The sequence below is a fragment of the Hetaerina americana genome, unplaced genomic scaffold (genome assembly GCF_022747635.1).
Source record: "Hetaerina americana unplaced genomic scaffold, ioHetAmer1.1.p SCAF_8, whole genome shotgun sequence".
Lineage (NCBI taxonomy): Eukaryota > Metazoa > Arthropoda > Insecta > Odonata > Calopterygidae > Hetaerina > Hetaerina americana.
In genome coordinates, this window is record NW_027287427.1 from 24,214,070 (window position 1) to 24,358,248 (window position 144,179).

Here is a 144,179-nt window from a genome sequence, read left to right on the forward strand (position 1 = left end):
ATTTTTACTTGGAAATAATCTAACGAGCTATACGTGTGTATGGTAGGAATAAGTCTGTGATATAAACCGTGCCATGAAGACAGGCATGGTACCAAGGCTGCACTCTTGACATGTTTTACATTTCTAGCCCACGCATTTTACGTAATGCACTAAACGATGTTTCCATTTACACTGGTTGGCCTTTCTTTTCTGATTTTACATGGTTTTTTTGAGTAGATGGATGTGAAGTTATTTTTCAACTTTTCCAGGTTAGGAGATTGCTTAATGAGAATGACTTACCACTACAGGTGGTATCTGAAAAAATTTGTTCATATTTAATGAAAAAAAATTGAAAATAGAGTAAATAAGCATTCGGGTAGGACCTTTTATGCATTTTTTTTTATTTGGCGTTTGCCAAATTTAGTTTGGAAATTTATTTAACGGTGGATTGGTTTTCTAACATTAGAGTGGAATATATAGCTTCCACCCTCAATTTAACTATAATATAATGATTACAATTTTATCAGTATATACATGTACATTTAATTCAATTAAAATTGTTTTCATTCAACGTTCGTGGACAAACTGGGGCATTAGGGATAAAATCTTATCAGTTTCCATCCTCCAGTCTTTCAACCAGTGCTGGATCCGAATAAAAAAAGGAAGTTTTAAAATTCATGCCTGCAGCTAGAAGTGGGAGAGGGGCAGACTATTATTTCCGATGTTTTTGTGTACAGTATTTTAAAAGTGAATGCCTAATCCAATTGTTTTAATCTGCATTGTTGGGACATGTTACTTAAGTAAATGGAATCAAAGCCTGTCCGCTAAAACCATCTATTCTTCTCATATTTTTAATTAATTAGATATTTATCATCTTGATCTTGTCACAACAATGAAACAAATTAAAATTGACCTCAACGCTATTAGTATAAACTTGCGGGTCTGTATAAATTTATGAAAAACTTTGTAAAAAAATAATTGACAACTTAAAAGAATATCTCGTTTCCAGCCGAACAGACCCAGACGAGGACTTCGGAAACGAGAATTTTAACCAGCAAAAAATACAAGATATTTTGTGGGGCTAAAGCATTATCTTAACATTTTCATACCTTTGTTATCCTGACAAGTCAGCATGGTGCTTATACCCCGCACCCTTACCTTTGTATTCCTCTGCTGTTCTTTCTTCATCGCCGCTTCCTCAACACCAGATCTGGTTCTCGTTTTTAAAGGAGAGCAGCTTCAGTTCGTCGTACACCACCCGTATCTCCACCTTGGGTAATTGAACTGGAGCACTTCAATTCAATCGTTGGGACGTATGGGAATGGACCGAGTCCAGCCATTTACATTACCTTTGTTAAGGTTAGATAAAAGTTTCGTCTGGCAAAAAATACGGTAGGTGTGGGTTCTCTGTAATTGTTTAATGATTCTCTTAAGGTTCATGGTTATGATTGCAGTCATAATATGATTTAGGGCAAGTCCATAGATGTAATGTCATAGATGCAGTGACATTCTTCAAGTAAAATTTACTGTGTTTACTATTGTAAAATTCCTGCTTGTCATGTAATGTACAGGTATTTTCTGTGCTGTGCGGTTCTTAAAATGCCAGTTGATTTAGGCATAGGTTCGAGTTGAAACAGTTATTTTCTCCATTCGGTGAAGGGCTGTATGTAGTTAAGGGGTTGGTTTTGCTCTGGTTTTGTTTGAAGCTTTAAGTGGCATAGTATTAATTAAACATCCTGGTGTGGGGCATGTCGCCGATCCATGACAACAGAATTTTGAAAAAATAGCCGTGGTAAAGTTGTGTATGAGAAGAGTGCCTTTAAAATTCGAAGACTACATATTTTTATCGAGGCAAACTCAAATGCCCTTGACAAAAAAAGGGCTGTAAATATCAAACTCATCGGCAATCGATTTGTGACAAATTCGGAAATTTGAACTTCTCAAAACGAAATTCGAAACTCCCGACCTTTTAGTACAGTGTTGAATCTAGAGCGCCTGTTGCTGCCTTCGCCAAGTGTTGTGTTTAGTAAACAGTGTTATGCCGCAGTTCGATGGTTATAAGAGTGAAACAAAATCCTTCAATCCACTTAAGTGGCCGGAATACTCCATCTCCGTTTGCAACCTCGTCGAGAGTAACTTTTTCTGGAGAAGGTGGTCAATTTCTTTGTAAATAGGTACAGGTCTTTGTTCGGGCGATATTTAGACCTTCATGTAGCCCTTCATCAAACACAGTCACAGAAGAGATAATAGAGCGATATAAAAAAAGGGTAGGAAGACTTGCATATTAAGGAAATAAAACACCAGGTGCATGTTTTGTGGGAAAAAGCTAGGGAGTCCAGACGGGAAGATCCTTGGAAAAGATCTCGCAAGAAAACTCGCACAAGGAAGTTGGGTGTGAATATCTGTCTTTAACTCTTGAGGTAATGAAATAAATGAATAAAGTGCAATAAATACATAAGAGTAGCGTTAGTATCACTGAAGTAGTATTGGAATGCTTGACAATGGGGAATATAGGTACGTACATGTTAATAGAATAACCGGTCATTATTTTCATATGGGGGTAATAAAGTACGGTTCCCTAATGTTTTTCTAGGCAAGGATTGTTCTTTAATATAATATTGATGATAGGGAGCATGTGGTTATTAACTAAGACAAGGAATTATCATATTTTGAAGAATATACACAATAGCATTTTTTTCAACATTTTAATTTAATGTTACTTGCATTTCTCAATTTCTGAAATGTCTAGAAGCTCGTTGTTGCATCTTGAGGCTGACCTCTCGGTTGTTTAGCGAAACGCCGTTGCCGGCTATTAGGAGCTGCGATACAGTTTGAGACCAGAAGCTCTCTCTCTCAAAATTCCAGAGAGAAATACGTTGTTTCCTAATGCAGAAAGTCTGCTTGCAGACATGTTTTTTAGATAAAAATTGTGTTTCATGTTTCCCGTAATGTGACAAAGGTTATGCTCAATGACTGCAGACTAACAATCCTACAGCATTGGCATTCAGTAGGTGTAGGCAGGTCGCATTTCGTATCTGCTCCCTTGAAATAAACCTTGTTTGCGTTTATGTGTCCATGAATGACACGCAGATTTTTCTAGTCCTAATATGTCCCACTAAGGATAGGGAATTTAATCGAGGAGGGGTAGCTCTAATACTCTAGACAACAGCGCCGTTCAGGGTAATAGGCCAATTGTTTACAAGCGCGTGAACATCTGGTTGCAACAGAGGGTTCGAAGAGCAGAGCAATGAGTGAGGGAGAAATTGTGGGCGGCATTAAAGGATTTTATTTTGTCTCATTTGTATTTTGGTTTGAATGAGCTCGTTCTGGTTTATTACCGTTAAGCTGTAGAATAGTGACTATATGTTTACTTGATAGGTCCCTCCTACATGAGCTTTTGACAGGCACGCTTTTTAAACGAGTTTTTTCATCCAAAATAAAATGAGTATAATTAGGGAATTGAAATAATAGAAAAGCTACTCATTCCGCCTAAATCTGCGAGTCGCACAGCGCTAGAATAATTTCAGTATTTCTTTCCAACAATCGTACCTCATGTTAGCTTCGTGCCCAGGACGCTCTACCGCTAGGATCTCAAGGTTACCACCCAGCTGGGCTTCGGGCAGGCCCTCTGATGGCCGTCAGCCAATGCCCCAGCGATCGGCTCCACATTCCCCACACCCATTGCGTTATCGGACGCAGTGCAGGTGAAGGGAGCTCTTCCTTCCACTGAGTGTGGTAGTTCTACGCACCCTTTTACTTAAAATTAGAAGGCAAGCTCAGATCCGTTCACACAAGTAATCTTATTGCCCTAGTTAAGGCAACCGCCTTCAATTTTAATTTTTTTTAAATTAACGTTTCCAATAACTCTACAGTTAAACGCTAGGGGGGGATATAGCCTAATAATTTTGGAAATTAGAAAAAAGTTACCAGTAGCCAGAGAAAGTACATGTACGTGTGCCTATTTCGCCTATTAATGATTGCCTTCATTTTTCCCTAAGTAGATTGATATTCTTAGCGAATATAATATCAGAGTAATGCGTTCGTTTTGTTAGCTCATAAAGTCGGAAGTCAGTGTTCCAAACGTACGGAGTAATACATTGCCCTGATCTAATTCTATATTAATAAGGCGTTCTATGTAAATTAACGAGAAGGGACAGTATTTTCTCTTTTCTTTTACTATTTGATTTCTATAGACCAATTAGGTTTGCATGTTGTCAAGAAGTGGCGGAACGCTAAGGATATTCAGTAGAGCAATAACAATGAATGCATAGGGGGATCGATGTTCAAAGTATAAATCCGAGGTTAAGGACAATACAATTAATATTCTTTAAGTAGGAGAGCTAATTTAAACATTAATACAGAGTGAAATTATGTAGACAAGGCGAATAATTTCAACATTCGGGTAGTGTTCAATGGGTAAACGGGCGGGGTTGGGACTAATGGTCCCTTCTTCCACTTAACCCTACATTACATACATTATATTGAAGACATTCACATACAACCAAGCCCTGGACGAAAATCCACCTAGGCGGGAATCGAACCCGCGACCGTTGGGTTGGGAGGCGAGGAACTTACCCCGCCGCCACCGAGGCTGGCTCTGGCGAAGTAAGGAGGTCAAAATGTCGGACACAAGGGACTAGGGAATATCGTGATTGCGCATTGGCGTCTTTCACATAAACGGCGAGGGTTTGCGGATGGGAAATCCGTTTAGTAATCGTGGTGATGAACGTATGCTAGAGGTTTTTAGGAATTGGATTCCTCGGGGATCGGTGAAATTGGCCGGACGAAGATGGAAGGCAAGCTACGTAGCCTTCGTTTTAAGGCGTAGCTAAAGAGGTTGCAAGATGGGATGTCGGAGGACATAACAGAGAGAATGTGAGAGGTCCAGAGGTTTGGAAGGGGATTTACGATTATCTTCCATCTTTACAATTCACCGCTACTTTATGATGTCACTTAATCCTCAAATTCAGTTGTCTTGGAGTAAAAATCCCTCTCAGTGAAGTGGCCCTTGGACAGGGTTTAGTAACACCCCGTTTAATGCAATTCAATTTTACCATAACTGCCATTAACTTAAACTTGCGAGTCGGTATGCATTCATGAAGAACTTACTCAAAATAATGAACATCAGAACAAGTTAGAATCTATATTAAAGCCGGATGGAGCCAAGCGAAGACTGCGGAAACTAGACTTTTAACCACCAGGAAACAGAGGTTTTGTGGTGCTAAAAAGTGTGTACTCTTAACATTTACAGTAACACCTTTGTTAATTACTCCTATCTAGGTTAAGACCCAAGAATGAAAGCACCAACAAAGGAGGTTGTGAAAAGCTTACGAAAATGCTGTAAGACAGCGAAAACAAGTATACTTGTTATATTGTATAGTATCGCGTAAGGAGTATTGGAATGGGGAGAATGTTTTTCAATTACGATACAGAACTGCCATTGTCTGAAGTTCATATGCTATCAATGTTGAATGGAATTTTCCCGGATTATGACAAAGGCTGTCCTCTATGACTGGAGAAGATCTGTGATGGAAACAGGTAGCCCTAGTTCCTCTCTGATATCTAGAAATAGACATTCCCTTACGTTAATGTCTCCATAGGTACATTTTACGATAGCTATTGCTAAAGTGTTACTACCAGTGCCATTACTGCGATCATCATAGTCAAGTTTTTTTAAACAATATCAGTAAGCTTCCGTTCGCAGGCTACCCTATTAATGCTATGGATACGTGTTTAAGATGTATACCTTTGAGGAATACAAAGCATACAATGTGTACAATTAATCAATAGTAACAGTAACTCCAAAATTCCATGTAAAGCTCCCATTTCGTTTACAAAAGGAATGACTGTTATGATTTGCACTTTCCGGTGTGGTCTGTCGGGGCGTAAAGAGTAACAATGTTGAACCGTTTGGTGCTACAGTTGTCTATGTGGTTTGCTGTGGAACTTATAATTTCAACTCATTGTGTCGCCCAACTAACGAAGGAAATATTCCGTAATCTGGTCAGCTTCTAATTCAAAGGGGTTTAGTTTTAAAACTTGTTCAGCGCATGCTGACCTGAGGATTATCGCTACCGAAAAGATAGCATAGGTCGACATTCAGTACGTGTAAAAATTGTACCATCAGTAATGGTCAACGATAACAGTTCTTTTCCAACTATTTTTTCAATTGCTACCTCCTCGTTACAAAATAATACCACAATTTTTCACCATTTAACGCCTAAGATGTCAAGAGCCTCTGGGAAGCAATGCTAGAGGTGGATTGTTGTGAATGCAATCAAAACCATTCGCAGGTGTGTATAGCCATGTATGACTGTAGCAGTAGGTAATCTTTCTTCGATTAAGGTAATGAATTTCAACAGATGTTTTGAAGAACAACACTAGTTGTCAATGTAACACGAGTATATCAACGAGAGAAATCAGTTATTTTAAACAATAAGTAATATGAGAGGAGTAAGTGGCTGCTGACAACCACCCGCATGAAAATTGATGAACAGTGTCAGTTACATGCTGCCAACAGTCTTTGTTCTTTAGCCAACGTTTGGCAATAGAACTTTCTCGCCGAAAAAGTGATTCGGTAAAGGGTGAAGGGCGGCGGGCCTCAAGTGTGAAAGCATTGCTTGTGTACTGCCTGCGACAAACTCATTCCCCAATATTTAGACAATGGGGCCACTAGGTTCCTCTTCCGATGGTAAGAGTTATTTAGTTCGATTATTGCGGATTCGTCTCCACGAATATGCATTGAATTATTGCCAGCCAGGAAAGTACTAAAAATATATAAACTTATAATACCGAGGTCTGCATGCCGTATTAAATTGCTAACATGATTTATTCATACCGTGCATTGCCATTGAAAAGGTAACAGCGGCTAAAGCAGTGAATTGAAATGCAGCAGCAATATCCGGTTAGTGGAAAAGCAGAATTAGTAATCCTGGCTAGACAAAATAATGTGGATCAGGGCTGTTAGGAAGAGAGGAATACAGGTAAAAAAAGGAATCTTAGGGATGGCAGTCAGGAGGTCATTCTCAATCTTACACCGAGAATTAAAGGTGCATGTAAAACAAAATACAGCGTTCCAGGACTCCATGCCGGAAAGAGGAAAAAGTCCGTGTAGGCAATTTCAAATTTTCATAGCCAGGGTATTTACACTTATTCCTCCACCTAAAATAGATTGACAAAAGTTCGATAAATGAAAGCAGGGATAGTGAAAAAAGGGGTTTCTTTTCGGTAAAAGATTTAAATGATGTAAACTGGATAGCCAAATTGCTGGTGTGAATATATTCACCACCAAAACACGTAAATGGGTGCTTTCATTTTAGTCCCTCAAGTCGAACAATATTCGCTTTAGTAGTTTACGATGCAATTCATGATACGAGTACCCATTTGCTTGAGCAGGAGAACACTTGAGCACCACGTGAAAGCAGATGGGAAGTAAATGAGCGGCATTGTTTATTTGAATTTTATTATATTATAAGTTCTAAGGATGAATTTAACGCTAACTTACTTTTTGCAAGAAAACTAAAAAGGGTGGCTAATTAAGAATTAATACTGCAACAACTTTTCCATCGCCATGATGAACAAGGGTGGGAAATTTGCCAAGGTTTCAGTTTAAATCTAAACGCACACTTAAGTGGGGGTGTATAGTATTTCAAACAGATTCCGGGAGTTTACATTTTGGTCAACACGTATGACCATACGAGTGAAATCCCTAAATAAAGCTGTCCTCAGATAATTATCGATGGCACAATTAAAGGCGTCACACTAAAGCAAAAATCTCGTCTAAGCGATGTATTTAATGGTTTTCATTTGCTTTTAAAACCTAAACATTACAGAGATACTGATGGCAAAGGGAAGCGCAAGGTTCAAGTCCTTGTTTGCGGCGACAAAAGGACCGAAAGGCCCTTTCGATGGAGATTTGTTATAGGATCGTTTACAAACAAGAAAATGTTTATATTTTTACTACCTGCGTTAGTTTTATGTTTTACTGAAGTTTCCGTTATGTCAGTGTAAAATTCAATGGGAACGGGAAGGAAGGACCACATGAAGAGATAAGGAGAGAGAAAGATTGCACGAGTTTCCTTCTGCTGACCCAAAGAGGTACCGCGCACAGCTCGTTGGAACCCATTTTCCGGCATTCTTCAAAAGGTGAGAACGAAGGCCGATGGCCGGTCCATCACGTCCCTCCTGCAGGAACTACAGAGAGGTACGTCCTACTGATGCCATGTTACAGCGGTCCATCAAAACAGGAATCCGCTGCCTTCGGAAAAAGTGAGTGGAAGGAACGTGAAGAAGGATGATTCGTAATGGAACAGGAGGAAAGAGAGCGATGGGATGATGCAATATAACAAAATATTAAGCACAATCCACGTGTACTCAATACTTTCTTATATGAATAAAATTCTACAATTTATTTCCTCTTCATCAAATATTTCATGCCTGCATATTGCTATACTACATAAGTGTAAGTGTGCCTGACACAAAGTATGTTATCTCCAAGTTATTTTCATGCCCAGTCACTTTAAATGTCCTGCCTAATTTGATCGCCTAAGAGTCACTTTAATTCACCCCCCATTTCTCTAAGTGCATTGGTTGCGTCCCTTAAGCCCCATCGGGGGCCCTACCGCGAGGATGGAGGCCTTGTCTCGAGCTAAAGGGGCTCCTACACACTGAACCTGGAGGGGGGGAGGAGAGGAGTCGATTCCTTACCTTGATTTCATCAGCAAGGTCCAACGGCGGCAGATCGTTCTCCATCGACGATCCCTCGGTGCACTCGCACACACAAGCACTACTCACAAAAAAAGCACCATAAAGACCATGCACCACGCATCACTGACACTAACACCATCAACATTGCCTCTTGGCAGTCACTGTGGTCGTCGTGAAAAATTCTTTCTTCTCCGCAGGCACAGGTGGGCTCCGTGTAAGTAATGTGGTGTTTACATGGTTTGTGTAATGTGTTATTAAATGTCTTGCATTTTGAGTGGTGATGGTGATCTTTTGAACGTAGGGAAAGTGTCTGGGAATATGTACGTACACGAAAGGTCCACGATTGATGAGAAAGAGGCACAGGCCAAACAAAAACAGACTGATCTTAGTTCTTCTAGATTATCCGCTGGCGATGAAACAATTCAAGCCATTTGTAATTTCAATTCCATGGGGTGAGAAAAAAGTGCCCTTAAAAATCACAAAGTAGATATGAACGAACGTACAATTGCTGCCACTAATGCAGTCAAATATTCCGCAGTCGGATGCGATAGTTTAGAAATGAAAGAAGGTAGCTCAATATTGTGCAGCAATGAGGCGAACGATTGAAAATATACAGTTGCCATTATTATCTTGAGTTTGGTAAAATCTGAGCAGCACTATGTCAGCTCTTAAAATCGAACAAGTGTTATGGTGCACAAACATCAATATGAAGGTAATTCTACAGAAGGCATGGTTAAAAAAACGAATGAAGACAATACAATCATGGAAAGAAGTAAAGTGACATGAAAATAGTTGCCCCGTGAGCTGAAGCTAAAAAAGGAATTTTCGAGCACTGCTCCCATTTCAATGACTTACTATGACCTGGGCGACCATAGACCAAGAAATCCAGCTTAATTACCAAGGGTAAAATTTGTCTGCTGCGAACTGGAAGGGTAATGATTTCCGGAAGGAAATCAAATGCTATAATATTCGGCAACGAGTATCCCAGGCATCACTCATCAGGAAAAGAGCGATTTCGGGGGATGAAGAGAAAGGGACAGGGAAAGCTCGAGCGAGGGGAGAAGAGATCTAAAAAAAAAATGAGAACGGATGAAGTACACATCACATGTGAATTATTTCAAGCCGCGGACGGAATGCATTGCTGCTGCACTCGTCAACGACAATGTTTGAACAAAAACTTGCCGGGATGTTTTAGAAAGAATAACTTGCACAAAACGGGAGATTGATGCAGCAAGCAAAACAAATTTTCAAAGTTAACAAGGAAGAAGTACATATCTCACCTAGCTAAACCAGATTTCATGCATAAGTGGTTACCAGAAGAGGCTACGGTAATTTTCCAAATAGAACCATGCCTGGAACGGTTGACAGTAATACCAATACAAAAATTCCAAAAAATATGATTCCGTCAGGATTCATGCGAGAAAAATATGAGGAGAATGAACTATTGTTGAATATCGTATAGATTAAATGGAAAATTCGAATTAGTTTAACCGATTAATTTTCCTGTCATTATTGGAAGAAATTCCGGAAGGAATTGAAAAATGAATAAGGATTGGAAGCCGGTGACTTTGGGAAAAAAGGCGCCTATTTTACGAGGAGCTGCGTTTGTAAAATTATAAGATAGCACTGGAGGAACACATCGGCGAGAATCTGAGTAGGAATTGTCCCGTAGAATACCCGTAGATTAAGTACGTGGCAACTTGCGAAATCACCTCGTTAAGCGGTGCAGCAAAATCTACAGGAGGCCAAATAATGAATCTTCAATGAACAACCAACTGCAAGGCTTGCTGACGGAAAAGAAATTATTCACATAGACATTCACAAGACATCGATGGACAGATGTTAAATTATGTGATCACACATCAAGTTGTGGGGAATGACGATTCCCGCATCAGAAGGTTGAAAAAGATATTTCTGGGACCATTTTCAGTCGATTCAAACAGGGCCAAATTGGTCTTCAAGCGTTTCACCTCAGCAAGAGCGAGCGAGGCGAACATCAGCTGGGAAGGGACGGGCGATACGGTAGCGTGAGGGAAGACTCGAGGGTGGGGGAAAAACGATTGAGGGGAATGAGGCGACCTCTTGGCGTGAGAGAGGGACTGCATGAAGAGGAAGCCGTCCGAATTCTCACCACAACCGTAGCGAACCGCTAGAGTCACTGAAGAGGGAGATTATCCGGACGTAATGTGGCATTTAGCACAAGTTAATCACGTCATAATACTTTTCCGATATATAGGAGTGAATTATGAATTTGGGGAATGAGATTAGCGGAAGAAAGTGAAATGATGACCATACGGGAGGATTTGGAGTGAAATAATTCAGAATGAATGCAACACTGGCCTTTGAAGCGGGTCGGCACCAACTAACTAATAGAAAAACAATTCACTTATTCACACGAGATGGGGAGGCAAACTGATGGTTAATCGGATGAGAAATTACCTTCCAAGAAAGGTTGGACTATGGACTCGTGGAAACCACGAACTGCTTCATCCGCGAAGACAAGGGATTACGTTTCGGACGGAACACTGCATTCAGTCCAATGTATAGGCTGATTCGAGCGAGTGGCAGAGGGTGTAACCGACTACGCGAGTGGGTCAAATGGCGAAGAAACCCGGCATTCGCAGGGCATGGACGTAGATGAACATACGCCTCAACTTAAGAATCGTTATGTCAAAGGGTACCAGGAACAAAGACTAAGCCACAGAATTTATCTGTGAAGCTGTTTGAACCGAACGCTGAATGGAATACAGTAAGAGTATAAGATGTTATGCTAACGAGGCCATTTCAGGTGGAATCCACAGGACTTACGTAAAATTTAAAGGGTACGATTTCCCTTTGAAAGAGAAGACGTCAAAACCACTGGTTGTATGGAAAGAAACAATTTAGACGAGTACTAAACGTGCAACAAAGGAGGTAATATCATACTTCTGAAATAAAAAACCCTAGGTTGTGACGAATGTAAAATATGGTAGTTGTGTTCTAGTGACTTGATACTCCTGAAAAATAACAAATCCCATTTTTAATTACGAAAAATAAAGAATTTTTGAATATTCTACTAATTTAAATTGGCTCAGTTACATCATTATAACATTATTTCCATCTGACAACCAAACTTATCGAAGAGTTTTCACGAAGAGCAACGTTTGACGCGGCATGCAATTACACAAAGTAAATACGGAAAATTCATTCAGTTGGAGCAAAGATGTAGGCATAGTATATGGAAATATTTACTTTTCTTTTAAAAAGACTCAAACTTAATTAGCACCGGGAGGAGTTTTTTGCCATAAGCACGTGGTTGGACGAACATCGCTCTACCCTATGTCTAATGACAATCAAAATTCAGAAATGAAATAAATAACAAATGAATGGCTTACCTCTTCCTCGACGGATGATGGCCCCTGCTCGTACCTGAATGCGCTAAACACGACCACCCTGGTCTTCATACCATGAGGGCTGACACGCACGACTTCCTACACCGACCAAATTTATAGCGCTAAAGAACAACGACGTTAGCCGCTCGCCTTTAAATAGGGAAGAGCTAGGAAAAGAGGGTGGGCAGGAGGAGAAGGGAAGGAGGGTGAAAAACTGAAGGTGTTTTGGAGGAGAATATTTGGAGAGGAGGAGGCCAACTAGGATCGAGAGGAGAGCCACACATAGGAGGAGTAGGAGGGTGGGTAACCGAACGCAAAGAGGGTAGGAGGTGAAGTAAGGATGAGGGAGGAGGAGGGATGCACTCATGAGGAGGAAGGAGGATCAACCAAAGTGGTGAGACGGCCGGTCGCTGTGAGGGTAGGAATAGCCAGGAGGGAGAGAACGGAGGGGGGGTGAAAGCGATGACTGATGATTGCACCGAAATGGCCGGCACGAGGGTCGAATGGTACCGTGGAAGAAGAGAACGACCCCTCGAGTACCCCCTCCAACCCATCCCATAGGCCAGATATCACGACCTCCCAATCACCCCACGAGAGCACGGCTTTCGTTGACTCCGAACTCACCGCGGTTTCGAATACCCTCGGCCCGACCAAGTAGGAAAAAAGCCAGAAGTTAGAAGTAAAAGAATTCGGAAGTTGTTTGCTCGTCTTTCAACAGGGACCAGATAGGGGAAGAAGGTGGGCGGGAGGCGGTGGAAGAAAAAGGAGGGCGAGGTAATGAAATGGGGGAAGAAGGTCGAAATGGCATTGTGAAAGAACAGAACGACGTGTAATGCATTCTATCCCTCCGGTCCTTGCCGCAAGCCAGGGCACGGCCTCCTCCTCGCTCCAGGGTACGCCTTGCTGTCACTCCGATTTCGTCGCGCGTTGGAGTCTCCGCCAACCCCCGCCCTGCCGGTTCAAATTTCGAGGTGGCCAATGTTTCCAAAAATATTTATAGTTTAAGATCGATCCTTGAAATGCATAAGAATGGCTTTTGAAATAAAGATGAGGAAATTCTATCTTTTAAGAAATATTGGGGACATGATTACTGGAAATCCGATATGGGTGGGACCCTTAACCCTTGATTTTAAACCCATGTTGGGGTGGAAAGGGAAACAAAGGGTGACTCAGCCATTTAGAGACGTTAACCTGACCCAAGGTATACAAAATATGTTTCTGCGATACTTGAACGTTATTCTGATCCCTGAAAGGAAAATTGTCATGAAATGAAACAGCTAAATTTATATTGTGCAATATGTATGCAAAATGTAACCAACCATATTTCACTTTCATTGACAAAATGAAAAAAAATTATCTTTTAGCCCTTTAAGTAGCCTGATGCCAGATTTCAAGAAACAACGGGAGTCACCGTATCGGCGGTCTGGGTTGCTATCTTGAATTCCAACCATTCGACATTCATCTCAAATTCCCAATTTAAGATGTTTGTAATATAGTATATAATGAAATTAGTAAAAAAAGTCATTTTGTCAATAACTAAAGATGACAAAAGATGTTGCAGTTAATAATGGGTACAAAGGTGATTTAATAGAAAAAATACTACAAAGAAAACGTACCCTCAGAAAAATCTTTTGTGTACACCAGTTAATATGGATGTAAAAAATTACAAATCGTGTGGAATTCCTTAAAATGTATTGCTCTCACAAAAGACATCCAACCTCCTCCCTAGGGAACAATTTTGGGTAGCTTTCTACAATGCGAACAACCAAAAATCACTCATTAATACTAAGAGAGACTGAATGGAAAAACAAAATAAAAGTGGCATTTATAATTTAAATTTTAAGACTGCAGTGTTAACTACATAGGACAAACAAGGATATTATAAAAACAAGACCGGAAAAACATAAACGCTGTTTTAGGAAATGTTATCTCACGCTATCTTACTTCGCCAAGCATTTTTGGAAAGAAAATCATTGGAGCGGTTGCAACCCCATTGCAGAACTGATACACCATATGGGCACAGGAAGGACGGTGGGCAAGTGAGAAGAACTGTAAATCAGAAAGAATTGGAAAAAGGGTCATATGGTCAACGAAATATTATTTGAATACATCTCCCCAACCCTGGAAGCATCCCTTTCCTTCACGGAAAGACCTAACTACCTCACCCCCCCCCCCTCACTGTGAACCGCACTAATCGCCTTTCCTGACGCTTAACACCGTTCTCCTCCTCATCAACGCCGATCACAACTTCTCCTCTCTCCTTCCCCCCTTCCCCGCCTCTCACGTACCCATTGCCCCAAAAAAATGTTATGGATGACTAATAATATGACAAATGGTTGAAAAGAAAATTTTGGATGCAAGCAGATGCCCTCTGGGGATCAGTGGATTCCGTTCTGTGGTAAGGAAGTGTCCACGCTGAAGAAAATTTGGTTTTCGAGCTCATTGCCTTCAATAGCAATTGCTCGCCATTCTGATAATATTTTTGCTATTACTTTAAAGTTACGATGTATCTAATCATATCAAATTGACCTTCAGTTGTGTAAGGCCAGCGATTGATTACATGATATACTCTTACAGGTATACAGCTTCGATAAAATATATTATTAAAAAATTAGTATAATATACAGTGAAAGTGCATTTTAATGTATAAGAATATATCTGAGCAGAGTAACAATGGTGTTTGTGACCATATGATATATTTTTTGGTAAATTTGATAGACCTAGTTTCATAGATCTTTATTTATTACATTCTCGTTGGTTTATTAAAGTGTAAATATCCTATCAACATCCATGGAGTATAATGTCGTGACCTTACAAATCAAAGCGTATTCTGAATGTAAAAAACCAAGTATTTTTCAAATTTTACAACATAACGGCACATTGATGTCTACTACTTAGTAGCCGTAAAATGACTGTACACCAAGACCTCCCAAATAATTAAATCTCAGTAATATTGAACAAAGTACTAAGTTTTTACTGATTCGTACATTGAAGATTAAATGATGTATTTCAAAAGCACGGAGAGTGTTCAAGCTCTGTAATGACTACAGACAGCAGGCAAAGAAATAGACAAAGACTTCTTTGCCTGATGATACTGCACCACTGTGAAACCTCGGTCGCATCAAATTTTACTCCACGTGGTTTTTACTCCATAAAGTTTTATTTTGACATTATTCACCATTTAGTGAGGTTACAGTTCAGTAATGTTTAAAAAAAGCAATTTTCAAAATGTCTATGAAATTACCCAAAAACATGGAAAACTAAGTTGATCAACTGAGCCTATACAAATACGGTGCCAATTACGGTTTAGCGTGGGCGGTTGCAAGGTGCGGATAGGGACGGGGGAGTGACAGGGGTGTTCGCAATTGGTTTTGTTGACTTGAAGATGTCTCGCAAGTTCGACGGGCGTTTAAACGAAACAGAGGGACAATGTGGGAATAAAAGTGATGTGGGCTGAGTGTTATTGATAATTGGGAAGAGGTCACGCATTAAATGTTTAATTTTGTGTGTTCTGAGGAAGGAAGTGGTGATAAAATTAGGGCATTTTGGGCGGATTGGTTTGGGGGGAGGAGTGTATTGGGTTGACGGTTTGAGGATATTACTGTTCAGTAGTTTTTCAGGGTACCCACATCTTCTTAGAGTCAAGTAGCTGGTCCAAGTATATCTGTTGGGAGGGGGTGTTTTTGCAGAGACGGAAGCCACGGACTGAGAGTGAGATGGGATGGAGTGCTTTGTATGATATGGATGGCAGCTGTCGAAATTAAGATACTGTTGCTTATTGGTTGGTTTAATGTGAAATGAGGTGTACAACGTATTGTTTTGGAGATATCGACATTCACCCGCAAATGCTGCCATCTTCTAAGCCCCCCCCCTCACTTAGTACCAACTTCCAACCGGTCGCAACCTGCACCTTAAAAGACATTACATATCGCCTCTCCTGTAACTTCTTCCCTGACTTCTACGTGGGCGAATGCACGACCACACTTTCTCTGTGCGTGCATAACAACCGATATTCCACCAAATCTCCCACCTTCCTTAATTATTCCATCCCTACTCACACTGCTTCCCACAGTCAATCTTTTGATAAAAGCTTCTCGGTTTCGGCGATTGAAAACCTTCCCAAAGCTGCTAGTATAATAGAGGTGAGAACCCGCGAGATGACTCATATATGGGTGACCTAGTCATTTAAACCGCCCGGACTGAACCAAACCCACTGAAAGTATCATATGGCTGCCTACATATCCCCTCCCGCCCCCTTGTTCATTTTCTATTGATCCCTTACCTCTCCTTCCCTCACCTCTCCCCCGCAATGTCCCCTCCGCCCTTCCCCGAGAACGCCATTCTGAAAACGACGGCCGTGCCATCGAAACGTAAAAACAACATATGTAGGTGTCCTTTCTTTGTGCTTCTATGGTTTAAAAAGCTACATTTGTGTTTTTATATATTTGTGAGTCCCCGAAGAGCGTTTCATTTCGAAGAGATATATATCCACAGTATTTCAAGTCAGACTTGGAGTAGGCTTCGAAGAAGGCCGAAAGCACAAACAATCTACAATGTGAGTGTCCTTTTACATGTTATTGATTTATTTTGTGTTCTATTGTGCCGCCCAAATCGGTCGATTAAGGCATTGGGAGTATAGGGATGCTGTGAGCGGGATTTAATCTGTGGAAGAGAAAGTATGAGAAGGGATATTAAAAAATTCCTCAACAAAATAGAAATGATAGAAATAGTACAAAATATTTACATTGATTACATGAGAGTGTACTCACGCCGCGTAAACAAACATCAACAATGATATTCCGTTAATAAACAATAGTTTAACCCCAGTGGTTGCTACGGATAATATATTCTTTCGCCACGAATTTTAAAGCGAATGATGAATGTGGGTGTGCTTAAGAAACTTAGCAGTTAACGAAGTAAATAAGGACATTTGCGAAATGGGGAGTTGCTGCGGTAAGTAACTTTACTTCTCATTAAAATATCTGGGATTAGGATTACCACACCAGTATTCACTTAGAATCCAAATACTACGTCATACCTACATTGCATCTAACCGTATTAACTTATTTAAATAACTTTGCTCTGCATGATATACGAATTAAACAGTGAAAGTAATGTTATCATTAAATATTTACATTAATGAGCGTATTTGGAGCGTGATATGGGATGATATTGAATGCAAGCTACGCAAAGATTTCGTAGCTTTCGATATAGAAGAAAGCTAATTTAAAATTAAAAACTTTGAATTAAGTTCAAATAAAGAAAAGAGTTCTTTGTTATATTTGTTATATTTCTACAAAACCGATATTTCGAATTAAAAATTTGATATTTCTTTCTATTATCTATCGGGTTATGTGTATTAAATTTGTTATATTTTAGCTCGTTACCGTGAAATTTATCTTATGAAACAAAAACATGGAGATATATTTTTTTCTGTTTGATTTCCATTTTTAATAATTCCTATCGACTTAAGATGATATAGAAATTAATTTGGGGATATTATTTTTCTGTCCGTGTTTTCATAAGTTTTTAGGGTATACTTTTAAGCATCGGATCAAAAGACCCGAGGCAATTAGTGTGTTTCCTTGCCTATGTTCATCGGTGGTTGGCCGGATTGGCGGAAGAGTTCATGAATATAGCAATTTCTTTTCTTTCCACTACTGTTCTACGTTAAGGTCGATGCTGTGAGGAAGAAGGGAACCTAAAGCCAAGCCCTACGCTTCTGCGCTTACCAGGCACCCCAAGAAAAGGAGAAATTATCGACGTGGTAAGAGCCAACTGTTGTAATTTAGACTTACTGCATTTAAAAAACTATATTCAATGGCCTAAGAATTCTTCAAATCTAAAGCTGAGATGCCAGAAAACGCGCTTTCGAAAGTGCCATTGTAAAACATTAGTATTAGCGAATATGTTTTTTTTAATTATCAACAAATAATTATTTCTATGCACTTTGGGCACTTAGCCTCACTTTCAGACAAAAACTCAATTCGCCGAAGATTTAGTCAGTTTATGGTAAATTTGTTTGCTCGTATTTTTTTTCGTATACTTTTACTAAAGCTGGTATTTACTAAGGTTGGCGGAGTTATAGTAGTCCCAGGACGACAGCCATTCTATTACGTGAAATACATTCAATGATACAATATTTGGGTGGAACTGGCTGTGTTCTTTGAAAATCAAATATGAGAGATTATTCAACCTTCAGCGTCTTTGCAGGATTGGCATTGACCAGCATCGTGGATACAAAATGGTTAAACCATAATTTTTTTATTTTGGTTTCTCACATCGCAAATGTTGTTAAAGATGTATCAGACCTAGAATTCTTACTAAAAGGATCGTGTTATTCAATTTGCATGATACGGAATAGCACGCTTGTAATACATGTGCCTTCTTAATATATGATCCGTATGATTGCACCAATAAACTAACCATCATTTGTTGCTTTTTTCAGCTACCTTCAATCCGGAGGTTACAAAACATTGCTTTAAAAAATATGACAAAGAAAGAGATAATAAAGATATTCTACTTTACAAAGACCTATCACAGATAGGATCGACAGGTTTGGACCACTCCATGATTCTAACGCACTCATGCATGGACTTTAGTGTGCGGAATTATATTGATAATCATGCTTTTTGCTTCAGGCTTTATAATTCTGGGATTCGCTCAGTTAAATGGAGACTTTCTCCCAACAATTTTAGAAACAATTATTACCAAGATTACCAATTATTCAAGTCGATGCTGTATGATACTTTACGTAATATTGAACAAATATTATAGAATATAAAACTAGGTGTTAGAAAATTAATTCTACTGCAAAAAATTATAGTTGGCAAAATGAATGTAGGCACTTTTATATTACATGGTCAATGTTTAATTTTACTAATTTGGAAGAATTGGTAAATATTTTGCGATATTATGTTACCACAATTTTATGAATACTTCCTGTTAACTAAGCAATAAATACTTAAAACTCATTTACTCAAAAATCCCTACATGCTGCTTTTCTGAAATAACTGGCCTAAGATAAAAATATAAAAAATAAATATTGATATTCTGGAATTGTTCAAATCAAATCCTCCTTCGCAAATACATTCCCGCATTAAATGCCATGGACATCAATAAGATACCCGAACTATATTCACGATATACACAAACCTGACCAAGTCTAAAGATATTCGCCACACCCAGGTGTGAAACTTTACACGCACTTCTACGATACAGTTCAAATTTCCCAAAAATAAATATTTATCCACACGGAAATGCCTCATTTTCTCAAACTGCAGAAGCTGCAAATTAGAAGAGCGGACCGCGAGCATAAAATCCAAAGTTATTGGCTGATTAAGTTTTGGACATAGAGCTGTATGACGATATAAATGGTCGAGAAGTTTTCCCGATGGATTTCACAGTTTACCACTAGAAGAATTTTCGTGGCAGTGAAAAGTATTCTTGAAGGCAGACAATGTGTAATTAATAATAATTACATGGAAAGAAAAATACACCTTAATGCGATTTAATCAAACCAACGTTAATGTATGGTCTATCTATAGGACTCCATACTCAGATGCTCAAACACTATGCACTTGACGAACAAATATACCAATTTAAACGTAAAAATAATAAAATCATCAATATGATATTTTATAACATTAATATCCCCGGTATAGGTTGGGACAGCAATAGAATGTTGACAGTAACATCTTGTGCCACCGAAAGATCATGTTTTTGGACATGGCTGACTCCCCGTAAGCCTGGTTAATCATACCGACAGTTTCGGTAGACGATTTCCCAAGCTTTACCGCAAATTTGATGGAATCACGCTGCTCCAAAAACTTCAGCATCGCGTTCAGCCGTAGCCTCCTGAGCCTACAGAATCCTGATTGTTCAGTATAATAGTGGTAAAAGCAGGGAATATTAGCAGTCGCAAGTGAGCAGTATTCGTGGCAATGTTGGTAAATTTGTGATTTATAACTTGAAACTCATTGTTGAAAGTGCTCAATTAAATTTTTTTTCATCCTTGTTGAGAACATGCATTTCATGACAGTTTATAAGATATAATTAAAATTACTTCACTGGAATTCAATTCTGAACGTTCAATAAATACAAAACACTACTTACACAAGAGTTATGTAGAAAGTGGAAATTATGAGTAAAAATTCAGGGGCAGACTAGAACAAAACATTAACAATTTAAATGTTATGACTGTGAGATGAGACTCCATCAAAATCTCTTGATGGAGAGTGTCAGCCAAGAGATTTCTTAGATTATTTCATGTGAACCTTGGGTTACTTCCTCCAGAAGGATATAGATGTCATTGAAATGGTACAGGTATGCTACCTGATGAATGGCAAATATGGTAGCTGTGGCATTGCTAAGTTTCGTATGTTAATCTTAGTACCATGTCCAACCCAATTAATCCCAAGTACGAACAAGGAGAGATTCTCAAATGTATTTTCAAAAATAATAATAATAGGCAATCATAAATTGAAATGAAGATGGTTCGACCTGTATGAAAACTGTTTATTTCCTGTCAGACTCTACAATTTCTACATCCCTTGTGAGAGACTGCGACATTGATCTGAAATCAAAACAATGCAATTCTATTTGAAGGCTGGTTTGATGGGAGAGATCTCCTTCAATTAAAAAATATTATTTGAATCATGTTTGAAATTCACGCAACGGGATAATAAGATAGGGCCAGATCCGATCCCTGAGACAGCTCTGGTTTTCCAAGGAGCTACACTTAAAAATTGCACATGAAATCAATCAGTCCATTAGTCAATGAAGAAATTTGAATGAAATGGTTTTTTTCATATATGCATATTTAAAATGCTATATTTTTTTCTAAAAATGTAGTGTTTGCATAAACATATTTAAATGTTACAATAACATTACATAAACAGCTTAAAAACTAATTGCTGTTGACTGGCGGGTCTGGATTCCATTTGAAGTGATGCCTCTAAGGAACCTCCACCCAAGCTGTTTTCTGGTACCCAAACCAGATCCTCCTTGGAAACCATAACCAGCGCCTTGAAAGGCATTGAACCCCTCTACCCTGATGTGTTAATATAAAACCCCAACGGGCTTGGAATTGAGCGAATTCTACCATCACTAAACAAACAGATCTTTGGGCTGATTACTGTGATTTTTTGTGGTTTATAATACAGTGGTATCTAGCATTATTTTTAGTTTTTCACGACATGGCTTGATTATTATTGTTTTTATAATTAATAGATTTATCCCTATTTGATGTAATTCAATCTTGAACCTGAGACATGTAAATAAAGATTTTCCCTATCTTTTTCTGCAGTAATGAAATGCGTTAAAAAATATTTGACAGGTAGCCGTTCATTTTTCAACTGCCTGAAACCAGCTGCGTGCTGCGTGCCTGTGGTTTAGAATATGAATTAAGCTGATTAAATTGAAGTGTGATCTGATGTGTTAAATTATTCAAGCTAGAAAAACAGAAAACAAACACCAATGAGTTTAGTGCGATAAAGAGAAGAAGAATCTGTTATTTGATTGGCCCTTTAAAATAGTCTTCAAAAAGAGTCTAGTTTACTGCATTGTTTAAAAAGAAATTGGACTTGTTTAGTTGACCCTTTTGTATTCTATTATTTTGAAATTAATAAAGGCTTTTAATATATTATTGCATTAATGATTATTAAGTATAATTAAAATGTTAGCTTCAACGACTGTAGTATTAAAGAGTATGTGAAAGTTGCAACCACTGCAGTGGATAGAAATGCACCGATCAACTGCACCAGGTTGAGATCAAGTTCTTGAGGAATATTACGCTTATGCTTAATACGCTTATTTGCTGACTGTTTAACAGTAACTGTCTGACTGACGAATATGCATTTCAATAATTAAAATTTTCCCCAGTGTGGAAGCAATGCTGAGGACAACGACGAACAGCAACGGCGACACACACTTCGTTTTGTTTGACCGGTGGAGTGTCGAGTGACTACGCGTGTTGTAGCCAGCTTTATATACTTTCATTTCATATATTATTAAATTAATGATTATTAAATATAATTAAAATGTTAGCTTAATCGACTGTAGTATTAAAGCGTATATGAAAGTAGCAATCACTGCAGTAGATAGATATGCACCGATCAACTGCACCAGGTTGAGATCAAGTTCTTGAGGAATATTTGGAAAATGCCATTATTAATCAATATTTTAAATGTTTTGAATGAAACGCGCCTTGAATTGAATGAGCCTTGAATTAAATACTTTACGAATGATCGGTCACAAATTGATGGAGTTAGCTCTAATGAAGTAAGGTCACTTCGGGTGTCCCCCAGGGAAATTTTATCGGATATCTTGCATTCCTTGTTTAGGATAAAAACATTAAACCACACTCCTAGTTTTTTTACGCTTATTTGCTGACTGTTTAACAGTAACTGTCTGACTGACGAATATGCATTTCAAAAATTAAAATTTTCCCCAGTGTGGAAGCAATGCTGAGGACGACGACTAACAGCAACGGCGACACACACTATGTTTTGTTTGACCGGTGGAGTGTCAAGTGACTACGTGTGTTGTAGCCAGCTTTATATTCTTTCATTTCAAAAGTAAAAACTCAAATTAATAAATTAAGAAGTAACTTTTTAGCAGTTGTTTATCGTTCTGCTTGTTTCATATTCAATATAATGTGATGCATAGCTCAAAGTGTTCGTGGTAATCATTTCAAATTGTACAGTGGTTAAGTGGAGCCATAGTAATCGACGATTCACTAGTCCAGTATAATAACCTAAACAGTTCTTTATCGATGGGAAATGCATTGCATCATGCGAATGGATGAGGTTCTGATTGCCTCATTAAAATTAAAATCTAATTTTCATGCCACGATTTCAGATATAATAATGGCGGATTGGAATATTCGCATATATTTCATTCATAAACATATTTGGACATTTGGTAGTTTCAAGTGTATTAACTGTTAGTTGGCACTGAACGTGTCTTATTCTTGTTTGTGTAATTGTGTCGTACGTGTTTACTTGGGGGACGGATTTGCGGTATTCCGCGATCCGAGGATGGAATTATGCCGAATTGAAGAACAGTAACTTCTGCCTTGAAGTGTCAAAAAGTGTCTTGTTAGGTGAGGCGATGAAATGTAACCATACAATTACGATAACGCAGCAAGACAGTATTTTTAACATAAATGAATAAACTGCTCTAACCTAATGCTATCTTAATATCCTTTTCTATATAAATATATAAAGTGACCGGACAATCTACTCTTTGTTTTCCTTTATTATTTGATTCCTATTATATATCAATTCGGTTTGAATGTGGTCAAAAAGGAGTTGAACGCCAAGGATATTACTAGGGTATTGAATATCAATGAATTGAGGGATCAATGGTAAAGTATAAATCTGAAGTTAAGGATGAGAAATTATTTTCTATTGTAACGAAAGCTAATTTTTATCTTATTGCGGAAGGGAACTATGTTGACAAGGCAAAAATGTCAATATTTGGGTCGTATTTTATAGATAAACGGATACAGAAGTTGATCACTTAGAAATCGGGATATAACTCGAGATATCTGACATCGGTTACTCGAGGTAAAGTAGTGACAAGAGCATTGCAGTCTTTCACATTAGCGAAGAGGTCTTACGGATGGAAAATCCTGTCTGACAATGGTGATGATGAACGTCTACGAGGGTGGCCTCACGAGTACTCGACCTGGCCTAGAGATGGCGGTCGTTGTGTACATAATATCACTAAAAGGTATGCAATCTATAAAGCATATGTATCAAGTTTTAAGACTATGGTGTTTAGTATTAATTTGGCAGCCATCAATAGTGAACGTTTTCAGTAAATTTGAGAAAACTGGTCATCAATATGCGATACAATACTTTTATTTGAAAGGCCTCAGTCAAACCAATATACAAAAGTTAACTGATTCTACTCTTGAGCGAGTCTACTCCGCTTCAAATAATAAAATATTGATTGGGCTGTAGAGTTCGAACGAGGCTGAACCAAATGTCAAGACGAGCATCGCATTGGTCGACCAAATGAGGCGACTCCTCCAGAAACTGGTGAAGGAAATCCACTACGTGATACTGGATGATCGTCAACTGAAATTGTGCAAGCTAGCAGACGTTGTGGTCATTTCAAAAAGTACGGTACATCGCATATTAACTGAACATTTGAACATAAGAAAGCTATGTGGCGCGTTTGCTCAAATAAGGCAAATACAGTTTAATCTTCAGGCAAGGTCATGGCGTCTTGTTTTTTGGGATGCGCGTGGGATAAATTTCATTTACTATCCTGAAAAAGTAAATCTTTTCCACAACGAGTGTTACGAGACGTTTGAGCGAAGGGATCTAGCCTAAGCTGCCGCTTTTGGCTTAGAAGAAAAAATGTTGTTTCGTAAGACAATTAATCAGCTCATAGATCCGTTATTGCAATGGCCACAATGCATGGAATAAATTTTGAATCATTACCTCATGCACGCTATGCGGCAGATTTAATCGACTCCGATTATTTCTTGTTCACCAACTTGAAGAGAATGGGCCCGGGGTCAAAGATTGTTTAACCGCGAAGAAGTAATGTCGGCGGTTACTGGCTATTTTGAGGGTCGACACAGTTATTATGCAAGGATATAGACTTTATCGAACGCCTCAGGGGAAAATGTATAGACCTTAAGGTTAAAAATAAATACATTTTACTCCAAAATATTTGAGTTTTCTTTGTTGTTCGGGTGCCAGAGGATTTAGCTTTCCCGGGGATCGGAGGAAATGTGCTGGACCAAGATCAAGGCAAGCTACGAATCTTTCATTGTAGAGCGGAGGAAAGATGTTTGCAAGACGGGATGTCGAAGGTCGTGACAGAAGGGAGATCAGGAGGGGGAGGATTTAGATATAGAGTTCTTGATGCTCGGAAATTCAGCAGTTTATAACTAATAATCCTTTATAATTGAATATTCCTTCGACGGGTATATATCATCCCAATTAACGTAATTAAAATTGACATCAACGTTATTAGTTTAAACTTGCGGGTCTGTATGAATTTATGAAAAACTTTGTAAAACATAATTTACAACTTAAAAGAAAATCTCGTTTCCAGCCGAACAGGCCCAGACGAGGACTTCGGAAAAAAGAATTTTAACCGGCAAAAAATACAAGATATTTTGTGGGGCTAAAGCATAATCTTAACATTTTTATACCTTTGTTATCCTGACAAGTCAGCATGGTGCTTATACCCCGCACCCTTACCTTAGTATTCTTCGACTGTTCTTTCTTCATCGCCGCTTCCTCAACACTAGATCTGGTTTTCGCTTTTGAAGGAGAACAGCCGCATTTCAGTTCGTCGTACATAACACGGATCTCCACCTTGGGTAATTGAACTGGAGCACTTCAGTTCAATCGTTGGGACATATGGGAATGGACCGAGTCCGACCATTTACATTACCTTTGTTATGGTTAGATAAATGTGTCGTCTGGCAAAAAATACGGAAGGTATGGGTTCTCTGTAATAGTTTTATGATTCTCTTAAGGATCACGATGATTGCATTCATATGATTTAGGGCAAGTGCATAGATGCTGTGGCAACTTAAAGTAAAATTTACGGTGTTTACGGTGTTTACAGTGTAAAATTCCTGCCTGCCATGTTATGTATTTTCTGTGCTGTACGGTTCTTAAGATGCCAGTTAATTTAGGCATGGGTTCGAGTTGAAACAGTTATTTTCTCCATTCAGTGAAGGGCGATATGTAGTTAAGGGGTTGGTTTTGCTCAGGTTTTGTTCGAAGCAATTAGCGCCAACACATTCATTAAGCAAACTTAGGTCATGTCGCCGATTCATGTCTACGGATTTTTGAAAAAATAGCCTTGGTGAAGTTATGTGTATGAGAAAAGTACCTTTATTAAAATTTGAAGAGTACAGGATTCTGTCAAGGCAAACTAAAATACCCCCTACAAAAGAAATGAGGCTGTAAATATCAAACTCATTGGCAATAAATTTAAAACAAATTCAGAAGTTTAAACTTCCCGTAACGAAATTCGAAACTCCCGACTCTTCAGTACAGTGTTGGATCAAGAGCGCCTGTTGCTGTCTTTGCCAATTGGCGTCTTTAGTGAAGTTTTATACCGCAGTTTGATGGAAAGAGTGAAAGAAAGTCATTTGATCCACAAGAGTGGACAGAGTATTCCATATCCGTTTGCAACCTCGTCGAGAGTATATTTTTCTGAAAAAGATGGTCAAGTTCTTTGTAAATAGGTACAGGTCTTTATTCGGGCGATATTTAGACTATCATGTAACCCTTCGTTAAACACAGTAATAGTTTGAAGAGAATATAGAGTGATATAGAAAAATATAAGAAGTCTTGCATATTAAAGAAATAAACACCGGGTGCATGTTTTGTGGGAAAAAGCTGGGGAGTCCAGATAAAGATCCTTTTAAAAGATCTCGCTAGAAAACTCCCACCAAGTTGGGTATGAAGATCTACCTTCAACTCTTACGGTAATGAAAAGTTCAGGTGAAAGGGGCTCTCCCATCCGCTGACAGTGAAGTTATTTTACGCACCCTTCTTTTAAATAAATTTATAAAGCGATCACTTATCTCATCCGTTTACACAAGTATTTAATTGTTCTAGTTAAGGCAGTCTCTTTCAATTTTAGCAAAATTGATTAAAATTAGTGTTTTCACCGACTCCATAATTAAAGGCTAGGTCGAGATATAGCCGGATAATGTTGGACATCATCATCAGGAAAAAGTAGGCAGTAGCCAGGGAAGGTACATGTACGTATGCCTATTATGCCTATTAACGATTGCCTATTACTTTTTTCCCCCAATTAGATTAATCAATTTAACGAATATAATATCAGAGTACGCTTGTTTTGTTAGCTAAGAAAGTCAGTTTTCTAGCATTGATCTTAATGCTATTAATTTAAACTTGCGAGTCTGTATGAATTTATGAAAAACTTTTTAAAACGTTATGTGGTGCTAAAGAGTACATAATCTTAACTGTTTCATGCCTTTGTTCATTGAATCCTGACAAGTCAGCATGGTGCTTATACCCCGCACCCTTACCTTTGTATTCCTCCGCTGTTTCTTCATCGCAGCTTCCTCAGCACCAGATCTAGTTCTCGTTTTTCGAGGAGCGGTTCGTCGTACACCACCCGATTCTCCACTGATAATAATTGGGTAATTGAACTTGAGCACTTCAGTGGCGTTGGGACATATGGGAATGGACTGTGTTCAACCATAATCGTCAGCTTTATTATGGTTAGATAAATATTTTGTCTGGCAAAAATGTGGTAGCTACGGATTCTCTGTAATAGTTTTATGATTTTCTTTAGGTTCATGTTTGTGATTTAGATGCAGTGGCATATCTAAAGTGTAAAATTTCTTATTGCCATTTTAGGTATTTTCTGCGCTTTCAGGTTCTTAAAAAACTAGTTAATTTAGTTATGGGTTCGAGTTGAAAGAGTAGTAAAGTTCTTTTCCTTTGTATATAGGTACATGTCTTTATTCGGGCGATTATTTCAGGTTGTTTTCATATTGGGGTAATAGAGCACTGTTCCCTAGTATTTTTCCAGGCCAGAATCATGTAATATAATATTGACAATGGGGAGCATGTGGTTTTCAACTAAGACAAGGAATTACCACAGTGTGAAGAATATACTCATACTAGCAGTGTTTTCAACGTTTTAATTCGATGTTACTTGCATTTCTTAATTTCTGAAATGTCCACAAGTTCGTTGTTGCATCTGGAGGCTGACCTCTCGCTTGTTTAGCGAAACGCCGCTTGCCAGGTATTAAAGCTGCGAAACAGTTGGAGACAGAATTGAGACTAATGTCGCGAGCTGTTTATTTCGGTTGAAGAGGGGAACATGTTTCTTAATGCAGTGTGTGCTTTCAGACATGTTTATATAACGACTGTATGTCATATTTCCCGTGATGTGACAAAGGTTGTTCTCAATGACTCGAGACTGAAGGAATGCTTCAGCATTGGCAGTACGTAGGTGTAGGCGGTCGTATTTCCTATCTGTTCCCTGGAACAGGATATGAACCTTGTTCACGTTAGAGTTATACAAAATATGTTACTCAGTTCTCTCCAATCCTAGTATATCTCACTAAGGATAGGAGGTAATACTAATACTCTCGGCAACAATACCGTTCAGGGTAAGGTACACATTTAGGCCGATCGTTTACAAGCGCGTAAACATCTGGTTACAAGAGAGCGTTTAAAGAGCCGTGCAATGAAGACGGGAGAAATTGTGGGCGGCATTAATGGATTTGCATTTTATGCTATATTTGTATTTCAGTGTAAATTAGCTCATTCAGGTTTATTATTGAGTAAGCTGTAGAATAGTGACTATGAATTTACTTGACCGGTCCCTCCTACGCGAGCTTTCGCCAGGCACGCTTTTAAAACTGATGTCATGCAAAATAAAGCGAGTATAATAAGGGAATTCCCTCCCCGGACTACAACCTTGACGTGGTGGAAGGGCTTGTGCGTTCCGATGACCCCTAGAGCTGTGCTGGCGGGAGTAATAAAAATTGCTCCTGGTAGGGTCACCCATGCCAGATAGGTCGAAGGTTAGGAGCCAGACGAAAGGTAGTCCACGCAGCGCCTGTTCCTCAGTGAGGCGGCTGCAATGGCGTCTGACCCCAGTGGGGCGGCCAGTAAGTGATGGTGTCACCTTAAAAACACTATTGAGGAAGGCAACGGGAAACCACCTCAATTATCATTCCCTAGAAAAATATGATGGACAATAGAGATATTTTGAGTCCTGGCAACCACGGGGCTCGGCCCAATCGGCCGTGTGTCGTGCCCGGCAGCGGGGGAGGCAAGGCTTCCGCGGTCATCATCCCACGAAACCCTTGCAAGGGAAAACCAGCAGCAGCAGGACAGAAGACGCAGGAGAAGAAAACCAAATTAGTTAGAATAGGAACGTGGAATGTTAGGACAATGATGAGGACAGGGAAATTGGAGAATGTTAAGCGAGAGATGGAAAGGGGAAATATAGATATTTTAGGTCTATGCGAGGTGAGATGGAAAGATAGCGGGGATTACTGGAGTGATAAGTGTAGAATAATATACAGCGGTGGGGACGAGAGCCAACGAGGGGTTGCCATAGTATTAAATGAAGAGGTAGGAAGAAGCGTAGTCAACATAGAGCAGGTAACGGATAGAATACTACTAGTGGAGATAAAAGCAGAACCGACGAACTTAGTTATTATTCAGGTATACATGCCACCGAGCAACCATTAGGAAGAAGAGGTCGATTGGATATACGATCAGTTAGAGGACATGATCGCGTGTGTTCCTGCAGGGAAACATTCGATAGTGATGGGGGATTGGAATGCGACGGTAGGCGAAGGAAGAGATGGTGATGAGGTGGGCGACTACGGTTTAGGCGCGAGGAATGACCGCGGGGAGAAAGTAGTTGAGTTCTGCAGGAGACAGGGGTTAGTCATCACCAACACTTGGTTTAGACACCACAAAAGACGCAGGTATACATGGAAAATGCCAGGTGACTCAGGAAGATATCAGCTAAATTATATCCTGGTTAGACACAGGTTCAGGAACAGTGTGATAAATTCGCACAGCTTCCCGGGAGCGGATGCGGACTCAGACCACAATTTAGTTGTTATGAAATGTAGCGTACGTTTCAAAAAGATAAGGCAGGGGCGGCGAGTTAGAAAATGGAATGTAGAAGCATTAAATGGGTTGAAAAGGAAGGAATACAAACAGGCGGTAGAGAAAATCATGGAGGATGGTAAAGAGCTAAGTACTATCGAAGAAAAATGGGAAATGATCAAAAAAGGGTTGTCTAAAGCCGCAAAAGACACTATTGGAACCGTTAACGCTAAAAGGACTAGGAAACCATGGATCACGGATGAGATGATTACAAAGATGGATGAGCGGCGAAAATGGAAGAATATAAATACAGAATTAGGCAAAATGAAGTACAAAGAATTGAACAATAAATTGAGGCGGGCAACAAATAAGGCAAAAGACGCATGGTGGAAGACGTAGTGCGAGGATATGGAAAGTCTGCAGAGGAAGGGTGAAATCGGTGCGCTGTACAGCAAAGTTAAATCGTTATCGGGAAGTAAGAAAGGAAGAGCTACGCCAAGAGTTAGAGATAAGGCGGCTAAGGTAATAGTTGACGCAGGAAAGATCCAAGAGAGATGGAAGGAGTATATAGAAGAACTGTATAGTGAAGAACTCAGACCAACAAAGTTAGACATTGAAAAAGAAAATGACGTAGAGGAAGACAGCTTAGGTCCAGGCATACTAGACAATGAGATAGAAAGGGCATTAAGGGAGATGAAACTAAATAAGGCCGTGGGGGTAGATAACATTCCCGTGGAACTTTTAAAATGCTTAGGAAAATGTGGGAGGAAGAGGCTATATGGGCTGTTCCGTAGCATTTATGTGGAGGGAATCTGGCCGGAAGACTTTGTGAGAGCAGTTTTAGTTCCGATTCCGAAAAAGGTAAAGGCCACATCATGTGAGGACTATAGGACAATTAGTTTGATATCCCACGCAGCTAAAGTTGTTCTCAGGATCATAAACAAAAGGATAGAGAGTAGGGCAAATGATTACTTAGGGGAAGATCAGTTTGGGTTTAGGAAGGGGAGAGGTACGCGTGATGCCATTGCAGTAATGAGATTATTAATCGAGAGGAATATAGAACACAACCAGGAGGTATTTGCCTGTTTCGTAGATTTCGAAAAAGCGTTTGATAGAGTGAAGTGGGAAAAACTAATGAGTATATTGCAGAAAATAGGAATAGATTGGAGGGAAAGGAGGCTAATCCGCAACCTGTACATGTCTCAGACTGCTCAGGTGCGGGTGGGAAACGGGGAGTCAGGATGGGCAGTGTTAGGAAGGGGTGTAAGGCAGGGTTGCCCATTATCACCGTTGCTGTTCAACCTGTATGCAGAGGAAATGATCAAAGAGGCATGGGAAGAACTCGAGGTAGGAATGAAAGTGGGCGGGGGATTCGTAAAATCAGTTAGGTTTGCTGATGACCAAGCTTTAGTTTGTCAGTCAGCCAAGGGGCTGCAAGCATTGCTGAGTGAATTGGAAATTCAGTGCGACAGGTATGGGATGAGAATCAATATTAATAAAACGAAGGTTATGCGATTTTCTAGAAAGAAAAAGGCCAAGCAGGATGAAGGGGGTGTTGACCGGCAGTGGGATGTTGAAGACTGTGATAGAGGGTAGAATGTTGGGCAAAAGAGGAAAGGGAAGGACAGGATAGGGATGTTGGACGGGATGAAGGGAGGAAGAAAGTACTCGGAAATGAAGAGGGACCTGATATAGAGTAGGATGATGGGTTTTGTGTTTTGTTAGGAGTAATAAAATATTTGTTTGGCAGTTGTGTCCATCGAAAAACCTACATTGACCGGTAGATTACCTAAAAAAAAAAAATAAGGGAATTGAAATAAAAGAAAAACTACTTATTCGGCCTAAATCTCTGTGGCACGCACAGCGCTAGAATAATTTCAGTATTTCTTTCCAACCATTGTACCTCATGTTGGCCTAGTGCCCAGGGCGCTCTACCGCAAAGATCTCAAGGTTACCACTCGGCCGGGGCTCGAGGGCCGTTGGCCAATGTTCCAGCGACCGGCTCCACATACCCCGAACATTGTTAATTACTCCTGCCAATTCGGGAGGGTGCTTATACCTCACCCCCTTTCCTCATTATTTCTTAGTGTTTCTTTCTTCAGCCGCCGTTCCTCAAACCTAGATCTAGTTTCCTTGTTACGAAAAAGACAAAAAACTGCGTTATCAACCATAATCCACCACCTAAACCTTCATTGAAAAAATTGAGTAAATATGACCACTTCTCAATTGGTGAAATATTATGGGAGAGGACCAATTGCCAGCCATTACCATTGTCGTTCAATGCGGCTAAGTAAAAGTTTCGTCTAGATATAAATATCCGAGAGATGTTCTCGCGAATAGTTTTTATGATTCATGTTAGGTTCGTCGTTGTGACAGAAGTCTATACAATATCGGGCGAGTACATAGGCGCCGTTGCATTCCTACGAAATACAAAATATCTGCTTAACGGTTTTTGTATTCTTTCCGATCTTTTAATGTGTTAAAAAGCTCTTTGGTATTTGAAATGGAGCAGTTTTTTTCTTTCAATACTTTTGGGGGAACTCTACAATGAAGGCTGTAGTTTCGCTGCAGGTCTTGTTTGAAACGTTTAGTGGTAACACATTGTGTAAGCGTCTTGATGTTAGCCACATCGATTTATGCACTGCAGTTTGTTTTTCTAAGTTATGTTTGGTAGTGAAGACTGCTACCACAATATTCGAAAAATTCCGCATATTTGTCGAGACAAAATGCACTTTTTGTTTCTAAAATGAAATCTATTACGCTAGGTCTCCTCGGCTAAAAGTTATTAAAAAGTCACTGTTCTTAAATTGTTCGTTATGATTTCGTCACACTTGCGACTCGTCAGCAGTGTCTGATCAGAAATTGCTTGCTTTCCGCGATGCCGTGCTTCGCGAACAAGGTTACGCTTCCACTTGATGGTTAGATGAGTGAAAGAAAGTGATGGCACCTACTGAAGTGGCAAGAATATTCCCTTTTCGTTTCATAACCTTGCCGAGAGTGCCCTTTTCTGAAGAAAGTAGATTGCTTCTGCTTTGTAGATCGATAAGGTCTATTCGGGAAAAATGGAGACTGAGGTACGATATTCCATGAACCCTTTCGTCGACTACATAAGTTATAGGAAATGTGGAGCGATAGATAAGAAAGAACGGCGAGGTTATCAATGCAGCACAAGATTTTGTAGAAAAGTTTGTGGGAAGAACCCAGGAAGTTCGGGCATGAAAGCCCGGGTAAAAACCCGCGAAGGGATGCACCAACAAGGGGGGTATGAAAAAGCCGAGAGAATCCTGTAAGATAGTAAAAGGTGGTATCGTGTAAGTAATATTGGAATGCATAACAATAGGGAAGATAAGTACCGTCATATTAGCGGAGAATAACCGGTCATTTTCATTTGGGGTAACTGTACTTATAGTAGTTTTTTTGCCCTAGTATTTTTCCAGACAATGAGTTTTAGTCAATATAATATTGAAAATGGGGAGAATATTTTTTCTACTTTGTCGGAGAATTACCATTTTATAAAATTTCAATTCAATTTTATTGGTATTGTGTAATTCCTGCAATGTTAAACAGTCCGTTTATCTAGGGAAACACTGTTTGGCTAAACCGCATTCTCAGCCCTAATATATTAATGAAATAATTGGAGACAAGGTGAATGCTAAGCGTCTTAAGCTTTCCCTCACGACTCTAGAAAGGAATGCGTAGTTGCCGAGTTCGATAGGTCTGCTCTTGTATTAACGCTTTTTGTCATGCCCGATGAAACTTCATTTTCCCGGATAAGGCTGTTCTCAATGGCTGCAGACTTGAAACAAGACAACTGCGATGGCAGCAGGTAGGTACCGGAGGCCCTATTTCCTATCTGCTCTCTAGAGATAAACATTTCTTCACGTCAATGCCTCCGTAAATAGAACCATCTCTTGCAAGTCATTGTTTTTAATATAGATCCAGGTATTTAACCAAGCAAGTGTCGAATAATAACTGCTTATGTTCCCACCACGGGTCCCTCCTACGCGAGCATTTGACAGTAACGCTTCCGAAAAATGTTCTCGTGGAAATGAAGAAAGCAAACGACAGTAAGGGTATGGACCAGAAACCGTTTTAATTATACGCGACGGTGAAAATAGCTTTCTTCTTCTCACTAATAACGTATGTTGTGAAATTTATTACGAAGAAAGCTAAAAGGATATTTTACAGTAGCCATTGCTTAACTGTTACAACCGGTTCCGTTCCTGGGATCATCATAATCAAATTTATGCTAACAATAGCAGCACGATTCTGGTCGTAGGCTAACCTATTTTTGCCTTTAATAGGTGTTTAAGCCAAGTGCCTTGGATGAAGATAAAGAAATATACAATGAGCGCCATTAATGAAAAGCAATATTAACTCCAAAATTCTACTTAAAGCTCCCTTTACGTTCACAAAATGAATGACAGTTATAATTTGCACTTTCCTGTGCGGTATGTCGGGGCGTAAATAGGAACAACGTTGAACCTTTTGGTGCCACAATTGTCTCCATTATGTCGTTTATCGCGGAGCTATCATAATTTCGATTATTGTGTCGCGCAACTGACGAAGGAAACATTCCTTACTCTAGTCTGCTTCTACTGTGGAAGGGGGTTTAGTTCTAAAGATTATTTCACAGATCCTGACCTCAAGGTTTCGTTTGCAAAAAGATAGTTTAGGTAGGTATTCACTGCAGTAGCAACTTGAGGTAATACGGATATGTGTAATACCTGAAAATGCAAGTTGCCTGTATGAAATTAGTTCGCAAATTGTGTGATGCAGCTATGACAAAATAATGAAAACGTCCTGGAAAGTTTTATACCACATCACGGATTACCATATTAAATTTTTCATGCTATACGTGAACATTGTACCATTAGTAACGGTCAAGTATGGCCTCTTTAGTCATCCTAGTTTTCAAAGTTCAACCTCCACGTTGTAGAACAATACCGCAATGTTTCACTCTTTAATTCCTAAAATGTCAAGAGCCACAGGAGGGGATCGTTTTGAATACCACACGCTGAATAATTTGACAGGCGTTTAATGGCCACGTGTGACAGTAACAAAGTAGGTAATGGTTCATTAATTAAGAATGATGAACTTCAATAAATATTTGGTAGAATATAACGCGTAAGTTTTCAATACAGGTCCGGGGTGTGAGTATAACAGGAATCAATTATTTTTAAGTACTTCGCGTAGCATTAGCTTCGCGTCTGCTAACAACCACCCGTATGAAAAATCGAGGAAGGTGGTGTCTCTTTACATGCTCCCAATAGTCATGGTTCTTTAGCCAGCGTTTGGCAATAGAACTTTCTCGCCGAAAAGTGATTCACCAAAGAGCGAAGGGCAGCAGGCCTCGCGTGAGAAAGCATTGCTTGTGTGCTGTCTGCGACAAACATTCTCTAATATTGGAGCCACTAAGTTACTCTTCCGATGGTGACAGTTATTTAGTTCAATTATTGGCGATTCGTCTACAAATATGCATGGAATTCTTGCCTGCTCAGGAAAGCACTAAAAATGTATAGACTTAGAATACAGAGATCTTCATACCTAATTTTAAGTGTTAAGGTAATGTGTACCGTACTGTATATTGCCATTTAATGAAGTAACTGTGACCAAAAATTAAAGAAATTGAAATGCAACAAGGTACACTTAATGGAGAAGCAGAGTTCGTGGTCTTGGGTAAACAAAATAATCTGGGTCAGGGCTTTCAGAAAGGGGGAACACGGGTAAAAAAACTATCCTAAGGCTGGCAATCAGGAGGCTAGTCCCAATTGTATAGAGAGAAATAAAGATACAGGTCTAACAAAATACAGCGACCATGTAGCAGCATTCCAAAACTCGGTGCCTGCAAGAAGGAAACGTTCGTCACAAGTGGAGGCAAATTCAAATTTTCGTAGCCATAATATTGACACATTCCTTAACCTAAAATTGATTGACAAAGAAAAGTTTGATAAATAAAAGTTTATCGGCAATAAGGGTTGCTTTTCGGTTAACGATTTAAATGATATGAACTGGGATAGCCCAATTGCCGGTGTGAATATATTCACCACCAAAACATTTAAATGGGTGCTTTCATTTTAGTCCCTCTACAGTTTAAAGTCTAACAATAAGTAGTATACAATAGCATTCGTGATGCGAGCACCAATTTGCTCGAGAAAGAGAACACTTGAGCACCATGTGAAAACAGAGGGAAAGTAAAGGGCCGGCATTATTTATTGGAAATTTATTATGGTGTAGGTGCGAAGGATGAATTCATCATTGCCTTCCTCTTTTTCCTTTTGTAAGAAACCTAACCATGGCTAATTGTAGGAATCTAATAGCGCAAGAAATTTTCCATCGCCAGGATCAACTAGGGTGGGAGTTTTGCCAAGGTTTCGGTGTGCATATAAACGGAGGCAAAACCAAGTACGGATGTCCAGCACTGCAGACAGTCTAAACGATGTATTTAATGGTTTTCATTTGCTTGTAAAACCTAAAGTTAGAGAGAAACTGATAAAAAAAGGGATGCGTGAGGTACAAGTCATGTTATACTGCGATAAAAGAGACAACCGTAAGGCGCATCACTTTATGAAGAAGTTTCTATTCTATTGAGACCGGTTATGGCATCCTTCAATAAAGAAAATAAATGTTTTTATTATTTCCACCCACATTAATTGGATGTTTTACTGGTGTTGCCGTTATGTCAGTGCAACATTAAATGAGAACGGGAAGGAAGGGATGAAGAGAGATAAGGAGAGAGAAAGATTGCACGAGTTTCCTTCTGCTGACCCAAAGAGGTATCGCGCACAGCTCGTTGGAACCCATTTTCCGGCATTCGTCAAAAGGTGAGAACGAAGGCCGATGGCCGGCCCATCACGTCCCTCCTGCAGGAACTACAGAGAGGTACGTCCTACTGATGCCATGTTACAGCGGTCCATCAAAACAGGAATCCGCTGCCTTCGGAAAAAGTGAGTGGAAGGAACGTGAAGAAGGATGATTCGTAATGGAACAGGAGGAAAGAGAGCGATGGGATGATGCAATATAACAAAATATTAAGCACAATCCACGTGTACTCAATACTTTCTTATATGAATAAAATTCTACAATTTATTTCCTCTTCATCAAATATTTCATGCCTGCATATTGCTATGCTACACAAGTGTAAGTGTGCCTGACAAAGTATGTTATCTCCAAGTTATTTTCATGCCCAGTCACTTTAAATGTCCTGCCTAATTTGATCGCCTAAGAGTCACTTTAATTCACCCCCCATTTCTCTAAGTGCATTGGTTGCGTCCCTTAAGCCCCATCGGGGGCCCTACCGCGAGGATGGAGGCCTTGTCTCGAGCTAAAGGGGCTCCTACACACTGAACCTGGAGGGGGGGAGGAGAGGAGTCGATTCCTTACCTTGATTTCATCAGCAAGGTCCAACGGCGGCAGATCGTTCTCCATCGACGATCCCTCGGTGCACTCGCACACACAAGCACTACTCACAAAAAAAGCACCATAAAGACCATGCACCACGCATCACTGACACTAACACCATCAACATTGCCTCTTGGCAGTCACTGTGGTCGTCGTGAAAAATTCTTTCTTCTCCGCAGGCACAGGTGGGCTCCGTGTAAGTAAATGTGGTGTTTACATGGTTTGTGTAATGTGTTATTAAATGTCTGGCTTTGAGTGGTGATGGTGAAATCTCTTGCAAGTATGTAAAGTGTCTAGGAATATGTATAGGAGAGGTCCACGGTTGATGAGAAAGTGGCACAGTTCAAACCAAAATAGACTGATGTTAGTCTTGATTATTCACCGACGATGAAACAATTGCACCTACCTCCGATTTCAATGCCATGGGATGAGATAAAAGTGCCCTGAAAAATTGAATTGGCACTGAATTTGGGCAGAAACAATGTCCGCCACGTCCAATTGGGAAATAATTAGCAGCATTTTGTAATTTGATTAGAAATGGAAGCCAAAATTGCCGCAGTCGAATGCGATAGTGTAGAAATGAATGAAGGTGGCTTAATATTGTGAAGCGGTGAGGCAAAAGGTTGAAAATGTACAGTTACCATTATTATTTTAATGGTTGGTAAAATCCGATCAGTAATATGCAAGCTCTTGAAATTGAAGATTAGTGTTGCTGTGTACATACAACAATGTTGTATCAACAAGGAAAATTTTCGAAAAAACAAAGTACAAACATGGAAAGAATTATGGTGGCTGGAAAGATAAGAAAGACATCAAAGTAAAGGCTGGGCTGAAGCTAGACAGTAATTTTCAGTAATGTGAGCACTGCTCCCATTTAAATGACTTTTAGATGACCATAGTCCAAGAAATCCTGCTTAATTACCAAGGGTAAAATTGGTCTGCTGCGAACTGGAAGTATAATGATTTCCGGAAGGAAATCAAATGCTTCAATATTTGGCAACATATTTCCAGAGCATGCTGTTACATCAAACTGTAAGAAACTAAGTGGCTCGGGCAAATTGGCGGTGGGCTGAGTACATTTATTAAGTCATTCGGAAGACGAGAAGGACCGACCACAGAGTATACTGTAGACGCATATTGGGGAGAGTTCGAAAATCTGAACATGTAGCAACATGTTGGAACCCACACAAAAGTGGCAAGAGTGAATACATCTTAAGAGATCTGTTATAAATAAAAGGAAACTGAGGCCCTTCAAAATATGGAATTTCGTCAAGTTATACCGGTAGGAATCATACCCTCACGATGCAAAATAATGTGGAAGACTTCAACGAAGGTTGAAAAATATTTAATTTAGGAAATGGCGATAAGGTATGAAAAGCTGAAATTTCTTACTAAGAAACAATGGAACGCTTACGAGAATGGTCAAATACGATGCCCCATAATATTTACAGAAGGCAATATAACCCAAAGGTCAGGAAATTCAATGCCAAAAACAATAACACGTGTAATTAACGTCATAGGTAGTGACAGAATAAAAATTTACGAATATTTTGCGAAGGCGGTAAGTGAAGACAGCCATGCACATCCAAAATTTAGTGTTAATTATTTCGGATCCCATTTGGTTTACTCAGAAGTTCGGGCAATGCCATATCTGAATAAGACAACGACTGACGAGACATCACAAAAGGATGTTATGATTTAAGATGAGGGACTGTCAAATTAACTATCCTTTGTTCTTTTTCAAAACCGTATAAAATACACATAAGAATAAGACATTTAATGCAATTCACAGCACAAGGTGAAAAGAAAAACCCCCTAAAAAGAAGAAGTCATTTCTGGGACCATTTTCAGTGAATTCAAACAGGGTGAAGTTGGTCTCCCAGCGTTGCACCTCAGCAGGAGCGAGCGAAGCGGACATCAGCCGAGAAGGGACGGGAGATACGATAACGCCCGGGAAGACTCGGAGGTGGGGGAAATACGATCGGGGGAGTGAGGAGAGGTCTAGGCGGGAGAGATGGCCTGCATGAAGAGGAAGCCGTCCGAATCCACAGCAGGACAACCATATCGAACCGCTTGAGTTCTTGAGGAGAGATTATCCGGAAGTAATGATGCATTTAGCACAAGTGAAGTCACGTCCTAATGCTATTCCGATATAGAGGAGTGAATTATGGATTTGGGGGATTAAATTAGCGGAAGAGTGACATAATATGATGACCATGTGGGAGAATTAGGACCGAAATAATTCAAAATTAATGCAACACTGGCTGTCGGAGCGGGTCGGAACCAAGTAACTAATAGAAAAACAATGCAATTATTCACACGAGATAGGGAGGCAAATTGATGGCTAATCTGATGAGAAATTACCTTCCAAGAAAGGTTGGACTATGGACTCGTGGAAACCACGAAGACAAGGGATTACGTTTCGGAGGGAACACTGCATTCAGTCCAATGTATAGGCTGATTCGAGCGAGTGGCAGAGGGTGTAACCGACTACGCGAGTGGGTCAAATGGCGAAGAAACCCGGCATTCGCAGGGCATGGACGTAGATGAACATACGCCTCAACTTAAGAATCGTTATGTCAAAGGGTACCAGGAACAAAGACTAAGCCACAGAATTTATCAGTGAAGCTGTTTGAACCGAACGCTGAATGGAATACAGTAAGAGTATAAGATGCTATGCTAACGAGGCCATTTCAGGTGGAATCCACAGGACTTACGTAAAATTTAAAGGGTACGATTTCCCTTTGAAAGAGAAGACGTCAAAACCACTGGTTGTATGGAAAGAAACAATTTCGACGAGTAATAAACGTGAAACAAAGGAATGAATTTCACATTTTTGAAAAAAAAAACCCTAGGTTGTGACGAATGTAAAATATGGTAGTTGTGTGCTAGTGACTTGTTACTCCTGAAACAGAACAAATCTCATTTTAATAACGAAAAATTCAGAATTTTTAAGTATTCTACCAATTTCAATTGGCTCTGTTAAATCATAATAATATTAATTCCATCCGACAACCAAACTTTACGAAGATAGCTTACAACGAGAGACGTTTAACGCGGCATGCAATTACATTTAAGTTGATTCGGAAAATTCATTCAGTTGGAGGAAAGATGTAGACATTGTTTAAAAAACTGTTAGTTTTCTTAATAGACTCAAAAAACTTATTGCCCACCGTGAAGCGCTGTTTGTCATAAAAACGTAGTTGGACGAACATCGCTATACTCCGTCTAGTGACATTCATAATTCGGAAATAAAATAAATGGCAAATGAATAGCTTACCTCTTCCTCGACGGATGATGGCCCCTGCTCGTACCCGGATGCGCTATACTCGACGACCCCAGACTTCAAATCTTTTAAGTTGACACGAACGACTTCCTGCACCGACCAAAATCAACGAACGAAAGAACAACTAAGTTAGCCACTCGCCTTTAAATAGGGAAGAGCTAGGAAAAGAGGGTGGGCGGGAGGGGATGAAGAAGAAGGGAGGGCTAGTGAAAAACTAAAGGGGTGAGTGGTTTCTGGGGGAGGAGGGGGCCAACTAGGATGACTGACCATTGCACCGAAATGGCCGTCACGATGGTCGAATGGTGCCGTGGAAGAAGAGAACGACCCCTCGTGCACCCCCTCCATAGGAGAGGAGAGCCACACATGGGAGTAGTAGGAGGGTGGGTAACCGAACGTAAAGAGGGTAGGAGGTGAAGTAAATATGAGGGAGGATGAGTGATGCACTCATGAGGAGGGAGGAGGATCAACCAAATGCACCGAAGTTAGTGGCGAGACGGCCGGTCGCGATGACGGTAGGAATGGCCAGGAGCGAGAGAAGGGAGGGGGGTGAAAGCGATGACTGACGATTGCACCGAAACGGCGGTCACGAGGGTCGAATGGTGCCGTGGAAGAAGAGAACGACCTCTCGTGCACCCCCTCCATAGGCCAGATCACGGCGTCCCGGTAAACCCACGAGAACACACCTTCGTTGACTCCGAACTCGCCGCGGGTTCTAACACCCTCGGCCCGTTCCATTTTCCACGCGGCCAACATTCCTAATAATCTTTAGTAGTTTCATATCGTCCCTTGTAAGGCCTTGTTATGGATTTTGCGTAATATATGAGAATTAGAAGTTTTTAAAAATACACAAATTTACATGATATCCGATTAAATAATTCCGAACTACGACAAACCAAGTCGGAAAAAAGCCAGAAGTTAGAAGTAAAAGAATTCGGAAGTTGTTTGCTCGTCTTTCAATAGGGACCAGATGGGGGAAGAGGTTTGGCGAGAGGGGGTGAAAGAGAAAGGAGGGCGAGGGAATGAAAATGAGGAAGAGGGTTGAATTGGCACCGTGAAGGAACAGAACGACGTGTAATACACTCCATCCCTCCGGTCCTTGCCGCAAGCCAGGGCACGGCCTCCCCTTCGCCCCACTAGGGTACGCCTTGCTGTCACTCCAATTTCGTCGCGCGTTGGTGTCTCCGCCAACCCCCGCCCTGCCGGTTCAAATTTCGAGGTGGCCAATGTTTCCAAAAATATTTATAGTTAAAGATCGATCCTTGAAACGAATAGATTTTGAAATAAAGATGAGGAATTTCAAACTCTTGAGAGATACTCGGGACACATGATTACTGGAAAGTGGGATAAACCGATTCCGACCGCCGACAGACCAAGTCGGACGAAGATCAAACCCTCGATTCCCTCCAGGTAGCTCGAGAGTTGAAAAGCCGAGTTACGAGGACAACGGCTGGGTAAAGGAAGGATTCGGAAGGGGAAATAGGAAGGAGGGAAACGGGCATTACGAGAGTGCCAACGAAGACTCGGGGTGGGGCAATATGATTGGGTTACAGCTGGATATCTCCACGACATTATTAATACGATACACTTTCTTCCCACCCATTGGAGAGCTATGAAACTGATGAGAGTATTTAAATCAATAATGGACGATGATAAATTCCAAGGGAAGCTTGTCGTAAACTGTGACCTGGAAGATAATCTTTTGGGCGAAGCATGCGGATGCATAAGGATATCCCAAAGATTTAGTAGGTGGAGCAGAGCTGAGTAATTCATGAAATAAACTTCGACGAATGATCAAGCTTCTGTTAGCCAATAATCCAAGAAGTTCCAAGCAATGATAAACGCATTAGAAAACTAGTGTGATAGTTATATGATTGAATAATGTACTAAAAATTAATATTCATTATTTTCGAACGAGGAAGGCTAAGTTAAACACAGGTAATGAAAAGTAGAGGGCAAAAATAGAACGGGTGGAGCAGTTAAGCTTCCTAGGAAGTGCCTTGGACCGAAATAATTAGAGACAGAAAATAAATTAATAATGATTTTGCCAGCAAACAGTACATAAAATCAGAATTAAATATATATATATATATATATATATATATTTATATTTATATATATATATATATATATATATATATATATTTATATATATATATATATATATATATATATATATATATATATATATATATTTATATATATATATATATATATATATATTTATATATATATATATATATATATATATATATATATATATATATATATATATATATATATATATATATATTTATATATATATATATATATATATATATATATTTATATATATATATATATATATATATATATATATATATATTTATATATAAATGCAATCTCTAGAATATATTTATGATAATATTGATTAAACTGAATTCATTGCTGTATGAAAGAGGTGAAAATGAATAATATGCTCCTCGTATCATTCAAGACGAATCAGTATGCTTCAAATTTCAGTCTTTTGGTTAAATACAAAATATGTATATTTGTGTAAGACCTTTGTAAGATTTTAATTCTAGGATGTAATAAACTGTAAATAAATTCATCATGGAACATTTTGGAATTTGCTATTGAAGTGTTTTTTTTAACAATAGCATAAGCACAAATAGTTGATTTTCAATCATCTTGCACAGATCATAACAGATGGAAACTAATGAGTGTATATTTGTTAAGACTGTAATGCATATGCATTGAGGTGTTTAAATATGCCATTATTCTGTGTGGAAAGACAAAGGGAAATGGAAACTTAACAAAAAGTAAAATTGCAGCGAGAGGTCACTGACGAACAAAGCCAAGAGTTGTCTGCTCGCGTTAACCTGGCCAACACTCTCTTGTCTTCTTGGGTCTTAAGGTCATTCAGTCCATTGGGGATAGCGCTAAAGGTGATGTTTACTCCGGGAGGGCAATGCTGAAATGGGACAGGGCAATGCTGAGAGGGAAAGGGAGAGTGGTGGAGAAGAATCGCCAGTTTTCACTCTTACACCCGAGCAGGCGAGCTTGTTCCCATCTGCTTTATTGCACCCGAAATTGAGGCATTTTAAAATTATTTAAGGCTATACATTTATTCGGCTCTATATTTTCCGGCAATCATCATTGTATTGAATTTTTACCTTTCCCCAAAGAAAAATATAAAAGCTTATTTCAGTTAGATGGAAGTGCTTTTCACTGCTATCATCCACAGCTAATTTCAATTAATTTTTTTCTGATAATAGTTTTCCTTTTAGTTTTATTTAGTACCCTGCGAGCCATCACTAGGGTGTGTGGCGATGGGGACGGGACACACCAGACTACCCTTGACTCAAAACACCTTTCCCTCCTACAGCGGTCGGGCAAATATTTTGTTCTGGTCCTTCATCGTTGGTGGGGAACTATACATCTTGAATCTATTTTTTCTGCACTTAATCTCTCCAATTTCATTGACATGATCCCTCATACCGTGAAACGATGGGGCTAGCAACACAAGTACCCCACAAAGAATGATATTTTTTTAAATTAAATGAAATAAAGTTTTCTAAACTCTTTTGAAAGGTTTACAAGTTCTTGGACAATTCGGAGCGATATTTTCGTTCGTGAATATTCGGCGAACGTCGTTCTTTGGTAATAAAAGCTCATAAAGATTTTCTTCATTAAAGTTATTGAAACATTGCAGTAATAAATCTGTGTTAAGTTTTTAGGCCCCCAACGAGAGTTGCCTCAAGTCTTCTTCACACTCACTTGCCGTGATCACTTGTACTTCAAACTAAGAGTGGAAAAAAGCCTCATTCGAATTCGAAACTTCCTTTGTTTGAGCGACCGAAACAAAAGGAACCTTTGCATTCTTCGCGCAAACTACCTTCGAAAAGGAGTTAGAAATCCATCCTACATTCTCACCTGTGTCTGTAAAAGCTCGCTTCTTAGGAAATACTCTTGGCATGGGCCACCCCACCCTTGTCCACAATAAGAAGACTCAATGAAATGGCCCACACCACCGTCCCCCAAAAGCCTTGTGTCAAATTTAAGTACAGCAGCCCGAACTCACTACGTTTGGAAGGGCAGCCTACTAACTAGGGACTCGGCTTGAACCCCATCAGTCGCTGCGTTTGCCATGGTCGAAAGCACCCGCGCTCATTGAAATCACTCCCACCCCTCCACTTACTTCCCCTCCCACTTGCGAAGCCATCGGATAGGTCAACGTGAAAAGACCTCCAACCCAACAAACTTATCCCCCCCCTCTTCCTACACTCATTTCACCTTTCCAACGCACTCATCGACCAGGCCATCTCGAGTGGACGAGATTTTCCCCTGTTTAATTCTTGCCTCCCTCTCTCTCGCGCTGACATTCCTCCCTCACATCCCCACCCTCTCCCAGGCTGGCGTCATAGTCTCCCATTGCCTTTGCTCGCTCTCCGTCACTTCCAGCGCCCGCATTTTTTAGCTCCTCATTCCCTGCGATTTCGCCTCCATGCCCACATTGATTTCTTGTATTCATAGCAGCCTTCCTTCTGTCGAGCTCTCTGGTAGTTAGTGGAGCTCTCTGGAAGCATTCTGTTCGTGGCTGCGGAGGGAGGACGAGAAGTGAGGGAAGATTTGAGCCGCACCGGTGGGTCAATGGAATTACTGTACGTATTTAAGGTGGGCTTGAATAAGTTTCACCAACTTGCGCCGTCGATTTGCCTATATCTTAGTAATCGATCCGAAGGGATTTTTTAAAAATGACGATGATTGTACAGATCGCAATGAACTCTCTTAGCCCGCTTGAAATTCTAGAACCCAGTGGGAACATTAAAATTACATCTCTGTCCGATATCGTTTTCCTCAATTTATAAATGCCATATAATACTCTTATTTTAATTTCAGATTTCTCCAAATATATCGGCCAGGATTTCATACCGGGGACCAGTTAATAGTATGTAAAATTTCGGATTTCCAGACAACCACGTCACATCATTCTATTAGGAATATTAATGTATAACGTTATCAAAAGTTTGGAGCAGTTACTTGGCATGGAATGATCCAGGTAAGGATATGTTTCTAAGATAAGTTTCTCTTTCTTATCCCTTTTCATGTACTTAAGTTAAAATACGTTAAAAGTGAAGGCGATTACTCCTAGTAGAGTTATATGTCATTTTAAACTAATGCCACGCAATTATGCCCTGATAAAACATTTGTAACTTAAAAAAATCGGTGTATAATATCAAATATTTTAGAATGTTTTTGCATTCTAGGTTACTAGCCAAATGACATGACTTCAACATAGGAGATCAGATTGGTGTGGCAGCTAGTGTTATTGGCTTCCCATGCTGAAAGCCTGGATTCGAATCACTGTTGTGGCATAACTTTCCAAGATATTGCGATCCCTACTTGGGCGCCGTATGCTGTAATGGAGCAATCCATCCATCAAATGGAGCATTTAATTGTGTGACACCTTGGTGTCTTTCCCTAGTAGTAGTGCTGTAGACTAATGCTGACAATGGTGTTTCCCCCCCTCCCATTACCAGATTAATATCCTAGGGTTTTTATTCAAGCAAAAACAAGAAGATTCATGAACTTCCACATACAATATTGGTCATGGAGATGAACCTACTCTCATTCTTTTGTTTGCTTTTCTTCAAGTGATCAATGCAGATTAAAATGTAATATTTCATGTATTTCTATCAGGTCTGAGATGCATCACATCAAGCGTGCCTATCTGTGCAAGTTATGCAGCTTCTTTTTCACCAGAACTCTTTCAGTCCAAATGTATGTACTGACTTATGGCTTGTGCAATGATTTGTACCACTCCACCATCCTTTTATTACTATTTACAAAGTATCATCACATTATTAGGCCATCTTCAGCTACACATGGGCAAATGTGCCTACTACTACAGATATACAAATATAGATTCATGTACAAAACATAACTGGGAGAAGTGCAGTACTTCATTGTACTTGTTTAAGTATTTGGTAGTCATCTTGGGAAAATTTTGTGGGAATAAATTTAATAAATCATAGACTGTCAGTAAATCAAAAATTAATGCATTTTTATCATGTTGCATTTCATAGTAATTGAAATTGTTACTGGCAAGCAATATAATCAGAATGTAATTGTTTCTAAAATTAAAAATTGTAATGGTAAATTGCTTTCATATAGATATTGAACAGTATAGGTCAACCACACAGATCCACAAACAGGGAGATTTTTTACCAAATTTTCCTAGTTCCGTAACTTATTGTTGAATTTGCTATTAGTTGCATTGACCCCCGAACTGTTCATGTGGCTGAATAATACTTATTTTAATCTCCCCTATGCTGCCACCCCTCCCATTGTTGTAATTTTTCAAATTTGCACTTCCTATCTAGAAATAAGATTGATGGACCTCAACTCTTACCCCAAGCCTAGAATGGACTCCACTTGCGAAGAAACAGTTTTTTGATGCCTGCAACATCTCCTATTCATCCTCAGCATAACTCTGGTGTCACTATGTGTGCTCTCAAATGAAAAATGCCACCCTCGGATGTGTGCTCCACCACTTTAGCTCTGCTGAGGAAGAAGAGGGGACAGGGAACAGAGCAACATTCACACCGCAAGCAGTGATGTAAGCCATTTTAAATCTTTATACATTTCATCCCTTCTGGGAAAATTTGTAGGTATTTGACTTCATGATCTTTGCAGTGCTTCTACAAGAAGTAGAGCATATCATAGTTAGCACAAAAAATTTGAATAATAAAATGATATGTTTTCAATAAATTGAAAACTTATCATTATATTATTCAAAGTTTGATTTAGTTTTTTTTTGTTTCTTGAATGAATTTTTCAATCAAAGAAAAACTTTTCTAAATCAATTTCATATTTCCCTTTAACCGATTGGATGCAATCAAACTAATGTGCCCTGTGAAATGAAGTTTTCTTTGAGCCTTGGCATAAATTTAAGTTATAACACAGGTGTGGCACTGTCTATGTCTTTAAATTTGTTTTAAAAATCACAATGAACCTTATGTTGATTGAGGGATTGTGGTTAGGATGCTTTTTCCAATGAATTTTGGGGCACTTGTTCAAAGGAATAAAGGAGCTGGTTAGGGTGAGTTAATTTTAGAAAAGGCTAAAATAATCAGAGTATACATTAAATTCAATGGCCTTCATGTACCCATAGTGATGATGTGGAGATGGTGTCTCTGGTTTTCCTTAGTTCTAGTAGTTTGAATTTTCACTTCCATGAGTTGGTGGGCATCCTCTGTTGAAACTCTCAGCTTATTTGTATGATTTCTGTGGCTTCTATAAAGAGTTAAAGTTAGAATCAGCTCTTAATGGCCATTAATTTTGCCTCTTCAAATTACATGTTGAGCAAAGGCCACCCTGCACATATTATGTAATCACCAACAAAGAGAATCGCTTGTCTTATTCATTGTCTCTATTTCATTATTACAAGTGACAGTGACAGAGTTCTGCATGAATGAATAATTTAAGACTTACCCCATTAACCTCCTGGGATGTTTTTAATTATAAAATTCTTTGGATTAATTGCAAAACTGCTTTCAGACCAGATAGACCCAAACAGACCAGTGGAAAACCCAAGACAACTAATTCATCATTTCTCAGTGATTTCCTAACCTTCTGTTACTGCAATTAACATCTTAAACCTTTCTCTCTTTTCTTACCTCTGTATCAGCCCCAGCTGTCTCTCTCCAAATCCTTCTAGCAAATCTTTGATTTTTTCTCTATACTTGTCTAATTTTTACTATCTTGTTTTGCTTGGTCGTCCAAAATATCCTTCATGAGTGTTCTTAAAGTTTTTAGTACTGAAGTGTTGTTTTATTTGAATAGTTTAGGGACTGAGAGGCATGACCCAAGTTATTTTGGTATAAGGCTGAATGGCAGAAGGGAAGGTGGAAGACTTGTCATGGGACTTTGGCGGGACCAAATGGGATGCAGTTAGCAGGGCAACTCCTCTATCACCGGTTATTATTCTTCATTCCTTCCATTCCTCCCTTCTATTGTAATTCCCGTCTTCCTATCTTCATCACCAAAATTAATCAACAGAACATTGGGGTTAGACAGTGGATTGGTGCTGTTTGGTGCTACATCAATTTGATTACTGCAAAGAATATGATCATCATAATGACTCTTTGACAGGGGAAAGTTTTAAAACTTAGATTTCTAATATGTTTGGACAGAATCTTAAAGATAATTTCTCTGGACAACCTTGTTCCACTAGGTACGTCATGAAATAAAAATTTCAATGAGAAAAATAAAGGGTTGACCTACTTGGGCAAGAGGGTATTGGTAGCAATTAAATAAAATATTTGCGATCCAAATTTAACTTCAACAAGGTCTGATCTTGAAATTCATTGCTGTTGTAGCTTTGTGTTAGTGATGTCATGGTTATGACTTGTCCTACGGCTGCTTCTGAATCCTGATTGTTGCAGTATAATAGTGGTAAAAGCAAGCAATTGTAGCGGTTGCAAGAGGGCAGTATTCGGGTGGTAAATTTGTGATTTAGAACTTGAAACTCACTGTTGAAAGTGCTCAATTAAATTTTTATTCATCTTTTTTGAGAACATGCATTTCATGACGGTTCATAAGATATAATTAAAATTACTTCACTGGAATGAACTGTTAAACGTTCAATAAATACAAAAAACTACTTAAATCAGAGTTATGTAGAAAGTGGAAATTTTGAGTAAATATTCAGGGGCAGACTAGAACATAACATTAACCATTTAAATGTTATGACTGTGTGAGATGAGACTCTCCATCAAAATCTCTTGATGAATGAGTCTCCTCTTATATTCAGGCATGTATGATGAGACTCCATATTGTTCAGTGACAAGAGCTTCAGCTAAGGGATACCTTAGATTATTTCATATGAACCTTGGGTTGCTTCCTCCAGAAGGATATAAATGTCATTGAAATGGTAGAGGTATGCTACCTGATGAATGGCAAATATGGTAGCTGTGGTAATGCTAAGTTTTGTATGTTAATCTTAGTGCCATGTCCAACCCAATTAATCCCAAGCACGAACAAGGAGAGATTCTCAATTGTATTTTCGAAAATACGAGGGTCATCCGGAAAGTAGTACCCGTTCGTGCCGCATGAAGTCATGACGACGCGAGTAGCCAAGTTTCAATTTGAAACCACAATTTATCACTCATTTTCAATGAGTGATAAATTTCTTGTGTTATATATATTTAGATATAATTGTATTGTGCTATAAATTATTACACCCATTATATTATTGAGGCTTTATATGAAATGGCTGATTTATCGTAACTTTTGTGGATATTATGATTTCCCTTTGAATATGAGTGAATATTCCTATTTGCGTGAAAGATATGGATCATATTAATGATTAACATAGGCATGGCAAATCTATATTACGAGGGTCATCCGGAAAGTAGTACCCGTTCGTGCCGCATGAAGTGCTGACGACGCGAGTAGCCGCTGGACGAGGTCAGATAGCTTCAGTGGCTTGTCTGCCTTCTCTGAGCCAAGTTGCGTGACGCTAGCATTGCCTGTGTTGTTTCTGTGATTGTTTACAATGTTTAAAAAAATTGAGAACGCCGCCAGTTGTGAAGTGAGGGCAGTGATTAAATTCCTCAATGCAAGAAACGTTCGCCCATGTGATATTCATCGCCAATTAAAGGAGGTGTATGGAGACAATGTAATGGACGAGTCGTCTGTTCGGCGGTGGTGTCGCAACTTCAACATGGGGAGGGGGAACACACACGACGATGAGCGTTCGGGGAGACCGTCTGTCATTACAGACCAACTGGTGAGCTCAGTTGACGAATTCGTGAGGAACGATCGGCGCGTCACAATTGATGACATCTGTGAGCATTTTCCCAATGTTTCTCGAACAATTGTTCATGAAATTGTTAAACACCATCTGCATTATGCAAAAATTTGTGCAAGATGGGTCCCTCGCGTATCTCAATGAGCTGGTGGCGAAGGACTATGCAGCAGGAATACAGAAACTTGTCACACGTTATGACAAATGCCTTAATTTGCTTGGAGATTATGTTGAGAAGTAGTTTAAAGTATCCTCTTTCAAATAAAATTTTTTATGTTTGTTAATATTTACTTTTGTCTTTATTTCACGAACGGGTACTACTTTCCGGATGACCCTCGTAGTAGTAATAATAATAGAAAATCATGAATTGAAATGAAGATTGTTGGACCTGTATGAAAACTGTTTCTTTCCCTCAGGCTCTATAATTTCTACATTCCGTGTGAGAAACTACCACGTTGATCTGAAATCAAAATAATGCAATTCTACTTGAAGGCTGGTTTGATGGGAGAGTTCTCCTGAAATGAATAAATATTATTTGTTTCATGTGTGAAATTCACACTACAGGATAATAAGATTGGGCCAGTTCTGATCCCTGAGCCAGCTCTGGTTTTCCGGGGAGATCTGCTCAACTGAAAATTTGCACATGAAATCAATCAGTCCATAAGTCAATGAAGAAATTTGATTGAAATGGTTTCCTTCAAATATGCATATTCATGCTAAATTTTGTTCTAAAAAAAGGTAGTGTTTACATAAACTTATTTAAATTTTACATTGATTTTACATGAACAGCTTGTAAACTAATTGCTGCTGACTGGAGGTTTCCATTCGAGGTTATGCCTCTAAGGAACCTACCCTAAGCTGTTTACTGGCACCCATACCAGATCCTCCTTGGAAACCATAACCAGCACCTTGAAAGGCACTGAACCCCTCTGCCCTGATGTGTTAATATAACACCCCAACGGGCTTGGAATTGAGTGAACTCTACCATCACTAAACAAACAGACCATTGGGCTGATTACTGTGATTTTTTGTGGTTTATAATACAGTGTAGCCTAGCATTAGTATCTAGTTTTTCATGACATGGCTTGATTATTCTTTTGTTTTTATAATTAATAGATTTATCCCCATTTGATGTAATTCAATCTTGAACCTGGAACATGTAAATAAAGATTTTTCCTTTCTATTTGTGGAGTAATGAAATGTGTTAAAAAAATATTTGACAGGCAGCCGTTCATTTTTCAACTGCCAGAAACCAGTCGCAACCGATAGACTAAATGGTCTATCGGTTGCAGCTGGTTTTTTGAAGGCGCAGAATGGTTCTATGAAAGGTAGGTACATACCTGGGGTTGAAAATATGAATTAAGCTGATTAAATTGAAGTGTGATCTTATGTGTTAAATTATTCAAGCTGAAGAAACAGAAAATAAACACCAATGAGCTTATTGCATTTAAGTAACCATAGTGAGAAATCTGTTATTTAGTGGCACTTTGAAATGGTTCTTTAAGACCCATGAAAATGGAAGAGGCCTTAATCACTCCATCATATGGCTTACTTCCATTTGATCTTTACCTCCAAGTACAAGATAAATGTTCTCTAATCTTTCCAATGGCTTTTCCCTAGTTTTTTACACTTTAGTTTCTCAAGGTCGAAATTCTTAATCTTCAAACTGGATATTTCAATCTGAATGGAGAAGTGCAATGAAATATGAAGAGCATTGACTTGAAGAAACTTAGAATAATCCATTCCTACTTTGAGTCACATTATTTGTTTTGGCAAATAAGTACCCGAAAAAAATTCCCATTAAATTGCTGTTGAAATCCTTCCATTGGTAAAAGAATTTATCTAGTTCTGTAATTGGCAGGTGAATCTGGTTCAATTAATTACTGTTCATAAAGTTTTGATAGATGGTTACTGGATTCATAGCCTTTGTTTTGATGTTGGATTCCATGAAAATCAAGCCGCCTACCTGATCATAAACACAGTAATTAACAAAACAATCAAAAAACAAACCATAAACGCAGTAATCAACCCAAAGGTTGCTTTGGTTGGTGATGGTAGATTTCAGCGGAGTAATAAGGCCAAGAGGGCGTGAAATCCATATATCAGGGAAGGGGGTTCAGGTCCTTTCCCTGCAATCTTAATAATTACTGGGAAAGGAACTTCTATTGATACTACCTGAATATAATCTTTTAATTTAAAATTTCTTGGTAACCTATTTTAATTTAATTTCTGTATTTTTGGATTCATTAACATAGGTTTATTAGTAATCATAATATTTATCTACCAGTCATAGCAGGTTTACACTGAAAACCTGCTACCAAATCGTATAGTACACCTAACTAAACAAGCCAACATAGAACAATAAAAGAGATCCTCTTTAATGTGTGCATATATCCTTTTCATTTTGTCTAATATGCTACTAGCATTACTACCCCTACCTTGCCTAACATTATCCCCTCTATTAATTGTCAGTGCCCCTTTGCTAATCCAAAAGGCCTGCATCTAACTTTCTTGCCGAAATATTCCCAGCAATTGCCTCTCCTATTATAGATTGTACTTGCTAGTTAGTGGGCTAATCATATGCAGTTGGGAAATGCATTTCAATCTAAATCCCGTATGCCTGTGCAACTAAGGAAATGAATTTTTATTGGGTTTTTAATATGAATCCCATTGCTAGGTAAACACAGAATTTAAGAATATGACATACTAAGTGATGTATGGATAGTGGTGTGTAAAGATAATTTTCTAGTCAAATTTGAAGCATACGTATTAGTTTTCCACATCATGGTTTAAGATAGTAAACTATTCCTTCAACTTTTCATTCGGACAAAATGTTGTGAACATTTTTATTGTGCTTGATTTGTATTCGGGTGAAAGCAAGAAAAAAATTAATTAGATATGCAGTAATATGCCCTGAAATATCAGGGACATGGGAAATGTCAAACCCAAGGAGTCTTCAGAAACAGTCCTATTTTCTGCATTGTTTAAGAAGAAATTGGATTTGTTCAGTTGACACTTTTGTATTCTATTATTTTGAAATTAATAAAGGCTTTTAATATATTATTGCATTAATGATTCTTAAGTGTAATTAAAATGTTAGCTGCTATGACTGCAGTAATAAAGTATGTGAAAGTTGCAACCACTGCAGTGGATGGAAACGCATGGATCACCTGCACCAGGTTGAGATCAAGTTCTTGAGGAATACTATATTTGGAAAATGCCATTATTTACTAAGATTTTAAATGTTTTGAATCAAACGTAACTTCTATACTTCACAACTGGCCGATTTCATTGAAATAAAAAATATATAAATTAATAACTATAAACTAGGAGCTATTGCAACCAATTAGGGTTGGCGGCTCATTTTTGATTTGACCAATATCTAATATTTAATTCGCTAATGTTTTGACATTACCTCGTTGATATTTTAATGCATTTTAAAGCTCCAGTACATTCTGTAAGGTTATGCTGGAAGTAGTCGAAAGGGTGCGCCATGTTTTATATTAACTGTACCCCAATATCCCAAAAAGTGAAATACGAAATGCATTTTGTAGAGCCATGTAAAAATTGAATTTCGAAATTACACGTTGGTGTCTCTAGTGGGAAAAGTATGTAATAGCATGTGCTGGTATTTGAGCAGGTTTCAACTAGTGAAGGCATGCGCCATCTGTTGGCTGGATCTTCAACCAATCGTTAATTATTTTTTGGTTCATTAATTTTCAGTAAATTATCACCAGAGATTTTGACGGTAGGTCCAGGACGCCGCAGAGGATCAGGAAAACAATTAAATATTGAATAATATTGTGAGGAGGGCTGCTATTTTTTCCGGCGCCCCGCCGCCCGGCTGGAAAAAATGGCAGCCCTCCTCACAATAATATTCAATATTTAATTGTTTTCCTGATCTCCTGTGGCGTCCTGGACCTACCGTCAAAATCTCTGGTGATAATTTTGTGCATATTAGCGAATCGAAAATATTTTGCAAAAAAAAAAATTTCGCCGTCAAAAATGAGTCGAAGTAACACGCACTATAGTGTCACTGTGGGAATCCGCCACTTATCCTACAGGCTACCGGGTTTCTTGTATGTTTGCGGCTCAAAACCATTATTTGTTCTGCAAAACTACGACTTTGCCAATTTTTTTCTCAAAATCAGCTCGATGAACTCAGCAAGGCTCTCACCTGACGAATCCGAGGGATCTGCCTGCCTCGACGCCTCTCTCGCCAGGCGAGGGGCTCTGGACTTAGAATATTTTTCGCTGGGTGGACTCGGGACCTGAATACACGTATATTTTCTCGGGGAGGCTTAGCCCTTCACCTTGGGCCTCACGTACTCCGAGACGGCTCGTGAGCGGTTGACCGTCGATGGAGCTACTCTTTTTTGAAGCGTGAGCCGGTTCTTGGAAAACATTCGATACTATGCTTTTTCGCATGTGATAGACCAATTAATTATTGGACTTCGTTCAGTTAGGTTCATGACGTAATGTTTGACCCTGTGTGAGCAGATGTAGCTCGTATGTTTATTTTAATCACCAGTTGCACCTTAATAACCAAAGAACAATTGTTCAGAGTGCGCACATTGTTGCTATGCAGGTTAGGATAAAATTACTTCAGAATAATTAGACAAAATTTTATGGTACGGATTAAGGAATATTTTCATGTTTTACCAATGGTACACAAAATACATTTTTTTAAATAAAGTAAAGCTACTAATTTTTTGGCTTTTAAACAATCTCATAAGAATTTGTTTCGAATGGGTATTTGCAGGAAATACCGAGATTCCATTCAAATAAACTATGTGCTTATAATTTTAATTCACAACGAATTGAATAACTGACATTGCCAAATGTGAGTATGGCAGAGGGTGTAAATGTTTTAGACTGCCATTATTTTTTGGAGATTGGACTATATTCTTTTCCAGGTATTTGTACCTAATGTAACGATTCAAATCAACATTTTTATAAGGTGTTAACCTCAGAAAAAAGATCTTTTTTAGATTCATTCCTGTGTTTCTTTTTTCAATTCTTAAGCAGCATTTTAAGGCAATAGTATTAATTAAGAAGTTACACAAAGAGAAAGATATAAAAATTAGACAACATTCATTATTACTTTTTCATCTTTATTACTCAAATACATTTGTTGAAAAAATATGCACTAGAACTTGCATCAGTATTACAAATATATTTTTTTAACCAAAACAATATTTTACTGAAATACCCTCAGTCACTATGCACAAAGTTAGCAACGGAGGAATTGCAGTCTATTCAGAGTCCTCATATAAGGCTGACAACCACATGAAGTGCACTTCTTTAGTTGCTGAGGGCAGGGCACTGTCCAACTTGGCACCAGCAAGGAAATATACACCTTCGTTCCTTATTTCCTTCGGTGAGAAAGCTTGCTGATCAGCCTTGATTCCAATGGATGCTCTTCTTCTCATGTAGTATAAGCATCCAATGGAAGACCTAAGGGAAAACAATTGAAATAAGATTATGAATTTAAAGTAAATTAGGTTTTTTAAACTACTTTTTTGATTTTTGAAGCAAAAATATGAATATTTGTCCTTTTAGAAGGGCTAAAGAAATGGTTTAACATTGGTTCCCTTTTTGAAAAATTAAATGGAAAATTTCTCTTTGAATCAATACATAACCACATTGAAATATTAGATTGGTAGGGAACATTTGTGGAATTTTCCACATTTTCCACATGTGAAATGTGGGATTTCAGGATAAGTTTGCAGCATGGTAGGGGAGGGGGGAGAGTTTTTTGGGAATAATTTGAAGCAGGTGGGAATTATTTCAGGGCATATTGACTGGAAATAAAAATTCAATGCGCGTGGCAGGAGGGAGAATGCTGGGTATGTGTGGTAGAAAGATATAAGTTAAAAAACAAAATTAAGGGTGCATCAACAGCTAAGGTCATTTTGCACCCCTGAGGATTAATTTAAGAAAATACTGCTTATAACTAAATTTAAAGGCATTTTAGATTAAATGGTAGAATGAAAGGAAATAGTTGAAGCTTTCTCGTCTGCTTTATTGCGGGCTGGATGGCTCTGCATGGATAGTTCTTTTCCATGGACTATTTGAAGGATATCCATCGTCCATGTTGATATTTCTTGGTCTTGGACAAGAAAGCTTCGAAAAATACCTCCGACCTGAAGACAGGATGGCCAGCAGACTGTTGTCACCAAAAGACAACCAACACGGATGGAGAACCTAGAAATGTAAAGATAGGCATTGCAATTGTTTGCAAACATTCAATGAAAAATAACACTTCATAAGAAGGAATTTCCCAAGTTTCAATTTGAAACCACAATTTATCACTCATTTTCAATGAGTGATAAATTTCTTGTGTTATATATATTTAGATATAATTGTATTGTGCTATAAATTATTACACCCATTATATTATTGAGGCTTTATATGAAATGGCTGATTTATCGTAACTTTTGTGGATATTATGATTTCCCTTTGAATATGAGTGAATATTCCTATTTGCGTGAAAGATATGGATCATATTAATGATTAACATAGGCATGGCAAATCTATATTACGAGGGTCATCCGGAAAGTAGTACCCGTTCGTGCCGCATGAAGTGCTGACGACGCGAGTAGCCGCTGGACGAGGTCAGATAGCTTCAGTGGCTTGTCTGCCTTCTCTGAGCCAAGTTGCGTGACGCTAGCATTGCCTGTGTTGTTTCTGTGATTGTTTACAATGTTTAAAAAAATTGAGAACGCCGCCAGTTGTGAAGTGAGGGCAGTGATTAAATTCCTCAATGCAAGAAACGTTCGCCCATGTGATATTCATCGCCAATTAAAGGAGGTGTATGGAGACAATGTAATGGACGAGTCGTCTGTTCGGCGGTGGTGTCGCAACTTCAACATGGGGAGGGGGAACACACACGACGATGAGCGTTCGGGGAGACCGTCTGTCATTACAGACCAACTGGTGAGCTCAGTTGACGAATTCGTGAGGAACGATCGGCGCGTCACAATTGATGACATCTGTGAGCATTTTCCCAATGTTTCTCGAACAATTGTTCATGAAATTGTTAAACACCATCTGCATTCAATATGCTCCAATTTCACTGTATCATGCCTGAAACTAGGCAACTAATCTGTCAATTTCTTGAATCATCTCTTCGTCATAGGTCATTGAAATTAATCTTAGTGAATATGAGCCTCATGTGAATGGACCATTCACTCCTGATCTTCCTCATCCTATCTTCAAGCTTGGTGAGACAGCTAAAAAGAATGACTTGCCTCCTGAAATTAGAGCTGGTATTCTGCACCATGATTTTTACAACTTGTCTGAAAATTTTAATAGTTCCTCCATGAGCGGACAGTGAAATATCCTTTTTGAGAGCACCATACTGAAGCTTGGGTATCATAATAATTTATACCCCTTTGCACATAGTAATGAACTCCATCTAAACTTCACTCAGTTATACAGAACTGTACTCCTCAGTTAAATTAAAAACCTGCATCAAATCAGTTGACTGCTACTAATGATAATTATTTTAATTTTGTAAACTGATTATTTTCCTCTGGAATTGCCATTTACTACCTTGATCAAAAAGTTCGCGGAATAACCACCGTGTGGCGCTCCCATCGTTCCGATTTGAGTTCTGTTTTTTTTGTTAAATTGGTACATCTGTTGTTGATATTCCCTTTAAATCTTAGTGTCATAACTTGACATTTGCAAAAGTTACGTAGCCAAGAGTACATCTATCTCTGTGTGTGTTGGCGATTTTTTACAATTTGTCACACGTTATGACAAATGCCTTAATTTGCTTGGAGATTATGTTGAGAAGTAGTTTAAAGTATCCTCTTTCAAATAAATTTTTTTATGTTTGTTAATATTTACTTTTGTGTCTTTATTTCACGAACGGGTACTACTTTCCGGATGACCCTCTTACATAGCTTCAAAAATTTAAATTTTCTGAATCAGGGCCTCTGTGGTTGAAGATAGCTTTGTACAACATGCATTCATATGATCCTCAGAAGACTATTCCCTTGATTCCCCTGGACAACAAAGTAGAATGATACACGAGTTTTACTACCTCTAGAGACTTATGCAGGAACCAAATAGTGTACATCAAAGTGTGCAGTTCAGAACTCATTATTAACATGCACCAGTTTATTAAAAATGTAGACCTAAAACCTTTGTATTGAATACATAATTATTTCTTGTTGAGATTGAAATCAATATCCTCTTGCAATATTGCACGATTAAATGCAAGGACCTGTCTCTTTTTGCCAACTAGTACATTAGTATGATGAGACTGATTGTCCCACCTAAAATGAAAGTGTTAAACATTTACTTAGTCGAGTAACCATTAGTGATTTAATTTATTTTTCTATTGACATTTTGTCAAAGTGCATTTTGCAAGAAGGAACTAGGCAAAACTTGACATACTAACAATTAATCTCTCTCTCAAGAGGTGATTCTTATTGAAATCATTTTTCAGTACGGAGAAAAGATAGGACAATGATAAGAGCAACTTTAACATAACACTTTCACATTATTTAGGGTAATTTAAATTATCATTAGTTTTCATAATGATTTATTTATCTCTTAGAGAAATTGATCAAGTCCTTGACATTACATTTACTGTGGGTAAAAATACTTTTGTTGAATTAAGGTGAGGAATTTAAGCAATTTCTGATTTATTGAAATTATTCTAATTTGGTTTAACTTTACTCAGTTGAACTAGTATATCACACACAAACTTAGCAGAGGGGTCTGGTAGCCCAATAGGTAGCCTGTTGGTTCACTGCCCTGGGGGCCTGGATTTGATTCAGAGTGATGCCTCTTAAGACCCTCTGCCCTTCATCCATGCTGTGGGATTTATTGGGTACCAGATATTCCTGGGAAACCACAAAGTGGCACAAGAAAAGGAGCTGGCCTCCATTGTTATCCTGTTGATTAGTGAATATCAATTAAAATTCAGCTTATTACTAGGTGAGGTATACCAAAGCCAACCTACGAGTTAATTGATGTTGTTGGATAACCTAAATGAAAATAACATCCCAGTCAGCATAAGCTTAGTATGTTCTATGGTTTCACCAAATCCATGATACTTAAGTCAAATTTGAAAATTAAACAAGAGTAATCACCGAGATCATCACAAAGCTACATTTTTATAAATATGACAGTGCAGCTTGGCTCACAAAGGCCTAAGGCACGGGGAATTAAAAAGTTTGACAGAATACCTCACACCCAGTCACAAACAAGTTTGACAAATTAGGGCATCATGCCAAAATTAAGGAACGGAGATAAGGCAGTTCATTTCCTGGGGCTGCCTGTGCTTTGCATGTTGAGCATGCTAAAAATAATAGAATGACGGTGAAGCTGGGAATTTTCCTAAGTTTTCCAAAAGAAATATTTGCATATTAAATTTCCATCATAAGATTATGGTAATTTAATGATGAAATTTGAAAAATGAATTTTTGATAGATAATAATATATTAACAATCCTGCATCAATGGGATGATTACAAATTAGGCTTCTTTGGGCTTTCAACATAGGCTATTCTACTATCAAACAAAAGGCTAATTTGAATCTATAATTCTTTAGGTGTCATAAAACTGATAAATTGCCTAGTCATATTGATACAAAAAAACTCTACATAAACTCACTTGATTTGACAGATACTACACATTAAAGAAGTGGTCTTTCAAAATCTTTTGCCACCACCAGAAATTGTTGCCCTAACTTACAAGTAAGTTTTCGCTGTGGAATGATTTTTTTAATTGGGTAAAATATTGAACAATAAAAGGTAAAACATACTTTTAACATATTACTTGTAAATAATAAAACTAACTTTTAAATAATACATTAGATCATTGGTAAATATAATTTGAAAGTTGGAGAGACATTATAATATTTAGCCACTTCACTTCTCAACCTTGCCAAAAAAGAATACATGACACCACACACTACAGTAAATCCTTCCTTTCCACATTCATTCATCCTCCATTCTACCCAACATCCCTAGTGCATATGTTCCTTGAGCCACCTGTCTTGACTAACGTTCTCCCCTTTAATACTCTCAATATCAGGCTTGATTGCGTGGAAATTTATTTTTGATTGAAAGTAGAATGGGCGATGTATTTCCCACAAAACATTTATTTGCTACATCTAATTTCAACACACAGGCGTAATCGTAAGATTTTTCTACATCTAATACCAACAGACAGGCGTCATCTTAAGAATTATGACTTTGCATTGAAACTAGTCGCAAATGGAAAGTTTTGTGGAAAATAAATAGTAATATTTTATTTTCGACTATTACAGTATCAATGTAACCATTTCTGCTTGCTACGAAAAAAATATAAATAATTCATCACCGTACTTAAAATACTTGGGAATTGAGTGAAAATATTATGCAAATTGTGTCAGTGGATCCAAAGGAACCTTAAGTTATAAGATTTTACCCATATTTTCTCCTCTCCGCAGCAGGTGGAGATTTTTTAGGCGATTTTCATGCAATAGGCCTAAGATGAAAGGACGAGGGAAGCTTGACATGTTTCAGCCTCTGAGTGACCTCATCTTAAGCGTATCTGCAGAGAAAGCAATTCTAAATTATTATTTTTTAAGACTGACAAGATTAAGGAATTTGTGGCTAATTTCACCGAGCTCCAACGCACCGGGACGGTTGCTTTGTCTTCCTTATAAGGTTTCCGGGGAAACAAATTCCAGTCGCTTGCAAACCCGATGCTAGATTTGAGCGCAGAGTACTTGGACGGTGACCGCGAGATAATTAGGGTGCCACCGTCGCGTACGAAGGAAATGAACTATAAAATTGCGGTTGAATTTTTATCAACTCAACACGCGATCGAATCTGCAGTCCCTCCCCATTTCGAATCGCATGCCAAGCAAGGGGTAGATCATATGGTAATCAGATAAATTATGGATTGTCTACAATGACGAAGAATTGGACGTTTCAAATCGAAATTTCAATTTGCGTGCACACAAGAATTGGAAGCTACCGCAGCCGTGATTGCAACCTCAGTATTGGCGAGAATCGACAATATTTGTAATTTTAGGGGTAGTGGCCGAAAGCAGAGGCCATCAGTGATGGGTGAGAAATGAGGAAGAGTGGAGGGAACCCTGACGTCGGCACTAGTCAACTCTCAGCAAAAGGCGCCGAGGGGTCCTCAGTTTAACATCCCAAACGACGGACGATGTACTCACTCAAGGTGCTCTCTTTAAAGCACCTTCATCGTAGGGATCGAGACACCACTGAAAATTACCTGCCGCCTCTAGGATTCAAAATAGGAACCTCTCGGTGGGAAGTCAGTACGTTACCCACCGCAGCATCCTGAGCCCCAGTGATGACAATTACGGGACTATCGTTAACATGTATCCTGGAAAATAACTAACGACAATTCAGCCAAGATGAAGATCGGATTTACCGGGTACTTCAACCCTTTGATCAGTATATGAATAGACGGATGCCAGCAAGAGAAAACACATTTCAAAATAATTTTTGTAGGCTGACTACATACGTACCAACATGCAAGCGTCAATTTTGGAAAATGGCCCTAAGATCTAGATAATCGAAAACCTACACTTAGAAACTTGATACGCTGAACACGTTTATGAAGAAGCCTAATCTACCACTGTACATATGTGTGCATGTGGGCTTGTATTAAATCGCCACTCACACACAGCTGCCCGTGATTTCGGCCGCTTAGTCCTCTCCAGGGTAGCTCGACGATATGCCCTCACGGGCTCCACCAACTCCGGGATAGCGATGAGTCCATCCGCTTCGATCGACTGGCTCATCCCGGCTCTCAAAGCGAACTGGCGAGACCACATGCCCGTCGGCAAATAACGGGACTTTAGGGGGAAGGCGGGGGAGTATAATCGAGTGGGAGACTTCCCACAAGAGAGTGAAATCGAATTGGGAAGATGGAAAAGGAGGCGGAGGGAAGTTTTAGCCCGACAATGCGCATTTCACGTATCTTCGCAGGGATTTGCACTGGAGCGAACTGAAGTCCTGCAGTTAACTTCTCCCTTCCTCGCCGAAAGCTTGAGTGCCGAGTGTACAGCTGTCTCCAAGCCCGCCAGCCAACAACGCAATTACGTGCCCCTCCAGAAATGCGCGCGCGACATTTAACGAGCTATAGTGTGGCCATCCAGTGAATCCAGACTTGGGGTCTCATTGTTAGTCCATGACTATACAAATTCATGCCGTAACACACATGCAAGTATATGAGCCCAATGATGATGCTAATGCCTTGCGACCCGGAAAATAATTTGCAAGTTCCAATTAAATGGGCAACAAATTGCTGTAAGGAATAGGTCATCAGGAACTCGGGAAAATAAATGTGTTGGCAACTACTATTCCTCAGTTGGTAGTATGAAACTGAATATTTCCTTAGTTTTCTTTGAGTTTATTACATAAGGGCATGACACCTTGTTCATTACGGGGAGGGTGGGTTAGATGGAGGGTCAGAGGAGAGGGGAAGGGAGGGTTGATGCACAGGTGAAGCAGCATTGCCAATCCCGCCTCGGAAGTGCGATGAGTCAACTGCGTCCCATCCGACGGACTGTGCACTGCACGGGGATATCTTTGGGTAGCATTCAATTCCTATTTCGCGGTGACTCTATCATCTCTTTGGTTGGTCTCAAACCCCCTGCCCTCATGCGGGTTGGGGGATTGAGAATTCTCCCGCAATATACCTGCCTGTTGTAAGAGGCGTTTTGGAAATCCGGTATGGACTAGGAAGTAATCTTCGGCCCTGGATTTCGTGAAAACGGGTGTCCGGGGTCCATTCACTCCCAGTCAATCGACTCCAAAGTCATCGCTTCAAAATCGAGCATAACGTTTCTGAACATTCCAATGCATGATGCGAAGAACGGAATGAAAAGAAATCGTGCTTTGAGATTGTGCCCTTTTCAAACCAATCAAAATCAGGATTCACAGTGTACAAGTACAAGTGAGAGCATACTGGTCTGAATGTGAGAGCATAGAGACCATTACGCTCTCACATGCCCTTTGTCCACCGACTAGAATATATGGAAACGATTAATACGCTTCATTATGGCTTGTTAATCAAAATTCGAATCGACCGTAGTTCAGCGTGACACTTCTTGTCGTATCAAAAGCGGGGGAGTTGAGATCAGAATATTGCTAGTAATTTTCAGTGAAACTTTGTAGTTTAAACTAAGTGAGGAGTATGTCCCGGCGCCATAACACAGTGCATCTGCGATCAATATTTAGGTTTCCTCGAATGACTTTGAGAGAAACGCATATTTAAGGTTGCCATTTCCATCGGACTTTCCAGGAATTTGACCCTTGTTCGTTCGTGGAAAAATTACATCTTAAATCCATCTGTTCTACACTTGATCTTTCTAACTTTATTGACATGATCTCTCCTACCGTCGTCCAATGGGGTTAATAATCCATTTCCACATCACTGCTAAAGAAACGTCTTAACATTTATGCAAGAGATTTAATCTTTAATTTAACCTTTGCTTCGTGAGTGATTTCAAGCCTAGCTGTTCTAATATTTTGGATACGCTACTAAGTTTATCATAACAACATTTTATACACACGTATCTATCTCCTCTACGCTGCACGCGATTTAATTTGGTAATTAAACCAACTTCGTGAGGATCCCATATTCTTGCAGAATATTCTAAATGAGGCTGGACCTGCGAAAGATAACGTTCCTCTTTGATCTTTTCATCACATTGACCTAGAACTCTTCTAATAAATCCTAATTTTTTGTTAGCTTGTCCACATATTCCCCGTATGTGTTTCACCCAGGAGAGGTCGTGAGTGAGGGTAACGCCTAGGTATTTATTCGAGTTTACGCATTCCATTTCTGTGATTTATGACTACGCACTTGCGAGGTGGGATGAAAGGATAGCAGGAGTCACTGGAGTAGTAGTTATTGAGTAATTTACAACGGAGTGGACGAGAGCCGACGTGGGGTTGCCATAATATTGAATAAAAAGGTAGGAAGGATCGTAGTCAACAAAGAGCAAGCAACGGATAAAATGTTATTCAGGTAAATTAAAAGCAGAACCAACGAACTTGGTCATTGTTCAGGTATACGTTACATGTCACCAAGAAATCATAAGGAGGAAGAAGTCGATAGGGTACACGATCAGTTCAGATCAGAGGATATAATCGCGAATGTTCCTGGGGGAAGAATTTTATAGTGATGGGGAATTAGGATGGAAGAGTAGGCGAAGGAAAATATGGTTATGAGATAAGTTATTACGGTTTAGGTAGGTGGAATGACCGCGGAGAGAAAGCAATTGTATTCTGCATGAGACAGGGATTAGTTATCACCAACACATAGTTTAGGCACCCCAAAAGAGTATACATGGAAAATGCTGGATTATCCTGGAAGGTGTGAGTTAGGTGGTTAGACAGGCGGACACATGACAATTTTGCTGTTATAAAGCGCAGCGAACGATTCAAACAGAAAAGGCAAGGTAGGTGGGTTAGGAAATGGATTTGAGACGTATTAACTGAATTGAAAAGAAAGGAATATCAGCAGGCTGAATTTAAGAATTTTCTAGAGAGTATTATATCTAATCTGAGGACCTTCTACTGAATCTAATACTCGAAAAGGAGGAATAGTGGGAGAAAAGAGAAACAAAACCCTTAGAAATAACTCCAGTATCACTAAATTTAAACTTCAAAGCCTTTACATCACTTACTTGTTTGACTCACTATGACATAAACGGAACATAAAAAGGGAATGATTAAAGACTCGGGTTACTGTTGATCGGAAATAAAATCTCAGAGTAGCAAATTACGAATTTCAAATTCTTGCAGTTGCTGTCAATTTAAATTTATAAGTGTCTTTAATTCAACGGGCAAGCCATCATTAGTCACCTGTCATGGGAAAGGGGGGGGCTTAAATGATTATCTTAAATAGCTATTGGACCTTTTTTTGTTAGTTAAGATGGTCAGTGACCACAATTTTCATATTTATATAGATTCTCGCCAATACTGAGGTTGCAATCACGGCTGCGGTAGCTTCCAATTCTTGTGTGCACGCAAATTGAAATTTCGATTTGAAACGTCCAATTCTTCGTCATTGTAGACAATCCATAATTTATCTGATTACCATATGATCTACCCCTTGCTTGGCATGCGATTCGAAATGGGGAGGGACTGCAGATTCGATCGCGTGTTGAGTTGATAAAAATTCAACCGCAATTTTATAGTTCATTTCCTTCGTACGCGACGGTGGCACCCTAATTATCTCGCGGTCACCGTCCAAGTACTCTGCGCTCAAATCTAGCATCGGGTTTGCAAGCGACTGGAATTTGTTTCCCCGGAAACCTTATAAGGAAGACAAAGCAACCGTCCCGGTGCGTTGGAGCTCGGTGAAATTAGCCACAAATTCCTTAATCTTGTCAGTCTTAAAAAATAATAATTTAGAATTGCTTTCTCTGCAGATACGCTTAAGATGAGGTCACTCAGAGGCTGAAACATGTCAAGCTTCCCTCGTCCTTTCATCTTAGGCCTATTGCATGAAAATCGCCTAAAAAATCTCCACCTGCTGCGGAGAGGAGAAAATATGGGTAAAATCTTATAACTTAAGGTTCCTTTGGATCCACTGACACAATTTGCATAATATTTTCACTCAATTCCCAAGTATTTTAAGTACGGTGATGAATTATTTATATTTTTTTCGTAGCAAGCAGAAATGGTTACATTGATACTGTAATAGTCGAAAATAAAATATTACTATTTATTTTCCACAAAACTTTCCATTTGCGACTAGTTTCAATGCAAAGTCATAATTCTTAAGATGACGCCTGTCTGTTGGTATTAGATGTAGAAAAATCTTACGATTACGCCTGTGTGTTGAAATTAGATGTAGCAAATAAATGTTTTGTGGGAAATACATCGCCCATTCTACTTTCAATCAAAAATAAATTTCCACGCAATCAAGCCTGATATTGAGAGTATTAAAGGGGAGAACGTTAGTCAAGACAGGTGGCTCAAGGAACATATGCACTAGGGATGTTGGGTAGAATGGAGGATGAATGAATGTGGAAAGGAAGGATTTACTGTAGTGTGTGGTGTCATGTATTCTTTTTTGGCAAGGTTGAGAAGTGAAGTGGCTAAATATTATAATGTCTCTCCAACTTTCAAATTATATTTACCAATGATCTAATGTATTATTTAAAAGTTAGTTTTATTATTTACAAGTAATATGTTAAAACCCCTCCCCGGACTACAACCTTGACGTGGTGGAAGGGCTTGTGCGTTCCGATGACCCCTAGAGCTGTACTGGCGGGAGTAATAAAAATTGCTCCTGGTAGGGTCACCCATGCCAGATAGGTCGAAGGTTAGGAGCCAGACGAAAGGTAGTCCACGCAGCGTCTGTTCCTCAGTGAGGCGGCTGCAATGGCGTCTGACCCCAGTGGGGCGGCCAGTAAGTTATGGTGTCACGTTAAAAACACTATTGAGGAAGGCAACGGGAAACCACCTCAATTATCATTCCCTAGAAAAATATGATGGACAATAGAGATATTTTGAGTCCTGGCAACCACGGGGCTCGGCCCAATCGGCCGTGTGTCGTGCCCGGCAGCGGGGGAGGCAAGGCTTCCGCGGTCGTCATCCCACGAAACCCTTGCAAGGGAAAACCAGCAGCAGCAGGACAGAAGACGCAGGAGAAGAAGACCAAATTAGTTAGAATAGGAACGTGGAATGTTAGGACAATGATGAGGACGGGGAAATTGGAGAATGTTAAGCGAGAGATGGAAAGGGGAAATATAGATATTTTAGGTCTATGCGAGGTGAGATGGAAAGATAGCGGGGATTACTGGAGTGAAAAGTATAGAATAATATACAGCGGTGGGGACGAGAGCCAACGAGGGGTTGCCATAGTATTAAATGAAGAGGTAGGAAGAAGCGTAGTCAACATAGAGCAGGTAACGGATAGAATACTACTAGTGGAGATAAAAGCAGAACCCACGAACTTAGTTATTATCCAGGTATACATGCCACCGAGCAACCATAAGGAAGAAGAGGTCGATAGGATATACGATCAGTTAGAGGACATGATTGCATGTGTTCCTGCAGGGAAACATTTGATAGTGATGGGGGATTGGAATGCGACAGTAGGCGAAGGAAGAGATGGTGATGAGGTGGGGGACTACGGTTTAGGCACGAGGAATGACCGCGGGGAGAAAGCAGTTGAGTTCTGCAGGAGACAGGGCTTAGTTATCACCAACACTTGGTTCAGACACCACAAAAGACGCAGGTATACATGGAAAATGCCAGGTGACTCGGGAAGATATCAGCTAGATTATATCCTGGTTAGACACAGGTTTAGGACCAGTGTGATAAATTCCCACAGCTTCCCGGGAGCGGATGCGGACTCAGACCACAATTTAGTTGTTATGAAATGTAGCGTACGTTTTAAAAAGATAAGGCAGGGGCGGCGAATTAGAAAATGGAATGTAGAAGCATTAAATGGGTTGAAAAGAAAGGAATACAAACAGGCGGTAGAGAAAATCATGGAGGACGGTAAAGAGCTAAGTACTATTGAAGAAAAATGGGAATGTATCAAAAAAGGGTTGTCTAAAGCGGCAAAAGACACTATGGAACAGTTAACGCTAAAAGGACTCGTAAACCATGGATCACGGATGAGATGATTACAAAAATGGATGAGCGGCGAAAATGGAAGAATATAAATACAGAATTAGGCAAAATGAAGTACAAAGAATTGAACAATAAATTGAGGCGGGCAACAAATAAAGCAAAGGAAGCATGGTGGAAGACGCAGTGCGAGGATATGGAAAGTCTGCAGAGGAAGGGGGAAATCGGTGCGCTTTACAGCATAGTTAAATTTTTATCGGGAAGTAAGAAAGGGAGATCAACGATAGCAGTTAGAGATAAGGCCGGTAAGGTAATAGTTGACGCAGGAAAGATCCAAGAGAGATGGAAGGAATATGTAGAAGAACTGTATAGTAAAGAGCTTAGACCAACAAAGTTAGACATTGAAAAGGAACATGACGTAGAGGAAGATAGCTTAGGTCGAGGCATACTAGACAATGAGATAGAAAGGGCATTAAGGGAGATGAAACTAAATAAGGCCGTGGGGGTAGATAACATTCCCGTGGAACTTTTGAAATGCTTGGGAAAATGTGGGAGGAAGAGGCTATATGGGCTGATCCGTAGTATTTATGAGGAGGGAATCTGGCTGGAAGACTTTGTGAGATCAGTTTTAGTTCCTATTCCGAAAAAGGTAAAGGCCACGTCATGTGAGGACTATAGGACAATTAGTTTGATATCCTACGCAGCTAAGGTTGTTCTCAGGATCATAAACAAAAGGATAGAGAGTAGGGCAAATGATTACTTAGGGGATGATCAGTTTGGGTTTAGGAAGGGGAGAGGTACGCGTGAGGCCATTGCAGTAATGAGATTATTAATCGAGAGGAATATAGAACACAAACAGGAGGTATTTGCCTGTTTCGTAGATTTCGAAAAAGCGTTTGATAGAGTAAATTGGGAAAAACTAATGAGTATATTGCAGAAAATAGGAATAGATTGGAGGGAAAGGAGGCTAATCCGCAACCTGTACATGTCTCAGACTGCTCAGGTGAGGGTGGGAAACGGGGAGTCAGGATGGGCAGTGTTAGGAAGGGGTGTAAGGCAGGGTTGCCCATTATCACCGTTGCTGTTCAACCTGTACGCAGAAGAAATGATCAAAGAGGCATGGGAAGAACTCGAGGTAGGAATGAAAGTGGGCGGGGAATTCGTAAAATCAGTTAGGTTTGCTGATGACCAAGCTATAGTTTGTCAGTCAGCCAAGGGGCTGCAAGCATTGCTGAGTGAATTGGAAATTCAGTGCGACAGGTATGGGATGAGAATCAATATTAAGAAAACAAAGGTTATGCGATTTTCTAGAAAGAAAAAGGCCAAGCTTAACATTAAAATAGGAGGGCAAAAGCTAGAGCAGGTAGAACAGTTTACATATCTCGGTAGTGTTTTGGACCAACATGGTCAAAGTAGTAGGGACGTAAGGAGAAGAATTGCGCTAGGCAAAGAGGCTTTCACAAGGAGGAGGGAGTTGATGACAGGGACTTTGAGTAAGGATGTTAAGAAAAGACTCGTAAAAACTTTGATATGGAGCGTAGCTATGTACGGAGCGGAAACGTGGTCATTGAAGCAGGAGGATAGACGTAGGTTGGAGGCTTTTGAAATGTGGGTGTGGAGAAGAATGGAGAAGGTGAAATGGACAGAGAAGAAAACAAATGAGGAAGTACTTGGTATGGTGGGCGAAGAGAGGGGTTTGTTGGGAGCAATCCTATGGAGGCAGGAAAAGTGGATGAAGGGGGTGTTGACCGGCAGTGGGATGTTGAAGACTGTGATAGAGGGTAGAATGTTGGGCAAAAGAGGAAAGGGAAGGAACAGGATAGGGATGCTGGACGGGATGAAGGGAGGAAGGAAGTACTCAGTGATGAAGAGGGACTTGATATAGAGTAGGATGATTGATTTTGTGTTTTGTTAGGAGTAATAAAATATTTGTTTGGTAGTTGTGTCCGTCCAAAAACCTACCTTAACCGGTAGATTACTTACTTAAATAAATATGTTAAAAGTATGTTTTACCTTTTATTGTTCAATATTTTACCCAATTAAAAAAATCATTCCACAGCGAAAACTTACTTGTAAGTTAGGGCAACAATTTCTGGTGGTGGCAAAAGATTTTGAAAGACCACTTCTTTAATGTGTAGTATCTGTCAAATCAAGTGAGTTTATGTAGAGTTTTTTTGTATCAATATGACTAGGCAATTTATCAGTTTTATGACACCTAAAGAATTATAGATTCAAATTAGCCTTTTGTTTGATAGTAGAATAGCCTATGTTGAAAGCCCAAAGAAGCCTAATTTGTAATCATCCCATTGATGCAGGATTGTTAATATATTATTATCTATCAAAAAGTCATTTTTCAAATTTCATCATTAAATTACCATAATCTTATGATGGAAATTTAATATGCAAATATTTCTTTTGGAAAACTTAGGAAAATTCCCAGCTTCACCGTCATTCTATTATTTTTAGCATGCTCAACATGCAAAGCACAGGCAGCCCCAGGAAATGAACTGCCTTATCTCCGTTCCTTAATTTTGGCATGATGCCCTAATTTGTCAAACTTGTTTGTGACTGGGTGTGAGGTATTCTGTCAAAATTTTTAATTCCCCGTGCCTTAGGCCTTTGTGAGCCAAGCTGCACTGTCATATTTATAAAAATGTAGCTTTGTGATGATCTCGGTGATTACTCTTGTTTAATTTTCAAATTTGACTTAAGTATCATGGATTTGGTGAAACCATAGAACATACTAAGCTTATGCTGACTGGGATGTTATTTTCATTTAGGTTATCCAACAACATCAATTAACTCGTAGGTTGGCTTTGGTATACCTCACCTAGTAATAAGCTGAATTTTAATTGATATTCACTAATCAACAGGATAACAATGGAGGCCAGCTCCTTTTCTTGTGCCACTTTGTGGTTTCCCAGGAATATCTGGTACCCAATAAATCCCACAGCATGGATGAAGGGCAGAGGGTCTTAAGAGGCATCACTCTGAATCAAATCCAGGCCCCCAGGGCAGTGAACCAACAGGCTACCTATTGGGCTACCAGACCCCTCTGCTAAGTTTGTGTGTGATATACTAGTTCAACTGAGTAAAGTTAAACCAAATTAGAATAATTTCAATAAATCAGAAATTGCTTAAATTCCTCACCTTAATTCAACAAAAGTATTTTTACCCACAGTAAATGTAATGTCAAGGACTTGATCAATTTCTCTAAGAGATAAATAAATCATTATGAAAACTAATGATAATTTAAATTACCCTAAATAATGTGAAAGTGTTATGTTAAAGTTGCTCTTATCATTGTCCTATCTTTTCTCCGTACTGAAAAATGATTTCAATAAGAATCACCTCTTGAGAGAGAGATTAATTGTTAGTATGTCAAGTTTTGCCTAGTTCCTTCTTGCAAAATGCACTTTGACAAAATGTCAATAGAAAAATAAATTAAATCACTAATGGTTACTCGACTAAGTAAATGTTTAACACTTTCATTTTAGGTGGGACAATCAGTCTCATCATACTAATGTACTAGTTGGCAAAAAGAGACAGGTCCTTGCATTTAATCGTGCAATATTGCAAGAGGATATTGATTTCAATCTCAACAAGAAATAATTATGTATTCAATACAAAGGTTTTAGGTCTACATTTTTAATAAACTGGTGCATGTTAATAATGAGTTCTGAACTGCACACTTTGATGTACACTATTTGGTTCCTGCATAAGTCTCTAGAGGTAGTAAAACTCGTGTATCATTCTACTTTGTTGTCCAGGGGAATCAAGGGAATAGTCTTCTGAGGATCATATGAATGCATGTTGTACAAAGCTATCTTCAACCACAGAGGCCCTGATTCAGAAAATTTAAATTTTTGAAGCTATGTAAGAGGGTCATCCGGAAAGTAGTACCCGTTCGTGAAATAAAGACACAAAAGTAAATATTAACAAACATAAAAAAATTTATTTGAAAGAGGATACTTTAAACTACTTCTCAACATAATCTCCAAGCAAATTAAGGCATTTGTCATAACGTGTGACAAATTGTAAAAAATCGCCAACACACACAGAGATAGATGTACTCTTGGCTACGTAACTTTTGCAAATGTCAAGTTATGACACTAAGATTTAAAGGGAATATCAACAACAGATGTACCAATTTAACAAAAAAAACAGAACTCAAATCGGAACGATGGGAGCGCCACACGGTGGTTATTCCGCGAACTTTTTGATCAAGGTAGTAAATGGCAATTCCAGAGGAAAATAATCAGTTTACAAAATTAAAATAATTATCATTAGTAGCAGTCAACTGATTTGATGCAGGTTTTTAATTTAACTGAGGAGTACAGTTCTGTATAACTGAGTGAAGTTTAGATGGAGTTCATTACTATGTGCAAAGGGGTATAAATTATTATGATACCCAAGCTTCAGTATGGTGCTCTCAAAAAGGATATTTCACTGTCCGCTCATGGAGGAACTATTAAAATTTTCAGACAAGTTGTAAAAATCATGGTGCAGAATACCAGCTCTAATTTCAGGAGGCAAGTCATTCTTTTTAGCTGTCTCACCAAGCTTGAAGATAGGATGAGGAAGATCAGGAGTGAATGGTCCATTCACATGAGGCTCATATTCACTAAGATTAATTTCAATGACCTATGACGAAGAGATGATTCAAGAAATTGACAGATTAGTTGCCTAGTTTCAGGCATGATACAGTGAAATTGGAGCATATTGAAGACCAAATGATTGCCCTTTCCACTAGATAAACATTTAATACCAATCAGGTTTCGATATACCATGTCATCTTCAGGTATAGGCCCAGAAGATAGTAAAATATATTGAAACTTGTTTTGCAATAACTTTGTATCTATTGGAAAATTGCTATTACATATTTTGGCATAAATTAGCAAATGTATATTCAGGAAAATTGGAGAAGTACTATGGATGCTATGCAAGAATTTACAAGGTCAACTATTGAATCATGTTGCCTTGTATCTAAGGATCTAAATTGTATCTTAAAATTTTTCAAAACATTTTATAATACGAGAATAACTAGCAGGAATTGTATAAAATATCAATAGAATAAGAATTTATAATTTGAGATTTGAGGGATTAAGAAGAATCTAAATGAAAAACTTTCTTCATGAATCTAAATGAAAAACTTTCTTCACCTTAAGTGCTGAGGCAGAGAGAGAGAGTGGCCAAGGAAATTAAACAATATGGTAAATATGGAAACATTTGGAATATATGACTAATCATTCATGAAAATTGCATGTTTATGTTCTTAAAGATCAAAATTCATGATTTTACATATGAATAGTTTACTTAAAGCTTCCTGTTTAAAGGACTCTTATTTCTGATGTATCTATTAAGAGAGAAAATTTAGAAATGGAATTAGATGGAATTACTCTCATCAACCAAAGCCACTCCATCATTCATGTAATACGAACATTAAGATCTGTATATAATTAATTAAGAAGAGGTAATACAAAATTATTCGATTTTTAAGTAAGCAAAACATTACTCCATAATACTTTATACCATATATTTTAAACCAAAAGAGATAACCTTGAATATATGATTGAAAAATGAAATAATCACTGGCAGTTTTCCAGCACAAAAATATTACAATACTTTAAATTGAATTTCAATATTTATTACACTTTTAATTAAAAATTTAAATTAACACATCTCACCAATTATTTTGTGTGTCAGATTTAGGCAATTCTATTACAATCATCAGTTGCTACATTAACCAATGGAAACTTTTCTCCATAGAGGATTCCTTGGGAAAACAAAAAGTTCCTGGCTGAATGTGGTTAAGGGATTAAAAAGTCTGGGGTAAAATATGGCACCAACTGAGTTATATCTTTTTGCTTGATTATCTTTTGGTGATCTCCATATCCCTAGAATCCTGATAAACCATTCTTTACTAGTTATCATGTTTTATAGTGGAGGGTGCACTACTAGTTATCAGGTTTTAAAGTGGTGAAATCACAGAAATAATAGCTCATCAATCATATAGGTAGGTGGAGGAGGGTGCAAACTCACTTGTAATATTAATGTTAGGTGTTGGACATGTTATACTGCAGTATGCTAAGCCAGTTAGACCAAAATAGTAAACCTAAATATTTTCAACGTACTAATCATCATTTACAAATCACTCTAGCAATTGAAGTTGAACCTTTTTCAGTATCATACTAGCAGTAGGCAGTGAACTATTTGCAGTTGGCTTCTTCCATTGATGCAAAGCAATCTCCCCAGCCAGTTGCATATGATACTGAACTCCACAAAAAGTAATGAAAGTAAATAAAATAAAAAAGGCCATATATTATACCAACCTTGTCATATAGAGCATTGGAATCAGCATTTAGGAAAACTTTGGAGTATTTCTCAGATTGCTGAGTAATTTCTGTCCTTCCAGTGGCCACCAGGTAGTCTTCCATTCTCTTTTTGAAAGGGAAAACCGAGGTAGTTTCTCCAATTCCAGCACCCATGTTGCAGATAGTTGCCATGCCTAAAAACATTGCAGTATAACTATTTAAAAAATCACCGTAATACTGTAAAGTCAGCATCATGGATCATAGCATTTTATGGTGAACAGCTGTGATTGATGTTGAACAGGCATAAAAATTTCGGTGCATGCAGAGAATTTGGTGACTGATAATAGCAGGGTGCCTTATCTAATGCTAATAGGTAATTGTTAATAACCAGTTATTTTTCAGGTGGATTACCATATAACTTAATAGCATACATAAACATATAAGCACTATGATGAGTCTTCTAAATCACGTTCAATGTTAACAAAGCTGCAAGAGAAACTGTGTATGCTTCTTTACCCAGAATATATTCTTATTTTAGTTTCCATGGGAAAGATTTTTGCTTAATTTTTCAGATAAAATTATTTCAAAAATTTTTACAATACACATTTAATAATCATAATTTATTTTGTGAAAATGAAAATAGAATTCCTCTGCAATACATCTTTGGGGGTAGGAGAGGTCAGCAAACTCAATTGGTCAGCTTTGTAGGGGCTGAGAGGATTTTGGTATGAAGGCTTGAGTCAAATTAGTTCAAATTTTTCTTCAAACTCATCTTTACAGGAGATGGAGTCCACTCCAGGGCCGAAATATTCAAAAATTGAACCTGTTCTACCCTTGACAGTCAAAATTCCAGCTACCTTAAGAATAATGTCTTAGTGGGTGGTCCAGCCTTTCAACTCTCCAGTCAACTTAACACCAATTTCCTTTGTTTGTTGTCTCCGCAGTGACTTTATGGAATTTGCATAACATATTGAAATGAAATGAAATTATTGACTTTGTAACTAACTAACCAATTAACTTCATGAGTAATGCAGAGGGGTTCAATAATACTAAGGTGAAATAACAATACTGATGTCTTGCTATGTTCAGTCTGTGACCGTCCAAAACCAAACTCCAATGGTATATTAACATTAATAGTAATAAATTCAAGGAAATTACAATAGCCTCTCAATCATCAAACATTTAAATGATTGAGAGGCTTTCAGATTTCAGTGGTTTCCATGCCTGAGAGCAACACAGCCTTTAAGCTTTCAGACCAATTTCAAGGGACCCTGTAAGAAATTTAAGCAACATAATAGCAACTATGGGGGCAAGCAAACCTGGATTATTCCAAAAGAGTTTCCCAAAAAGGATGTTATCAAGTTGAGAGGAGTAAAAATCGGGAGACAGAAATTTTAGCAGAAACCAATGATTTTTTACCTAATGTTGGATACCAAAATATAATGTTGAAAAATAGAAGTTCATATCTACCCAGGTAGTCATGTAATTGACCTCATGACAATTCATTAAGAAGTAGAATTTATGAGGATGGAAAATTTTTAATCCATTGGCATTTTCTATCACTAAGACACCGACAGGAAGGTGGACTGACCAGTTTTCTTTCATGTTCATGTGTTATCATTAATGACAAAGAAAAAATGTTGATGGTATTGATACTTATTTGTAATTTGATGTCATAGCTGAAAGTCTTCGATTTTTTAATTAATAAAATAACTCATATTAATTGTTTTCATTTCCAAAGCCAGCAAGCAAAAACTAACTCAGTCATCTTGATCACCCTTGAATTTAACGATTCAAGGTGGACTGACAGACTTATAAGCTTAGAAGTGAGGGAAGTTTTATGCCAGCCAAAAATTACCGATCATTACAATTCACAGAGCATTATGATGAATGTTGAAGTGAACTAAAAAGTATTTTTGTCTTACCAGTGGAAATGCTGTTTGCTCATGAGAATAAGGTCGGTCAAAAGAAATTACATTCCAATTCCAGTCAGAAGAAATTACACATTTCTGAGTATGAGGTGCCATCTTCAGTGGTTTGGGGTGGATTACCATTTTGCCCTCTTCTATGATTTTAATTTCTTGCCTGATACCTTGGTGAGAGTACACAAAAAATTACACATAAACAAAAATGAAGAATAGTCCATACATTCAGTCGAATTGATGAGACTGAGATTACATCACCCTTAGCTGTGTATTAAGGCAAGCACAAACCAAATAATGTCATGCCACATTATCCACACCCTCTTGAGCCCATGACCTTAGGGTTGTCTTGTAAAAAATATCAACATCAGGTATATTAATTCTATTATAAAAGTGCAGTTTATATTCTAAACAATGTATCAAAAGAGGAAATAAAGTTCCCAGTATGATGATCTATTAATGCCTGAGTAATGTATTCTTACCCATGAGAAAAGTTAAAAAATAATTCATTATACTCGCTAATCATTTCATCATAAAAACAATCTAATTTTGCTTTGTCTTCAGATTCTGTGAGTTCAACCATCAAGATTCCTTGGACTGGCTATGACTTGGTAGGAACATGAAAGCCTGATCCATGAAGATTATGTACTTTTATTCTCTAGAATTACTTAAAAGTGAGAATATATTTTTACTGCTATAATGCTTGCAGTTTTCTTAAGGTTTCGTATGTCAAGGGTGAACTCATGAGCAAAAAGACCATCCCTTCCTTCGTATAATGCAGGATAATTACTTTCTAATTGACGACTAATGTAATTGGCATTTAAGATTGCCACTTGTGTAGCACATTGAAGGTCTGTTGACCTAATCATCTGCTATTGATGTGATTCAATGCGAAGAGAGTTAGTAAGAAAATGAAAAAATATTTCAGCAATATTTTTTTGTTCATTGTGTGACACTAGAAATTTCATTTCTAAAAAATAGCTTGGTGCAGGCTAATATGATGGCTAATAAACCACAGGATTTTAAATAATGGTGAAATTCGCAACTTGTACATGAACTGGAAATAAGTTTTTAGAAGATCCGCATTTAAATAAATAGTCCTTGGTATTATTTTGGCTATACATGAAACTATTTGCCAATTTCTGCGGTAGTAAGAGTTTATAATGTCATGTCAGTTTAGTATAATTTAAATATTGTAGAAACAAAGAAAAACTGAACAGTTCATACATTCAAAACTTTTATTCGACTTTATGTAAGTCCAGGAGAAAGGAAAGATAGCTGAAGACCCAAATGGAGCAGCACTCACCACCCGAAACAATTTTGATGATCTTGTCAGGTTGGCCATTATATTTATTGCAGGATAGCTGGGCAGAAATGGTGCTAAATGATCTTTTCTAAAACTTAAGGTGATGAATGATATTTAGTAAAAGTTTTAAGGAATGCGATTGCAAGTAAACGCAAACTGTAATGCATCCACATGAATTTCTGAGTTTATGAGGAAAAATAACACACCTCTACATCTTTTAACTCATAATGTTGATCAAGATAGTAGATGGATGGGAAGTTATGTACTGTGTCAATCAAATTAGAACAATGAAACCAGTTATTTGTTCAAAATAGATGATGACCCATTGCAATTGGCATCCAGTGCAAAACAAAATTCAGGCTGCACTGAAAATTATATAAAAAGACTATAAGATAATAGGGAGGGTAGTTTGACAGACATATGACCATCCACAAAATAAGAGGAAGGTTTCAGGGCTACAATTGGTATATCTATAGTCTTTCCGAGGAATGATTAAAATTATGCCTCATATGAAGTGGTGCCAATGGAATTATCATTTTTTTCTGTCTCCGGAAAAAGATAATTCAATGGTCCGATTGTGGGTTGACCAGCCTAGTTCATTCCTACTTTATCTATTCGCTGTCTGATACATTTAATATGAATCTGTACTTTTTGTTTGGTATGCAATCCCCAGTACTCCCAAGATGACTCAAGTGAACGAGTCATTAAGTGAGGCGATCAAATTGAATCGAGTCAGTAAATTGAATCATTCGGCCCACCTCTAATACGTATTTTTGTATTCACGGATGAAGTCTATTCTACATAAAAACATTCCTGGAAATTTGTAGGTGGATCAAGGATCTGTGAAGTTTGTCCCCAAAGAAATGAGATTATCTGTGACCTGGATACCAGTTCATGTACAAGACAATTTCCACACTATTGTCAATATCATACGACGATAAGCAAAACCATTAATGGAAATAAACAATGTAAATTATTATAAATGAACGATTTTATGCAGAATCCTTTGAAAACGGTACTCTGGTGGCAGCAAGATGAACCTAAGTCGTGTTCACAAAATGCTTTGTATTCACAATGGTCGAGACTTCTACGATCTCTTACAACGGGAATGAAAACAGACAGTCGGGGTGACTCTTCAGGATTTTACCGTTCGAATCAGCGTTTTGTATGCTTCGTCATCATCGTAGTAAAACGGCTCTCAAATTTAGTTTCTATTAATGATTAGATTCTTTCTAAAATGTGGATGTTACTAGTAGGCTTCATTGCTTTCTTTTATGTATTGTTTGACGTGAACTACTTCATTAGAATTGCTTTTACAATAGGACTTGCCCGGTACTTTCGGCGTAAGGTTAAACCATACGACGAAACAGTTATCTATGGTAAGCATTTTCTTTTCAGTTCTTTCTAGTCTTACGGACCCGTAAATTAAATTATTTTCTCTTTTAGGAATATGTACGACCAACGACGTAGATATTTTCATTCGGCACATGAACAATGCCCGATATGTGAGAGAATTAGACTTTGCAAGATTTGACTTTTATGATCGTAGTAATTTGTATAATGAAGTTGTAAAAAGAAAAGGTAATGCAATGCAGGGTGCTTCAAATATCAGATATCGAAGAACAATTCCCATCTTTAATGTCTATAAAGTTCAAACGAAGGTAAACTATATTATAGCATTAAGATATAACATTACATATATTATTCATAATAATTAGTAATTTTATGAATTGTGCTTAACCACGCGAGCATTTAGATGAGAAGTTGTTGGATAAATAAATGAAACTAATGAATATCTTTCAGTTGATATACTGGGATGACAAGGCGATTTATTTGGAGCAGAAATTCATTACCCTGAGTGATGGGTTCGTCAGAGCTGTGGCATTAAGCAAACAAAATTTAGTGAACATTGACGTTGACGATATGATGAAAAGTTTGTGTGGAAAAGATTTCTCAAGACCAGAAATGCCTGAAGAATTAGAAAAATGGCTTCAAAGTGTTGAAATCTCAAGTTCAAAACTCAGAAAATCTGACTGAGGACATAATTACTTCGCCTGGTGATGGACGTTTCAAACATTTGAACATTGAATTGTTAGTGGTGTTGGAAAAAAGTGATTTGACAGGGATCTCAATAGCACGGCATTCTGTTACTTGATTCAAAATATTTACTTCATTGTTGAACACTTATATGTATGCATATATGCAAACTAATATTGTTATTTTTTACATATTTTCATTAAATATTTCGAGGAATATTAAAATTTTCGAAATCATATTTTTTTCAAAACTCACCTATACTCACTGCCTTTCCTAATCCAAGATTTGAAATGTCTTTCCTGTTTCAATTTTCTTCTCATTATTCCATTCTTAACAAATCCATTTTTTTCCCTTAAAACTGCTCTTTGCTCAATAGCCATGTCATTAATTTATTTCATTTTGAAAACTCTGTAGGACTTACGTGGTCTGTGCAATAAATACGCGAACTGGTGCAACCTGGTGGCCATGGTGCCGACCAAAGCCTCGCCCACTACCGGCGCTAGTTGCCTAAGATCCAATGAGCCATCTGTGCTTGGCGGATCGTCGAGCTGTGCAATGGTGCCAGTTATGCTAGTTTCTGTTGTCCTTGTTTTTACCGTTTATCGAAAATGGAAATCGACGAAATCATGGAGTAACGAACCAATATCAAGTATTCTCGTGAAGTGCGGTAAAAGTTATCAAGATATTACTGAAATGTTTACAGCTGTGTTGACAACATTGATCGCATGCGGCCCCTTGTCCTTACTGATCATCAGCAAACTGTCCTGAACTGAATTTAGGAAAATCAACGGTGCGCACTATTTTAACCCAACATGATGGATAGATTCTTCACCATGACGATGCACATTCAGCATTGATTGTAAGCCAGTTTCTGGCAACAAATTCAATCGCAATCCTTGATCATCCTCCTAATTTGCCAAATCTCACCCCCTGCGACTTTTTACTTTTCCCAAAATGCAAAAATGTGATGCGGGGACATCACTGGGAAGACATGGACACAGCAATACAAGAAACGATGAGAAAACTAAAAAGCCTATCTGCTGAGGACTTCCAAGGGTGCTTTACGCCGTGGAAAAGAAGATGGAATCAGAGTATAGCAAGGAATGGAGAGTACTTTGAAGGGGACAAAATTGATGTAGAGTAAATTTTGCAAAATAAAGTTAAATGGGCTCAGCATATTTATTCGACAGGTTAGTGTAATCAGTTAATGGTTAGTGCTCCTGGAGCAAAACATTTTGATAGTTAGGGAGAGTTGGAATGCTACAGTAAGTGAAGGAGGAGATGGTGTAGAGGTAGGGGACTAAAATAATGAGTGAGGAACAATTGTGGGGAGAAAGGAATAAAGTTTAGCAGGAGACTGGGGTTAAATATCACCAAAATTCAGTTTAGGCACCACAAAAGGACACAGTAAAAAGCATGATAAATTTGCAGTATTCGAGTCTGCATCTTCTCCCAGTTCCCTGACTTTGATCTGATTCCGTAATTATAAAGTGTAATGTCCGATTCAAAATGATAACACCATAAGATGATTTAGAAAATGGAATGCAGAAGCACTAATCCAATACACAATGGAGTATCGGCAGGTCGTAGAGAAAATAATAAGTGAGGGAAGAGAGAGCTGGGTACTAGAGGGGAAAAATGGGAACAGAGAAGAAAAGGGATATCAAAAGCTGCAAAAGAAACTATAGAAATAGCAAACAGGAAAAGGGCAAGGAGTGATAAAATGAATTTAAAGATGGACAAGAAATGGAAATGGAAGAATATAAACGAAGGGTTAGATACAAGGATGTATTAAGGGTTCAATCATGAATTGACATGTGAAACAAATAGAGTGAAAGATGTGTCGTAGAATTTGCTCTGTGGGGATATGGCATTTACGGAGAAAAGATGATGATGGTGTGGTGTACAGGAAGGTTAAAACCCTGTCAGGAAGTTCATAAGGATCATGGCAAAAAATCTAAGAGAAGTCTGGCAAAATATTATTTCAACCAGAGAAGATTCAAGAAAGATGGAAGGAATAAATAATAGAGGAATTATGCGATAAAGACATTAGGCCAGCAAGCTTCGGCATAGAGAATATGACATACTTTAGGGTAGCTTAGCTCAGGCTTGCATGATGGCAAGATAAAAAGGGCAATCAGGATATTGAAATCAAATAAGGACATGGGGTTGACAAAATTCCTCTGGAACCACTTAAAGGTTTAGGAAAAGGTTTAAAGGAAGAGCTTTCATGGGCTAATTCATCGCATTTATGAGGCATTTGGCTGGACAATTTATTCAGATCAGTTTTACTTCTTATAATTTAAAAGTGAAGGCAGCCATACAGAAAAATAAGTTTGATTTTGCATACAGCTGAAATGGTTCTCAAGATCATTAATAAAATGATGGGAGGGCAGGGCAAATGAATGATAATAAATAGCTTTAAAATATATCTGTAGAGGGAAATACATGTATATGGCAGCGCACATTATAAAACCTTTGAATAAATCTGGGAATGATTTTTTATTTCAATGAATAAAACATAACATTTGATAAATATGAATCAAAGACAAATCACATTACAAGTGATCATAAAAGATAATCAGTCTTAACTCAGTTTTTTAAACATAGATACAACAGCAGTTATAATGCCTATGAATTATACAAGTTGATGTTGTAGGAAAAGAAAATATTTACCGCAGTTGAATCATATTGAGATGTCCTTTGAGACATACTAAGGAATATGTAAGAATATTTACGTGAAGAAGTTTTAGTGAGGCATTAATTCACCTTTCCCAATTACAATATTAAACAAGTAAAGAAGAGCTAGGTAAAACCTTTACCTATAATATACTAATAATAATTTAAGAGAAGATCATCAATTTTCATGGGAAGAAATGGTGAAACAATGTGAGCATTAGAAAACAAGGGATCTTCATACCAGCACCACTTCTCTTTCATTTGGAATTGCTTTTTTTACGACTTCCACAAGTCAGAATTCTTTGAGAAGAGGTTTCATCAATGGTGAATTCACGGCTGAGATTCATAGAACTGTTTACACTTAATATAAAATATCTTCATCAAAGTAGCCACAAATTAACATTGTCATCAATTATTCTCTGTTACAAAAAAGATTTACCATAATACACAAGGTTCTTAATTCAAGTGTATTATTTCAATTATTAATAAAAATGATAAATAGTTTCAAGCATAACCAAAGAATAAAACAAAGGGTTAGTCAATAAAGGGTCTTGCTTGGAAGAAATAAATACATAGTTAAAAACATAGGTACTGTGCGATATGATGGAATGGTATTTTATGGAATGTATTATGAGTTAGTCATAAGAAAATTTTGGAATGGTAAAACTCCGACATGCACATTTACTCAGCCTTTTCAATGACCAGATTGACAATAACTGTTGCTGTAACAGGTAAGTAATATGACATTAACATCTGTCAGCTCAAACTTTATTGAAGAAATCATATATTCATCATCTTTTCCGCAGGGATTCATTTAATGTCATTGAACATAAAAATTACCATGGGAAAATTTTACAAAATATGATAAGCATTTCACAGATCTGTAGGGCTGAGTGTCCAGGATCTGGAACATTTAATGCATGATCAAAATAACATTTAAAAAAATTGATATCAAACTAACAAATGAGTTGATTTTGTTGGATGAAAGAGATCTAACACTGACAGGTTTTCTCTATTTCATCGTTATAATATCACTCGGCATAATTCTGTTAGAGAAGAAGAATTCAACTACTCTGAAACAATATCAATGTTTTTGGTCATGCTTCACCCATGAATACAAATGACATGACAAATCGTGTATTCACTTTTTGTTAAATCATGTTGCATAGCTCTTAAATCCTAAGGCTGAAAACAGTCTAGGAGATACAAAAATGTTAGTATGCTTCTTTGGCTTTTCTAATATATAATCTCATGAGGTGTGTTGTGGGTTGTGTTATAAATCACATTTTAATCTTTTTCAAGGTAATGTGCCACACATGTGATCCAATGCAGGAATGTGATCATCCTGTGCATGTAAATATTGTCTTCATTGTTTAGTCAACCATGCAGTATATGTTAAATATTTTAAGTACATCTCCATACTAAGTTAAAGCTCAAAAAAAGTACCAATTATTTTTTCAGCCATCTAATGATATTAAAAAAATGGACATCACACAAATTCAACCACTTCATGAAACACCAAAATGGAAGAAATAGTTAATTCCTTCCTTGGTAAATACACTGACAAAGAAATACTAATTTCAAAAGGCAACAATATTGATCACAAAACTTGAGGAATAAACTGTTCAATGCCTAAAAGTGTGCAAGTGTAATTGAAGAGTTCTTTAGCCTTTGTGTCATCACGAGCACTTGCAGAAGGTGTGTAGACTTCACAGTTACTCAGATATGTTCCACCAAGACTCTCTGCAGTGGGTGCAACAGCAGGAAACATTATAGTAGTTGCACCACGGGCTGGATGCTGAAATATCAAATGAATTAGGTCACTCCACGCAAGAGATGTATGTAATTGGACAGTATTTGACGAGTTGACCAAGAAAATTCCATTACTTTCCCCACAATTCAGCTTCTTCCCAGATTTTCAGCACATTTTGTTGAATCCAGTCAAATCCTTATACACCCTCAATTTTGTATTTTCTCGTACAAATCAAATGTTCAATTCATTTAGCAGCAATTCAGAAAAAAAATGCCAGTTTTCTTTCCATCTTAATTGACTAAATAAGCTCATAAATAAAACAATAAAGCTTTTTTTCCCATTCTTTAAAATATATGTGAGATGGAATGGAAGTCAGGATTACTCGAGTACTAATGAAATAGAATGTTGGATTCAACATGATAAAATGGGATGGTTTAGGAAATAAAATATAGAAGAAGTAACTGGTACAAAACGAAAACATGTATACCAATGCTGCAGAGATAATTATGAGTGGACGAAGATAGATGGATACAATAGAAGAAAAATAGGAACTTTTCAGAAATGGAGCTTGAAGTTATTTTTCGGGTACCAGGTCTTCCTGGGAAACCATAACCGGCACGGAAAGGAACTGGCTCCCCTACCCTGATGTGTGAATTTTCACACGCCGTATAGGGCTTAGTACTGGGTGATCTCTACCATCACCTACTAAACCGACCTTTGGGTTGATTACTGTGTTTATGGTTTTATCAGAAATGGATATCAAAAGCTACGAACAAAGTAATAGTAAATAGGAAAAGAACATGAAAACCATGGATTACAGAAGAAATGATAGATGAGAAAAGGAATTGGAAGAACTTAACACAACATTAGGTAGAAGAAAGAACAAATAATTGCATTTTAAGGAAAGTTTACTAAGAAAGGGTGAAACTGGGGCACTGTACAGGAAGATGAAAGCACTCTCAGGCTTCAAGAAAGGAAATCTGTGCGAACAATCAAAACAAGTCAGGAAAATATTAATTCAACTAGCGAAGATTGAAGAGAGATGGAAAGAAACTATAGAGAAACTGCAAGGTCAAGGATGTCAAGCACAGACATAAAATGAGAATACAACTTAAGTGAATATTACTTATCACCAGACATACTTGGTGGCAGGATAGAAAGGGGATTAGGGGAATTAAAATCAAATTGGGTTGAGGTGGTAGACAGCACTTCTGTGGAACTACTTAAAGATTAAGCAGAACTTGGTAAGAAGATTTTTTATCAAATAATTTGTAGCATTTACGGCATGTAGCCATAGGTATTGAATTAGAATACACACATAAACGTAGAATACATTTATAAACAAAGAAAAGTTAATGTGATTTTCAAGAAAGGGGAAAACTAAGTTAAACATTAAAATAGGAGTTTATAAGCTTAAGCAGGTGTGAACAGTTCATCAATCTTGGAAGTTTTTGGAAGACACGAATTTTGAGTAAGGATAACAAGAAAATACCTTGAAACTATGATATAGTGTGTGAGTTTCCATGGCTTGGAATGCTTCATTGACATGTCATTGAAGCTGAATGATAGGCATAGATTGAAGGCTTTAAGAAATGAGGGCAAGGAAAAGATGAAAGAGACAGAAAAGAAAACAAAAGAGGAAGTGCTAGGTATGGTGGGGTAGGAGAAGGGATTGATGGGAGATATCATAAGGAGACTGGAAAAATGGTTGCAAAGCATAATGATTGGGAATGGGAAGTTGAAGACTTTTAAATTGAAGAGAAACTGGTGGGTGCAGAAGCAAGAGAAAAAAGGTTAACCATATTGGACAGAATGGATGTAGGTAAGAGGTACGTGCAACTAAAGAAAAGTTTAAGGCTGAGTTTCAGGTTGTTTCTTGTTAGATGAAGTTAAGAAGTGATGATCTATCTGCCTATCCCAGCATACCTTTAATGGTTGACCACCAATAATAATTATCAACCATACCCATAATTGATGATTCGGACCCATTGCAAAGGAATAGAACCTTTATTATCCTCCCATGGCATGCTCAGCTATTACTCCTTCCTATATCCTTCATTATATCCACCGTATTCAGAATGCCATCAAAAATGCTAATGCATTATACTTTGTTGATCTTTCTTAGCATATCCACAATGATACAATGTTGGCAATAAATGATCCTTATCAACAGGTAATTTTAGGAGATATCAAGTTGTCATCATGTTGCACAACCATGGGTGTAAAAGTTACCAGATGAAAAGTAAAGACCGGAGGAAAGAGGGTGATAAGGTGTGGGGAAAATACCCAAGGCATTTGAAATGTGGGTGTGGAGAAGGAAAGAAGAGATGGAATGGACAGAAAGGAAAACACATGAAGTACTAGGCATGGTAGGGGGAGGAGAGAGGATTTGAGGGAGAAATCCATAGGTGGCAAGAAAGATGAATTCAGAGCATTTTGATCGGGAATAGGATGTTGTATACTGTGATAGAGGAAAGAGCATTGGGCAAACAAGGAAGTGGAAGGAATATGACAGATGGACTTGCTGGATGGTATGAAGGGTGGAAAGTATAATTAGAAGAAGAACTACATTAGTATCAGTTTTATGATCTTGGTTGGGAGACTTAAGTTAATCCATTGCTGTACAATTGTATAGACCATCCAAAACCAACCATAACCGGTAAAATAGGAATAATGATAATAACACCAAGTTCATCTAGAGAAAATGAGTTTACTTGCATACCCTGGCCAAAACAAAAGAAACAATTTATTACAAAAATGTTCACTTTTATGAATTTTAGTACCTACATATATGCCTCCAAAAAATTCTTAATTACTTAAGAGTGAATAGTCAATGACTATAGAAATCTTCAACACTTCAGGGGGATCGAGATGGTGCGGGGGCTAACGTACTGGCTTCCCACCCAGAGGGCCCGGGTTCAAATCCCGGCGGAGTTGAATATTTTTCAAAGGTATCTCGATCCCTGCTTGAGGTGCTTTGTGGAGGGCACATTGAGTGAGTACGCCGTCCGTCGGATGGGACGCTAAGCTGCGGACCCCTTGGCGACTTTCGTAAAGAGTAGGCTAATGCTGACGCAGGGTTTCTCTCCACCCTTCATCCTTTCCTGTCCATCCCCTATGGCGCAAATGACCTCAGCTGTCAGTCGCCTCCCCTAAATACTACTACTACTACTACTACTAGGAACTTCAGCCAATAGAACCCACAAAATGGATTAATCAATTTTCCTAATCAGAGACTAATTATTACAAGCAATACTTATTCCATTTTGAAACCAATCACATACAGACAACCCTCAAAACTCTGCCAATCGGTAATGATGACAGATTGGGTTACCAGATGAAAATGTAAGTACTTTTCTTGCTCTCCCTAAAACTGATTATCTTCTTTCTTTGCTATAAAGTCAGTATATAAAATAGATTATTATTGTGGTAGTAAATTTGGACATAATTTCTTGAGTTTTTGTGGCCTGTTAGGGTTGTACCTTTTGCATTAAAAACAAAGCCACTGCTCGCATTAAACATGACTGACCACTAATTATGTAGATTGAAAAATGTACCTCACCTGATTCTCTTTGAAAAAATTATGTAAAATAACTGTTAAAAAATTAAACTACCCCAAAAAAAAATATCAAATTCAAAACAAAATATTAGTTGCTACGCTAAGACAAATTTTAAAGTTAATGGTAAAAAACTATAACAACAGGTATAAAAAAATTAAGAATTGGTTAAAAACAATTTTTCATAGCTATTGACATTTTTTTACAATTAAATAAATATGCAATACACATTTACCTTGAAGAAGAAGTGGACAAGCCATGGCATAGCCTTCTTGATGTATGTGCCTTTAAATAAGTCAGTATCGCAGACACCAGGATGAACTGCATACACATGTATAGGAATGTCTGAGTCCTGAAATAGCTTCTCTAAGTGTCTTGTAAACAGCACCTGCGCCAACTTGGATTGAGCATAGGCTGCACCTGGCATGTAGCACTTCCTAATAAGAGAAATATTGAGGAATATTTTCAGTGAACACCACTTTCATGAACACTTTAAGGTTCTGAGACTTCACCACATGTTTCCATTTGCATGTTTATTTTGTGCGAGGATTGGAAAGAGGCAGATCTGGACTGCCAAGGTATATTGAATGGAAAATCCATCAAACTCCAGCATTTAAAGCAGAGTATTCAATGAGAGGAGCCACAAATCTAACAAGAGGTATAAAATAAGCCCTGCAGGATATTGAACAATACATCTTCGAATTCCCAGCAAAACTCTATGTTTATAACGGTGAAAGGCTAATTTCAAGATCTATGTAGCAACTAAACTAAGGCATTTACACTGATTACAAAAATTTGATAAGTTTATCACTCTAATCAACTATCATAATATGAAAAGAGTAGGCAGCTGGCTCTCAATGACAAAGGATAATCACATATAGCATTTTCTACATTAAAACCAAGAGTAGTGCAGATAAATTTTGTATTTTCTGTAAGAACTGTTAGACTGCAAGCCACTTTTCATTAAAAAGTAGGCTATAACACCAAAAACCCATTTTTATCCCTTTTCCTTAAACCCCCTTAAGTTCTATTCATTAACAATATAGTAACCAATCACTGAAGGTGGAAATAACTTTTGATAAAACATAAAAAGAGTAGATTGCTTCTCCTAAAAAGCAAATACAAATAGGCTAAAACATCTAGATGACACCCTCTAAAGGAATTGAAGAATGAGACAGCCTATACTTCAAGTGGGATTACTGGAAATATCTACTTTCACTTGCATGAAAATCTCTACACCCATTCTTTGTCAGTGCAAAATGAAAAAGGCATGAAAACCAACAAATTTGAATCAATACCGAGCTCTTAATTAATGAAATTTATAGCAAATGCCCACAAGATTGGTAAAGCAATGGATCCATTGCATCATAAATTTATTCATACTGATTAAACTAAGATAATCTATGATTTTAGTTTTTTCACTAATGAAGATTGTGCCATTCTTACAAAAGAACAAAATTAATACTGAAGAAGTAAATGAATAAATAGTTGGACACTGCTCCAGATGCCATTAGTACTCTCCATTATTAGGAAATTCAATTAAGATAGAGATGTCCTCTTCTCGGCAATCTCAAATGCATACTACACTAACCAGCAAAACAATTACTACCACTATCAAGTCGACTCACAAAAACAATACATATAAGGTGCAATGTAAAAAATGATTCACATAATATGCTTACATGATTATGAAAACTCTATCCCTAGTGATTAGAACAAATATTGGAAACATTATGAACAGCAAAGCATAGCAATACATACTCAGATGCAATATCTTCGAAGTTGATGTCTCCAGCAAAATGAGCGATGGAAGATACATTGACTACTCGAGCATGTTGAATATCCTCTTGACCTGCATTCTTCAAATTTGGCAACAGTAGATGAGTCAATAAAAAATGCCCAGCATAATTCACAGAAAAATGAGACTCCATGACTGGATTCAGAGGGTCATCTCCTCCAGTTAGCTTAAATGGTGCAAACATTATCCCAGCTAAATAAAATATCAGAGAAAGATTACAACCAATTATTTAAGAAACAAACTTTCTGGGCAACCAAGTTACACATTTCTCTCTATCATTCAGTTTAATTCTATCTGAAAAAAATTAACTCAGCATTTTTATTTTATGATATTAGCAAGCAAAAAATACCATGCAATGAAAAGTTATCATGATACCACCAGTGAATGCAGCCAATATGCTGAATGACACAAAAATGGAATGTATGAACCAAGTGCACTCCCCCTAAAAATTATGTTCTTCGACGAATTACATAGAATTACTTAAACAGATTTTGAAAAAAGAATTTTATAAGTGTTGTGCAGTGTAAATATCACATATTTGTCTCTAGTTATTATTTACAGCTTGTATACACCCACCGTTATTAATAAGAACATGAATCTTAGGATAATCAGCTTTCACTTTAACGGCAAATTCCCTCACTGATGTCATAGATTCCATGTCGAGATGATACACTTTGACATCTCCACTAAGAATGCCATCTTCTCTAATTTTCTTGACCACCTCTTCACCACTCAATACATTTCGGCAACCTTTAAATAGAATTAGTCTGGTTAAATAACCGAATAGCAAAAAAAAACACTAATAAATTATCCTAACAGAAAACCATTCATATTTACCTATTGCCACACTCATTTCACACTTGAGAAGTTTCTTCACCACCTCCAAGCCTATGCCTCGGGATCCTCCAGTTATTACTGCTACTTGATCTTTTTTCTGAGGAAGTTCTATAAAAAATAAGCAATTACTCGAGCAACAGATATAAGCATTAATTCAGCTAAGAAAAGCTTGAGCAAATGTTACGTATCCCAAGGAATCGAATGCATAGACGAGGTTTAGTTATCCAACAACAGTTGTGGCTTAACGACGTGTTGAATATGTACGTTTGGTGCCACATAATGACCACAAGAAGTTGAAAGAAGGATATTTCACAACTTGTGATACTTTTTTATCCAATGTTTTCGCCTGAAACTTTGAGGGCATCATACTTAAGAAAAACGGGATGTAACAACACTTACTTAATCTGTTCCTTCGCCGATTGATTATGTCGTCAACAGTTGAATATATTCCCATTATGTTGAGGATAAAATTACATTTAGCTGCTTTAATATATCCAATTCCGCTGAGTCCTCTGGAAGCCGCTCCATTTAAGGGAACAATAAAGCAAATAATAACCGCAGCAACGCCTACCACACTAATTAAAAACATGGTTATCCTGACGTGGAAACAACGTTATAGCCTCCGACTTCAAACGAAAGCCTTACTCTTCGTATCAGCGTCTTTACTTGAATGGCTTTCACCTGTGACCGACGGCTTGGTTTATTCCCGGCTGATAACTGTATTCTGCTATGTAGGCCATCGTCAAAATTTGTACCGCGCGTCGGCTCACGTCATAGCGGATTACGCTTCGCATTTGGTATTTTTGAGACTTCTTTACCCGCCATTATACGAACATCTGATTTTTCTTACAACCCTATTCTTGCCATTTCAAAGTAACGAGCCAGACTATTGTCCTACACCCCATAATATGTGACTATTATTAACTACTGAAATATACTACAACAATTAAACTAATCGTATTTCAAGATCATGCAGTCACGTTTTTTTAACTGAACTCAATGCTACCTACATTCACTATGATAATTAATTCAGGGTCATTGGCATGGAAATGAGGGCTAGTGAGGAGAACTTGGGCTAGAGTTTGGAACAAGAAATCGAGATCAAATTAAATAAATCTCGGTGATACGAAAGAGTAACTAAAATCTTAGCGTGATAAGTATGAATTCCTATTCAGGTGTACGTGTATTAAGCTCGAGATTAGAGACTAAATAATCAATCATTATACATTCATGACGAGCATATAGAAAATCAAACTTTAACGAGTTTTGTATTAAAAATCTTAAACATATTATCGTTCATTTTCTTTAGGAAAATATTCATTAATTTTTTCGTTGTAAAAAAATCTTGCTCCGCGTTTGCAGGGCATATCTTCCACTCCTTGTTCACCCCTTTCTTTCATCCATGGCATTCCAAGATTACTTTCTTGGAGTCTGACATTTGCAAGTACCATTATTCAGAAGAAGGCTTGTAATCAGAATGAACTCCAGTTATTTGAAACCTGGTTCCTTGCAGCCGTGTTCTATGGGACATTAAAACGACTTTTAGAAGTTATCTCAACTGAAGTATTGCTGAATTTAAAATTGGATAAATCAGCAGTGGATAATCAGACATTTGGGTTCCCAGAGTTTCCTTCGCTCTGACCTTGTGAACAAAGAGCTCACCGTCAAATCCAGGGTATAATGTATTTTAATGTATTCTTACATTAGGCCAAATCTTGATTTATGTTTGCTTTCACATTTGCTTCCCTTCAATACCCAGAAACTCAAAACAGGTTGTTACGGGTGGACATGAACACGCAAGACCGCAATGATACATATCAAATTTCGAGTAAAGGTAGTGAGAGAGTATATATGAGAATATATTTAGAGTATCCGTTTGAAAGCGGATTCGGACCTCAGTTCCAAGTTTTAACAGGCTTCGTACTCTCCAGTAGCAACGCCGGGGTGGAAATCTTTGACATTATGACGTACAAGTAATTATGTGTGAATGACGAATTATTATCATGGAGGAAGGCACCTCCATGGTCTTAAAAACTATAAAAACATGAAAGAGGGCTGGGTCGTTTAATGTGTAAAATTATGTACTATCATGAATCGATTTTTACTGTGTAGTTCCAAATTTATTAGTAAACATGAATAGTTACTGGCTTTTCCTTAACCAAATAAAGAATAACTGCTCCAGGACATCATATTATACGCTCAGAAAATATTCCTTAAAGATCTTTTGGCAAAACCTAGAATTCCATATTTTTTATTTTAATAAATCAGTGCCTTTAATTACGTATTTGATAAAATTTGTTTCACTATCCACAAATTTTCGTGTATTGATTTACTGTTATATTTTCCTCTCGTCTGCTTTCCTCAAAGTTTTATAATTAAATAAACGGAAATGCGTCTTGGACTAAATAAGTAGTACAATTTTTAATATATCTAATGCAGTTTCCCAGCTGTTGATTCGTTTGCACTTTTTCTGTCCCTCTGCAGAATCTTCGCAATTAATTGTAAGGACCTCGAATGGAGAATTAAAGACCCCGCGTCACATCTAATGGAATAACAATAATCTTTCAACTTTGTTGTTTGCAATAAGCTTCTCCTTTTTCTCTTATACCAGTCAGGATCGTAACGCATTCACATGTAAACAAGGGCCCGAGATTTTATTGCCATTTGGGTATTCTATTATAGGTAGTTTCTCCGTTCATGTTCTCTTTCATTATTAACTTCAATAAACTATTTGAAATCGAAATGTACGAGGCCTGTTTAGAAAATACCCGAACACCTTGAATTGAAAACACGGAGTATCTTAGTGACTTGCGGTTGACTGTACTGCGTTTTTCATATCCCTCCCAAGTAACCAAATGTTTTTAGATTGCTGACGACTTGTTTAGTTCAAGTAACATTGCTCTTTAAATGCAGTGCTCGTAAAGATTTCTGTAATGAGTGATTTAAAGGAGCATAGATGGAACAGCGAGGTTTACGTGAAATTAAGGAAAACATTTTCGGAGACGTTTAAACTTTTGAAGCAATCCTAGGGAATACAAAATGTTACGAATGGTTCCAAATTAGGTCGTCAATCAATTGTAAATCACCGTCGAATAGGAAGGATCTTGAAATAAACTAATGACACTCACGTTCAGAAAACCGTCGTTTGACGGTCACAAAACTTGTAAAAGAGCTCTGAAATATTTTGGCCGAAAAATTGAACTTGCATCGAGATGCAGCGAAGTTGGTTCCTCGTTTGATGACCTGACAGCAGAAGAGAAATCGAGTTGACTTTTTTCCGGAACTCCTTAGACAAAGCCAACAATGACGAAACATTCATGCAAAGGAGGCCAAAGCAAGAGACGAGAGTTTTGTACACGGCACTCAAGTTGAAGTTCAATCATCACAGAGGCTTGGCGAAGGATCTCCATGCCCAAAAAAGTACGGCAGTTTTGACTCAAGTTCAAGATGAAGATCATGGTTTTTCTAATTTAAATGGAGCTGTTCACTTTGAATTTTCACCTATAAGTCAAAAATTCAACATACAGTCTGTACTATGAAGGAATTTTGGAACGGTTTGCGTAAAATTCGCAAAAAGGTACTTAAGTTGGGCCGATAAAACTCATAATTACATCAACATGATAATGTGTCTGCTCACTCAACCTCATCAATCCGCCAGTTTTGCGACGAAAATTAGATAATTTCCCATAATTACAATCTGTCCCGAAAGGACAAAATGTTCATGCTATTAATGACATTTAAACAATTTCGTCACATGCATTGAAGGGCAATTGAAAAGAAGCTAGCCAGGGCACTTGTGTGATGTGGGGAGATGAGTGCTTTGAAAAGGAAAATGGACAATAAACTGTTAGCTAATTACTAAAAAATTAAAAAAATAAAATGTGGGTATTTTCTAAAGCAGGCCTCGTGCATAGGTTCTCCATTAATTATCTCCTGTGACAGATGATTCCAAAACCTTTCTTTTTCACTCCACTATGCAAAGAGCGACCGCACTACTAGTTAAATCTTTAGACGGAATTCGTTAACCGTGTCTTAATTTGCAACACGCAAAGGATTGATTGAGGGTAGGGGGATCAACTGTGAAGAGTGGCAGTGGTATAGAGGATCACTCATGTGTTCAGGACTTTGTAGAGACGGATTTACGAGCAGTCCGAGAGAGGCCTTCTGGGAAGCCAGTCCAGCCCTTTTTGACCTAAATGCCTCCCTGCTGTTTGCAAATGAAGCAGAGAGAGAAAGGGAGAGGGTGAGGGATGAAGAGAAAAGGATGCTATTGATAGAAAGGCTTTCAGCTGAGAGGCTGTTTACGCTATTTCAAAAATTTCACCGAAGCTACTCAATGAGACCCATATACTCGAGCGACCAAATAAACTCAATTGCATATCACTAGTGATTCATTCCCGATATCCCAGAAAAAATGCAAAAGTTCTCTTCGTTATTGCCGTTTTCATCTACAGTCACATGCACAACACTCGACAATTTTCTGGTATTCGCGGAAGCTCGATTTAAACCACAGCATTTACGAAACGTATACAAAAGTCTGGATGAAGCAGCACTTAGGGGGGTTGTTGTTTTGAACAAGTTTTATTATTTGAGAACCAAATTTTTCCCTGCACAAGAAGCTTAATTTTCGACCATTGAAATATCCACACCTTTGATCTCCAAAAATGCTAAAAATATATCAACCAAAGCAGACTAATAATCGATTCATGGAATCGACTTTCGAGAGGAAGGAAACTCTTATGCCACGTCATTTTTGAATGATACGAGTATATATTCTCAAATAAAGGGTAAAGGTGATTATTTTGGCCAGAAATGTGATATTAATATTTTGATTTTTTTTCTCTCATGTTGAATAAAAATTGATGTACAATTGCTAGTCAATTCGTCCATCAGTATGCTCGTCCGGACGGCAGAGAAAAATATCTCAGGGACCAGAGGAGTTTTACAACCTGGAGAAAAAATTATCTTAAGTCTTAGCCTCATCGGTAGATCCCATGAATGAACCTGATAATAAATTTTGTTTGAAGACTCGAAGTCTTAGCAGACCTAGGATCTATCATAGAGCCAATTACCTCAGTAAAGATTTAAAGGTATATCTGATGCCAGAAAATATGGTTTTCATATTTTAATCATTTCCATATAAGTTGCGCATTAAAACTATGAATTTTTGAAACCGAGTTTCACGCGAGAAGCTAATTATTAATAATTCGAAGGTATTTCAAGAGATAGTGAAAAGATAAGGTCAATCGCCCATTAGGAAACGATTTGTAAATAATTTTATGTATATCTTATGGTTGGACATACCTAAATTAATCATCTTTGTACCCCCCTTTGTGTGTATTTCAAAATATCTAGTTCATGGAAACTATAACTTTATATCATGTATTAACAATATTGATATTTTGAACGAAAAGCAGTTAGTAATATTCTACACTATGCAATAGAAATAACCTTCCATTAGTCATGATGATGATATACTAAAGCTACATCATCATCAACCTGATGATGATACGTGAGCATCGAAAATAGTCAGACCATTTCAATTAAATACTGACAACATTACCAAAGGATAGGAAGCCTAGTCTTCAGGGAAAGAGGAGCGTAGGCTTAAAGGCTTTTGAGGTGTGTTCGTGGTGAAGAATGAAGGAAATAAGTTGGACACGAAGATGGCATATCAAAAATGGCGAGCGAAGAGAGGAAGCCTCTTGGGAAAATCAGAATATAGCAGAAAAAGTGGGTGGTGAAAATATTGAAATGCAGTGGAATGCTAAAAGCTATGATAGAAAGGATAATGCTAGGGAAGATATAATTTCTTCATCATGCCTACCTGCCTGGCACACAGATGACAAATGAAATAATACAGGGGAAACAAAGGAAAACTCTTACTTAGAAAATAATAGTATTTAGGGGCCGTCGTACTAAATATATTTTTAATTGGTAGAATATCTAGAATGAATTAAATGGATTTAAGTTTTCATTATTCAAATCCACAAAATCTTCAACCACCATCAATTTTATGAATATGGGTGATTTCACTGTGATAGCCATATTGATGGAAAGTGACGCTGATTAAACTTTCATCAGTTTGATTTTCAATTGCATGCGCCCAAAAATGCCCGTCTGTAAAATATTCGCTTACCAGCAATCTTGTTGCAAATTGTATTGGTTTTTCAAATGATACGCTGTGAACTACCAAAAACTAATCCCTCGCTGAAGCGAAGTACCGACCACCCACTAAGTTCCATCCTAAATAGAATTTGTTATGGTTTGACTGGACCCAGCCCTTGAGTTAAAGTTTTCTCTCCCTAATGTAGGGAAAAATGTTTCTCTGGGTAGCGGGGTTACATTGACCGTAAGTAGCAGAAAATATCTGTCCCTTCATGGAGGAGAAAAATATGTGTTTTTAAATCCCAACTGTACAAATTATATTGAGTGCTTACATGTAGGGAATGGAAATGTGACGCAGTAGATAGTTAAAACTATGCTACCTGGGAATACTGGATTACAGAATTTCGTTTGTCCCCCAATACTATCGGAAGTCTACTAAAATTACATCTACATACTTAACCATGTTGATACTTATGCCCAATGACGAAGCTTTACTTGCAATGGAAAACATTATTCAATGAAAAGAATTAGGTGGAGTGTTATGCAAAAACATGCATTATTAACCCATTCAGTGGTCTAGTCTCTACCTAATCTCTGTAAAATATCTCCTTTAATTATAGGTTGAAATACAGGTATATGTAGTCCAAGAACATGAATTTTCGAAGGTCATCGCTCTAGTTTCGTCGTTGGATTAAGGGCGGTGCTTGTTGGGAAGACTCTTCTTCAGTAGTTACAGTCTTTGAACGACAACTTTATATATACAAATTAAATATTATTTAAAGTATATACATTTCCACCCGATGAATGTACGTTGTTCCTAACTATAATTCCTCACTATGAGCAGTGAGATTAATAATCTCGTCTTAAAATTAAGTGGTACTCTCTTTTTTTCTAACTTCATCTCTAAAATTAGACATTACTCTTTGGAAGAGCGGTTCATTCAAGCCAGATGTAAGGCACCTCTCGTATTTTAGTTTCCGGCTAGGTGAACGTGTTTGGGGGGGATCAAGATGGTGAGGTGGCTATCGTACTGGCTTCCCACCCAGAGGGCCCGGTGTTGAATATTTTGCAGAGGTATCTCGATCCCTACTTGAGGTGCTTTGTGGAGGGCACTTTGAGTGAGTACGCCATCCGTCGGATGGGACGTTAAGCTGCGGACCCCTTGGCGCCTTTCGTAAAGAGTAGGCTAATACCGACGCCGGGTTTCTCTCAACCCTTCATCCTTTCCTATCCATCCCCTATGGAGCAAATGACCTCAGCTGTCGGTCGCCTCCCCTCAAAACTACTACTACGGTTGTGGGTATGATCAAGAATTTTTCCGTGTCGAAGGTCACCGGATGGAGTACCCTTTTGACGGAATTTGAATTTCGTAACGCGCTGTTAATCTCCCGTAGCTAGTTTCAAGCATTCACTCCATTCCTCCATGGCCTCCCTCACCACTCGCTCTCGAAATAAGCGCCGCAAAACGATTTTTTCACAAAAGGCATTTACTTAGATTTACACGCCAAAATTTGAATGCTTTATAATTGTAAGTATGGCGCAGCATAGAGATTCGCATTTAAGGAGGATAATGCTTTCTCGCAGTTTTTCAAAACAATATTGAAATAATACTAGAATTGAAGTTTGCATTATTAGAGTTAATAAAAAATTGCCACCATAGAATGTAATAAAGGATGAACGGTAAATGTAAACGTAGGAATGCAAGAATTGAAATATGGTATAGGAACTCTAAAACTGGGAAAAATATTTTTTGTTGCGCTGAAGATGCCGCGACAGTAATTTTTAGCGGAGGATTTATCTACTAATCTGCATTGAAATGCTGAAATTTTAAAAATTCAAAAAATCATTTGCCTTGATCTGGTTTCGCGGTCAAGACCAATGATTTTTGCGCTTTGAAATTTCATCATTATTACCATACAGTTTATTTGATAATAAGTTTTAAGTTTATAGAATCCGATTAACATACTACTACTGGTGCGCTAATATAAGCCATAAGGCTTGTCAGAAGGTGTCAGTATTAATTCACGTTTGTAACGATATATATATCCCATTTACAATGATAAACAATAAAAATCCTCACATAATGAATTAAAAGAGAAAGTGTATGTTTAATGCCAATCTAAAAATATATCTCAAAATATTAATATAAATTCTGCAGCATCTTAAATTAAATTATTCACTAATTTAGCTCCAAGAACCTTTTAGTCGAAACAACTAAACTTATTGTGCTATCATGTTTCCTCAAAGCACATCTTGTCGCTATGACAGTTAGATTTGAATGAGTTTCCTCATGAGTTGAAATCATTGAAAAAGGACTCTACTGTGATAATACTGCTGGTAGTGCTTCAAGAGGAAAATTTTGCATTCATTCATGCATATTTGTTGACGGCCTGTTGCCGATCAGGGTGTGTATATAGTAAGTCATAATTTTCACAGCCATTTCCAAATCTAGCTCATCTATTTTGTGGAAAATATTGTTTCTTTTTTGACACGGAATAGGTTTAGACCTATGCAGCCAGACCATTTCCAAGGAATGATTCCACGATTTCGTGAAGAAAGTACGCTAGAAGAAATTTCTTGGTGTGGTCGGGCCATGAAAACATCTCACGAAGGAGAAGAAACCATCACCATCACAACAAAAATACATATTGGCTTGGACTGCAATGATGCTACCGATGCTGCATGATGCCTATAGGCCCACCTGAAATTACTAATTACAAAAAACTACATTTGGTCTCTACAGACCTATTATGTTTAGGAAAATGGAATTAAATTTTTTTCAGAAGTCCTAAAAACGATTCACATTATTTGAAAAATATATGTGATCACATCATTTGGCTTGGTTCTATTGACAATTATCTTGATTCCCGCCGTTTGAATTCACTGAGTCCCAAAATTTCTCATCTTTACGATGAAGCTCGTATTACGCTTATTTTTCTTAATTTTGATTTTAAATATTATCTCCCCTTTAACTCGTGGATTTCTTGTCTGCCTTGAACTTATTTCGTGGTATTTTTCGTCTCGTAAATTCTGGGATAATAATTGTAAATTTAATCAAAATCAGTAAGGCATATGTAAATATCAAGGCCGACTGCTTAAGGGTCGCTAATCGGTCACGGATACGACTTCCGTCTCGTGGATAACTGTTATATCATAATAAATGTAGGAATCAACTAACGTGGGCTTTGGAGGTGTCATAAACTAACAGAGGGCTCAGGCTTATTTCAATTAACGGAAGTCTTAAGGTTTAGATCACACATCGCGCAGACGAAATAAATCTTTCCCCAGAAATCTTTGTTTTTGATTAAATTTCCTGAAAACACATTTCAAAGGATTTTTATCAATTTTAACCCTCTAAAGTCCCATCATTCAATGATAGAAAATTAATTTAAATTTAAGATTCGAATTATACCGATAACTTGCGGAGTTCCCGCGTTTCGTTTATTCTATGGACTTAAGAATGCCATATAGTACATACGAGAGCTCATGATCTAAACACATAAGACACTTCAGCGGATGCCTGATTTTCAATTTCAAATTTCAACGGACAATCGTATTTCCATTCCTTTCTCCAGCTCGTCGCCTCTTTAAAGTTGGCACAACAAGAATCATTGAAATTTGTTTCCACTATCTTCAACGGTTTCGCTCCCGAAAGTTTTGAAGACTTGATTCGTCAGCCATCCCGACGAAAGAGAAACTCGAAGATCCTCAATTAAAACTGATTTCGTCGTTCTGTGTGTTCAGGAGGTGTGCGTTTGCTCGGAGTGCTAAGGTACGGAAATTGTCCACGTAAAAGATGACTCGGGAAGCCAAGTTCAAAATTTCCCCAAACCCTATCGTCCCAGCCAACATATTCCCCAGCTGATTGGAACTGCGAGCCTTGCGCTTGACGGTGACAACCTGCTAAGATGAATTAATCAATCCTTTTTGGAAATTAGGGCAAACATTTCTCAGGATTACGGCTTGACCGTCGAAATGCCAACCATATTTGTGGGTCGACTTTCTTTGTGTCCATACTCAGAATTAGCAGTAGTGTACTGGGTGAGTAGAGGGTTTGTATCTTTTGTTTTTCAAGAAGGCAAAAGTGCATCGACTTAAAAGGAGAATATTTGGAAAAATAAATTAGAAGAGATATGTCTCGTTTATTTGCTAGGCCACGTTCACAACATGTCACGTTAAATCACGTTTATTGCTCAGTAGTTCTCATATGGTGGGTATTCATTTTTTGTGTTGGGAACTAACACTGAACTGACGATATCTTCCGGTCAAAGCCCTGCATAAATTCTACGAATTAGCCCATAAAAACTTTTCCCTCATGTTTTTGATAAACCTTTGCACAGTTCCTCTAGAATTTTATCCATCCCCCTCGTATTTTAAAAAATCAAATTCCCTAAATGATCTTTTTATCTCGTGTTCAAGTCTGCCTAGACCTAAGGTCATATTATACACCTACGTCATATTCTATTTCTATGTCTGGACTTGTTCGCCAAATATCTTACCATTTGGAATTTATATGTCTTCTTTCCATCTCTCCTGGATTTTCTGTCTCGACTAATATTTTTCCGGACTTCTCTCTGATTGCTAGCACAGATTTTCCCTTCTTACTTCCCGATAGTATTTTAACCTTCCTGTATATCGCACGAATTTCACCCTTCTTTTGTAAACTTTTCATATCCTCGAACTGCGTTTTCCACCACGCTTCTTTTGCTCTATTTGTTACCCGTCTCAACCTACCCCTTTCTTGGTTTGATGAGTAATTTTCCCACCGTTATTTCCTGGCAGTGCTTTCACTTTTCTGTGCAGCGCACCCATTTCAATATTCCTTTTACACTCTCTATATCCTTGCAACTTCGTCTTTCACCACGCTTCTTTCGCTCTGCTAGTTTCTAGCCTCACTTCATTTCTTTGCCTTTCCTTACTTCCTTATTTTCTGGGCTCTTATTTTCTTCCATTTCCTACTCTCATCTATCTTCCTAATTAACTTATGTGTAATAAATGCTTTCCTTCTCTTTTTCCTATTTTCTGTTCCAAAAAGTTTCGTTTTCGACTCCTGTTACCTATTTTCTGATAAGTTACCGGCTTTCATTAATTGTATACGCCTCTCAGTCCTTTGATTTTTTCTACTACAGTTTGGTGCTCCTTATTTTTGTTGCGGTTAATGTACCTACATTCCCTGAACTCATCCATCTTCCTTGTTTTATTTCTTGAATTAGATATCTCACTTCATTAGCACTAAGTTATGATCTGCTCCCGGGATACTGAGCGAATAATCACGCAGCCCCTACAGCTGTGCCTAAACATAATACACACCCAACTAATATTTCTCTAATTTTCTCCGGGCATTTACCATGTACACTGCTCCGCGAGTTAGTGCTTAAACCAGTTGTTTGCTATGATTAAATCTCGTTTCCTGCAGCACTGATTACTCTCCGCGGTCATTCCCTGTTCCTAATCCGTAGTCGACAACCTTCCTACGCATTATCTCTCCCTTCGCTCCCTACCGCATTCCAAGCCCCCAACCCTATAAAATGTTTTCTCCCAGGAATATTCGCAATAATTTTCCCTAAATAATGGTATATATGTTTATTTTTCCATCTTAAAGTTATTTGTTGGTATAAATTACAGATTCTGAGGTGATGTGGTGGAATTGTTCTTTAATAACAAAAACGAAAACTCTTGCAATTTTTAATTATGAAGCGGAAAATTGCAAGATTTTCTGCTCTGCTGTTATTTTTTGGCATGTAGACCAGAATGATTACCAAATTCGTCGGTTCTGTTATATAATGTCCCCCGCCTATCATACCTTTCACCACTTACGAAGTCAACGCAAAGAAAAAAACCTCCCCTTACTTTGGTTCCTCTCTAATATCTTCTCCCATGTCCATCTCTCTGAAATGATGTTACGAAATACCCGTCCCGATCCCCCACATCATTTAACGAATACCTCTAGAAGTATACTCTTTCCCCCTTCCATAACGAGTACATATCACCAATGTTCTCCTTAGACTAAAATGTGACGCGCACAAACCTGTCCTACTCGTAGTATTCGTCTAATCACCACTGTGATTTTAACCGAAATCCTCGTAGACTACATGAACTGCAAAGGCACGTTCATGAATTGAGCCTGCAATTATATAGAAGTAAATGTCCATTATTCCGTGAAAAAGTTTAAATTGAAATATACAATACTTGTAATCATTTCATGATTAACTATTACCATAACACCTAAATGGTATTATAAGTAAATATTGCCTCATTTATTTGCATCCGTTTTAGAATACACACTTAAATTTTAAGCATTAACAAATTCCTGTTCCCCTCCATTATTATGCCTTAATCTGGACTTTTTTTAGGTTGTTGGATACTCTTCTAAAAATCAATCAATAAGTTCTAGTATGTTGCTATATTGTGTTATTATTATTATTTTTATATAAACTTCGTTACAATTAAGCAATTGCCAATCATTTAAGTAATCCGATTTGTTGAATATAAGTATTTTCCATTCCGAAATTTTTCATTGAAGGATGGTGTCAAACGTAACTCGCAAAAACACGGGAGGATCCAACACTATATACTGTCCAAAAATATTACGTATTCTATATTTTGATGTTTTGCTCATTTTATTTTCACCTACATATAGATCTAGGCATTATTATTCTGCGTGTAGGTGCACATCACTAACACGTATTGAACTTCTAATTTCAGATGGAATAATGTACCCTGGATATTGACACGCGTGTTGTATTCTAAAAAAAACAACTGGACACAGTACAAATTATGCCTCTTATTTCAAAGGTACGTGAATTGCTATTCCACTAGGTCACTCCGAACTCAGATGGAATAACTCTCTTACCTCAACACCTGACGCACTCCGTTGAAATTATCACGAGGTTGATTTGCACACTTGCGAATAAAATCAAGTTGGTGTTGATGTGACGGGTAAAATTGGATGATGATTTAATCTAGATCCACTCGTTCAATTTAATTAGCATAAGGCACGGCTGAAGTAAATAGATCGATTTCGCGTGACGGCATTTTCCGAGATATTTCATGTATACCTCAATGCCCTTGTTCTACTCGATGAATAATAAACATTCGACTTGGTCTAATTACGCCGTGCATGGGGCGGAATTCATTATTTTTGTTTTGCGCGTGCGTGCGTGGCATTTGGTGCATTAAAAATATTTTCGAAATAATTTTGGCGAACGCTCCACACAGCTATCACGAAAAAGGTCAATGGGGCCGATTGATAGCTGAAATCGGGCACGTAGCCAAGGGAATTCATTCGCGCGCCGGTTTAGCCTCGCTTCGAGGCGCGTCAAAGTAACAAACATTGGAACATGGCCTTCACGTTTGACCACCACGACGACCGTTCAACACCGCAGTTATGCACGGATTAGTGCCGGGGTTGGGAAGGAATCATCCCAATCCAGGCAGAAGGCAAACCGCCAACGCCTCTAAAAAACCAATTATTCCGAATAAATCGAATTGAAAAAATAAATAATGGAGGGGATGATCATGACAGGGAAAATGGTTACTGCCGGCGGTGACCGAGCGCTAAGGGATGCGGAAATATGTTCTCTCTTGTTTTATTCCGACCTCGTGTGCTCGTCTCGCTAACAATACGCATTTGGTTCACGTTTCCATCGCCGGGCCGCAGTGACTCAATACTGAGGAAGCGGCCATCTGTGACTGAGGGCCGGCCGGCGTGTGGGCCGCCGACCGATTCTTTCCCCTCTTCCCCTCCAAATTCCAAACTTGACTCTTGGGCCACATATTTTAAAAATCCCTTTTCGCTAAGTGCCCACGGAAATTCTTTTTTTTTCCGGGTCGAAAGGTTAACGGACTCGGTCGAACAATTTTTATTCGAATCCGACAAAAGAGGGTGTGAGTTGAGATTTGAGTAAATCATACCCGCATGTTGTTTTTGCTCTCGCTCTCTGCGTGTTTAGACTTGCCATTCTGAGCATACTTTGCAATCCGGTGGATTACTGTGGGCAGGTGACATTAATTTTCGGTTAGACCACAGCAGTCAACCCGAAGGTTGATTTGATAAAGGTTGAGTTCACCAAGTGATAAGCTGTATGCGATGTGTGAAATTCGGACTTCAGGTTAGAAGGGGCAGTTCATTTCCTTGTGCCGCCTCTGATTTTCCAGGATGACCTGTTACCCGAAAACATCACACCGCTAGGGGTAAAGTTAGGGGTGTTCAGATGCGTCACTCGGAATCGAACCCGAGCCCTTCGATCAGTAGCCAAGCGCTCTACCCATAGGACTACCATGCCCACAATTTTGCATTATCGAACTTCAATATGAAATAGATATTTAAGAGGCGGCGATACGTCGACGTGCCTATAACTTATGCGTACATCAAGAAGTTTTGACAGTATTGCCTAGTATCATCTCTCCATGGGCTACAACAACCTTGACATGGCGGAAGGACTTGTGCTTTATACAGTAACTACTGTAATTACCTCTACAGCTAAGCTGATTGAAAAAATATTAACTGTTTATTATTGGGTATTAGCACATTATTGGTAGAAGTAAAAGCTGAACCAACGAACTTGGTCTATTTTAGCCAATAAGCCATCATAGGGAAGAAGAAGTCAACAGGGTATACAATCAATTAGCGGAAGTAATTTCGGGTGTACCATTTAGAATTCCGCCGGAGAAAAGGAACACTAGATCATAGCGAACACTGTTTAGCGATGTAAAAGTACGTGAAGCATGTCTGGGAATTTAGAGAGATATCAGTTCAGAGTATACTGTGATTAGGAAAGATTTAGAACCATGTAATCAATTCTGACAGTTTTAGAGAGCGGATGAGGATTCAGATCATAATTATTAATAATGAAGTTAACTTCGTATTCCAGAGGATAAAAAATGGAAGATGAATGAGGCAATGGTATGTAGAAGCAATAGTGGGATCAAAAAGAAAGAAGTACCATGGGGTAGTACACAAATTATGATTGGGAGCAGGAAGGACGAGACAGGAATGAAAGTCTGCGGCGAATCCCTAAAAGCAGTGAGATACGCGGATGACCAAGCTTTAGTTAATCAGTCATCCAGTGGGTCACAATAATTGATGAGCACCCTAGACAATCAATGTGATAGGTGTGGGATGAGAATAAATGCAGCAAAAAAAAGGTTACTTGGTATTCAAAGATATAGATGCCAATTTAAACGTTTACATATGTAGCCAAAAACAAGATATGACGGAGCATTTTACCTATGTAGGTAGTGGGTTGGATCAGGATGTTCATAGTGGTAGGGATATCAGAAGAAGAATTACTGTTGGCAGGGTAGCTTTCACAAGAAGGAGGGAATTGATGACCCCGACGTTGAGTAAGGATGCTATGAAAAGACTCGTTAAAATCCGATATGGAGCGTGGAGTTTAATGTGAGGAAAAATGATCATTTAATCAAGATGGAAGGTATAGATTGTAGGCTTATGAACTGTGGGTGTGAAGAAGGACGGAAAATGTAAAATGGACAGAAAGGAAAACAAATGAGGAAGTGGACATGGTGGGGGAGGAGAAAAGATTTTTGGGAAATGACTTAAGGAGTCAGGAATAGTGGATGCAGAGCATTTTGATTGGGAATGGCATGTTGAAGACTTCTATAAAGAGGTGAGAACATATAGGTTTGTGGAGAAGGGGGACAAAAAGGATAACCGTATTGAACAGAATGAAGGAAGGTTGTATCTTGTTAGATGAAGCTAAGAAACGTAGTGATGGTACGTCTGCCCATCCAAGCATACCTTTCATGATTGGATACCAATAATAATTGTCAACCATATCAACCAAGCGATGGTATGGACCATCACACAGAACCTTACACTTTTACATATCTTAAGCTAATATTCCTCAAAATAGGACCCTTGTGAGTCGATACACTTGTTCCAGCGGCGTTCCCATTCCTGGCACGCTCCCGCGAAGGCATCATCGGGAACCTCTCGAAGACTCGTCGTCGACCTCTTCTCTGCCCTCCACGAACATCTTGTGCCACCGAAAGATCATGTTTCTGGACATGGCTGACTCCCCGTAAGCCTGGTTAATCATACCGACAGTTTCGGTAGACGATTTCCCAACCTTTACCGCAAATTTAATGGAATAACGCTGCTCCAAAAACTTCGGCATCGCGTTCCGTGACGTGGGTCGAGCGTGGAGGTTCGCGTTAATAGAGCTCCTCACTACACCACAGCTCAGAGCCGACTGCCTTTTTCAGCATCGCTTGCCAACATACCCCCCTCCAATCGCAGCCCGTCAGAGCGGTGCTGGGCGCGCCTGGAGCGGCGGGAAAAAATCAGTACACTTATTTTCCGGACGTACGTAATGTATATATTTATACAGTCACACATTATATATGTTATATATATATATATATATATATATATATATATATATATATATATATATATATAATGTGTGACTGTATATAAATATATGTGTGTATATATGTGTATATATGTATATAAAAGGCATATAATATGCGTGTATGTTGTATGCAACATGTCAACTAAAATATTATTGCATTATATTTTGTGGGTTTTTACCAGCATATCGACAATTATACAAATTTGGGGACAATTATCACCCCGTTATATATCTAATCTTCTCTCCTTATCTACAGGTTATTTCGGTAGATATTGATGTGTCATCACATTACACGCTAATCGGTAAGAAGGTCGTCTAATGAAAATCAAAGACTGGAGGCAAGAGACTGAGACGGTGTCGAACAAATGGGTGTGAGAGACCAGCTTTGCTAGATAGAAAAATGGTATGGAAAAAAGGAAACGGGTATCACCAAGAAGGGAAGTTTTTTAATCAGGACACGCGTATGTTACCAACTCCCTCCCGCCACTTAGTGCGAGAGTACGACTGAAATCGAATCGAAAATCCCATAATATGAAAATTATTTCGGAAGAGGGGTAAATACAGGAGTCATGTACACGAGAGAGTTAAAGTTTGATTTTAACTTCCTCCTCTTCATCTTCTTTTCATTTCTACTTTATTTTTTTGAGCGGCTACAACGTGAGTCGCTTTTCGAGACGATCAATAACCCATTTGGTGGACTATGTGCGAATTATCTTTTTCGGGGGTGCTAAACTCCCTCACATCCTACGTTTCGTCGTTGCTTCGCCCTCTCCTCCAGCTGAGCTAAGCTAGGAAACATGAGCACTATTATGTCATTTTCTCAGCCACGAGTTTTGGGTTCGAACGCTAACGCAAGAACGGAAAGGGTATAATCAATAAGGTTTATGCAAATAATCAAAATGAAATTTTGAACTCGCGAGCCATTTGCTGAAATTAGATTCCTCCAAACTGGAAGAGATATTGCTTAAACCCGGTTCTCTCATAAAATATTCCGCAAAAAGAAAAGTAGCTAAACCACCTAAGCGCCTAAAAGTTTGCAATATCCGTGCAGTCTCAGTTGGGGTTTTCCCCAAAAGGTTCAGGAACGAGAGTATGAGGATGGGGGGCAACAGAACAAAAAAGAGCTTCAAGCCCTAAAAACGTTCATAAGGTAATATTTGGTATTAGCGATTATTAATAACAGCGACTGGCCACTGAGTTTTTGGCAGAAATTCCAACGGATTTTAATTCTCCTTCAATATATTGCTGTTAATCATTTTTTTATTCAAAATAAAATTATAGATATATCTACAATACCCCTACCCATGGGCTACCACCTTAACATGGTGGAAGGGCTTGTGCACCCGGATGACCTCTAGAGCTCTGATGGAAGGAGAAATGATAATTGCTCGTGGTAGGAAAATCCATGTTAGATACGAGTAGATTGAAGGGTAGGAGCCAGGCGAAAGTTAGCCCGCAGAATACTTATATTTTGCATTCAGGCAGCTGCAAAGACATCTGATTCCAGGTTGGCTGCCATCCCGGATATTGAATCACGTTTAAAACACTATTGAGGAAGGCAAAGGAAAAGCACCTAAGTTAACTTATCCCACGAAACAATGATGGATATCTAAGTATGAGTTCGGGCAACTACGAGATTCAGCACGCTGGGTCGTGTGACGTGCTCGGCAGTGGGGAAGACAAGACATAGCAGTTGTTACAGAGTAATGTATCGTACAGAGGAGGGGAGGAAGTCAGCGAGGGGTGGTCATATAATGGACGAAAAGGTAGTTGGAAACGTGGTAAACATAGGGCAAGCGAGTGATGGAACATTATTGGTAGAAGTCACCGACAAATGTGGTCATTGCTCTGAGCTACATTCGACCGAGAAATCATAGAAGGGAAGAAGCCAACATTGTATATTATTAGTTATAGGACATCATTGTGGTTGTTCCTTGAGGGAAACATTTAATGATGAGAAATTGGAGCGCGAAGGTGGACGAAAGTGGATAAGGTACTGAGGCTGGGAACTTCGGTTTAGAAACAAGGAATTACCGCGGGGAGAAAGCAGTAGGGTTCAGCAGGTGACAGCGCTTCACCATTACGAACATTTGGTTGGATTTCTACAGTAGGCGTATGAATACATAAAATCTACCCGGGGATTGAGAAACGTATTATGTTTATTCGTCGATTTAGGAACCGCGTGGTCAAAATTCTCGAAGAGTGCTGGGGTTGGATGCGGATTCATACCATAATTTAGTCCAAATGAAGTTTAGCGTCAGACACAAGAGGATAAAAAAAGAGGAGACAGTAGGGGAAATGACATTTAGAATTATTAACCGGAACAATACAAAAAGGAGTATCAAGAACCTATGGGGGAAAAATTAGTAAGATAAGGGAGACGGGTACAATGGAAGAAAAATGGGACCATATGAAAAAATGGATATCAAAAGCCAAATCTACAGGAAAAGTTAGTAGGAAAAAAGACAAAAAAGCATGAAGATGATTAAAAAACTGTTAATATTCCAGCCTCAGTAAAAAAACTGAGGTGGGAAACTAGCTGAGCGAAAGAAGCGGGGTAACATTACATTCAAAAGTTTGAAAAGAGGTAATATTTGGCAGAAGGAGAACTAGATTCCTTTTAAACACCACGCAGATACATTTCTGGGTGATACGCGCATCCATTTCCGTCCCTTCGAGGAACGGGAAGAGAGTCATTCGAACCCCTATAGTGTTTATTAATCAAAGGAGAATGGATCAAATTAGATTTGTACCTTATCACGACTCAATCCCGTAATATCCGGTTTCCCTGGACCAAACTGCCGCACATGCTGCTAATTGAAACAAAGCTTCATAGTGGGAAATTTCTCGGTAACACAAAATATTTCCTTCCCGGAGGGGAACTGTTTTCATCATTAATACGTGACTGAGCAATTATAAAATATGTTATGACAATACATAAAAATATAACTATTTCTTATTCACATATGATAAAAAGAAAGAAGATATTAATAATTTTTGCCGGCCCCGGTGGCGGCGGAGTAACGTCCTCGTCTACCAACCCGCGGGTCAAGAGTCAAAGGGTCAAGGATTCGATTACCATTTTCTCCACCTTGGGCTTGGGTGTTCTTGATCGTGTCCACTGTAAAAAGCCCGATGCAAAAGGCCAAAAAAAGCTATTTTCGGGCAAAAGCTAAATAAAATTTATTCGAAAATGTACGTATGTATACATTTATATCGTTGATAACCAATTAACATCAGAGACGACATATGTATGTACGTAAATACTCTGGTTTTTTACTTAGCCAAATATCGAAACACAACGAAAGGACAAATATAGATGACATATCCCCGTTCACGCAGTAATATATAGATTCTGAGTATGATGGTTTGAGTGTCCTTTCATTGTATTTATAAGTTTACAAACACATACACAGACATATTATTATAGGGTAATCTACTGGTTAAGGTAGGTTTTTGGATGGGCACAACTACCAAATAAATATTTTGTGACTCCTTACAAAACACAAAATACAGCAACCTACTCTGCATCAGGTTCCTCTTCATCTCTGAGTACTTTCTTCCTCCCTTCATCCCGTCCAACATCCTTATCCTGTTCCTGCCCTTTCTTCGTTTGCCTAATATTCTCCCCTCTATTACAGTTTTCCGCATCCCACTGCCCGTCAACACCCCCTTCATCCACTTTTCCTGCCTCCGTAGGATTTCTCCCAACAAACCCCTCTCCTCGCCCACCATACCAAGCACTTCCTCATTTTTTTTCTTCTCTGTCCATTTAACCTTCTCCAAACCGACATTTCAAAAGCCTCCAGTCTACGTTTATCCTCCTGCTTCAATGACCACGTTTCCGCGCCGTACATAGCTACGCTCCATATCAAAGTTTTTACGAGTCTTTTCTTAACATCCTTACTCAACGTCCCTCTCATCAACTCCCTCCTCCTTGTGATAGCCTCTTTGCCTAGCGCAATTCTTCTTCTTACGTCCCTACTACTTTGACCGTGTTGGTCCAAAACACTTCCGAGATACGTAAATTGTTCTACCTGCTCTAGTTTTTGCCCTTCTAATTTAATGTTTAGCTTAGCCTTTTTCTTTCTAGAAAATCGCATAACCTCTGTTTTATTAATATTGATTCTCATCCCATACCTGTCGCACTGAATTTCCAATACGATCATCAATGCTTGCAACCCCTTGGCTGACTGACAAACTAAAGCTTGGCCATGAGCGAACCTAAATGGTTTTACGAATTCCCCACCCACTTTCATTCCTACCACCAGTTCCTCCCATGCCTCTTTCATAATTTCCACCGCATATACGTTGAACAGCAAATGGTGACATGGGCAACCCTACCTTACACCTCTTCCTAACACTACCGATCCGAACTCCTCGTTACCCAATAGCACCTGAGCAATCTGAGACATGTACAGGTTGCGGATTAGCCTCCTGTCCTTCCAATCTATTCTTATTTTCTGCAATATACTGATTTGTTTTTCCCAATTCACGCTATCAAATACCCTTTCGAAATCTACGAAACAGGCAAATACGTCGTGAATATATTCTATATTCCTCTCGATTAGTGATCTCATAACTGCAATGGAATCACGCGTGCCTCTCCCCTTCCTGGACCCAAATTGATCATCCCGTAATTAATGATTTGCCCTACTCTCTATCCTTTTGTTGATGATCTTGAGAGCAACTTTAGCTGCATGGGATATGTTCTGGTGTACATATATATATATATATATATATATTTTTAAAGTAATCTACCGGTTAAGGTAGGTTTTTGGACTGACACAACTACCAAACAAATATTTTATTACTCCTAACAAAACACAAAATCCATCATCCTACTCTATATCAGGTCCCTCTTCATCTCTGAGTACTTTCTTCCTCCCTTCATCCCGTTCAACATCCCTATCCTGTTCCTTCCCTTTCCTCTTTTGCCCAACATTCTACCCTCTATCACAGTCTTCAACATCCCACTGCCGGTCAATACCCCCTTCAACCACTTCTCCTGCCTCCATAGGATTTCTCCCAACAAACCCCTCTCTTCGCCCACCATACTAAGTACTTCCTCATTTGTTTTCTTCTCTGTCCATTTCACCTTCTCCATTCTTCTCCACACCCACATTTCAAAAGCCTCCAATCTACGTCTATCCTCCTGCTTCAATGACCACGTTTCCGCTCCGTACATAGCTACGCTCCATATCAAACTTTTTACGAGTCTTTTCTTAACATCCTTACTCAAAGTCCCTGTCATCAACTCCCTCCTCCTTGTGAAAGCCTCTTTGACTAGCGCAATTCTTCTCCTTACGTCCCTACTACTTTGACCATGTTGGTCCAAAACACTACCGAGATACGTAAACTGTTCTACCTGCTCTAGCTTTTGCCCTCCTATTTTAATGTTAAGCTTGGCCTTTTTCTTTCTAGAAAATCGCATAACCTTTGTTTTATTAATATTGATTTTCATCCCATACCTGTCGCACTGAATTTCCAATTCACTAAGCAATGCTTGCAGTCCCTTGGCTGACTGACAAACTAAAGCTTGGTCATCAGCAAACCTAACTGATTTTACGAATTCCCCGCCCACTTTCATTCCTACCTCGAGTTCTTCCCATGCCTCTTTGATCATTTCTTCTGCGTACAGGTTGAACAGCAACGGTGATAATGGGCAACCCTGCCTTACACCCCTTCCTAACCCTGCCCATCCTGACTCCCCGTTTCTCACCCTCACCTGAGCAGTCTGAGACATGTACAGGTTGCGGATAAGCCTCCTTTCCCTCCAATCTATTCCTATTTTCTGCAATATACTCATTAGTTTTTCCCAATTTACTCTATCAAACGCTTTTTCGAAATCTACGAAACAGGCAAATACCTCCTGGTTGTGTTCTATATTCCTCTCGATTAATAATCTCACTACTGCAATGGCATCACGCGTACCTCTCCCCTTCCTAAACCCAAACTGATCATCCCCTAAGTAATCATTTGCCCTACTCTCTATCCTTTTGTTTATGATCCTGAGAACAACCTTAGCTGCGTGGGATATCAAACTAATTGTCCTATAGTCCTCACATGACGTGGCCTGTACCTTTTTCGGAATAGGAACTAAAACTGATCTAACAAAGTCTTCCGGCCAGATTCCCTCCTCATAAATACTACGGATCAGCCCATATAGCCTCTTCCTCCCACATTTTCCCAAGCATTTCAAAAGTTCCACGGGAATGTTATCTACCCCCACGGCCTTATTTAGTTTCATCTCCCTTAATGCCCTTTCTATCTCATTGTCTAGTATGCCTGGACCTAAGCTATCTTCCTCTACGTCATGTTCCTTTTCAATGTCTAACTTTGTTGGTCTAAGCTCTTTACTATACAGTTCTTCTACATATTCCTTCCATCTCTCTTGGATCTTTCCTGCGTCAACTATTACCTTACCGGCCTTATCTCTAACTGCTATCGTTGATCTCCCTTTCTTACTTCCCGATAAAGATTTAACTATGCTGTAAAGCGCACCGATTTCCCCCTTCCTCTGCAGACTTTCCATATCCTCGCACTGCGTCTTCCACCATGCTTCCTTTGCTTTATTTGTTGCCCGCCTCAATTTATTGTTCAATTCTTTGTACTTCATTTTGCCTAATTCTGTATTTATATTCTTCCATTTTCGCCGCTCATCCATTTTTGTAATCATCTCATCCGTGATCCATGGTTTACGAGTCCTTTTAGCGTTAACGGTTCCAATAGTGTCTTTTGCCGCTTTAGACAACCCTTTTTTGATACATTCCCATTTTTCTTCAATAGTACTTAGCTCTTTACCGTCCTCCATGATTTTCTCTACCGCCTGTTTGTATTCCTTTCTTTTCAACCCATTTAATGCTTCTACATTCCATTTTCTAACTCGCCGCCCCTGCCTTATCTTTTTAAAACGTACTCTACATTTCATAACAACTAAATTGTGGTCTGAGTCCGCATTCGCTCCCGGGAAGCTGTGGGAATTTATCACACTGTTCCTAAACCTGTGTCTAACCAGGATATAATCTAGCTGATATCTTCCCGAGTCACCTGGCATTTTCCATGTATACCTGCGTCTTTTGTGGTGTCTGAACCAAGTGTTGGTGATAACTAAGCCCTGTCTTCTGCAGAACTCAACTGCTTTCTCCCCGCGGTCATTCCTCGTGCCTAAACCGTAGTCCCCCACCTCATCACCATCTCTTCCTTCGCCTACCGTCGCATTCCAATCCCCCATCACTATCAAATGTTTCCCTGCAGGAACAAATGCAATCATGTCCTCTAACTGATCGTATATCCTATCGACCTCTTCTTCCTTATGGTTGCTCGGTGGCATGTATACCTGGATAATAACTAAGTTCGTCGGTTCTGCTTTTATCTCCACTAGTAGTATTCTATCCGTTACCTGCTCTATGTTGACTACGCTTCTTCCTACCTCTTCATTTAATACTATGGCAACCCCTCGTTGGCTCTCGTCCCCACCGCTGTATATTATTCTATACTTATCACTCCAGTAATCCCCGCTATCTTTCCATCTCACCTCGCATAGACCTAAAATATCTATATTTCCCCTTTCCATCTCTCGCTTAACATTCTCCAATTTCCCCGTCCTCATCATTGTCCTAACATTCCACGTTCCTATTCTAACTAATTTGGTCTTCTTCTCCTGCGTCTTCTGTCCTGCTGCTGCTGGTTTTCCCTTGCAAGGGTTTCGTGGGATGACGACCGCGGAAGCCTTGCCTCCCCCGCTGCCGGGCACGACACACGGCCGATTGGGCCGAGCCCCGTGGTTGCCAGGACTCAAAATATCTCTATTGTCCATCATATTTTTCTAGGGAATGATAATTGAGGTGGTTTCCCGTTGCCTTCCTCAATAGTGTTTTTAACGTGACACCATCACTTACTGGCCGCCCCACTGGGGTCAGACGCCATTGCAGCCGCCTCACTGAGGAACAGACGCTGCGTGGACTACCTTTCGTCTGGCTCCTAACCTTCGACCTATCTGGCATGGGTGACCCTACCAGGAGCAATTTTTATTACTCCCGCCAGTACAGCTCTAGGGGTCATCGGAACGCACAAGCCCTTCCACCACGTCAAGGTTGTAGTCCGGGGAGGGATATATATATATATATACATATATATATATATACATATATATATATATGTATATATATATATATTCTATATATACGTATATATATACATACACATATATGTATACAATACATATATGCTTGTTTACATGGAAATAGATATAAGGAATAAGGATAGGAGTACATATGAAAGACCAACACAGGATAGGTGGGGGAGTCATATTAAATCAATGAGATTACAAGTGCAAAAATATTTCCTTGACCTGGACTGGAACCACGGACTTTCGACCTGCTGGACTGTTATTTCTTTCCCTACTCTCCTTTCCTCTTGTTGTAGTCCATTTTGGTCCACTTTGGTGGGCGAAACACCTCCCTAACGCCATCTCCTGGCCAAAGAATCGCGGCACTTGGTTGCATAAATGCTCCGCAGATTTCAGCGTAAATTATGTTCCCTTGATAGCTTAAGTAGTTGGTGTAATAGAAATGTGTTTCTATTCCTTTTCCTGATGCCTATACCCATGTGAATGAATATTTATTCGCCACATGGCAGGTTTTTGTTAGGCAGTAATGTATCTTGAAACAATTTTCATAGTCTTAGGTGAAGGGATTACCCAAATATCTAAATTGCTTAGGACATCTTACCTATATTATTATTCAAATGAAATAACAATGAAAATCACGAGCAAAGAATTTTAGAAAAGGATTTTAGCGACGTATGGAATCCTGGGAGAGGGCATGTATTTATTTAACGCTTAATTTTCATCGCTTCCTTTTCAGCACGTTGCATTATTATATTATTTATCTGATTCCACGGCAACTAAAATATAAATAAAAGAGGTATTAAAATATTTTTTATATTTCTTGAGGCTCGAATAACTGAAATAAGTCAGATAGCTGATTTTTAAATTCTTAATGCTAATTTAATTAACATACGAGTACATTAGGACAGCAAGGTAAGACACACAAAAGACTATGACGTAGATGAGGATAGCTTAGGTCTAGGCTTACTCGATGGAGAGATAGAAAGGCCATTAAGGAAATTGAAATAAAATAATTCCTTGGGGGTAGATAAAATTTCTGCGGAACTATTTAAGGGTTTATGAAAAGGTTGGAGGAAGAGTTTTTAATGGAAATATTTGAAGAATTTTTGAGAGAGGAATTTGGACCAAAGACTTTGTCAGATCAGTGTTAGTTCTCATTCCAGGAAACGGAAAGCCATATTTGATGACTATAGTTTGAGTTTACACGCGGTTGAGGAGCTCTCTAAGGATGATCAATAAGAGGAAGGAGAGCAGGGCAAATGAATACTTAGGGAATGACCTTTTAACGATTTTAGAAAGGGGACCGGTACGCGTGATGCTATAGCAGTAATGAGGTTATTAATAGAAAGGAACAATGAGTGCAATCCAGATGTATTTTATCCTAAGGCTTCCGTGACGTCTATTTAATGAATTTATTCTTCTATCGGGATTTTCCGTCGCGTAAGTGAGTTGATGGACAGCTGTTTCGCCCCCAGTCACCAAATTGCAACGCAAATCACTTCGACCTGAAGACGCTTCCAGGACTGGGGGCGAAATAGTTGTCCATCTGTCACCTACGCGATGGAAATTCCCGAAAGAAGAATGAATTCATCAAGATATATTTGTATGGTTCTTAGATTTTGAGGTATCCGTAACAGTGAATCAGCAAGGATTTCTGAATGTATTGCAGAAAATAGCAGTAGATTAGTGGAATAGAAGACTTATTCGCAACCTGTACATTTCTCAGACCTCTCAGGTGTGAGTGGTGGATGGAGAGTCCGGATGGACAGTGCTAGGAAAAGGAGTAAGACAGGGGTGTCCAATATCACCTGTGCTGTTCATTATATGTGGAGGATATGGTTAAAAAGGCATGCGTAGAACTTAAATTCGGTTGGGAGTTCGCTAAATCAATTGGGTTTTTGGATGATTAAACTTTAGTTTCCTAGTCAGTCAAGGAGTTCCAAGCATTGCTGAGCACATTGGAAAGTCAGTGCGATATAATGGGATGAGAATCAATGTAAACCTAACAAAGGCTTTACGAATTTTCAAATAGATAAATGATTAATTAAATGTTAAAACAAGACCGGAGGAGATATCGAGGGATTCGGGTTCGAACCTAGGCCAAGGTGAATGATTTTTACACTCTGAAATTGTTGCATTGTAATGCACATTTAGATGAATCCGTTCAAAGTTACTGAAACAGTATCTGCCGCAGTTTCTCGGAATAAAAATAAAAGTTTAGAAGCTAGAGCAGGTGGAACAATTTTGTCCATCTCGGAAGTGCTTTGGACCAAAATTTTCAGCATTGTTCCGACATAAGAAGCTTTCACAGATGCGCTAGGTAAAAAATCTTTCACAATGAGGAGGGAAATGATGACAGGGACATTAAAAACGGATGCTGTGAAAATACTCGTTAAACTTTGACATGGATTGTGATTTTTATGGCGCGGTAACATGGTCGTTGAAATAAGACAACGCTTTTTAAATCTGGGCGTAGAGAAGGATTTAACAGTACAAATTGACCGAAAGGAAAACAAACTACTGGTAGGGTTAGTAGTGTTAAGCATGGTGGTGGAAGATAGCAGATTGTTGGCAGAAATCCACATGGGACTAAAAAGATGGATGCAGTGTATTTAATTCGGCAATAGGATGTTGAACAATGTAATAAATGGGACAATTTCAGGCAAAACAGGAAGGGGTGGGAATATAATAGGCATGTTTGTTGGGCGGAATCAAGGGGGGAGGGAAGTATGCGAAATTGTAGAGGGGCTTTATGTTGTGGGGAATGTCGGATAGTGGTGATATTTGGAGAGGTAAGGAAATGTATCATTGTACTTTGCGCAGTCTATATGCATACAAAACCTACCTTTACTGGCAGAATAGCAATAATAATAATAATAATAATATTTAATTCAAGAAAGACGAATCTATCACAGTTATTTAATAAGACAAAAGGTACAGCGGGATAGGGGATTTTTCTTCCTTTTTTAAATATCATCAATATATATCAAAAACTTTTACTTGCACAGCAATCACTGCGTGCATGAATAATATATTAAACTTTCATATGGTTTTTTTACTCTTTATGCCTATAAAAATGCTCAATGAAAAGATTTAAACTTGACGGTTCCATAATTTTGATTAGTGTGTATTTTATGGTACAGAAACTGTGCCACGAAATCACACACTATTGATGTACATTCGTGCATTTACCACAAAAATCTCTCAAAATATTGCTATGAGTAATCATAAATTCGAATCCAAAGTCAATGAATATATAATAAGTCATTGAAATAATACAGATACGCACATATCTATATATGAACATCTTAATATATGGAAAAATAGTAAGATTAATATTCGGTGTTGGTCAAGCAAAGAAAGTATTCAACATCATTTCACTGAACCTCTTTCAATAAGGGTCATATCAATATTGAAAGTCACATTTTCTGAAAATTCACACTAGAGCGGTGAACATACTCTTCCGTTAATATTTTACAATAGTAAATCTGACGCCAATTTACCCTCTCATTCGAGTTGGTGATGTGTGCTTCGCAATCTGTTTCTCTTTTCGATGCTTAGAGGGTGAGAAAAATATTTTAGATTCATAGCCATGGGAATGAGAAGGGACATCAAGTGGGATTAATTGATATAGGCGCCAACAGCAGATAGGGAGGAAAAAACGTTCATCACCGTTTTGCACAAAGCACCGGATTTCGCACTGCTGTTTTTCTGTGATGATTCCCAGAACGAATACAATTATGCGATGTGAATGGCGTAAATAATGCTTTGGTCCCAAATCGCCTTGAGTACGTTTTCACTAATAACAACCATATTTGTTTGGAGTGACTCAGAAATATCATAAACACGGTAAAATTCGTTTTCCACTGAGAGAATTGCGGTGACCCTTCGTAAGTAGCCTTTCGGGATTTTCAATGCCACTACAATCTATTCGGAAACAATACTGAAGGGAATGTGTCTTATAGGGGAGAGAGTTAAAGATTGTTTCTTTGAAAAATTACTTCCGTGTGTTAAATTGAACGAGGTATCAATGCTGTGCAAGTTTGAAATTGAATTCAATAACTTAAGCAAAGAAAAGGTGATCATATTTTTGAGATTTATACCAAAACTTCATCCACTATAACACAAAGCAAGGTAGCCTCACAGAAAAAAAAAGATCTTGAAAGGACTTATCTTGAAAAAGGCAATATATTTTTAATATTTAATATCACGATTAATATTTTTTGTAGTTATGGTCCATTTAAAGAGTACGGTATTTTCAGACCCATTAGCCGCACTTTTTTTTTACTTCAAAATGCGCTCTAAAATCAGTCTGCGTCTTATGGGTCAGGGGCACACGGGTATCATTTCGACCTATATGCACAAGCCGATTCGTCGTAAATACTTACTATTACGCATTTTTTCTCGCACCACGCATGGGAAATTTTTTCCGTTATTACAGATGTCAATTATATCACTGTTTTGAGTCAGTAGTAAGCAACAGTGTTAACGTAAAAATAATATGATCTTTTCTGCCCGAGAAATATGTTTTGTCAATTATGACCTGAAAAATCAGAGTGCGTCTTATGCTCTGGTGCGTCTCATATGCCGTGAAATACGGTTATTTCATGATGAGAACAAAATTTCAGTTTTAAAAGGCTGTTTGCTGATTTCCGAAGGATGCTAATTCCCGAAGAATGAGCAGTATTCCTTTGAAATCTTCAAGATCTAACCATAACGTGAACGTAATCATTCAAAGAAAAATATTGAGAGATATATAAGATATCATTGAGACGTGGTGTACCAATGAGTAGTGCGTTGAGATATTGACCACAGAGCTCGGGTTCGATTCCAGCTTGACACCTCTGGGCACCCTCAGCTTCATCCAAGATAAGTGATTTTTCGGGCACCTGATCCTACTTGAAAACTATAAGCAGCAGGATAAAAGAAAATGACCCCCCCCCTACTCTGATGTGTGAATCTCACACGCCCTCCAGGGCTTAGTTTTAATTGAGTTCTAATCTTATCTATCAAACCAACCTTCAGATTGATAACTGCAGTGGATGGAAATAGTAAATTACTAAAATAATAAAAAATCTCATATCTATGGACAACACTCTCAAGAGATGGAAAAGAAAATTAGAATATAATCACGAGAATCAGTCTCAAAAACAAGTCTTAATTAAAGCTGCTTTATTTCATCAATATAAATCCGCAGGACCCCAAAAATCACTTTTCATCTACATCTACATAGTTATCCGTATGTTACCGCAAGAGCGAGTGACGGGGGTGTTACGTCACCACTCGTAATATATACTAACAACCAACGTACACATGCATCCACGAACATAACCCACGTCTACTCAATGTTTAATTTTGTCCTGGCTTTTAAATTAACTAACTATCTTCAACATTTCTATAGTAACTTTGTTTTCACACTATCATGATTCTACATGTACATCTACATAATACCCTGCAAGTCACCGCGGGGGCACGTGGCGGGGGGTGCTAAGTCACCACCCGCGAAACAGAATAAAACCACATTTTCATAAAGTAATCATCCGGCCAATTCTGCCTTACGCGTGAAGAAAATGGCTGAATATGCATAAAAATAGCCCGAAAAATAAGAGATTTTGAGAAGAAAATCATAAGATGGATAAAATGACAAAGTATCAGTAATAGAACATGGAGAATACCCATAAAATATCCCGGAATTTTCTAGGAACATCAGGGGAAACTTATGTGAGATTGGGGAAACTGAAATGGGTAGGTCATGTAAAACAAATGGATGAGACGAGGACATACACAAAAGGGAAGGAAACATGAAAGGAATTGGGACGTCTGGTAGACCGAGGAAGAGATGGGAAGACTGTGTCACGGAGGATACTAGGGCTATCCTGGGGGTGTAGGGATGGGATAGAAGGGTATGGCTGACGACAGGAGCAGGTGTGGAGATGGAAAATTTGAGAACGACTGGGCTCGAGATGTCTGATGTAGGACTGCGGCGCCATTGAAGAGTGAGACTAAGCTGGAGAAGAGGACGATCATTTTGTTCATTTTAGGAAGTAAATTAAAAATAATTAACTACATACTTATTTCGTACGTTCAATAAACAACAAATATATTACATTTTCCAAAGGTAAAGCTATTTTTAATTATCCAGAAATGTACTTTCGGAATAGTATTAAACTGGTCTTGAAATATTAGTGGTATTGCGTATTTTTAAGATGCCACAAATAGCAATGAATTTTGTCTTCGTATAACTGATTAGAATCTTCAAATGTATACTCTACATACACTGAAACATTGTGAAATATGATGGTGATTATCAAGAGATTGAAGCGTTTTCTGGCTTATTAACGCGAACATTAAGGGGGCGCAGGGCAAGTGTTTTTGAGGACTTTCAAGCTCGTCATTGCATTTTAAGTAAACCAGCAATAGACTGAAACTTCCGCCCGAAAATAGGTCAGCGAGAATCTTTTCTCCCTTTGACTTGAAAGGGAAATCCAACTGAGCCTTGAACGTCTCGATTCCTCATCTTAAATTCAAATTTCTCTCTTTATACATAGGCAAGTGAATTGAAAATGGAGTAAAATTTTCCCCATTTTCTATTTATCAGTTGCAAAGCCCAACTCAAATTACTTACTGCGAGTTGCTCCTGCAAAAGTTGAAACTGTTTGGTTCAACCTCAGAAAATCTCTGAAGTAATTTGCTTTTTGTCGATCTTGCAAATACCCCATTCACTCTAGAGGGGCATATTTTCTATCAATGACCTCAGCCTAGTCAAAAAAGGTATTTTAGACGAATGCGAATGGATTAAATTTTAAAACGAATAAATTTTCGTAATTACTACGTGGACAATGCTATCGAAGTTTTGATGGTTGTTCTATTCATATGCTAGCATTTAAATTTATTAGGTGGCGTCCGATAAAGTTTATGATAGTGGCCAAAATAAAATGATTTTATAGAAGAATAAATTATACCTTAAAAAATTAGCACAATTATATGATGGTTCAGGCTAATATTTAGATATAAAATAATTGTGAAATTCACAGTGTCAATGGAATCGAAAACTTATCCGAGCTTTTAAATAAAATTGCTCTCCACTACATGGTTAACTTCAATCAGTTTGAAGAAACATTTTAGCAGTTTAGTTGCCGAATCATTTTTATTAATTAACAATGGAAATAGCGGGAGTACTTCTGTCCCCGCATCAAAAACGCCCACGACTGAAAAATACTTTGATATCTCGCGGAACAAAAAAAGTATTGAAGAAAAAAAACAAAACTCCATCGACCACTCGGAAATAGTTTCACAAAGCGAACGGATTAGATTTATTTTCTCACTGGGGAAATGAAATAGCTGGACCCAACCTCCTTGGTGACTTGGATGTTTATTTTTCTTTAAACAATCGTAGTTTCCGAAAAATGTACCATTAGCCACGGGAGGCGTAAATGCGCCTGGCCCGTACGGGTGACAGATGAGAGAGCTAAGCGGAGCCGGTGGACGGGGAGCCTAGGGGGAGGGGAAGGTTGGTGCGGGCGAGGAGGGGATGGAAGTCGGAAGGGGAAGAGGATGGAGGGCGGGAGAGAAAGGATGGAGATGGGGAGAGATACCCTCGCGGTTCCTGCGGCATTACAAGATTTCCCACCCTCCCTCCTCCAGCCCACCCCACCACTCTCATCCAGTCGGAGGCGTCGTCCATCAAGGCCATTGTCCGGAGCAACAATGCGTCCCACTGGAAATGGAGTGAGAGAGAGAGAGAGGGTGTGATGGGAGGACGGGGATCTGTCGGGAGAGAAGGAGGATAGGGGGGGAAAGGGAATCTCCCGCACCGCTCCCTCTCTCCAGGCCACCAAACGCCTCCTCACAATCCTCATCCCGAAATCCCCTCGGATATCACACCCTCTGGTGCCACAAAGAGGGAATGTGAGAAATGGGGGAGAGGGAAAAAGAGAGAGAGAGATACTTCACGTGTGCTTGTGTGTGAATGGTGGAAGAGGGATGAAGAATAGAGGGAGACGATCAAATCATGTCGCGACCGATTTTGTGAGTTGTTGACGAATAATGGCGTGGGATACAGGAAGAGAAAGAGAGTCCGGAATGAGGGGGGTGGGGTGGGAAAGGGGGGGGAGAGAGTGCGAAAGATGTGACGCAACACAAAAAAAGGGATGTCGAAAAGTTGTTTCCGGGCTGAACATCTTTCAGTCCGCTTTTAAATGGCGGCTCGATTGTCGTGGTATCCGTGGCTAAATGCTCAGCGCACGGAACGAAGGACAAAATGTCGACCGCGGTGTTCTTAGCAGATAAGGAATTATACTGAATATTGGATATGGTTAGACACGGGTTAATGGATAGTGTAATCAATTCTCATTTCCCGGTGGATTACCGACTGAAAGATAATGTGGCGGATATGAAACGTAACTTAAAATCCATTAATGTTAAAAGGGGAAGGCAATCAGACTACATTCAGTGTACTTAGAGGGTTCGCCTTCTTACCGTGGTGTGGGTGTTCACAATAATTGCGAAAAAAGTACAAAATATCCTACTAAGGTCGCCCTTGTTTCTTTGATTAGGTCGTCGTCCTGATAAAGAGTAATTTAGGGCATGCCCTATGGGTCGTCCTGGAATTGACGCTTCGAAAATTGTTTCCTCCGTGATAGAAATTAATCTTGCATAAATTCATTACGAGCTTAAAGGAAAAAAGGATCAAATTGGAAAACAGTATCAGAAATATTCGAAACACTTTTAGTGTTACAAATAATTTCAATATAACATTTTTATTTTAATATGATATTCATATCATTCCTTGGTTGAAATGTAATTTGTGGCGTTGTGATTATTTGCCAATTAAAAATCGATTCCAGCGCGTTCAGAGGAAAAATAGAGATGGAATAATTGAAAAATAAAATCATTAATAAAACGAAACTGTTTTAAAAATCTGAAGGATTTAGAACATATTAAATCTCCAAATATTTATGAATGCCTCATTTCACAAAACATTAATTTTACTTTCTTCATTAATGAGGACGGGCAATTGCGTGGTGCGAATAATCTTCATCTCATGGGAATAATCTTCATCTCATAGGTGGAAATTGGTGCAACTATAAATCGTTTGAAAAGTCATGGAAATGCATGATATGTAGCAACATCCAAAAAAATATTGTTACAAAAGAAAAGAATTGCCAGATAACTTTGACAAAATTGAAATTGTCGTAAGAAAAATCGAGGCCAGAGATGAAAAGAGAGGAAAAGCTTAAAAATGACATTATATCCATAAAAAATACTCAAAAGAAAAAAACAGATGAAAGATCAAAGTTAAAATTAAGGTTAACCTATCGCGAAATTACTTCAGATTCAGGAAGTAGAGAGATATGAGATGGACATGAAAACATACTGCCTTGTGTTTATTTTGCTGAAAAAAACTTAGAATTGATTATAACACCAGAAGCGTAATCTTTCAAAAATGCGAGATTAAAGAAAATAAATGATGCACCGCTAAAATTCGTTTGATGAAGTGATATTAAATGCGCTCGAAGGCACGTGGAGTTACCACTCATACTATTTCAAAAAAATATATTCATAGGCTCATGAACAGTATTGCTAATTCACAGTTTCTCGGTGAGTTAAAGACTCGAGGATAATGCGGCGGATATGAAGCGTGATTCAAAATTCATAAAGATCGAAAGGGGAAGTAGGGAGAAAAAGTGGATTCTAGTCTCTCAAACAAGTATTTAAAGAAGGGAATACCAAGAAGCACTTAATAAAGTTCTAAATGAGTAATATAAGATGAGAGCAGTTGTGAGAAGTTGGAAAGATCTTACTTACAAGGATAAAAAGAAATACAGAGGAAGTTGAAAATTGGAGAAGAATTCGGAAGCCAATCTTTGGCTTCGGAATTCTTCTCCAATAAGAAAATAGAAAAGATCTGGAAATGAAAGAGAGTTAACAAGAAGTAACGGGAAAATGTACAGAGAACTAAATAATTAACTCAGCGGAGGAATCTAAAGGGCAAAGGAAACGTGGCAAAAAGAGCAGGAGCATGATTTATTGGAATTCCAGAGAACAGTAAAAGCGAGAAAATAAAAAGCTGAAAGAAATAGGAAGTTAAAAAAAGGGAAGACAATATTACTATAAAAGGAAAATATGCATCGAAAAAAAAAATACCATCGCTAGAAATGAAGGGAAACTGTGGCAGAACTTAATAATTAAGAGATTACGGACATTAATGATAGTTAAGGGAATGAAATACAACTTTTTTCGGGGAAATTTGAATTTAGAATTCTTGATGAGTTTTTATAGAGAGATGACCACGGTAAATAATACCTTAAAACATAGTCGGAATAGAAAATAATGTGGTAATTCAGATATTTAACGCATTAAAGGGAAGGAATTTTTAAGCTCTTTGATACCATTAATGGGGAAGAAATCGAGCTGGAAGATTTGGTTAGTGCAATTTTAACCCCAAATTCATGATTTAGATAAGTAGCAGTACCTGAAATAGGATTATAACGATTATTTCACCTACGTCTCCGGTAGATTTAGGATTATCAACAGATGATTGAATAGCTGGGATAACTAGTAATAAGGTTAATAAAATGGTATTGATGTGCAGGTACAGGTCTATCCCATAGTACAATGAAAATATTGAAAGAAGATTAATAGGTAGATAACTTTAAAGAAAGTTTGCCAGATTCACATAGTTGTAGACGGAATCAAATATAAAAGCAAATGAAGAAACTAAATTATGCAGACATAAACTGACATGTAATTTAATTGTGGACTCTCTGATACGCTATCAGAGTGCATATTTACCATAGGGTAGCGGGTGGAAAATCGGTGTTGAGTTAGAATAAAGGACGTCCGGAAGACTTGTAGATATTGTCCGTTCTTCTGAGCGTCAATGCCGTGGAGGAGGAGGAAATGATAGCAGATAAGAGATAATAAAGTAAGATTATTGGGTTATAAAGTTACAGTTAGTCTGTCCGCCAAGTGATTAGTGTTCGTGGAGTGCATTTCAGGATCGATGACAAGAATGGAATCAATACGAATTTTCAATTGAGAGAGTGACAATTAAGTGAGGATAAGAAAACATTGAAATAGTATGGAATAAACAACAGTAGGATACATATTTAGGCAGTATTTAGGAATATAGTACAAATAGTTGCCAGCACCACAACAGGCCAGATTTTCAGTTGCCAACGCTTCGATGGTTGAGTCAGCAAAGTCGAAACTAATGACCATTACAATAGGACAAATGGGATGCTCTTTCAATAAACATATTTTAAACATTTTATTCTGAAATATAACAATAATACCTGTATGTGTAGTATACTTGAGCCCAATTTGACATGCATTATGATAAAAGAGTGGGTCGCGGTAGTCCAGGGGTAGAGCGTTGGACTACTGACTGGAGGGCCCGGGTTTGACTCCCGGGCAAGCCTCTCTGGGCACCTGCAGCTCCACCCAAGCTATGTGATTTTTCGGGTGCAAGATCTTCCTGGGAAACCATAACCGGCACAGGGAAAGGAACTGGCCCCCCTACCCTGATGTGTGAATTTCACACGCCGTTAGGCTTAGTAATGGGTGAACTCTCTCCAATCACCTACCAAACCGGCCTTCGGGTTGATTACTGTGTTTTTTATGATAACAGAATACGGGCACTGATGGTGGCAAAGAAGAAGCCAATCAACAAAGCTAGGGCAGTTAGGTAAAATAAAGCCTTCTTTCACCGGCCATCTTGTCAAGACCAGCAAGAGATTTTAGGCCATCTTCTGTCCAGCAGTAGCTATTCGGCTTCGTCCACATGCAGATATCCACTAGCACGACGCAGCGCCGTTCGTCTTCATAGCCGTATGTGTGTGTGGATATGTATGTATATGAGTAGGTATGTGTATGCATATAGGTATGCATGTGTGTGTATGTGTATGTATGTGTATGTGTGTGTGTGTCTGTATATATATATATATATATATATATATATACAGACACACACAGTCTCTCTTGAAGAAGGCCTCTGAGAGGGCCGAAAGATCGAACAATTTACCGTGTGAGTGTTCTTTTAAATGTGTCTATTCTTTTCTATTTGTGTTATATTGTGTCAGCCCATTATTATATATATATATATATATATATATATATATATATATATATATATATATATGCTTTCGTAGACGTAACACGGAAGTGCCGAATAGTACAATACACAGTAACACACAATATAGAAACACTAAAAAAGAAGAACACTCACACGTTATTTCTTGATATTTCGACGGAAACAATCCGTCTTCCTCTGAAGATATAGAAGTAATGACTGCTGGAGTTGTTGTGGTGAGGGGTGCTAGAGAAAGGGAAGGGGGCCAGGAGAAGGGGAGAACGGGAGGCGAAGGAGGGGCGAGAGGAATGGTCGGGGAGAGGAAAGGGAGACGGAGGGGGTGGAATTGACACAAAATCGGAAAATAGAACAACATACTCACCGCAACTATTGTAACGTACGAGCCCAGGTTTCCACCTACAAAGTATTAATCAAGACCTCGAAAGCCAAAACAAAGGCCACGCACACTAAAGCTCATTCGGAAAAACACAGTGTCCACCCCCCGATATGCATCGCTTCCACAAAGTAACAATTCTAGGCCACTCCCATCAGTGAACGAAATTGAGGCCCGGATGCTGATAGGCCATACAGATGTAAATGAATGCCATTTCAAGTGTTTTTAATTCTATACGGTTATCGGATGTGGGAAGGGAGGCTAGGACGGAAACATTGTAGCACAGGTTGAAAGGGGTATTATGATGGGAAGCATGTTTAGGGATGGGGAGACCCGCGGACGGGGAGGAGGGATTGCACGAGGCGCGGTGGTTATTAATCCTAATGTTAAGTGGTGTGGAACATTGGCCTATGTAAAATGACGGGCAGAGTTTACAGGTAAGAAGATAAACTACATTCTTGGAAGTGCAAGAGGAATAGGGGAAGGGCGGGAGAGAGTTAAATGGTGGGATGGAGTGGGGTGGAGTGGTGAAAATAGGGCAGGTTTTGCATCTTGCTCGATGACATGGAGTGGGTATGGCTCTGGGGGTGTGAGGGGATTTTGAGAGCGGCCTGGTGGATTTGAGGATATCTGCTAGGTTGGCGGGACATTTGAAGGTGACAGAGGGGCATTTGGGAAGAAGGTTGGAGGAAGTGTTGTGATTTTTGAGGATGGGGAATAGGTCTTTGAGGATGAATTTGAGAGACTGAATGCCTGGGAAGTAGGTAGTACAGATTGAGAGAGGCTGGGAGTCTGTGGTTGAGGCAGGCTTGGGGGTGTAGGAATGTTTAAGTATTTTTTTATGGAGGAGGGAATCAGGGTATCCTCGTTGGAGGAGGGAGTGGTGAAGGTTGTTAAGGTATTTCTTAAGGGATTCGGGATGGTTGCAAATGTGGTGACCGTGGATAGAGAGGGAGTAAGGGAGGGAGCGCTTGGTATGGGAGGGGTGACAACTGCTGTGATGAAGGTATTGCTGCTTATTAGTGGGTTTGGTGTGAACAGAGGTAAGGAATTTGTTATTACTGAGGGTAATATTAACATCGAGGAAGGTAATCTGAGAGGATGAAATGGTCGAGGTGAAAGACAGAGATGAGGAATCGTTGAGTTGGGAGATGAAGGAATTGAGGGAATCTATGCTGTGTGGCCATAGTAGAAAGATGTCGTCAATGTATCGGAGCCACAGGAGGGGTTGCAGAGGATAGTTTGAAAGGAAATTCTCTTCTAGGACACCAAGGTGGAGGTTAGCATATGAAGGGCTGAATCTGCTACCATGGCACAGCCCTTTATCTGGAGGTAATGGTTATTGTTGAAAGAAAAGGAGTTGCGGGTGAGAATGAAATCGGAAAGGTCAATGAGAAAATCGGTACTGGGGATTTGAGGGGTAGGGCGTTTGGAGAGGAAGTCCTCTCCAAACGCCCTACCCCTCAAATCCCCAGTACCGATTTTCTCATTGACATCAGCACCATCGACGCGACTCTTTAGTCCCGTTCCTCAAAGCTACGAGTCGAATTACACACCCTCTGAAAATACTCTAAAATGTAAAAAATTACTGTCAAATAGCATAATGTTTGACTTTGGCGCGAAAAAAGTGTTGCACAATTTAATCCTATAAGCAGACGCCGTATGTGAAAATTAAAAGGGGTTATAAAGTGACTTAACACTTGAAGAAACGGCCCCCATTGGTCTGCCATATGATCCTGGAGATAGGTAGCCTGTCGTGTAGAACGACTACTGTACCATACGATGGAAATGTTCGTTCCCCCAAGATAATGGAGAGTTTGGCAACCAAGGAGGACTTCGTTTGCCTAGACCATGGCTTTTTGTGCTTCCCCTGATATGGCATCGTCGCAAAAGAGATGAAAAAACTGAAAAAGCATCGAGAACTGCATAGCGAACTGGGTTAGATGTGCCTGGAATAATCAGTGATGTTAATAGTTATCATTGTTTTCATTATATATGTACTAGGTTTAAAGAACGGCTGAGTTATTGAAAGCATCAAGTGCATCCCAACCCGCAGCGGGCAAGCGACTGTCTTTTGGCGGTCCCTTCCACTGCAATTGAGCCGGTGTCGCGTGGTTGGCGGCCGCGACATCATTGGTGGGAGCGTAGCACATAATGACAGAGTAGTATTCGGTTTATGAGTTTTTATTTAAACCTATTCAAACAATGGGCTTCAGGCACCGGGGAGTAGGAACGAGCGAGCTCTTCGGCGACTCTGAGGAACTTGGGCCAGCGTTCGATCCACAGCCCGGAGCTCCGTCGAGGGTGGTCGGTGGTGGACGTGGCGGGACCCGGGATGGCACGGGACGTCGCGGGAGAGGTGCGGGGCAGGGCGTCTCTGGTGTGGTCGTAGGCTCGACCGACGGGCTGAGATGAAGGGAAACGGAGGAGGAACGGGGAAGGGTATGCCAACTACTTCAGGATCGTCTCGGATTATAAGGCATCGAGGTAGCGCGGCCATGGCTCCTTCTGGGGTAGGGCGGATGACATCATAGTAGCGAATAGGGGGGAATTTGGTAGCGGACATTATCTTGTGTGCTGGGGGTACTCCTCCTTGGGAGAGATGATCGTTAGTGGGGGTTTCCGAGAAACCCACACTACACCAGCAGCACATTCAGCTTTATTTTCATGCAAACCAATGCAGTGCGCAGGTTGCACGGGTAATCCAAACTTATGCAAAGTTTACCGTCATCCGGCTTTACCTTTTTACGAGGCAGCAATACCCTGTTTTCATTGTTTGTAGGAGTGTCGGAGGGAGACAGAAGAAGACGATGACCCGCTGTGATTTGATGTGAGATGAATAAATGACAACCAACTTCGGTTTTCTCTCACTGTCACAACTGCGGTGAGAAAACCAACAGTGAATATCGAGAGATGGCCAACTTTTGCCACGGCTATTTAAAGCTTCTCAGCGAAACCGAACGCAAGAAAACGGATCTTCGCATCATCGCCGCAAGAGTTGGCCATCTCTCAACTCTAACCGCAGGCTGCGGCGCCTCAGATGCTGCAGGGAGCGAATGTAAACCGACACGGTACTCGCTGCCTGCGATTTGTTCATCTTCTATCAAAACAAACATCACATGGGTCATTGTATCAACATTTTCTGCGTCTTTTACCTCTTTCCGGCGCTTTCGCAAGCATGAAATCTGGGTATTTTTGCAACTCGCGCTGGGGCTAATTCGCACAGCAAAACTGGATGGATGATAAACTTACTTTGCTTTGGCCACCGTTCCAGCAGTTGTAGAAGGGGATATCCCAGAACAACCAGCCTCGGTCTTCGGAGTCTTCGGTCATAATGAAGAGAATGAAACTCACGGATACCCAAAGATTGATTGATGTGTATGAGGTATAATAATAACGATAGCCTTTGCCTGCTACCTCCAGTGATTATGAAGGAGACTCGGGGGCAGGTCTAAAAAATGCGGAATTGAAAACATGACATGGGAATAGAGTGTAGACATAGTAAAAAAACCGATATTTCTTTACCCCGCCTCAGAAAGACACTTCACGTGACACCCCACACTAAAATAATTAGCATAATTAATATTTGGTAGTCTACCGTTTAAGGTATGCTTTGGATGGGTTTTGACTAAAAACATGCGGCCTTTCTTGGCCTTGCCTAATAAAACAAATCGTCAAAAGGCACATTATAAAAAAACTCTTCTTCAATTACGCATACAGTTTACCTTCCATTATTCCATCCAACACGCTCCTCCTTTTCTTTTCCTTAACTCACTTGCCTAACGTTTTCCCCTCGACTTAAGTGTTCAATTAATATTCCATCACCATCACCACCAAAATGCTCCGCATCCAAGTTTCCTGCTTTCTTTAGATTTCCCCCAACCATACTCTCTCCTCATTCACGAGACATAGGACTTCTCAGTTTGTTTTCCTTTGTATTAGTTATACTACTCTTCTCCAAACCCATATCTCATAAGCCTTTAATCTACGCCAATCAAATTCCTTAAACGACCAAGTTTCCGCGCTTTAAAAATCGCTCCTTATCAAATTTTTCGCAATTATTTTCCTTCTGTTCCTGCGCAAAGTGTCTGTCATTAATTTCCTCCTCCTTAGGAGACCATCTTTTCCCAATGTATTTATTTTCCTTGTCTCCACTACTTTGACCATCATGGTTCCAAAATGTTCCACGATAGATAAACTGTTCCACCTGTTTTAGTTTATGAATTCCTATGTTAATATTTAACTTCATCTCCCACTTCTAAAAAAATACAAAACCTTTGATTCGTTTACATTTATTTTTATCTCATATTTATCACATTGACATTCTAATTTGCTCAGCAATGCTCGCAAACCCTTGGAAGACTGGTTAACTAAAGCTTAATTATATGCTAACCTGATTTTATGATTTCCTCTTCTACTCTCTTTCCTATCCTCAGTTCTTCTCATGTCTATTTACTATTTTTTCGAGTGCAGGTTTAAAATCGCGGGTGAAAATGGAGACTCCTATCTTAGCCCTTTTCCTTTCCGTTCAACTAGTTTCGTTCACTGCCCATTCCGACTCTCTATTATCCATTCGCACCTGAGCAGTCTGAGATATGTACGGGTTGCGGATAAGCCACTTCTCTCTCAATTTTACTCTTATCCTCTGCCGTAGATTCATTAATTCTACCTTGCATGCCTTATCAAATATCTTCTCGATGTCTCTGAAATAACAATTATAACCTGATTGTTGTCAACTGTTCCATCATACCTGCCTCTTATCTTCCAGAACCCAAGCTGTTCCAAGCAAGGATTCTATGAACAACAATTTGCCTCTAATCTATTCTTTTAATGATAATTCTAAGTACCTAATTACATCGCTGAGCACCACTTTTTCTACGCGTAAAATCAACCTTATTGTTCTAATCTTTGCACACGACTGCCTTTCTCTTTATTGGTAAAAAACTTATCTCTCATCAAATCATCCCGCCAAATTTCTCTTTCATAAATTCTACGAATTAATGCATACAAAATTCTACGAATTACTATCTAAAAACTCTTCCATCCACATTTATTAACCTAAATTTCGTGATTTGTTGTATTTCAGGGGAGATGCTATTTATTAGCTCTAATTAATTCAACTTTAATTCAACTTTCACTTTCTATCTCACCATCTGTCAGTCTGGCTATCCTCATACACATTGTAGTCTCTTTCTAAGTCTAAAGCTTGGTGGTCTGATGTTCTTACCATTATATTCCTGTATTTATTCTTTCTACCTCTATTGAATCTTCCCAGGTTCAATAAATAATTTTCCAGACTTGTCTTGGATTATTTGCACAGATTTTTCCTTCTCAATTACTGACAGTGCTTTCACCTTTCTGTGCCGCGCACTCTTTTTGCGATGCCTATGATATCTCTCTATAGCTTTGAATTGCTTCCAACATTACGCTTCTTTTGCTTTATTAAATTTCCGCCTTACTTGATTATTTATCTTTTTACATTTCCTTCAACCAAATATTGTTTTTACATCATGTCATTTTCCTCTCTCCTTGATGTCCTTATGGAAGAATAGCGTTTAATAAATCATATGTTGGTTACTATGATCGTAAATAAAAGGTCTTTCAATAGATAATTATTCTAATACAAATAAGTGAAATAAAAATCAACCCGTTATTGCCCGAGAGTTAAACGAATGGAAATATGAAAATTCAATACTACGATTAGAAAGTAAACAAAGGGTGATTTTGAAATATAGCTTTTAATTTCATGTGATATTCATCTAAATTAATGGCACATTGACCACGATCAAAATTTGTCGTCACTTCCGTTGCCACGGGTGACCGCGGAATAGGCGCGGAATAAGCATTTCGCTCATCGGAATGGATCAGATTTCGTTCCTTGGTCGTCGAAACAACTCCGTTTATAAAAAAAAACATGAAACACTGAATTCAAAAAAAGATGTAATGGTTTCTGTAATTGAATGACTCAATCGATGTTGTGCTCTAAGGGGTACTCATTAATTGAGAACTAAATTGAAGTGCCGCCTGATGGTAGCAGTGCCGAGCAATGACTGAGGAAGCCATCCCCCAAATTGCTTCCCTCGGCTCATCTACCGGCGAACACCCGAATTCCCCTCCCGCACGCAACCATCTTTTCCCTCCCGCGTCTTCCCCTCCTCCCGTACGATCCCCTCGCACGAGCGAAAAAACCCATTCCGTAATTATTTTATCGTATCGATCTCAGGGAAATTTTTGAGAGTAACGGCTTTCATTATTTCGGAGTGTGAAGAGATGTTTCGGAGAGAGTTCCGGTCATTTCTGGCGATAATGAACTCGAGCAGTGAGTTTTCATTAGATTCCGGTAAAGGTAAAGGTATATGCCATCTTGCGGGTCTGACCATGAGTGCACCTCATCTCATATTCACCTCTTAAATTGCTAATTTATCGTTAAGTAATATTTCGTTCGGATATCGATTAGATGCAACCTTAAATGAGCATTAATAGACTTATGGGCAGAACGTTGGAAAGGTAACGAGGCGATCTTCTTTCCTGATTGAAAATTATTTTCAAAATTTAATTGTCCCAGCTTTTAGGTCAGTTTATCGATTTCAACAAAATCTAAGTTTTTAACGGCGGAAAATTTTTTTTTGTGTTTATTTGAAAAATTAATTCCATGGATAGATCTTGAGGAGGTTCTGATAGGTTCCCTCTTTCACAGCTGCTGTCCCATAACTCATAATATTTCCCACTGTCCCCAGTGAAATATAAAGGGCTTACATTATCCCTTTCTATTCGTCGTTCAGCCGAATCTCTCCATTCCATCCCGTATTTCTGTGACCAATACATCTCAATATATCCCAGCACCAGTCTCAGTATATCTCAACCCCATTTTTTCTCCTGTCCTCTTCCTGTTTAACCCATTTAACCCATTTACTCACCCGCCAAATCTAAAATTTATCTTTTTATTTTCCTCTTCAGCCAAATCATTCATGCCGACAATGTTCTTTAAATCCATAAATAGCGGGGAATGGGTATATTTTAACTTTTCTTTCAGATTCCCGCGCATACTGAATTTTTTATCCATCAAAATACTCATTTATCAACCCTTTTGATACAATAACCAAATTTACTATTATTAATATTGTAAAAATGTAGAATGCGTCGTTTGATTCCTCATAGAAATTTAATATTCAAAAACGAAATTAGTTGCTCCAGGCGTAACTTCATGAAAACTATTTGTAATTTTTTGGGACACAAGTATTGAAGCAATTCTTACAGTATTTATTTTGATACCTAGAAAATTTCTAAAACCACATTCACAACTATTTGTATGCGTCGTGAAAATGTAAAAGTACAATACTGAATTCTATATTTTTATTTATAAACAGACCCATTGTATCTTATAAAGAGATAGGCAAATAAAAATCGTTATCTGTCATCATTGAAATAAGAATAGAGGTTAACGGAACAGAAGTTTCCACATGACACAGCAAGTGCTCACAAATAAGCAATGGCACGAAGAGAAAGACTAATACGTACTTATATCCAAAGTAAAAGCAAAAATTTATTTCCCTCTAAGGGGCGATTTTATCATCAGCGAATAAACATTGCAGCTGTTTTTTTACAAGATCTGCATTAACTCTAAAGTAAATAAATACATCATAAATTTTCATGCGGTGAAAGGGAGGAAATATGCTCCCTTAATTAAAAACTTGTGGGTCGCAGTAGTCCAGAGGTAGAGCGTTGGACTACTGACCGGAGGGTCCCGGGGTCGATTCCCGGGCAAATCTCTCTGGGCACCCGCAGATCCACCCAAGCTATGTGATTTTTAGGGTACCAGATCTTTCTAGGAAACCATAACCGGCACAGGGAAAGGAACTGGCCCCCCTGCGCTGATGTGTGAATTTCACACGCCGTCGGGCTTAGTACTGGGTGAAATCTACCATCACATACCAAACCGACATTCGGGTTGATTACTGTGTTTATGGTTTTTAATCAAAAACTCAATGCTAAATTACTTAAATTGAAATTAAATTTAACCTTAATAATTAATTCACTCGAGGGATTCCGCTGATTTTAATGTAGATCTTGGGCAAACCCTAGCGACTATTTACTGTTGAGTATAGGAAAAACTTCCTATTTACCTGTCCTACATCATTTCTTTCTTCATATATTCAAATATCCCTCCTGCCTTCATGCTTCTTATAAATCCCATTCTCATTCTCTCTCCACCCTGCTTGCCCAACAGTCTCCCTTCAATCATTGGCGTCTACTTCTAGCCACCTTTCAATATTTCCTCCACCCACGTGCGCGTTCTGCCTGTACTGGATTACCCCAACAACGTATTCGCCCTTTCTGTTTAAAAGCTCTGCGTTTTCTTTCTCTCTTTTTCTTTCCCCCATTCTATCTACCCTTTCTACATTCTGCATCACAGGAGGCTTCAACCGACGCTTATCCTCTCGCCTCAAAGACTAGGTCTCACATCCATTGAACACTACGCTATATATTTAAAATTTAACAAATCTTTTATTTAAATCCTTACTCAATTCATAAATAGCATAAATACTCTTCTTCTTAAACACACTTCTTTGATCAACCAAAATCTTCTCCTGATGGCGACACTACGATGCTATTTTTCCTCTGAAATACTGCCCAACACAAATGAACTACCCCACCTGATCTTATCCCCTCGTAATTTCATACTCAACTCTTTCTTACTTCTCGAGAATCTCATTAATTTTGTTTTATCGTGGTTAACATTCTTATCTCTCACCTTCCGCATATTCCCTGTAAATCAGAAAAAAATAACTGCAAATCCTATTCTGTTTGACTCACTATGAGTTGACTATCTGCAAAGCTTACTGACTTCATCATCTCACCAATCACTCTTATTCCCAGCGTCTTTCCAGTGCTACCGTTAATACGAGGGTCATCCGGAAAGTAGTACCCGTTCGTGAAATAAAGACACAAAAGTAAATATTAACAAACATAAAAAATTTTATTTGAAAGAGGATACTTTAAACTACTTCTCAACATAATCTCCAAGCAAATTAAGGCATTTGTCATAACGTGTGACAAGTTTCTGTATTCCTGCTGCATAGTCCTTCGCCGCCAGCTCATTGAGATACGCGAGGGACCCATCTTGCACAAATTTTTGCATAATGCAGATGGTGTTTAACAATTTCATGAACAATTGTTCGAGAAACATTGGGAAAATGCTCACAGATGTCATCAATTGTGACGCGCCGATCGTTCCTCACGAATTCGTCAACTGAGCTCACCAGTTGGTCTGTAATGACAGACGGTCTCCCCGAACGCTCATCGTCGTGTGTGTTCCCCCTCCCCATGTTGAAGTTGCGACACCACCGCCGAACAGACGACTCGTCCATTACATTGTCTCCATACACCTCCTTTAATTGGCGATGAATATCACATGGGCGAACGTTTCTTGCATTGAGGAATTTAATCACTGCCCTCACTTCACAACTGGCGGCGTTCTCAATTTTTTTAAACATTGTAAACAATCACAGAAACAACACAGGCAATGCTAGCGTCACGCAACTTGGCTCAGAGAAGGCAGACAAGCCACTGAAGCTATCTGACCTCGTCCAGCGGCTACTCGCGTCGTCAGCACTTCATGCGGCACGAACGGGTACTACTTTCCGGATGACCCTCGTATATAATCCGCATATATGTTGAAAAGTACCGATGATACCGGACAACCCTGTCTCACTCCACTCAACCCTGCCAATCGCTGCCCAATATCCAAGTTTTATTTAAATTCTTCTTGGGAATTACAGTCCAAACAAACGAATATAATTTTAAGTCACCTTTTTAAAATTGTATTTATTGTTCATGGCATGGAGTAATAATGCATTATTACCAGTCAATATTCTCCAAAAATTTAAGCTAAAAAAACTTTGCTTTAGTCAACAACGTGGTTGGCAAACTACTACAGGAAAATATGCAATGCCATCCATTAGAACGAAATAGTGTATTTGCGACATGGTATTTTTGAAAACAAAAATAATGAATTCATTAGTTTTACAAGGCCTTCAGGGTGTCAATTGTAGCGTGACTAATTTAATAATTTAATTGAGCACTTTTGGCTTCAAGATTCGCTCCCTCCAAGATCTTACTTAGGATATTTTTACAATAAAACTTCAGAATCATTGCTAATTAATTTATTGGCGAGGAATGCAGGGGGTTATAGGATTAAACCGAAAATCCGAGGCATGAGGAACGAAAGACCTTGCATATGCAGGTAAAAGAACTGGATTTCACTAACTGATTTTTTCTTATGTAAAAATGATCGCTTCTAGGCACCTTGAATAGTGCGAGGGAGAGTTTGAGCGTATGGTCTGGAAACCACTAATATTTCTTGATTCATAATCAAGGGGGGCATTTAGGACACCCCAAACGTCTGTTAATGTATTTAAAAAAATAGAGTCCTCGTTGGCTAGATCTCATCTGAAATACGCGTCGAGTGTTTGGGGCCCAGCCCAGAAGGACTTCATGTCTGAACTAAACAGGATGCTTAGGAAAGCTTTCCATATCGTGTATCATCTCTATGCACGAATAGAAAGTGAAATATTGTAATTGGGTTACCATGACTAAGGCTCGGAGGTTACATGCATGACTTCAGATTCTAGAATAATTGAAATCGTGTGAGTTCAACCGCTGGCACAGAAGACATAATTCTAATACTGCCTTACATTGGTATGCGAGAACAGAGGGAAAAATTGAGGAAAATTACAGTTGCATAACTGATCGATATGATGTATACATTTTCCCCTGCACAATCCGATACCATGACAGGGGGAAACACTTACGAAAAACTAAATTTCTCTAATGCCATTATTAGCCTGGAACCTTTACCATCACCTTTACGACTGATAACCTAACATCCCCTACTACGAGTACCCGCAGAAGTGCAGATTGCAGTGTAAGATGTGGATATAGACTTCCCAAATGAAGTACCTAGAGGTGCTTCTGTTGAACCGACTGCTATCACAACACTTGTTTTGATTAAAACCATTTACACGCAAAAAGCATTCAGACAGGTTCAGTCATTCAGTCATTTAAAACTCACATTTATTTGTGAAAATCTTCCATACACGATGCAATGAAAATAATCTACGGCAGTAAGTGAACAGATTTACTTCCGGCCTAAATCTTGAACTTTCTTAATTATGAAAAGTTTTAAAATAAAACGGAAAAAAACTCAATCCAATTAAATTCATTATTTTTATCACATACTTTAGACTTAAATTTGAAACGAGTTCCAGAGGGGCATATCCAAAGATAAATCTGATATATATTTTGACAGCTACTAAATATCCAACTTATGGCAATATATATTAATATATCATTATTTCCTACTTGGCTGAAACTAAGTCAGCATGATAAACATTCTGTAAACTAAAGAGGATAAATTAAAATTGCTTGAATATTTTTAAGATATTAAAGCACTCATTATAACAAAAATTTTTCAATACATAAAATATGTGGTTGATCTATTGTAAAAATGTTGGTTGGCCCACGTCTCGCATATTTTTTCAAGTAAATAATTACAACCCAGAGCATAAAATTATTTGAGCACAAATTAGGCTTTGTCTTATTTAATTACTCGTCAGGATAAAATATGAGTAAAGAACAGAGGGTTAGTAATCAATTAAAATACCCATTTCAACCAAGTGTTTAACATAAACTTAATCATAAAAATTTTTTCTTGGAAATTTCAAATTTGGTGAACTATTTAACTGTCGTTGAAGGTCAAGGGTGTCAGGGGTGACGGAGGAGGTCAATTTACATGGCGCAGTGGACAGACGTTTGCACTCGACGGGGACGTGGCAGTGATGAGTCGCTGGGTCGAAGATTGTGGAGTGAAAGTGGTGGGGTGGGTTTGGGAAAGGGGAGGTGGAGAAGGAAAAATATTGAATTGAAAGCTATCGTGCAACAAAAGAGGAATAGTGTGATCAGTGGGAGTGAGCGGGAGAATGAAGATAAACGCAAGTGCCGTACAGTTTTATTTTTTTTCCGGGCGGGGGATCTCGCACACTCGAATGAAATGAGACATTCTTGTCAGTGATCAGCGAGTTTTTGACACCCGAGTAAAATATTTTCATGAGACGATTCTCCCCTCTTCTTCCTGGTGCGAAAACTCTCTCAATATTGTAAACAGTTTCGCAGTTTTTAATTTCTGCAGAAAGCATTTCGAATGAGTCCTCGATTTGGACGAATGAGCGAATTCCTTGGGTTCGTTAGAAAGTTGAGATCCGCTTCAATTTGTGAAACGATCAAAATAAATTACGACAGTTGTCATTTTTATCATTTAATAAATGAATAGATAAATTGGAATTGTCTGTTACTACCATAATGTGAGAATTAATTCAAGTAGCGGGGATGAAATTGAAGATTGTATCGACTGGCTATTAGGCATCGAAAAAAGATAATCAAGTACTTGAATACTTGACTGAAAATCAGCTGTTGCTATTTTAAACACTTGGTTGAAATGGGTATGTTAATTGATAACTAATCCTCTGTTCGTTACTCACATTTTATCCTGCCGAGTAATTAAATAAGGCAAAGCCTAATTCGTGCTCATCTAATTTCGTTCTGGATTGTAATTATTTACTTGAAAAAAGATGCAATACGTGGGCCAACCAACATTTTTACAATAGATAAACCACATATTTCATACATTGAAAAATTTTTCTTATAATGAGTGCTTTAATATCTTAAAAAATATTCAAGGAATTTTAGATCTAATTCTTCATATGCATCTAATTCATAGAGCATTAGCATTCCATGTATGCACTTGAAGATAATGCAGTGATGTTAAAACAAGTACTCTTATCCTATTAAATAAATTAAGAACCCTAGGGAGCGTTTCATTTGTTGCTACTTGATGCATCAATTCCGTAAATTGTTGCACTAAAGAACAGTATTTAGATTAATTAATATAAATTAATGTCTAATGTGAATTAAACAATATCCTTAAAAGTTATAAATGAAAGTATAATCCTGTTAGTTTTTGGTAACTAAAATTTAGAATTTCAGCCTAACATCATGTATTTGACAATAAAAACTAGAGCAAGAGAGGCTTTTTAGTTATTTCTCGTCCATATACATACATTCTACTTTCTAAATGTCAACTATATAACTATTAAGTTTTAAAGGATAATTAATAATTTATAAAATAGGAAATAATGGACGATTCCTATGTTCTAATAATCACGAAAACATTTGCTCCTTATTACAAATATTTTAATAGTTGGAATAGTTCATTGAACAATAATCCGAGTATAACTAGGATATCCCAGGTTACTCATCGGTGATTTAATGATTTACATTTGGTAAAATTAAGATACACTAAAGGAAATGCCTTAGTGTTTTTGTGCAAAACCAACAAGGAAAGAGGAAATAAAATACCAAGCTACTTTAAAAATGAAACCCTCAGAATTCAAATGTAAATATGGCAAGGTAACCACAAATAGTTTCATCACATTTTGTAATAAAAGCTATGAAACGACCAATGTTTCAGCATATTCGCGATTAGTATTTTATTACGGATTACTTCATAAAATGGTAAAGAGTAACAAATCGCTCGTCTGTACCCTGCTAAAACTGAAACAAATAGTAAACTTTAATTTTGAATATTATAATATGACTATAAGCATAGATATCTGTAAACTATGTACATCAGATTCGTATTGCGCAAGACAAAAATTGGCAAACTATTAATGTACTGCTTAATTAGAGTTATGGATGTAAATATAACAGCATGGAAAATGATATTCATTATTTATTTTCTCTGAATGACTGTAATCATTATTTTCCTTTGAAATCAATTATTGACCATGCATAATTTGCATTAATTTGGCGGAATTAATCCATATTCCTAGTGATTCGTAAATACATTTACTTCATTTTTTCCTTCTGGAAATGAAAAGATTCCGAGGGCAACATAATTGCAGCGGGTGAAATTCCTCGTAATTCCTAGTCATTCCATGGCCCAAGTACTATTTTCCCTCAAAGATGACAGACGAAGATCTGTCGAAGTCAAGCGCATCAAAATCACGTCACCTCGTTATGCAAGGAGGGGAAGAATTAGCGGCCACGCGTGCATCTCAATCGTGGCGTCATTTCTTTCCCAGGCGTTTTGACACCGACGGTTCGAAAATAACGCATAACCGTATTTCCCCGTGGGTGACAAACGGCATTCGCGTCGTCGCCTTTTCTTATTTTATTAGTCACTGTCGACTACCGCGCCTTCCGAATCTCATTCCCATCCCACCAATATGGACGCGAGGAAAATCCCCCACCCCCTTCCCCGTTTCAGCTCTTCAACCCCGGCGCCCCCTTCCTCCACCTCCCTCACCCCTTGCCAGCACAACCATCTCCCCAATCCTACCCTCTCCCTCTCGCCCGAGACTTATTTCAGCGTCACAATTGCATGGCAGATGAAGGCTAAATTATGGGGTGTGATCATCATCTTCGAAAGTAAAAGGAGAGTTTTCGTGGGGTGCGGGGGTTGGGAGTGAACTTGAGATAGTGGTAGGGGGTGGATTAGGGACGGGGGAAAAGGGTTTGCAAAGGGTTAAAGGACCGAAATATGGGAATGGGAGGGAGGAAAAGAAGCGAGGAAAAGGGAGTGGGTGGGTGGTTTTTGAGATTCCGCTCAGGGCGATGAAAGGGGATTGGTAAAAGGGAAGGGAAACTGAAGTATGGGGTGCAAATGGGGGAGGGGGAGGAAAAGTGGATGGTGGGTCGGATAAGAAACGGACGGCCCGTGGGGGATGGGGGCGGGAGCGGTGGCGCCATGGGTGCGCTCCCAGGAAAGGGGGGTGATTAAAAAAATGAAATCAAATAATTTTATTGATAAATTCTCGAGCAACCCTCCCGATCATCCTGAAACCTATAATATGGATATAAATGAATTCTATTCTTTAACTATGTCTGGCAAGAGATTGGTTTCGTTTTCAATAGCATATAATCACTCATTATGCAGCAACCCGAGGCTCAATCTACTATATTACCACACGGTTTTTTCTTATTATCTAGCCCCTAAATGTTTTTTAAAGAATTTATTTACAGAATCTTGAACAGGTTGTTTAAATTTAGAAAATATTTGAATTATAAATTAATTGAAATGTGTTACGGGAAAAAATATTATAACCTGCACAGTGTCTGACCGTTTTTCCATGTGATACACGTTTTTTCAAGAACTCCTTTCGCAGGTTGAATAAAATTATAGCTCGATAAATTACTTTTAAGCCCCTAAGATGTTAGAAATTAAATAAATATATATAAAATTTAATTATGCATATATTTATTTATATATTTTATAAATATACAAAAAATTAATATATGCATATCATCAGGTGATGATGCCTAAACGTTGAAACTAGTGGTACCAAAATAAAGAGCAGAAGAAAAATACATTGTATTCTTCATTTAACGATTACGTGGGCACGCCTAAATACTTGGAAAAAAATATTTACTTTTCGAGTGCTTTATTATATCAGATACATATCCGTAATTATTTCTCTTTGTTAAAGTGCCTATGGAGTAATTAGAAATGGGAAACTGGATAGCAAAACCGCACAGTTGATTTTTAAGGAATTTAATGTTAGATGAAAAGAAACCAAAAGGTATCTTGAATGCATTTTATAATAGAATAATAAATATTTCGGCTAAGTGATAACTGATACACTATCTTAAATCTATATCTTAAATAATATTTTGATACAACTCCAGAAATACATATTGCCGGAAATATAAATTATAGCGTACAGTGTAGTATTTCATCTCATTAATTACTTCGTAAAATATTTTCACCTTCAATACAAGCATTTCACGCCAGAATCAGACTACATTAATTTCAGCTCAGACATGGTTCTGAATTAATGAGGCCGTTCTTCCTCTAGATGCCAGTATTTACGTATGGATTCAAAATATTTCTCGAGTTAATCCTTAGCGAACAACATCCCCGTAACATTTAATAATTCATAATATTTATTAGCGAGATTACGAGTTAAACATGAAAGATTCTAAGAATGCCTTAAAGTCTGTTTCTCATTCAAAAATAAAATCTGTAAAAGCCAAAACCGTGATATGGCTATCCAACGCAGGTGAATTTAACTGGGGGTTATTTCCCCACTCATGACTAACAAATGAGACAATTTGAAAAAATAGCGTTCCAATATCCACATTTGCGGCTCCACAGTCATAACTTGAAAGTCATTTCCAGGCTATGGCTCTTTCTCGGAGCAGTTCGAGGAATTAGAAAGTTCCCTACTCTTTAATGTATAAACCGAGGTTTATTGTCCAATTTTCACGTACTGTGAATGCATACAACGAGAATTGGGTTAATTTGAAAGATTTAAACTGCTCCCGCAATGTGCCATGCATCGATAAAATCTCACACGCAAAATTGAACGGTAAGCAAATATAAATTGCGAGAGTGAGGTATAAATAAAAATATAATGAACTGAATTCACGACTTTCTCTTCAACCACACAAACAATAGGTTTTCATAGAGGGGTTCAAGTTACAGTAATGTTTAAGTAATCCCGGGTGACCCCCAGGGGAGCGTAACAGGGCCTTTATTGACCATTTAATGCATAAGGCATAATTTTACCGAACAAAAACACCACGAGAGGTTCGGCTGACGATGGCGTAATTTAAACGGAAATAACGTAACGAGCCACTCATGCTGCAAAACATTTTCAATCAGATTTTTTTGCAAGCGTTGCTCTGAGGCAAGGGATATATTTATAAACGCATGCTCAAAATGTATCAATAATACACTTAAAAAAGAAAATGCCAACCAAATTATAATTAGTCGCAATTATTAAAGTAAACTTTGGTGAGTAAGTACGTAGGTTACTTGAATGTCACCATTAAATCCGACGTTAGAGTAAGGATAACGATCAATAGTTGCCGACCTTAAGAAGCCGGAATTTATGAAGCGCAATTGAAAATAATCTGTCAATGGTAAAATGACGATATCACGCACATCCTTTCTCGCTTATTAGGTCTGGATGGAAGGGTGAATGTTTGGGATCCATGTCAAAATGCGCCGATTCAAGAGGCGAGATGACTAGAGAAAAAAAATTCTTTTGAAGAAAAAAGAAAAAGTTTGCGAAGAACTTCAGAAAGAAGCAAAATGCGTCACATTATTAATACAAAATATCTGT

The 144,179-nt window shown here is 38.5% G+C and overlaps 3 protein-coding genes and 1 long non-coding RNA gene across 4 annotated transcripts; 2 read left to right on the forward strand and 2 right to left on the reverse strand.

Moving 5' to 3' along the window:
* The first annotated feature begins 44,819 nt into the window (after window positions 1-44,819).
* LOC139698061 (uncharacterized) lies at window positions 44,820-51,061 on the forward strand. The gene is made up of 5 exons (XR_011702842.1): window positions 44,820-44,980; window positions 45,219-45,378; window positions 45,587-46,100; window positions 46,703-46,938; window positions 50,920-51,061. It is a non-coding gene; the product is annotated as an uncharacterized lncRNA (long non-coding RNA).
* Window positions 51,062-72,157: 21,096 nt separating this feature from the next.
* Window positions 72,158-74,217, reverse strand: LOC139697965 (uncharacterized). Its single transcript, XM_071596820.1, has 2 exons — window positions 74,044-74,217; window positions 72,158-72,355 (listed from the first exon to the last, which is right to left on the reverse strand). Exons 1-2 carry the CDS (start codon window positions 74,215-74,217, stop codon window positions 72,158-72,160), a joined length of 372 nt encoding a protein of 123 aa, XP_071452921.1.
* A 4,165-nt stretch (window positions 74,218-78,382) lies between these two features.
* LOC139697828 (protein THEM6) lies at window positions 78,383-79,517 on the forward strand. Its single transcript, XM_071596684.1, has 3 exons — window positions 78,383-78,632; window positions 78,700-78,914; window positions 79,057-79,517. Exons 1-3 carry the CDS (start codon window positions 78,491-78,493, stop codon window positions 79,288-79,290), a joined length of 591 nt encoding a protein of 196 aa, XP_071452785.1. The 5' UTR covers window positions 78,383-78,490; the 3' UTR covers window positions 79,291-79,517.
* Window positions 79,518-81,881: 2,364 nt separating this feature from the next.
* LOC139697722 (retinol dehydrogenase 12-like) lies at window positions 81,882-90,644 on the reverse strand. Its single transcript, XM_071596547.1, has 6 exons — window positions 90,314-90,644; window positions 89,915-90,022; window positions 89,654-89,827; window positions 89,041-89,269; window positions 87,515-87,716; window positions 81,882-83,767 (listed from the first exon to the last, which is right to left on the reverse strand). Exons 1-6 carry the CDS (start codon window positions 90,501-90,503, stop codon window positions 83,570-83,572), a joined length of 1,101 nt encoding a protein of 366 aa, XP_071452648.1. The 5' UTR covers window positions 90,504-90,644; the 3' UTR covers window positions 81,882-83,569.
* Window positions 90,645-144,179: the final 53,535 nt, after the last annotated feature.

What these genes read in the sequence shown, in the direction of transcription:
- LOC139697722 (XM_071596547.1), bottom strand. Translation starts at nt 90,503, where the DNA reads ATGTTTTTAATTAGTGTGGTAGGCGTTGCTGCGGTTATTATTTGCTTT. An exon ending in TCGGCGAAGGAACAGATTAA is followed by an intron (nt 90,023 to 90,313) that starts GTAAGTGTTGTT and finishes TATTTTTTATAG; the next exon opens with AACTTCCTCAGAAAAAAGAT. An exon ending in TGAAATGAGTGTGGCAATAG is followed by an intron (nt 89,828 to 89,914) that starts GTAAATATGAAT and finishes TTCTATTTAAAG; the next exon opens with GTTGCCGAAATGTATTGAGT.
- LOC139697828 (XM_071596684.1), top strand. Translation starts at nt 78,491, where the DNA reads ATGTGGATGTTACTAGTAGGCTTCATTGCTTTCTTTTATGTATTGTTT. An exon ending in CGACGAAACAGTTATCTATG is followed by an intron (nt 78,633 to 78,699) that starts GTAAGCATTTTC and finishes TTTCTCTTTTAG; the next exon opens with GAATATGTACGACCAACGAC. An exon ending in TCTATAAAGTTCAAACGAAG is followed by an intron (nt 78,915 to 79,056) that starts GTAAACTATATT and finishes AATATCTTTCAG; the next exon opens with TTGATATACTGGGATGACAA.
- LOC139697965 (XM_071596820.1), bottom strand. Translation starts at nt 74,217, where the DNA reads ATGGCAACTATCTGCAACATGGGTGCTGGAATTGGAGAAACTACCTCG. An exon ending in CCAATGCTCTATATGACAAG is followed by an intron (nt 72,356 to 74,043) that starts GTTGGTATAATA and finishes TCTTCGTCATAG; the next exon opens with GTCATTGAAATTAATCTTAG.